The sequence below is a fragment of the Homo sapiens genome, chromosome 10 (genome assembly GCF_000001405.40).
Source record: "Homo sapiens chromosome 10, GRCh38.p14 Primary Assembly".
Lineage (NCBI taxonomy): Eukaryota > Metazoa > Chordata > Mammalia > Primates > Hominidae > Homo > Homo sapiens.
In genome coordinates, this window is record NC_000010.11 from 110,397,769 (window position 1) to 110,535,581 (window position 137,813).

Below are 137,813 nucleotides of genomic sequence, written 5' to 3' on the forward strand. Positions count from 1 at the left end.
TTCAGTTTCCTCACCCATAAGACGGGACAGTTTCTTCACCCATAAAATCAGGCAATAACGGACATACCTGTCTTCAGTGATTTCCTGGCATGGGGTCAACCTCCACAACCAAGCCCTGTAACTGTGGTACAGGCCTGTGGGCATCAGGCAGGATATTTAAAAACCTTCCCACTCCAAAGGATCACACAATTGCCTCATTCCTCGCTATGTTCATCTTGAACCCCCTTCACACTCAGACCTACCTCCAGCCTCCCCACTCAACCAACCTGAGTCCACCTCCTCCAGGAAGCCTTCCTAAGGTCCCAGCCCCCATTTAAAATTCCTAGAACACCTAGGGAGAGTCTCGCAATTTAACACTTAATTGTTCTGTGAATTGTGTTATTACTGTGAGTGAGGTTTTGAATTCCTTGAAGGCTGGGATGTGCCTCCTCTGTTTTCTCATCTGGCCTGGAGTTATGAGCCCGGTTCAGTTACTCAGTCAGGCAACACACCTTTATTGAGCACCTATCCCAAGTCAGCCACTGGGCCCTGCTGGACTTATAGTAGGTGCCAATTAATGGTGTGCAGGTTGATTTAGCTTTTTCTTTTCTTTTTCAGCCCAGCTCTTCTAAACTCCATAGGTTGACTTATCTATGCATACCTCTCAGAAGCCCTGGGAGAGATATTCTCCGGGCACCAGGACTCACTGCCCAAGCTCGAGTCGCTGTACCTCTGGGCCAGGGCAATGGAGGTCCTGGAACCTTCCAGGAAAAAGAGTTCAAAAGGTTTTGGCAGTGACCTTTTCCAGTGTGCTTCCCCCCAGGCAAAGAAAGGTTTTTCACTGCAGCCTGGGGATGGGCCTCAGGTAGGCACTTTACGAAGCCCAGGATGCCCAGGCTCAGGATGAGACACCATCCTCCCCTCCCCATTTCCCTCTTGCCTGGATGGCATCTTGTGACTTGTTTACTACAAGTCACATCCTGATAGAGGCCCCACTCGCTGGAAGGGGCAATGAATCACCAGCGTCTCCATGGGAATCACAACCCAGCTAGCCCAGCCCCACCCCTCCTAATCCACTGCCCTTACCCCACCCCCCAACACACACAAACAGTCATGTCCACTGGGTGAGCCTGCTAGGGCTGAGCCTGGCACGGGACAAGGAAAGGCTTGCCCAAACAAGAGGTCCCCGCCCACTTCTGCCTCCCTGAGCAGCAGCTCTCTCTTCTCCTGTCAGCTCTCGGACTGGACCACCCTCCATACAGATTACAGAGGGGGCATTTGTCCCCCAAGAGCCATCCCACACAAGACTTCCCTGCCACCTCCTCTCTTATTGGAGGTAAAAAACAAAACAAAACAAAAAACAAAACAAAAACTTGGGTTTATACCTGACTCTGATACCTCTGACTGTGTGGCTTTGATCAAGTTACTTAACCTCTCTGAACCTTAAATTCCTCAACCATAAAATGAGGATAGCAGTATTACCCAGACCACTGGGTTGGTTGTGAAGTTTAAATGAGAACATTCACATAGCATGCTTGGAATAGTGAGTGGCACACAGCAAGTGTGCCTGATAACTGATCCTTCATGATGGTGGTGATGAATATCATGGGCTTGTGTAGCACAGCAGGAGGCTCATTTGGCCACCAGAATGCACATTGCATTCTATTGCAAAGCTAGGAAACGTGATGTCAATCGTACCTGCATTTCCGGGATTTTGTAGCCTATGACTTTTGTTGAGGAATTTGTACCGATGCAGGGCAACTCATGCATTCTACAAATATGTACTGAGAACTCATTCATTCTACAAATATGTACTGTTAAGGAAGTGACGTGTTCTTGGCAGTCCCAAGAGCAGAACTGGGGGATGTGGATGAGAGGCTGTTCCTGGCAGCTTCCCAGACCCGTATCATTTGATTTGCAAAGGTTGCACATCAAATCATGAAAGTTCCTTTCATGATTTGCTGAGATGACGGCAGGTTCTTTGCCTATATATTGGGTCTAGTATGGACTGGAGGTGATGTCCAGGGAGGTGAGGCAGGAGGGGCCTGTGCCCAGGTCTTGAAGCAGTGTTGGTTTGGGCCATAGCTTCACCTCTTCCAAGTCTTGTGACCTTGGGAAAGTCAATTAGCTTTACAGAACCTCGGTTTCCTTCTCTGTTAAATGGGCATAGTAACACCTAGCCTGTGACCTCACAGGGTTGCCGTCAGCTCACATGTGTGAAAGATAGCCTCTTAATAGCTGTATTTTCCATTCATTCATTCATTCAGCCCTTACCTATCCACCCAACCATCCAAGATTATTTTGATTATCTACTATCTTTCAGTTACAATAGGAGGAGCTGGGTACAAAGGGAAACCCAGAAGACGTGGGGAAAATGCTGGCCACCAGGATTCCATAGCAGAGACAGTCCATCTTCCAGCCCTCCAGATGTCAATGTTGGGGCCAGCAGACAGGAGTCATCGAATAAGTTCTTGGGAGGGGACAACCCTTCTTCAATCCACTCCAGGTGACAAGTGGTTCCTTTGGTCTAGGTGAGAAGCAGCCCATCCTCTGGACAGGTGCCCAGGGTGGACCGTTCCCCTCTCTTGGACCCCAGCCAGCCTGCCCAGCCCTCCAGACTGAACTCTTGACCCTCTGTTTTTCCATATTTTGGCAGGAGATGGGCTCTGAAAGAAGATACCTGGCTGGGCTCCAGAGAGTATACCCACACTTCAGGCAGGAGGTAGGGAGGATGGGGCCCAGCCATGCTGTCTCCTTCTTTCAGAAAAATAATGCTTTTATGCAGGTCTCCCCCAGAAACCTCTGCTTAGTTTTCTTTGGACAGAACTGGACCATGTGCCTACTCCTCATTGCAAGGAAGCCTGGGAAAAAAGGAGCAGGATTATCATGATTGCTTAGACCAAAGGTTGCAAACTTTTTCTGGAAAGTTGTAGACAGGAAACATTTTAGGTTTTGTGGGTCATACAGTCTCTGTTGCAACTACTCAACTCTGCCTTTGTCACGCAAAAACAGTCATAGATAATATATAAACAAACGTATGTGGTTGTATTTAAATAAAACTTTATTTATGAACACTTAAACTTGAATTTCAGCTGGGTGCAGTGGCTCGCACCTGTAATCCCAGCAGTTTGGGAGGCCGAGGCAGGAGGATCACTTGAGGCCAGGAGTTTGAGACTAACCTAGGCAACATAGCAATACCCTGTCTCTATAAAAAAATAAAAATTATACATTGAAATTTTAAAAATCTTCAATATCATATAATTTTCATGTGTCACAAAATATTATTTTTATGTTTTCAACCATTTGAAACGTGTTAAAAACCATTTTAGCTCATGTACCATGTAAGAACAGGGGGCATTCAGATTTGGCACTCAGGCCGTAGTTTGCTGACCCTTGGCTTAGACCAGTCATAGTCCATTGCCTGGAGCTGGGTTCGCTGTCACTGTAAGGAAGGGTGTGTATGTGGCAGAAGGTGTAGCATAAGGGGGGCTGTGGGAGATGTATGACACAGGCAACTAACAGTATTCGTCAACAGCAGAGTTTGAATCCAAAGCATCCACTCAGCCTGTCATGGGGGTGCACGCTTGTATCCCAGCTACTCAGGCGTCTGAGGCAGGAGGATCGCTCGAGACCAGGAGTTCAACACCAGCCTGGGCAACAAAGCAAGACCCCCATCTCAAAACAAAACTGAAACCAAAAAAAGAAAAAGAAAAAAAGAAAAGACCCATTCACTCTTAGCCTCTGTGTTCATGTTCTCTTCTCAGCAACCTCCCTGTGCTGGGAAGGTGAGAGGGAGAAGGCATGCAATTAGGCATCGGGATTGTGGTGTCAGCTTTGCTATCAAGATGGCTCTGGCTGGGACACATGCCATGTCTCCTGAGGCATTCCAACAGCCTCTTCTCACCAAGGCCCCAGATGGGAGATCATAGGAGGGGGATGCAGGGAGGGGTCCCCAGGTGGCAAAGACTTCTCAGGAAGCTGAGAGGGGCTGGAGGTCCTGCCTCCCTCCCTCCCCATGGTGCACACCCCTGAGGTGTGGAGCAAGGGGTGGGGGTTTACCTCTGGCCCTGGATGGAGCAGGATTTACCTTTCCCCTTGACATTGATAGGCCTGAAACTGGGTCTTGGTCTTAAAACTGGAGAAGCAGGAACTGCCATCAGCCTCTGACTCCCTCCTTCCTGTGTTCTTCGCTTCCTGCCCACCCCAGCATGAGGGAGATCTGGGAAAGAATCAAATAGTGAGGGAGCACGCCAGCATGAGGCATAGGAAAACTCAGAGATGTCATTCTTTTAGCCATTTAAAAAAATCTTGGTTTTAAGCTCTTACCATAGGATTTATTTTTAAAAAATTAATTCAGTTTCCACCAAGCACGAGCCGGGTACTCCTCTAGGAATTTTACATTCTCTGACTCATGTGATCCTCCAATAATCCTGTGAGGTAGGGGTCTTAGACCCATTTCTCAAGGGTGGAAACTGAGGCCAAGAGTTTACACCATCAATGAGAGATCCAGGATTTCATCCAAGGCCGACTGACTCTAGATAGAGTCCCTTCTCCAGGACCAGTTGAAATGCTTAGGCACAAAACGTAAGGAGGTACTGATTCTCAGGCCGGCGCAAGTGCCCTAGGTACCTCGCCTGCCTCACCCTGCCTGGCCCAGGCACACCCCGGTGTCACTCCCTCCCGTTAAGATTCTCAAGGCCCCAAGCTACCATGAGCTGCTGTGCATTTGTTCACGTGGGTCCCATGCCTGAAGTATCCTCTCCACCACCTTCGCTGTGCACCCAACTTTTCCTTTTCCTTTAAGATTCAGTTCAAACACCACCTCCTCTAACAAGCCTTCCCTGAACCCTCCTGGTCAGGATTGTTCCTCAGCTCACCACACCTGCTATCTCATATTCTGTACCTCAGGACTCCATCTTGTGAGAGCAGGAACCAAGGCTGAATTTGTCTTTGTTGCTGTAGCACAGAAATAAGATAATCGACGTGAAGTACTTAGCACAGTGTCTGGCTCCCAGTGAAGATGCCCTTGGTTGCTACAGCTTCATGGAAACTTTACCCTAAATAGCTGCAAACACACAGAATGTGTTGTGCTTTTTTGTTTTGTGTTTTTTGATACAGAGCCTTGCTCTGTTGCCCAGGCTGGAGTGCAGTGGCACGATCTCAGCTCACTGCAGCCTCTACCTCCCAGGCTCAAGTGATACTTTCCACCTCAACCTCCCAAGTAGCTAGGACCACAGGTATGTGCCACCACGCCTGGCTAATTTTTAAGATTAAAAAAAAACAACAACTGTATAGATGGGTCTCACTATGTTTCCCAGGCTGGTCTCAAACTCCTGAGGCTCAAACAATTCTCCCACCTTGGCCTCTCAAAGTGCTGGGATTACAGGCATGAGCCACCGCACCCAGCCAGAATGTATTATCTCACCTAAGAAAAGGGCTTCAGGCAGGGTGCTCCAGGGTTGGATAATTCACAGCTCAACAGCTTCCAGGTTCTTCCTACTCTGCCATCTTCAGAATGTAAGCTGCATTCTCAGGTGGATCCCCTCATGGTGAAAGAATGGCTGCCACAGTCCCAGGCCACAAGCCCTCACACCAAGACACGACAACTTCTGGTAGAAAAAGGGGATATCTCTTGTGTGCCTCATTTTGAGAACCTTTCCCAGAACGCTACCCCCAACTCAGCTGACTCTTTCTTTCTTTTTTTTTGAGACAGAGTCTCACTCTGTCGCCCAGCCTGGAGTTCAGTGGTGCAATCTCGGCTCACTGCAAGCTCCGCCTCCCAGGTTCATGCCATTCTCCTGCCTCAGCCTCCCGAGCAGCTGGGACTACAGGCACCCACCACCAGGCCCGGCTAATTTTTTGTATTTTTACTAGAGATGGGGTTTCACCGTGTTAACCAGGATGGTCTCTATCTCCTGACCCCAGGTGATCCGCCCGCCTCAGCCTCCCAAAGCGCTGGGATTTCAGGCATGAGCCACTGCACCCGGCCTCTCAGCTGACTATTTCTAAGAACACTTTGGCCAGGATGGCATCCCATGCCCACACCTACGCCAGTCTCTGGCAAAGGAAATGGGATGTGCCAAATTGACCAGGTAGTCAGGCTCCTGGCCCTATGGCAGAGGGAAGATTACCCAAGCCCAGTCAGGAAGGCGGAAAGGCTGTGAGGGTGACTGTATCTACACCTGGCTATCACATAAAAAAACGTGCAATAAAGAGTAGCTATTAGCTTTAAATGTAGACAGATGTGGTGGTGTAGTGAAACAAAAAAAAAAAAAAGCACTGGTTTAAGTGAATTGCTGACCAGGCTTCATGGCACCACTTAGGACTTGAAGACAGAGGGTCTTGTATTATTCCCTACTCCTGTTTTTCGTGCCTGGTGAGGTTCTCTCCATCTCAAGCTTGGGCTTCTCCAGAGGCCACATTTTCTACCCTTCTGCCCTGACCCTGTCTACTGCAGAGCTAGGCACATAGTGGGCTCTCAAATATGCAGACACTGTGGCTGGAGAGCACAGACATGCCCCTCAACCGCCCAACTTCCTGGAAATAAATTGTTCTGCATTCCCAAGAAGCACCCCAAAAAGTTACCTTCTAAATCCTGTTCTGCTTGTCACTTTCAATCTGGTTAATTAAACTCAATACCTCCAGGATGATTAAAAGTTAATTTGGCATTCAACAGGCCCGGAAATGAAATTCCATGGGAAACACTCTTGGTGAGCCTGGCTAGATATAATTAGAACATAGTCCTGCTGGGGGAAGAAGAGTAAGTATGGCACTGGCGCAGCCACAGAGGTGACAGTAGGGAGGCGGGTGCCGAGGTTATATGGCAGCAAGCCTCTTCCCAGGCCTCTAATTACTTACTCAGCTGTTGCTGACAATTGCATCACAAGAGCAGTTGGTTTACACTAAGAGTTTTTACTTCTAAATTGGTAAGGATCCATAGGCACTGCTTCTGCCCAAACCTGCTTGAGTCTCCACTCTGCTGTTTGTACAGTTCCTGCTTTCCCCTCACCCTGCTGCTGAGAGCCAAGGCCTTCTCTTCCCTCCCCCTCTGTCTTCCCATCTGCACCAGGCCCCATCCTGGCCCCTTCCACCCCCAGTACCTCCGGGTCTTCTGCCCCTGATGCCCCATTCCATTCCTCCCTTTGCTTCTGCTGCTGTCCTCCAAGAGTGGTCCCTGCTGCAGGCTGGCCACCCGCTGGGAGGTCTTTAGTGCTCCTCGTCTCCCAGGCAACAGTGCCATTGCTTTAGATGCCAGGCTGGAGCCTGGTATTCCAGGATGCCGCAGAAGGGCATTTCCTTTTTCCATCTCGGAAGCCACCAGGAGGCCTTCACACCTCCCAACCCATCCAACTTCCCCATCTGGTACCTTCGAACACTGTGGGAAGCAGGAAATATCTAGTTAACCCTCAAGGGCTAGAACGTCTCTTAGTGAGGAGCTCAGGAGCCTGTGGGGAGACCGTGTTTCACTCAAGATGAGCCCTAGCCCTTACTGTGAACTGTTTCAAATGAGAAGATACTGCAACAAGGTCGGAGGGCAAGTTTTGGGTTTTTCTTTGGCCTTCCGGAAGGACTAGGTCAATGCTATTCAATATGGTTGCCACTAGCTATATGTGGCTATTAAATTTAAATTAATTAAAGTTGAAGAAAATTTCAAATTCCATTCCTTAGTTCACTTGTGTCTGGTGGTGGCCACACTGAACAGTGCAGATAGAACGTTTCTGTTATCACTGAAAGTTCTGCGCTACAACATGAGCTGTAAGCACGGGCTTGGAGGTCAGAGCTGCTCTCTGCTGTTGACTCTGTGGCCCTGGGCAACTTGCTCAACTTCCTGATGCTTCCCTCATTTCTCCTCATTTCTGTAATAGTAGCTGTCTTAGAGTGTCCTGGGGGCCAAAGGAGATAATCCAGGTACATGCTCAGCACGGCATCTGATAACCGAAAGGGCTGATAAGTAGAAGCTCCTGGCTCCTGGAGAGAGGCTGCCACTTGGTAAAGTAGAAATACTTAGGATGAAGGGGACTGAACGCTAGCCTCCCTGTAAGTCCCATGTGAAGGCTGTGAGCTACATCACCCAAATTAAAAAGAGTAAATCAGAATTAATCACAATAAAATGGAAAACTCCAGCACAGATTTTTCTCTGGAGCCTGGGACCTAACATTCAATAGTCTGCTGAGCCGCCCAGTTAGATTCCTTCCAGGATCCATTAAGTCAAGAAACCCAAATGGAATGGACCCTCTTCCACACAAACCCCACCCATTCCTCCTGCATTTCCTAGCCCAGGAGTAGCATCTGGTCTCCAGAAAGCTAGAAACATAATTTATAACCCTATGATGTAATTGGAGTTATTATCACCATTTTACAGACAAGGAAATTGAATCCCAGAGATATTACCCACCTTGCAAGTTAGTGGTAGAGTCAGGCTCTTAACCCACAGACTCTGCTGCCTCGATCCACCCTCAAAGCCACTTGACTTTACCTCCTCAATCTGTGCACTTCTCTCCAACCCCATGGCCAACACATGACACTGGCTCCTCACCACAGTCCCCTTACCAGCCCTCTTCGTGGCCCAGTTCTGCAGTGTGCCTAAGGCAGTCACTTCTGAAAGCTCAACCTCGAGTCTGTTTCTTCAGCTCTCCCAGTGATTCTGCAAGCCATTCAACACCCTGTCACAAGCCCTCTCCTGTTTAGAATAGCAAGAGTGTTTCTCTTCTCAGTTGAATCTTAACTGATGCCACTAGCTCAGAGCTAGGTGCATTGAGTTCTGAATAAATACTTAGGTCCATTGAAAAGCACATGTTTGGTGCCCATTTTCCAGGTGCTCTATTAAGGGCTCAGGGTCATGTACAGGGTCTTTGCCCTCAAAGAGTTTGCTGCCTAGCAGAGATGCCTACCAGGAATTCAGAAAAGGGAAAAAATTTCAACAGGGGCTTGTGGACATCTTGCTTTGTGGTCAGCTTCCATTCACCTATGTCTAGTAAGCATACCTCAATTGGTAAAGCCAGCTCCACCAGGAGCTCCAGAGAGGTGAAGGAGATTTAGGTCTAAGTTAATCCACTAACTCCATCCCCTGGACACATTGATTGGTTTGGGAATGGGAATCTGACCCAAGTTAGACCAGAGAATGACAATACATCTCAATTCCAAGACAAAGTTTGAGGAGCTCTGGAGAAATAAGACTCACTCCTTCCGCTATACCAAAAAATTGTAAGGACGTGAGTGCCAGAACTGCTGTGCCTTTTGCTACTCTGTAGAGCCTGAAACCTCCGCCTTCATAAAAACGGGTAGACGAAGATTTGGAGAGAAAGAAAATACTGATGATGTTGTTTGAGCTCTGAATCCAACTGTAACTAAATAAGATCACCTGGGTTTTTGGTTTCCTTGAGCCCCAAATTCCCATTTTTTTCTTAAGCCTCTTTGGGAGGGAGGTTTCTGTCACTTGCAATCAAAAGTGTCCTCACTGATTTAGAAGGTGTCCTGGAGGAGATGGAAGGAATGAGACTCTGAATGACTGACGATAATTAGGGGGAGAGATGGGAGGACATTCCAGGCAGAGAAACAGTCCATGGAAACCTGTGGAGCTGGGCTCCTGCTGGAATTTGAAGCCCAGGCATCGAATGCTGACTCTACACCCTGGTAGCCTCCTAACTCTTACCCTTCCTCTGAGCCACAGGATACTCTTGAAATGGGCTTTACGCTTTAAGCCTCACAGGGATGTGGGATGAAGATAATACATGCCAGTGTGTGATGGTGCCTGACTCTCAACACATGACTGCTGAGCAAACAAACCAGTCATTTCATAGGAGAAGAGAATGGAATAGGAAAATAACATGTGGTAAGGTGTGGAAAGCTGGGGAGGTTCATCTACCAAGCCCTGCCACGAGCTTTGTCCCTCTCATCCCTGCCCTCATAGCAACCTGTAGGGTATTGTCATTGCTGCCTAGCAGAGATGCCTACCAGGAGAGCAGTGATGCAGGAATTCAGAAAAGGGAAAAAATATCCAGATAAGAGAATTGAGGCTTAGAGAAGTGAAGTAACTTATCTAAAGTCACATAGCTAAGAAGCACAGAAACTAACGATTCAAACTCATATTTTCTCCACCGTAACGACTGTTCCCTGTGGGCTGGAGCTGAGATCTCTGCTGGCCTCCAGTGCAGGCTGAGCAGAATGGCCCCTCTCCTGTAAGTCCAGGCAAGCTGCCTGGCCTGGGGCAAATACGGAAAGGAATGTTTCTAGTCACTACCAGATGATGAATAGGTGGACCTGAAAGGCCAAGCATGGTACAGAGAAGACATTTCCACCAGCCAGCTCTCCAGGACACTGACTCGGGTAGCAGGGGTGAGAGTACAGACACCTCCCTGGGAAGGAAGCAGAGGAAACCCAAATTTGGGGAGTAGAGAGTCTAAGCTACCCAGAGGGGCTGGAGGAGGCCTGGGTCCCTGCAACCAAGACCATTCTGGAAAACAAGCAATCCCTGCCCAAGGGCCCTGCTATGTGGGCGGTAGGGAGAGGCTAGGGGAGGAAGTGTGGATGAGGCCTGGGGAGCTCTTCCCTAGTGCGGAGGTGGTGACTTCACTTTCCCAGGCCTTGATTTGCATCTGTGCCCTGGGCCTCTAGGAGGGGGTTGTTTGTGGAGAGGGTGGGTGTGTCTGTTGTTTGTGTGTTTTTCCTTCTGCCTTTAGCCCTCCCCCTTCCCCTCCTCAGTAACTAGTAGAACCTGCAAGGCTCATGCCCAGCCTGGGTCCCTTCCTCTGACTCAGTGGAAGGGCAGGAGAGTGCCCCGAGGAGCTGCCCACATCCCTGGCTGAGTGCCTCACCCCCAGGGCCTCCACGAGGAGCAGCTTCCACAGGGTGCCTGTGGGGCTCGTTCCTCTGGATGCTTTTCCCTTTGCTGTGAATGCCTCTGGGGCACGAATATATGGCCCTTGGGTCTAGGCCTTAGGGCTTCCGGTGACCAGGATAGGAAGTGTTGCAGGCCCTGCCCCGAGGGCGGCGCATTAGCTTTTCCCCCACTGCTTTCATCTACCCATCTCACCAGATTCCCCCATCAACCAGAGGTGGGTGTATCACCCCCATTTCACAGAGGAATAAAGTGAGGCCAGAAAAGGGAGAATGACTTGCCCAAAGTCATATGGCTAACAAGTGGCCTGGCAACTGGAATCTGCCTTTTTGGTCCCCATTCTGAAGCTCTTTCCATCACAGGCTACTAATGTTCCCACACAGGGTGCAGGGATGCTGCTTTCCTCTCTGATATGGGACCTCACTGGACTCGCTCCCGAGTCTGCCCAAGTCATCTCTGGAAGTCCCTCGGGTGTCTTGTAAGTGCCCGCAGCCAGCCTGCTAATGTGTCTTCCACTTGACCTCTTTGTTGCTGTCGGCTGTGCACTGGGCAACTGCGGCAGGACCTTGCCTTACTCCCTGCCTGGGCTGCTCCATGAGGCCCCTGTTTCTCTATTTAAGGTGTGACCCCTGGTGCTGGCCAGTATGGCAGTCCTCAGTGCCTACCGAGGCAAAACGGTTTTGTGCTCTGAATTGAAAGAGGCAGAAAGCTCCTCTCCCTACTGTGTGTCCCAATTTGTAAGCTGGGCTCCAAAGAAGCCTTTTCAGCTTTTCCCTGCAGCCTCCTCTCTAAAGGGAGTAAGGGGCCAGTGTTTCCTGCTAGCCTGTCCCCATTCACTCACTTGCAATAAAAGCCTCAGCTCAGTTTATATGATTCCGGTGAAACTGCCCCCATCAGCACCATGACCAGGCTCCCTATACACATCCCCTTCCCAGACACTCAGATCTGGGAGTGGAGATTATGATCCTGCAATCAGTACCCTCTACCCCCCTGCCACAGTTATTGGTTAAGGGATGGGTACATGACCGAAGGCAGGCAAATCAGAGCCAATGAAACTCAGTTCCAGAACTTTTGAACTAGTTCTTTGCCCTGGTGAGAGGGTGTGAGGCCTGGAGCTTCTGCAGTCATCTTGCCCCCATGGGGTGGAACCAGCCAGTGATCGAGCTGTCACCTGGAGAAGAGCTGAGCCGAAAGATAACAGAGAACATGAAGTTTTGGTGACATTGTTTAGAGCCCCTGATTAAGTCTTGTCTGAAACCAGCCACACCCCTTGGACTTCCATTCTAAAGTCAGTAAATTCCGTTTTTGCATTAAGCAAAAAAAAAAAAAAAAAGAAAGAAAAGAAAGAAAAAAAAAATTTTTTTTTTCAGTCACATCCACCATTCCAGCAATACAGAGAATGAGACTCAGGCCCCTTGCTCCTTTGTACTCCATGCTTAACCTCTCACCAAACTTCCTCCTTAGAGGCCTATCTACCCTCATGCAAATTAACTCATACAAACAGATACCGAGGAGGCCCACTACTAACCCGTAAGTGCCTTTGCCTTTGTGCTATTTGGAACTGTTTGATCTATACAGAAAAATTTGTCCCAGATACAGTCCATACTTGGCTTGGTGAGGTAGGGGTGGGTGGGAGGAAAGAAAGGTGGGGAGAGAGAACAAGGCACAGCGGCCAACACTCGCTCTGCCCAAGCAGATGCTGAACCCCAAGTTCATCCTGTCACTCTGAAGGGATGGTGTCCACACCAGAATTGGCCTAGGGCTGGATGTGCAGTAGAACTCAAGAAAGGCTGCCTGCCTTGGTCTTTGGAATTCCTCCTACTGCTCCCAGTTAGAAGGATGAGTTAGAAGAAAGAAGAGACCGTCAATCAAGTTGCTGGGTTTCGTAAACTGGCCCCACTTCCCAGGAGGATTTATCCGTGAGCCAGAGGCACCTCATTTCTCACTGCACCCTTTGGCCTGGCTCCAGCCACACCCCCACCCGCAAATAAGTCCTTTTCCTTCCTAGAGCAGGAGCCAGAGAATGAGTCAGTACCTCATTCTCTTCATTCTTTCATCACTGGTCAGGCCTCACCCTTCCCTCGGCCATCCCCTCCTCTGGGCAACCATCTGGATCATGTGTGGGCAAGGCTGTTCCCATACAGCCAGCTTGGAGGGTCCTCTGTGTGAGACAGGAGTGGGCAGGGCTGACCTCTCAGCTCCTGGGGACTGGAGAGAGAGCTGGGGCCTCCAGGGATGGGCCGCAACTACTGGAGTCTCTCCCAGCCCCTAAAGAAGGGTATTTCCTGGGGCCCTGTCTTCCTCCTCGGGCATCAAGTTTATTTCTGTGTCTGTCCTAGCAAAGAGGAATGAAAACTCCTTTAGGGAGTCCCCGCCATGCCCCAGACCCCACCACGAACTCTGAATTCTCGTGGCAATCCTCTATGTGGCGACCATCAGCCACACTGGAATGGAGGGACAAGGCTGTCGGGAGGAGGCATTTCTCACGCCTGTGCCGTGAACGTGCTACCTCTGCATGCTCAAGCCCATGCTGCGCCACTCACAAGGGGCTGTAGCATTCTGGGCCAGCGCCCTTCTCTCTCTGCCTCCTCGCCTACAGCAAGCTTTCTTCAGGCCTGCGGCTGGTGGGCCCCAAGCCAAGAGTGGATTCTTTCATACTCTCTGGTCTAAATCAAGCTGCATCAGGTGGCACTCCCGGTGACCCTCCTGCCTTATTTGGAAGAAGAGGAGGAAGCCAGATAAGAAACCATCCAGGCACCATGGGCCCTTCTTATGGGTCACCCCACAGATGGCATCATTCTCCAGAGAGTGGGGAATATGAGCTCCGAGAGGCCCTGAGCAAGGTGTCAAAGGAAGAGAATAAAATGAAGGAGCTGCCTTATAGGGCCCTAGAGGAGGACAAATATTTGCAAGTGGTAGTCATTTTCTCCCTGCAATTAAAGGAATTCTCCACTTTAAAGCAAATGAAAATTAAAGGGAATGTGGGAGCCAGAGGGAGCCCCTGGGAATGTTACGGGGGGAGGGTAGTCTGTGAGGAGGGGTCTACTGGGCCTGTTCAGTCAGAGCCCCGTCTGGAGCAAAGGTTGACCTCAGGCTCTGTTCTGGGTCTCCACAGTATTAAATCACCAAAGGGAGAGCTTCAGAAGCCCCAGATAGCCCTGGTGTCTCCAAAGAACTAGAGAAAAGCAGCAGCCTTGGACCTTGGAGAATCTTCCAACATCACTTCCCAGCCCTGGTGTCTCCAAAGAACTAGAGAAAAGCAGCAGCCTTGGACCTTGGAGAATCTTCCAACATCACTTCCCAGCCCTGGCCACACATTAGAATCACCCAAAGAGCTTTTAAAAATATTCACTCCAAGGCCGGATGCGGTGGCTCACACCTGTAATCCCAGCACTTTCGGAGGCCAAGGTGGGAGGATCTCCTGAGGTCAGGAATTCGAGAACAGCCTGGCCAACATGGTGAAACCCTGTCTCTACTGAGCTGAGATCACACCACTGCACTCCAGCCTGGGTGACAGAGTGAGACTCTGTCTCAAAAAAAAATACCCCAGACCAAATGGATCATAATCTCTCTCAGAATGGGGGCTGGGCAGCTATTTTGTTTAATCTATTCACACGATACTACTGAGCTGTACTTCTCAAATTTCCCTTATGAGAAAAATCAGCTGGGGGGCACGTTTAAAAACGAAAAAGAAGGCCGGGTGCAGTGGCTCAAGCCTGTAATCCCAGCACTTTAGGAGGCCGAGGCAGGCGGATCACAAGGTCAGGAGTTGGAGACCAGCCAGCCTGGCCAACATGGTGAAACCTTGTCTCTACCAAAAATACAAAAATTAGCCGGGTGTGGTGGCACATGCCTGTAATATCCTAGCTACTGGGGAGGCTGAGGCAGGAGAATCGCTTGAACCCGGGAGGCAGAAGTTGCAGTGAGCCGAGATTGCACAACTACACTCCAGCCTAGGTGACTGAGCAAGACTCCATCTCAAAAAGAAAGAAAGAAAGAGTGAGAGAGAGAGAAAGAGAGAGAGAAAGAAAGAAAGAAAGAGAGAGAGAGAGAGAGAGAGAGAGAGAAAGAAAGAAAGAAAGAAAGAAAGAAAGAAAGAAAGAAAGAAAGAAAGAAGGAAGGAAAGAAAAGAAAGAAAGAAAGAAAAACAAAAACAAAAAGAATTATCAGGCTCCCAATCAAGCAAAGCCAGCAAATCAGAATATCTGGAGGTGACTGGTGAAAATCAGAACCTCTGGGGAATTAGGCCCAGGTCTTTTTTGCATTTCTACCAGGCTTCCCAGGGGACATCTATGCTGACAGAAATTGCAAAATCACATTCTAATCCTCTGGTCTTTGCCCCAGCTCGCTCAGCTGGTTGCCCCTTTGACCCTCGGGCCTCCCTAGAGGCCTTCTCTGTGAACACACCGTAGCATCTGTCTTCTTCCTAGCACTCATCAATATTTGTGATTGTATATTTATTTCTGTGTTTCTTTAATGCCAGTCTCCCACCTAGATGATAAACTCTGTAAGGGCAAGAACCAGGTCTGTTTGGTTCTGTGTAAGGTGGTGGTGAATTACCAGTGTAGGCTCTGAAGCTTGGACTGCCTGGCCTCATATCCCAGCTCCCCTACCCAGCTGTTCTTTGATCTTCAGCAAGTTGCTTCTCCTTCCTGTGCCTCAGTGTTCTCATCTGTAAAATGGATATTTGAATAGTAGTACCTGCCTCACATGGTTGATGGGAGGAATAAATGAAATTATATATGTAAAACATTTAGCATTGTCAATGGCACATTGGAAATTGTCAATAAACATTAATTATATCAATAACAAGCCACCACCACAACTTAATAGCTGAAAACTGCAACCATGTAATTGCTCACAATTCTGTGGGTTGACAGTTTGGTCAAGGCTCAGCAGGGTGGCTTGTTTCTGCTCCAGATGGTTTTGGCTGGGCTCACTCTTACATTTTTGGTCAAGTGGCTTGTTGACTGGGACTGCATAGTCTAACTTGATGGGCTGTTGGTGGAGGCTGTCAGTGAGGGAGGCTCAGTTCTCCTCCATGTGGCCTCTCCAGCAGACTAGCTGGGGCTTCCTCATGTGGTAGCTGGGTTCCAAGAGGGCGAGAGCAAAAGTCAAGAGTCACTTTCGCAGCATTAGTCAAAGCAAGTTACAAGGTCATCCTAGAGTCAAAGGACAGAGAAGTAGTGCTAGTTTTTGTTAGGAGGAGGTGCAAAGACTTCCTGGACATTTTTCATCCTCCATAGTTGCTTGTTCCTGAATCTAGCATGGTATACTCAGGTGCATGGCCCAGTATGCATTTAATAGGTATTTGTTGAAGAAATAACAAATGGATGTGCAGAGGAGAAAGAAACTAGAGGCTCGAGAGGAAAACTGATTTGCTCAAGGTCACAAAGCAAATGAGCGGCAGCACCAGGACGAGAAACTAGGTCCTGGCGCTCAGTCTTGCCTCTTCCCGTTGCATCAATCTGCTCAGACAGCTGCCTGAAGTGGGGTTGAATTCTTCAAATAATTGCCTCACTCCTCAGCTTCTGTTGAGCCTCTGGAGATATATCTAGAAGGTCAGGACTGTGCTTGCTTCCTGAAAAGTCTGGGGATGGAAAGAAGGGAGCACTTTTCATTTCCCAGGGCATAACGCATTGCAGAAAATGATCAGAGAGCATCAGCAGTCCTCCTTGGGTTCCACTGTATGTGGCCAGCGGCCAGGTTGGGAGGTCAGAGACAAAGGCAGACTCCAGTATAGACGCTCTGTGGCCTGCTTCTCATGTACCTGCTCTCACACACGTGTGCACACACACATACATGCATGCACCTTCTCTCGCCTCTCTCTTTAAGGTCTGGAAGAAAGCTACCATAAGTTTGAGCAGTTGGCCACATGGTCTCATTTGGGCTCTCAATTGGACTAGCAATTTCAGGAATTTGAACAGCAATTTTTGAACAGGGAGTTTGGGGAACGGCAGCAGGGGAAAGTTGGGAGGCGCAGAAGGGGTTGTGAAATGCATGCTACAATTCCGTCATCAGCCCCTTCCTGTTGTTCTGGTACCGGGGGGAAACCTGGGCTGGCAAGACTGCGCTTCCTCCATCTAGAAGCTTTCCTCAGGCCTGCTGAGTCACCCACCTGCTGCGGGGAATGCACCTATTTTTAGCCTGAGGTAAATGAGCCCTGTAGTCACCCAGACCACATTCTCTTGGGTGTCTTTGTCACAGATGGTGTGGCCGGATGGGGACCACATTGAAGAGACCTCACCCCCACCCCTAACAAGGTCTCTTCCTCTCCTTCCTCTGAGAAGCCTCACTGCACAGCAGTGACTCACATAACCCCAGGAGAGAATGCGGCAGAGGGTGGCAGTGGGTGGCATACCAAGCTAGTGGGGGTGTGGCGGGGACAGAAGTAGTTTATCACTGACGTTGATTAGAATTGCTGGTGCATCACTGTTAGTCAGTTTATTATTGTTTGTAATTTTTCTGTAGATGATATGACCTCTTATTGTACCCATGTGCACCATTCCTATGGCCCCGTCCTTGGGGACACCACTGCTTGGGAGTTAAGATGGTGGAGATCTGGACCCCAGCAGCCTGACTAAAGGAGGCTTTACTACTTACTAACTGTTTGACTCAAGCAAGACCCTTTACCACTCTGAGACCCAACCTTGGAGCTCCTGGTCTGGTACTCAGGTCACAGAGGCTGGTAATGGATTCACAGGATTGAGAGCAGGAAGGGCACCAAGATGTCATCCCTTGCTCTATTGAGGTGAAAATGGAAGCAAAGAAAGGGGCAGATGCTTGCCTGTATCAGATGTCCAGAGACCCCTCTAAGACCTTGTTCAGGCAGAGCCACCTGTTAGGTAAAAGGTTGGTAAAAAGCAGGTGCTGATGACAAGGCCACTGTTGGTCAGAACTATTTCTACTTCAGTCTGTATCCAGCCCCTGCACCCAGTATAATGTAGTAGAGTATTTCTCGGAGAAGGGTGTGTGGACCACCTGCATCAGAATTACCTGAATCCCCTGGGGTGCTCATTAAAACTGTGAGTTTCTGATCCCCATCCCAGACTTGGGGGTTTGCTCCCAGCACTGTCACTCACTAGCTAGGGAATTTGGGGGGTGTCAAACTATCTGTGTACCACTTTCCTCACCTATAAAATGAGGCTAAACCTCCTTATGTACATGTGAGGGACAAATGTATTTGCATGGGTGAGAGGTGCAGCCCGTCGCCTGGCACATTGGAGCTAGGCAACTTGTGATTTGAGTTCTTAGTATTTGTTTCTTATCCCCAGGCAGCTCCTGAAAGGCTTCACTCTTCTGCCCTGGTGCAGAAACGGGCCCTACCTCTTTCAGATTGGCCTGGAGCTGTCAGCTACCAGTGACTTCCAGAACCAACTTGCAAATGTCTGCCAATCAGTGGCACTGCTCAGACCAGAGCTCAGATAAGATGTTCTGCAGTCTGCTGAGAAAATCTTCCAACACAGTTGTGGGACACAGAAGTCACTCACCAGAAACACTGGTCATATCACTTCTCCTTATCTCTCTTCCTGGTGACGAAGCCCAATGCCTGTGAGATCTTTTTAAACAGAACCCTTTTTCCAAATAAGATTTGACCCGACACAGGGCCCCAGTGTATGTGAACAATAAAAGCTTCACTCCACTAGTTTAAATATATTTTCTAAGAAGTTCAAGTTTCCAACATGTTACTGTGTTACTTATGAAATCAGTGTGAACACAACTGAGGTGAGCTCCAGTGTGTGAAAATCACGTATCACTTCTAAATGTGCATGGTGCTGCTTATTACAAATATTCAAGTAGTTTAAAATACATTTTGGGCCAGGCACAGTGGCTCACACCTGTAATCCCAGCACTTTGGGAGGCCAAAGAGGGAGGATGGCTTGAGCCCAGGACCAGCCTGGGCAACATAGGGAGACCCCCATCTCTACAAAAAAATTAAAAATTAGCTGGGTGTGGTGGCATACACTTATTGTCTCACCTACTCAGAAGGCTGAGGTGGGAGGATCACTTGAGCCTAGGAGCTTGAGGCTGTAGTGAACCATGATCCATGCCACTGCACTCCAGCCTAGGCAATAGAGTGAGACCCTGTCTTAAAATAAATAAGTAAAAATAAATAAAATACATTTTGGGAATTATATTTGAATTGAGTATTCACAAAAGCCATGAAGCTCCCTTGGAAAAAGCCAAGATTTTGGTTAGCATGGTTTGCAATCCCTGGAGGATTCCAAACACCTTTTACTGGGTAAGGACATAGAGGCCTGGGTGGGAGAAGGGCTACATCAATCCAATAAGTGGCCAGCTTTGAGAATCAAGGCCTACTGGATCTCAAGCCAGGGTTCCTCCCATCTGCCCACATTCCTAGCCTGGCCCACCAAGTGGGACACTTACAGGGGTGGGGAGCCCCCTTAGGTGCTCTGGCCATTGGCTGAATTGGTCTTGAGTGACAAAGACTATGGCTCTCAGTGTCTGTGGCTGAGCAGGGGCGTGGCAGGGACAAAGCCAGGCCCCCAGGCCTGGGTGAGTAAGGTAGCGAGTGTGTGAGCCCCAGTTGTGAGCAAGAGGGCTTCAGCTGGTCTTGACTTGGGCTGCAGAGCTCTTGGTCCAGGCAAATTCTCACTCCACAAACAATATCTGAGCTTTTCAGTGCTTTGAGATCTGCAGATAAGAGGCTATAAAGATGTATAAATTATTATTATGCTGAGGACAATTTCCTCCCTGGCTGGCAGCCTGCAAGGCTATGCCCAGTCCAATCTCTGCCCCCTAAGGGAGGACCTGAATGCAGGGGGAGATAAATGATGCCCAGAGCCCTCTGGCCAAGGCCAAGCCCACAGTATCCCCACCGGTGGAGAAGCCAGGCCAGGCCAGGCTGTCTTTCCCACCACATCCCACCCATCATGCCCAGCACGTGCCAGCAAGGCTTTTTCCTCTGGAGGAGGAGCTGCTAAGGTGCTGAGTCACCACCTTGATGTCAGCTGGTGCTCTCCACCCTGAGAAGAGTGCCCAGCAAGGGCGCAGCACATCAGCCTGTGCCAACAAACCTGCGGTGACCAGCCTGCTTTGGGGAGGAGTTATTTCCCCTAGGAGAGGGCACACGGTGAGCTGGGGGAATCTGTCCCTAACTCAGCCTGGGGTTCCTGCTGGGGACCATCTCACGGGGCCTCAGTGCACAAGGGTCCTTGTTGGAATAGGGCCCAGACTCCAGCTGCAGGGATGGATTGGGGGGATTTTGTTTGGTATCCCCCTGCCCCGGGAAGGAACCATTAGAAGGGAAAGGGGAGAGAGGAGGCCTCAGAAGTGGTACAAAGTGCCTGGGGGTCCTCCCACTTCATGGCTGTGGGCTTCTGGGTAGGTTACGCACCTACCAATCGTAAGTTGCTTTTTGTTGTTTTTCTTTTTTTGTATTTTTTTGTTTGTTTGTTTTTTGGAGACAAGATCGTGCTCCGTCACTCAGGCTGGAGTGCAATGGCATGATCACAGCTCACTGCAGTCTTGACCTCCCAGGTTCAAGCGATCCATTCACCTTAGCCCCCTGAGTAGCTGAGTCTACAGTCACCTGCCACCACACCCAGCTAATTTTTTTTTTTTTTTTGAGATGGCATTTCCCTCTTGTCATCCAGGCTGGGGTGCAATGGTGTGATCTTGGCTCACTGCAACCTCTGCCTCCCGAGTTCAAGCGATTCTCCTGCCTCGAACTCCTGAGCAACACGCCCAGCTAATATTTAAAAATTTGTAGAGATAAGGGTCTCAGCTTGTTGCCCAGGATGGTCTTGAACTCCTAGGCTCAAGCCATCCTCCTGCCTCGGCCTCCTAAAGTGCTGGGACACAGGCATGAGTCACCACGCCCAGCCCCTTTGGTTGTATTCTTCTTTTAAAGGTAAATGCAAACAGTTTTTTAAACTGAACAGAAACAATGCTCATACCTCCTCTGATGTTTTTTATCCAGCTCCCCTGTCCCCCATCCCTTTCCCAAAGCAATTGCTCTTACCAGTTTGAGGATATCCTTCCAAAAAGTTCTTCTAGGTATCTATACATACATATATGTGTGTGTATGTGGCTATCCTTTTATTTTTTAAATAAATAGGAACATTCTATGTACATTTTACTGGATTTTTTTTTTTTAATTTAATACCATCTTTTGGAAGTTGGTTCATATTGGCAGCTGGGATCTATGACTTTCTTTTTTTTCAACTTTTATTTTAAGTTCAGGGGTACATGTGCAGGATGTGTAGGTTTTCTTTTCTTTTCTTTTTTTTTTTTTTTTGAGATGGAGTTTCGCTCTTTCGCCCAGGCTGGAGTGCAGTGGCGCGATCTCGGCTCACTGCAACCTCTGCCTCCTGGGTTCAAGTGATTCTCCTGCCTCAGCTTCCTGAGTAGCTGGGATTACAGACGCCCACCACCACGTCCGGCTAATTTTTGTATTTTTAGTAGAGATGGGGTTTCACCATATTGGCCAGGCTGGTCTCAAACTTCTGACCTTGTGATCCATCTGCGTTGGCCTCCCAAAGTGCTAGGATTACAGGCGTGAGCCACTGCGCCCGGCTGGGCAGGTTTATTACATAGGTAAATGTGTGCCATGGTGGTTTACTACACACTATGTCTTTCTTTCTAAGGGGTATAGGCAAGCCCCCAGACCTCCCATGTGCTATTTAACAAGGCCTCTCTGGATAGACATTTAAAGGGTCTCCAGTCTCTTACTTCTTTGATGAATATTCTTTTGAATATGTCTATTTTAACTACTTCTCCTGCATTTGTGGGGTGCCCCGGTACACCCAGGGCACTGGAGGAGGCTGCAGGGACCAAGCGGATCATCGTGTGTGAACAAATGCCCAGCTCTCAAGTAGCCAAGGCAGCCCCAGTGGGACCTGAAGGAGGTGTCACGTGAACCAGGCTACAGACGGGGTTCAAAGAGGAAGTGGGCAGGGCAGATGAATAAGATTAATTTCTGAAATTATCTTAACAAGTTCTTTTCTGATTATAAAGTAAAACATCCTCATTATAGGAAATTTGGAAAATACTGAACAGATGTGAAAATAAGTCACCTGGATCCCCCTCATCTGGAGGTAACCACTGTTGATGTTTAAAACATTTCCTGTCCGCCTATTTTCTAGATACGAAGGATTTCTAGTGGTCAAAGGGAAATGAAGGAAGGGAATCCAGGGAGGGTCCTCTCTCAGCAGAGAAGGAACTGCAGGGAGCACCAGACTGTTTCAGAACACACAGAGAGGAGGTCAGACGCAAGAGGAGACAGGAGGAGATCATGGCAGACTGGGCAAGGGGCAGGGATGGGGGCTGACAATGCAGGTGAGCCTGAGGGTGGCAGGGAAGGATTTGCCCCTAGATCAAGAGAGCAAAAGACCTGAGGAGTCTGGCTTGGAGATTTTAAAGGGATATCTAAGAACAAATTTCACCAGGACTTTGGAAGAGCAAACCTGGCATTCCAAAGGGAGGTTCCTTTTAAAAATACTAACTTGAGAGTTGTAAAAAGAGATGCGAGGCCTGAGTGTGGCTGAGACTGCTAAGAAAAAGTTGTGGCTTCGCAGCCAAGAGTACAGGCTTGAAAACAGCAAGATTTTATTCGAGTCCCAAAGATGCCACTTACCAACTGTGTAGGATTGAGTGATTGACTTATCTTCACTGCTTCTCAGCTTCTCTACTTGTAAAGCATGGGTGACACTAATACACCTGTGTCAGAGGGTCAGCGTAAGGATTACACAAGGTAATGCAGCCAACAGCCTGGAATGGCACCAGGCACCCAGAGGCACTCAGTAATGTTGAGAGAATACAGAATGAGAGCAAAGAAGGGGCTGAGGCCAGAGCTGTGGTGGAAGGTGCTAGAAGGAAGAGGTGCCATTAAAGGTCCCAGAAGAGAGCAGCCTTCTGGACAGGAAGAGTGGCCCCTGTGCAGAGCAGTGCCTCTGGGGTTCAGAGAACATGTGGCGACAGTGCCAAACACTACCTGGGCCAAGGAAGGGCTCCAGGCCTAGAAGGTCTCTGGTGAGTGGCAACTTCAGAGCTGTTGCCATGGTGATGTGGACAGAAGCCAAAAGCTAGAGGTCCAGGGATAATGGGAGATGAGGAAGTCCAGTGGGTGAATTTTGTAAGATCTTCAAGAAGTTTGGCAGTGAAAGGAAAGGGGGAAGTCCTAGCTCAAGGGAAAGGTTGTAGGGAAGAGAGAAAGAGGTGTTTTGTTTTGTTTTGTTTAGAGTGAAGGATATTTCAACATGTTTATAGACTGAAAAGAAAAAAAATCAATATAAGTTCTCAAAGAGAGGAAGTGACTAAGGATGTACTCCACCTCTCTTACACTTCAGTTTCTCATTTGAAAAATCAGAGTGAGAATAAAGGATCTCTGAGGCCCTGCTAGCTTTTTTAGCTCTTTCATCCATCCATCCATCCATCCATCCATCCATCCATCCATCCAACCATCCATCCATCTATCCATCCATCCATCCATCTATCCATCCACCCATCCATCCATCCATCCATCCACCCACCCATCCATCCATCCATCCATCCACCCATCCATCCATCCAGTATTTTAATACACACATTCTGTAGACCTCTGGCCTGGCCTAAGTGCTAAGACGGAGGCCATGGGCTGCAAGGAAGTAGGAAAGAAAAGTAGAAGCAAAGACTCCCTTCTCCAGGGGCCTGTGTTTAACAGGAACAGTAGAGAAGACAATCAGGCAATGACTTAACAACATCACAAAAGGACCTTGAAAGCCATGCCCTTGTAACCATTTGACATCACATTCTAGCACTTACCCAAACCCCTGCCTGCCTCATCCCTGGCTTGCTAACCCCCAGCCTTTGAGAACCTGCCCTTGTTGTGTTAATCCCCTGAGTTCCCCCATGCCCAGCATTGTGCTGGCCCATGTAAGCAATCAGATAATTAGTACTTACTATGTCCATACATCCAAGTATTTATTGAGCATCCACAATGTACCAGGCACTGGGAGAGGATACTGAGCAAAACAGAGCTCTGCCCCCTTAAATTGTTTAGTCTTGAACTGGATGGTTTTGGGAAGCAAGACACAAGAGTCAGATGTGAATTTAAAATTGCAGCTGTGACAAGAGGAAGCAAGGCTTTCCACAAGCAGGGGGATCTGAGAAGGCCTCTCAGAGGAAGTCATTTGGGATCTGAAAGGGGAGCAGAAGGTCACCAGGTGAACAGCACTCCAGGTGGGACAGGGGCTCCACCTGTGCAAAAGCAAAAGGGAAAAGAGAGGAAGAAAGAGAAGAAAAGAGGTGGAGAAAGAGGGAGGACAGGAGCCTGAAAGCAGGCAGTGTGGCTGGGAGGGGGAGGCTCTAGACTGAAGCAGAGGCTGGTAGGGCCTGATAGCCAAGATCAGGAGTGTACTTTATCCGAGAGTGGTAGGAAGCCGTGGGAGTAATTTAAACATGGAAGGGACATGATCAGTTTTTGTTTCAAAGACATCTCCTTGAAGAAATGAGGTGCAGGTCAGTCTGTGTAGTTTGAGCTTATCATACAATACGGTATGTCTGGGACTGGGATGGGGGCTGGTTTTCTTCCTCTACTTTAGATTTAGATATTTCTGCAATCTTTTCTTTTCTTTTCTTTTAAGAAGTGAGTGCCAGGTGCGGTTGCTCACACCTGTAATCCCAACACTTTGGGAGGCTGAGGCAGGTGGATCCTTTGAGCCCAGTAGTTCTGACCAGTCTGGGTAACATAGCAAAACCCCATCTCTACTAAAATTTTAAAAAACTAGCTTGGTGTGGTGGCACCTACCTATAGTCCCAGCTACTTGGGAGACTGAGGTGGGAGGATCACTTGAGCTGGAAGGCAGAGGTTGCAGTGAGCCAAGATTGCCTCACTGAACTCCAGCCTGGGCGACAGAGTGACGCCTTGTTTCGAAAACAAAAAAAAAAATAATAATAGGGTCTCTCACTATGTTGCCAACGCTGGGTTCTAACTCCTGGGCTCAAACAATCCCCCCACCTCAGCCTCCCAAGTAGCTGGGACTATAGTAGTGAACCACTGAGCCCAGCTTGTAATATTTTTTTTAACAGTAAACCTGTGTTGCTTTTATTAGAAAAAAATGATACTAAGAATTGGAAAATGACAGAACAGCTTGGGGAAGGGCAGGAGAGGAGACTAGAGAGCTCTGGCCAGCCCAGGGTGGTGCAAAACACCAAAACAGGCAGAGTGGGTGGAGCTGGGCATTGGAGCTTGAGGGTAAGCTGGGTTTGTCTGAGGGGCTCTGTCTTCCAGGAGCTCACCTTTTCAAAAGGTGTGAGGGAAGGAAGGAGGCTATAGGCCCAATAAGCAGTTGGCATTTCCTGACAATTGTTTCAAACACAAAGCCAGCAGGAGCTGCTCCCAGCGAGCCCCGCTTCTCCCCATAATCTAGCCTTGGGTAACAGGCTTCTCCCAGGAGATCACTGTTCTCAGTCCCTGGCAAGAGCTGGCCCCATGGGGAGTGCTTTGTTGATAGTGCCCAGTGCCCAGCAACCAGGCTGGGTTTGGGAAGGAGGCTGGAGTCTTCAGGAGGAAGGTCCTGCCCAAGATGGTGCAGAGGGTGAGTGAATGGGGGAGCCCAGGTGGGCCTTCCTTTAGCCCCAGCCCTTTAGGCTGCTCCAGAGGAGCCTTCGCCCCTTTCCCCAGAGCACAGGCTGATCTGTCAGCCAAGGAGTGGAAAGGAGAACATGGAGGTTCTTCCTGCCACTTGGATCCTACCCTGCTATGTGATCTTTGAGAAGTCACCAGGGTTGCCCACCCAAGGGTGCAGAGGCCAGAGATCCACGTGCTCCAACCCTGTTGGAGGTGGGAGTCTGTCAGGCTTTCTGCAAGTCTCACAGCTGTGTGTGGAGGGGAGACAAAGCATCCAGCAGCCTGGCTGGGGTTCTTCAGGTTTGGGCCCTCCTGGAAGAGGAGCCGGGCTCCTCATGGGAATTGCGCTCCTGGGGAGGGAGGAGGGCAGGAACACCTGGAAGGGCTGTTGGTTACCTCAGACCCCCAAACCTGGGAGCTACATCCCAGATCTCATATTTTGGAAATCAGGGGAAGATGGATGGGGAGTTTTAGAAGTCTGACAGTTCTAGTTTCACACCCAGATCTGCCTCAGTTTCCTCTTCTGGAAAATGGACATGATGCTGCCTCCATCTCCTAGCATGGCTATTGGGATTGAATGGGAAATCTTGGCAGAGAGCCAGGTGCATAGTTCTGCTCCCTCACCTCTGTAACCTATTTCCACCTCCCCACTCCCGCCCCGACTGCCCGTGTCCAGAAACCCAAATTCTGACCCAGCGGCCAGGGGCAGGCCCTGGGTGGGCCACTTCCCTCTCTGGGTTTCAGTTTCCTCTTTGTATGAAACTGGGAGCTCTGTGGAAAGGCCAAAGGCAGGAATAGTAATCATTTCTGATCTGCAAGCAGTTTTACCCTCACACGAGGTAAAGGCACAGCACAGGCTCGGTCATGGGCTGAAATGAAGATGTGCACCATAAAATCCCGGTGGCTGAATTAGTTGTGTCTTCCATGACAGCCAGTAGCAAAGGAAGGTTTCGGGCTTTCAGCCACACATGAAACGTCCTGGTTGCCTCGGCCTAGCCGAGATTAGACATTTCCTGGGAGGAGTGGTGGGTTAGTGGAGGGAGGTGGGGGTAGTTAGGGGAGGTGGGGGTAGTTAGGGAAGCTGGAGAGGGTCATCTGGGAGGAGGGGGCTAGGCCCCAGAGAGATGGCTGAGGAGTAACCCCTGAGCTGTTTTCCTCATCTTCACTCTGTAGAAACCTACTTTCAACAGAATATTAGCACAAATGCAAAAGGATATATGCAAGAGCAAGACTAGCACAGGATTGCCTGTCTTGGTAAAATGGAAGGCAACCCACAAAAACATACACAGCACACTGCCAAAGATATCTAGAGCAAACTGGAATGTGGCCCATGGTACATTATTGTATGAAAAAACAAGTCACAGAATTGAAAGTACAGTGTGATCTTATTTTATTACTATATATGCATTATATTCATATACTGTAACTGAATGTAATACTTGAACTAATTCTACACACACACACACACACACACACACACACACATTTATTTTATTTTTATTTTTTTGAGACAGGTTCTCACTCTGTCTCCCAGGCTGGAGTGCAGTGGCGCGATCTCGGCTCACTGCAACCTCCACCTCCCAGGCTCAAGCCATCCTCCCACCTCAGCCTTCTGAGAAGCTGGGACTACAGGTGTGTGCCACCATGCCCAGTTGATTTTTATAGGTTTAGTAGAGACAAGGTTTCACCATGTTTCCCAAGCTGGTCTAGAACTCTTGGGCTCAAGTGATCCACCTGCCTCGGCCTCCCAAAGTGCTGTGATGACAGGTGTGAGCCATGGCGCACGGTCCCCCATGCACATTTAAAGCATGGAAAATAAAATCCTGGAAGGACACATGGCAAACTGTTAACAGCATTTACCTCTAAGGTAGAAAAAAGATCTTAAATTTTTTCTTTTATACTTCTGCACTGTTTGAATCTCTTAAAATTAGCACATACTATATATGATGAACACCCCCTCCCAAATAAATATGAAAGGGGCTGGAAGGGGTCAGGTGGTCAACTCTCTCCAAGGTGCAACCAGAGGTAGCTGAGACTAACATGACATAGGTCCCTGTTGGAGGACGATGTCCCCAGTAAACCCAAATTAATTGAGTGACACCATAAAAAAACAGAATAGGGAGGAGTGGGGAAGACCAGTCCCTTTCCTTGTGTCCAGGGATCCCACCCATCTACACCTCCATCCTCCAGTGCCTGGCTAAGGCCCTCCTTAGTGCCCGGGCACAGACTGTGCTCTTCGGAGATGGCTCAAGTGGGCTGTGTGCTTAGGGAGATGGGGCACATGACTGTTAACTACTTTAAAAGTCCTCAATGGGTTTTTTGTTGTTTCTGTTTTTGAGATGGAGTTTTGCTCTTGTTGCCCAGGCTGGAGTGCAATGGCGTGACCTCAGCAACCTGCAACGTCCGCCTCCCAGATTCAAGGGATTCTCCTACCTCAGCCTCCCAAGTAGCTGGGATTACAGGTGTCTGCCACCACACCCAGCTAATTTTTTGTATTTTTAGTAGAGATGGGGTTTCACCATGTTGGTCAGGCTGGTCTCGAACTTCTGACCTCAGGTGATCCACCCTCCTCGGCCTCCCAAAGTGTTGAAATTACAGGCGTGAGCCACCGTGCCCGACCCTGAATGTTTCTGAAGCATGCTGTTTCTTCATTCTGGAATATTCACTAAAAGAGCCCCTACGAATAATTAACCCAGTAGTAATAATAATGCCCACCATTTGTCATTCTTTCTATGTGCTCTGTACATTACACGTGCATCTCAGTTTATCCCAATCAGTAGGCGGTTCCATCCTTCAATTTCATTTTACAAATGAAGAAACCAAAGCTCACAGGGGACATGTAACTTGCCGAAGTTCACATAGCCACAGAGGGCAGAAGCTGAATTCAAACCACTCACTCTGACTCAGCATCCACCTCAGAGCAGCCATTCAGTGGCCTCTTGTGACACATAAAGCAAGAAGATACCAGTGAGTTTTTGGACCATGTCTTCTTGGTAAAGTTACCATTAGTCTGACCACAGATGTTTCTCAAGAAGCAGTGAAGGGGTTGGTTTGGTGATGTCAGTGGCCGGGGTCAGATGAACCAAACCATTGCTAGGCTGTGATGTCTGAGGCTGCCCACGAACTGGTTATTGCCCAGATTTAAAAGAAAGGTGGAAAAAATTATCCTAGTCTACCATATGGCTCAGCCAGCCATAGTGTTTACATAGTCAGAAAAGGTCAACACAGAATAGCGATATAATCAAAATTACCCTCTACGGTGTGGCTGTATTGGGAAGAGAGAGGCGGGGGTGGGTGTGAGGCAACAGGAGCTAAAAGAACTCCTGGTCTCCCAGGGCAGGAAATCAAGAAAAAACTCCTAAAACTACACAGATCAAGAAGAAACTATGTGAGATGTTATTTAGAGACATGAAAGTGAACATTCCAAAGAATCCGTTTCAAGAGTCGAAAGTGGCCACCCTGGAGATGGGTCAGGGCTGCAGTTGTTCATGACTAACTTTGTACATTTCTGAGAAATCTATGCTTATGTGTAACTTCTCTTAAAATAAAAAATTTAATAAAATCCAAAGCAAAAACAAACAGAGCAATTCTGGCCCCATTTGGGGAGGGAGTGGGCTGTGATTACGAGAATGAGGGCCCAGCGGGTGGGGATTCCTCTGTCAGGCATGCAACGGGAAGCTGGTGGGGTCTTGGCAAGGCTTTGGTGGAGAGACGTCATTGGAATGGTGACCTCATTTGGAACCGGTGAGGGCAGGAGAAGGTAGAAGGGTTAAAAAGAAGAAGAACCACCAAAGGAGAAGAAAAGGAAGCCTGGTCATTCTACAGCCAAGGTCATACTCCCAGGAGACCTACGGCCTTTTGTCGGGGTTACACAAATGTAAAACAAAGGTGTGGTCTCTCCACTAAATGGGGAAGTTTCCACCAGGAGGCCAGTGTGTCATTGAGTAATGTGAATAGTGGAACCCATCCCCAGCTAGTCAGGCCCACACATTCCATACCAGGACCCACGGGCCTCGGGGGTAGAGGCAGGAAGGTAGCATTTGTCTATTGTGAGAACAAGCAGCTTATGTAGACATCAAAGGTCTCAGGATAGCGTATATTCTTCCAGATCTGTGAGGCCCAAACACACACACATGGAGGAGGATCCCAGGGTCTCAGCCCCTCCCCAGATTCTCAAGACTCAGGCCTTGTCCCCTCTCCCATGGGGGTCCTATTGAAAGGAATCCAGAGACCCTGGGAGAATCTGAGTAGGAAGAGGGAACTGGACTTACTGCCATAGGCCCAGGCCTGGGTCAGGACTGTGTCTCTCTGGAAAAGCCACTCTCTTGGGAACTGAGAAAGCCCAGAGCTTGGGCCCAGAGCAGCCCAGGCCTTGACTGGCCTGCCTGTTCCGTCCTCCTGTCTTCTCCAGGAAGCATTTTCTCCTTCCTTCCTTCCTTTCTTTCTTTCTTTCTTTCTTTCTTTCTTTCTTTCTTTCTTTCTTTCTTTCTTTCTTTCTTTCTTTCTTTTTTCCTTCCTTCCTTTCTTTCTTTCTCTTTCTTTCTTTCTTTCTTTCTTTCTTTCTTTCTTTCTTTCTTTCTTTCTTTCCTTTCTTTCTTCCTTCCTTCCTTTCTTTCTTTCTTTCTTTCTTTCTTTCTTTCTTTTCTTTCTTTCTTTTTCTTTCTTTCTCTTTCTCTCTCTCTTTCTTTCTCTCTCTTTCTTTTTTCTCTTTTCTTTTTTTTTTTTTGAGACAGAGTTTTGCTCTGTCACCCAGGCTAGAGTTCAGTGGTGCAATCTTGGCTCACTGCAACCTCTGCCTCCTGGGTTCAAGCGGTTCTCCTGCCTCAGCCTCCCGAGGAGCTAGTATTACAGGCATGTGCCACTGCGCTTGGCAAATTTTTGTATTTTTTAGTAGAGACAGAGTTTCAGCATGTTGGCCAGGCTGGTCTTGAACTCCTGACTTGAGGTGATCTGTCCACCTCAGCCTCCCAAAGTGCTGGGATTACAGGTGTGAGCCACTGCACCCAGCCCAGGAAGCATTTTCTCGATGAGCTCACCAACTCACACCCTGCCTTTACATAACTAGTGTCTCAGTGTTCTGACCTCCAGATATTTGGTCTATAGAGGACACCTCAGCCTGTCTGAGGAAAGACTGATTTGGTGGGGACAGGCCCAGCCCTTAGTGTTATAGGCCTGAGTTTGAACCCCAGTTTTTCACCTGCTAGTTGTGTGGATGCTTTGTTTTTGTTTTTGTTTTGTTTTGTTTTTGAGACAGGGTCTTGTTCTGTCACCCAGGCTGGAGTGTACTGGCAGGATCATGGCTCACTGCAGCCTCAGCCTCCTGGGCTCAAGCAATCCTCCCACCTCAGCCTCCCAGGTAGCTGGGATGACAGGTGCATGCCACCACGTTTGCCTAATTGTTGTATTTTTTTATAGAGACAGGGTGTCACCATGTTGCCCAGGCTGGTCTTGAACTCCTGGGCTCAAGCATTCCTCCTGCCTTGGCCTCCCAAAGTGTTAGGATTATAGGCATGAGCCATGGTGCCTCACCTGTGTGGACTCTTTGAGGCCCAATTTCCTCATCTGAGAACGTTAGGATGAAAACTCACTCCCAAGAGTTGCGAGGCTCAAAAGTGCTACCCTGGGTTAAGCACTGGCCCAAAGTGGAACTGGATTGGAAGAATGGTTAAGACTCAGGCTAGGATGGGGTTGGAGGGAGGCAGGGCCTTGGCAGCCCTCTCCCTTGCAGCAGTGATTTTTATTAAGGCAGGAACTGGACTGGACACACTCAGACAATCACCTTCATGCTGGAGATGTGGCTGGCGCTGGCAAAACCTCTGTGAGATGCTGACTCAGGACAGGTGCCGCTGAGGCCCTTTAGGAAACAGAATTCCACCCATTAGAACCCCTTCAAATGGGGAAGCAGCTAAGTTTGTAGTCCCGCTTCAGGTAGGTTTGGAGGGGTTTCTCATTCTCTCTCAATTTGAGTTCAGATGCAGATGCCTCCTGGGAACTGAAACCCCTCCTATGCTTGGCCTGTATCTTGTTTGGATGCTGCTGTGTCTTGTAGCCATGCCACTGGGGTCACCAGCCAGGGCACATCATTGTCACACAGCCTCCAGCTTCCCAATTCTGACCCTTACCTGCAAAGCCCTCCCTCTGTCCCCTGGGGCTCACCAACACTGTTTCCCATCTCCCTTTTTCTTTCATCTTCACCACAGCCTGGGACAGATGTCAGGGAGGGATAATTATCTACATTTTAGAGAGGAACAAACTGATCCAGAGAAGTAGAGTGACTCACTGTTCTTGCCTGGCTGGATCTAGTCATCTCCTAACCCAGCTACCATCTCTCTAATCCACCCAGCCCTGTCACCTGTCACCAGGGTTACCTTCTTAAAGCCAATGCCCCATTCAGACTTCTGGCTATTTTCCAGTGAGCACCCAGTAAAGAGTCCCCAGCTGCCCTCTCCTGCGTCATCACTCCCGTGTCCCTTTCTACACCCCATGCTGTGACCACATCAGCCCACTCACTCTTCCTACTATATGTTCTCCCCATCTCAGTGGCTCCCCTCATGCTGCATTCTCTGCCTGGTATTCTCTCCCTTCCCTCCCTTCCTTCTCTGAATGTCAAAGTTGAATTCCTCCACCAGGGTCCAGCTCAAATGTTACCGCCTGCTTTGGAGCCTCCCCCGCCAGTCCCCAGTAAGCATGAATCTCTTCTTTCTCTGCACTCGCTGAGTGCTTGGCTTTTACCTGCCCTGGTGCATCGATTTCATTCCACCTGGAGCTAGCGGTGTTTTGCACCATTTGCCTCCCCCAGGGTCTGTAAGCAACTTCAGACCCAGAACCCCAACTTAGTCATTGTGTTCTATGACCTTGGCAAGTAACTTGACCTTTTCTGGGCTATAAAATGGGGATGACAGCAGCTTTACCAGGGTAGGATAAGGATTGAACAAATCACCAAGGTCAGTGCTTGGTGAATGATGGGGGACGATGATTGTGAAGCCAGTCAGAGCCAGCTGTGGCTGAGTCTTCTGAGCCCAGAAACTTGTTTCTGTTCACTTCCTTCCTTCCCCAAAAAGGCATTAAACCCACCTGAGGAAATTAGACTGCTGTGATTTTGTTTGTTTATTTGTTTTTGAGACAGAGTCTTGCTTTGTCACCCAGGCTGGAGTGCAGTGGCGTGATCTTGGCTCACTGCAACCTCTGCCTTCTGGGTTGAAGCAGTTCTCCTTCCTCAGCCTCCTGAGTAGCTGGGATTACAGGTGCTTATCACTACACTCGGCTAATTTTTATTTTTTTAGTAGAGACAGGGTTTTACCATAGTGCCCAGGCTGCTTTTGAACTTGTGACTTCAAGTGATCCACCCACTTCGGCTTCCCAAAGTACTAGGATTACAGGCGTAAACCACCACGCCCAGCCTAGACTATTGTGATTCTTAAAGGCAGCTACACACTAGAATCATCGGCGAGCTGTTGCATCAGAATCCCTTGAGGAACTGGCTGAAAATTTAGATTACTGGGCCTTACCCTGGACCTTCTAAATCAGATTTCCAGGGTGGAGCCCAGGAACCTGCATTTTTAACAAGCTTCCTAGGGGATTCTGCTGCAACAGTTCTGGCCACACTGGGCCATAGGAAAGACAGAGGGTAGCTGGGGTGGGACATGATGATCACACCTTCCCCTTTGCTTAGGTGATCGTGGAAGTGGCTTTGGGGGATAACAGTGCCCACAGCCAGCCACCAGTACTCTTCATCTAGCTCCTCTTTGAGCCCTAGTCCAAGGCTAGGGTAACAGGGCTGGTCAGTAGCCAGACTTGGTTACTAGATTCGCAACTGGCAAAGCACCTGACCCAGTCTGGGTGCTCGGCAAATATTTGTGGAACCAACTGAATTCCCCTGGGGCTGGCTCTGGCAGGGGACCTGTGACCTAGCCTGCTGGGCTAGACCCTAGCCCCTGCTCCTCCTTCTGGGCCTGGCTGCCTCCCCAAGGAGCCAGCAGGGAGAGGTTTGACTGGTTCCATGGGGAGGAAACCACTGCGGCTCAGCCCAGGGAGCCGCACCCTGAGGAAGGAGAGCTGGGGCAGGAGTAAACATCTGGAGACCCCGTCCTCCCACCAGCAGTAGAGGAGGACCTCCGTCAGCAAGGATCTACTGAGCTGAGACCCAGTGAGCTGAGTCTTAGTGCTCACTCAGGGCTTCTCAATCCCAGCTGCACATAGAATATTGGAAAATATTCAGAAAGTACCACTCTTGGGCCCACCTCCAACCAATGGAATCAGAATCTCTGGGATGATGCCTGAGAATTGATACATCTGGAAAGCAGCACGAGCGATTCTGTTGTATGGCTAGAACTGAAAAACTGCCCGGCCAGCTGGCCTTTCTTTTACTCTCCTTTTGCCCCCCAATGCTTTGTAGTCTGACGTTGCTCAGAAATTTAACAGTAAAAAATCACAGCTCATAACTGGTGAGCCCTTCTGTGTGCCAGGGCCACACTGGTTACTGCAGATAGAGCAGTGAATGTGCCCCTGCCTTCACAGAAGCCACTCGCAGAGAAGACTAGCAGAGAAGGCAGGCTAGCAAACAAAGCATCAGAATAGAGTGTTCTGGGGGTGTCCAAGAGGAGCCCCCACTTCAGAGCCTGAGGGTTGGTAGGGATGAGGGGAGGCTTTCTGGAGGAAGTGGAGCCTAGGTGGAGGTCTGAGGACAGGTAGAACGGGTAGAGGTAAGCCTGGGGAAGGTGAGGTGGGAGGAGTGAGGAAGGCAGACGGAACAGCCTGTGCTAGCAAGAAGAGCCCCAAGCAAGAAGGAGCTCGATTCACGTTCAGATCTCAGATCGGCTGCAGTGTGGATGGAGGGATTCCCACAGGAGGGATTAGACCTGGGAAAGGGGACAGGGCTAGATCGCACAGAGGTCTGTATGCCAGTAAGGCAATTTTGATCCTAAAAATAAGAAGCCAGTGATGGATTTAGAAGATGGGAGAGTAGAGATGGACAAGAGTGGAGCTGTGTTTCCTCTGCGGCTAGGTGCAAAATGGATTGGAGAAGGGAAAGTGGAGGCAGGAGACCAGCCAGGAGGAGAGCTGTCTGGCCTGGGAGACGAGGGCCACCTGGCTCAGGTGGCAATGAAAGGGTGCAGACAAATTGAGGCGCTACAGAGGAAGTGGCTTTAACAGGGCTTAGTGACTCACAGGAGAAGGGACAGGCAGGAGTGCCCAGTATTATGGGCTGAACTGTACACCCCCAGAATTCACTTTTTGAAGCCCTAACCCCCAGTGCCCCAAATGTGATGGTATTTGGATATATTAGTTTGGTGCAAAAGTAATTGCGGATCTTGCCATTACTTTCAATTACTTTTGCACCATAATAGAAGCTTTGAAGAGGTGATTAAATTAAAACAAGGCTGTTACAGTGGACCTTAATCCAATCTGACTAGTGTCTTTATAAGAAGAGGAATTATTATTTTTTTTTTTTGAGATGTAGTTTCCCTCTTGTTGCCCAGGCTGGAGTGCAGTGGTACAATCTCAGCTCACTGCAACCTCTGCCTCCTAGTCCAAGCGAGTTTCCTGCCTCAGCTAGGATTACAGCCGCCCACCACCATACTCGGCTAATTTTTGTATTTTTAGTAGAGACGGGGTTTCACCATGTCAGCCAGGCTGGTCTCCAACTCCTGACCTCAGGTGATCCACCTGCCTCGGCCTCCCAAAGTGTGGAATTACAGGTGTGAGCCACCATGCCCAGCTGAAGAGGAAATTTGGACACACAGAGAGACATCAGGGGTGCACATGCACAGAGGAAAGGCCATGTGAGGATGTGAGGACACAGCCAGACATTTGCAAGCCAAGAAGAGAGGCCTCAGGAGAAAGCAACCCTACCAACACATTGATCTTGGACTTCCAGCCTCCAGAACAGTGAGAAATACATTTCTGTTGTTTAGACCACCAGTCTGTGGTGTTTGTTACAGCAGCCCTAGCTGACTGATACACCCAGGATGAAGCTGAGGTTTCTAGTTTGCACAGCCAGGTGTGTGGGTACCATGTATTGAAGGGGGAGTGATATAGTTTGGATCTGTGTCCCTGCCCAAATCTCATGTTGAATTGTAATACCCAGTATTGGAGGGAGTGATGGGATCATGGGGGTGAATTTCTCATGAATGGTTTAGCACCATCCCCTTGGTGCCGCCTTCATGGTAGTGAGTGTGTTCTCAGGAGATCTGGTCCCTTAAAATTGTGTAGCACCTCCCCGCCCCCCGACTCCTACTTGTGCCACATGATGTGCAAGCTCCTGCTTTGCCTTCCACCATGATTGGAAGCTTCCTGAGGCCTCCCCAGAAGCAGATGCCAGTGTTATGCTTCCTGTACAGCCTACAGAACCATGAGCCAATTAAACCTCTTTTCTTTGTAAATTATCCAGTCTCAGGTATTTCTTTATAGCAATGCGAGAATGGCCTAATACAGGGCAGATGAGAGGTTGAGTTTGAAACCTGTTGTGTTAGAGGGGCTCAGTCACCAGTTGCACTGGCCACAGCTGCTCCTCTCCTGATGGCACAGAAAGGCAGCCACGTAGGTAGGGGATGGGAACGGGAGGTCTGGAGACCACGCTCTAGGTTTACCTGCACACTGTGTGGCATCGGAAAAGCCCTGCACCTGCTCGGGGGCCCTCCTGTAGCAGGACCGATTGGTCTTCCAGGTCCCAACAGGCCGGGCCTCCGAGGCCTATTCCCAGCAAGGTGCTCCTGGAACGACTTCAGCACCTCTCCAGGGAAGGTGCTGTTGTTCTTGGTTCTCCCATCCAGGATGTTAACCAGGAAGGGGGCCAGTGCCCCAGGAGGCCATGAAGTGCAAACAACTCTGAGTTGGCAGCAGTGCCCTGTTCCGCCCGCAGAGCCTCCCTGCAGGAAGTTGGCTCCAATAGGTCCCCAGACACCCTCACCTCAGACCCAGGAGGCCCAGAGAGGAGCTCCCGGTGCCAGGGCTCAGAGAGAGCTGGCCCTACCAAGGCCTGTGCCTGCTCCTTCAAACACTTGGGCTTTCCCTCCTCGTCTCACACTCCAACATGCCCGACAGATAGGACTGATAGATTCAGGGGGAAAAAACAAACAAACAAACAGGATGCCCAGTTAAATTTGAATTTCAGATAAACACCAAATAGTTTTTAATATAAGTATTTTCCTTGTAATATTTGGGACATGCTTATTCTAAAAAAGTATTTGGTGTTTATCTGAAATTCAAATTTAACAAGGGTGTCCTATATTTTATCTGGCATTCCTACCCAGAAAAGACCCCAGGAGTCATCCAGTGATCCCCAAAGAGGAATGGGGTGGTTCCTCTGCCCCCCAACTCAACCCACTTGCTTCAGCCAGAGGCTGATGACAACTTGTCATTTCCCAAATCCTTGTCAAGCTGCTCACCAGATGTTAGGGCTGGCTTTGGTGCCAAGGTATCTTTGGAAAGGTGTTGTGTCTAATTAACCTAATAAGTAGGTTGTAAGCTCTGACCGGAAGTGGTGGAGGATTCACCCTGACAGATGGGGAGGAGTGGGTCATGCCTGTTGCAGGCACCTGCCCACAAGCTGCCGGCTGTGGCCTGCGGAAGGGCTAATGGGAGGCTTCAGCTTCACATGAGACACAGGGCAAGCAGAAGTTACACAACATCATATTACCAGTGACAATAGCTGCCATTTATAGAGCCCTTACTATGCCAAGCATGGATCAAGCATTATCTCATTTAATCCTTACAACAATTCTAGCAGGCAGAAGCTGTTATTATCCCCATTTAATAGATGATCAAACTGAGGCCAAGAGGCTGAGTAACTTGCCCAAGTTCACATAGCTAGAAAGGGATAGAGACAGGAATTAAAACCCAGTACTTCAGACTCTGGACTCTGTGCTTCTAGCCACTGTCCCCTCCGTCCTTTCCCCCAACCCCAAATCGTTTTCAAGACATTTGGTGAATGACATATACAGTACACGGAGAGATACAAGGAAATACCATTTATGATTCCATCAATGTTGATCAAGCATTTTCTGTATGTGAGACATTCTCCCTTTCCTCTGACCTCACGGACATCATAGTCTGGTAGGAGACACAGATATCAATAAATTATTGTATGAGAAACAGAACAAAAACAGTTCAATGAAATATAATTGCTATTAAGGAAATATAATTGCTATTAAGGATACTGCTGTTAGGGAAGGCAATAGACTTGGTGATCAAGAGCCTGGGCCCTAGGGCCAGGCTGCTTGGACACAGTCTCCCTTTACTAGGTATGTGACTTTGGCTGGATTTCTTAGTTTATTTCTGCCTCAGTCTGCAAAATGGGTGCAATATTACTCACCTCACAATGTTGTAACAATTAATTAAACCGATCCTTGAAAGGCACTTAGATAGTATCTAACAGTAATTACTTTAGTCAACAAATACTTACTGAGAACCTGCAATATGCCAAGCACTGCTCTAGGTTATTGGGATCCATTGGCAAACAAAATGGAAAAAATATCTACCCTTGTAGGGTTTATATTGTTGCTTACATTCTAGTGATAGCCATTATTGTTATTATTATTATTATTATACATTTTCACTGCTCCTTGTGGAGCAGGGCTACCCTATAAGCAGTGAGCCCAGAGTAACCAAGCCATTATTTTAAAATGAATTCTTATTATGTAAATAATGTTAGTTCATATTTTAAAATTATTATTAATTTTTTTATTTATTCTTTTTTTTAGAAACAGGGTCTCACTCTGTTACCCAGGCTGTAGTGCAGTGGCGCAGTCATAGCTCACTGCAACCTTGAACTTCTGGGCTCACATGATCCTCCTGCCTCAACCTCCCAAGTAGCTGGAACTACAGGCATGTGACACCATGCCTAGCTAGTTTATTTTATTTATTTATTTTTTTGTAGAGATGGGATCTTGCCATGTTGCCCAGGCTGGTAAAATTGTTATTTTTAAGTGATTTGTTATTATTTAATAATTTTTTCTTGGCCTTAAGAGGGCACAAAACAGGAAGATATTTCACCCTCTGGGTTGGCACAAGAATATTTCCTATGGTTTTAAATTCCCACTGGGTTTGGGGATGGGAGTTGATACTACTGATAGCTGACCAGCTTTGAGGCAGAATGGGTTAAAAACTTGGGAGTGGGCCGGGCACAGTGGCTCACGCCTATGATCCCAGCACTTTGGGAGGCCGAGGTGGGTGGATTACCTGAGGTCAGGAGTTCGAGACCAGCTTGGCCAACATGGGGAAACCCTATCTCTACTAAAAACACAAAAATTAGCCGGGTGTGATGGCATGCACCTGTAGTCCCAGCTACTTGGGAGGGAGGCTGAGGAAAGAGAGTTGCTTGAACTCGGGAGGTGGAGGTTGCGGTGAGCTGAGATTGTGCCATGGCATTCCAGGTTGGGCAACAGAGTGAGTCTCCGTCCCCCCACAAAAAAAATTGGGAGTGGACCGAGGAACCATAGGAAGGAGTGTAGGGGGTCTGCCAGGCTGGGGCTGAGAGGATGGTGCCTGTCTTTTTCTGAGAATCCTTTGTGAAAGTCTGATTCCAAGAGAAAGCCTGGCCCTGGGCAGGTGGCTAAAGTTCACAAAGGCTAACATGGAGAGTGAACCTGGCACTGGGGCAGGGAGGGAGGCGGTCAGCGGCGGCTTCTGACAGCCCTGACTAACTGCCAAAAACAGGGTTTCAGCTGCGAACCAATGACACCCCAGAGCCCCAAAGACTTCTAGGAACTTTACCCTCCCCACTCCCAGCTTGCCCCAGCCCTGGTCCACACCTGTTCATTAGAAAATGACTTTTAAAAAATTTACTTATTTACTTTATACAGATGGGGTCTCACTATATTGCCCAGGCTGGTCAGAAACTCCTGGGCTCAAGTGATCCTCCCGCCCCGGCCTCCCAAAGTTCTGGGATTGCAGTTGTGAGTCACTGTACCCAGCTGAGAAAATGACTTTTTATTTTCTTTATAAGAGATGGGGTCTTGATATGTTGCCCAGGCTGCTTTTGAATTCCTGGGTTCAAGCAATCCTCCCACCTCGGCCTCTCAAAGTGCTAGGATGACAGGTGTGAGCCACCATGCCTGGCTGAGAAAGTGAGTTTTCATTTGTCACTTGTCATGCTGCCTGCCTGCCTGCTTCAGAGGGTGGGAGGGACGGGGGATCCATGGGAAAACTGAAGCTCTTGTGAAGATTACAGAGGAGGCCTGATTGGGGAAAGGAAGGTGCCCTCCCAGGAATGCCTGGGAGACCCCGAGAGTAGGTGCTGTGTTCTCACGTTCTCATTGTCCTGAGAGACCAAGCCTCTGGCTGAATGCAGAGGAAGGTGATGCATCCAGCTGGGTGCCCCCTCCCCCAGCCCCCATGCAAGGTGTTGGGGCTCACGGTACTTCAGGGTGTTCAGTTTGTAGTCAACAAGGGATAGGGGGACCTGAGGGTTGATTTTGTTCAGCAAGATACACAGTTTAAACTTTCAGCTAACGGAAGGTATTTTTGGTTTAGGGGAACAGGGATGAATTCTGGGCCACCTGCACATGTGTAAGTACAGCCATGAGCCTGCACCCATGAGGGCACGTCTGCTGTGCGTGTCTGGATGCCTGTGTGTCTGCTCTCCATCTCTGGGTAGATTCACATATGAATACATATGTGAATACGGTTTGTGTGTCTGTTTGGATGGGCAGGAAAGAACTTAATCAAATGAGTCAGGAAATGAGGATTCCCTGGGGTCTGCTCCCAGCTGGGCCTCTCATGCAGTGGGGCCTTTGATCTGTCCCTTCTGCTCTCCGGGCCTCCCCTGCCACACAGCCTGTTGCCCAAGCTATACTGGCTGATGCTAGTGCCCCTGAACGGGCTGGGTTCTTGGTGCCTCAGCCTGGCATGGGGAGAAGATCTGGGACTCAGGGAGCCTCCGAGGGTTGGCAGCAGGGTCCTGGGATGCACCCCATGACTGGCTAATTGGTCCCTTAGCACCGAGCTCAGGTACCGTCGCCCTGGTGCTGCTGCGCCTGCTCCCTGCCATGCCCTTCCAACTGGGCTGCACCGGGGACAGGAGGAGGAGCACCCAACAACCCTTCGGCCCACCCCTGCACAACCAGGCCCAGCGATAAATTAGCATGTAGTGCCCAGGCTGGCCCCAAGCTACTCTGGCCACTTCCTGTTGGAGGTGGCCCCAGGCTCCCTGACCTCAAGGTGAGAAAATGCTGTTTCCAATGAACCTGCCCAGGATGACTGTTAACAGGGAGGAGGTCAAGGGCGGTGGCCATCCCTGAATCCAGTCAGCCCAACAGGGTCTACAAAAACAAACAAAACGTCCATGCCACCCACCCAGCTGGGCTCAGGCTTCCTCTGCCCCCATCTCTCCCTCTCATTTCTGTCGCCAGCTGTCCTATTGGAAAAACACTAGGGCAATGCTGACCAATGGAACTTTCTGCAATGATGGAAATATTCTCTATTTGTGCTGTCCAATATGGTGGACACCAGCCACATGTGGCTATTGAGTACTTGAAATGTGGCTCATGAGAATGAAGACTTGTGTTTTTTGGTTTTTGTTTGGTTTTTGTTTTTTGTTTTTTTGTTTTGTTTTGTTTGTTGTTGTTGTTTTTGAGATGGAGTCTTGCTCTGTCACCCAGGCTGGAGTGCAGTGACGTGATCTCGCCTCACTGCAACCTCTGCCTCCCAGGTTCAACTGATTCTCCTACCTCAGCTTCCCGAATACAGGCATGTACCTGGGACTACAGGCATACACCATCATGCCCGGCTAATTTTTGTATTTTTAGGGAGACAGGGTTTCACCATGTTGGCCAGGCTGGTCTTGAACTCCTGATCCTGACCTCAGGTGATCCTTGGCCTCTCAAAGTTCTGGGATTATAGGCATGAGCCACCGCACCCAGCCTAGACTTGTGTTTTAATTTTAATTTTATTTTGGACAGCATAGCTCTAGTGAACCAATTCCTACTGAGAGGACCAAAAATGGTGTCATCATTGAGATGATCACACTTGATCCTATACCAGTGGCAAAGTTCTTTCATGTCTGTGGGTACTCACTGGAGCCTCCCAGTAACTCTCTAGGCCAAGGCAGGAACCACTGCACATGGGACAAGCTACTTGCCCAAGGTCTTCCAGCCAGCAGGTGCAAGGGCTAAGACTAGAGCCCAGATCTTCTGATTCTAGAAGTGAGGCTTGTGCTGAGCATGGTGGCTCATGCCTGTAATCCCAGAACTTTGGGAGGCTGGGACGGGAGGATCCCTTGATCCCAGGAATTTAAGACAAGCCTGGGCAACATGGTGAGACCCCATCTCTACAAAAAGAGTAAAGTAAAAAAATTAGCCAGGTGTGGTGGTACATGTCTGTAGTCCCAGCTACTCTGGAGGCTGAGATGGGAGGATTGCTTGAACCCAGGAAGTCAAGGCTACAGTGATCCCTGATCATGCCACGGCACTCCAGCCTGGGAGACAGAGAGAGATCCTGTGTCCAAAAAAAAAAAAAGAAGTGCAGCTTACTACATCACCAGCCTCGCTCCAGCAGACCTGCTGTTGGGTGGAAGCATAACCAAAAACAATGACTGATGCCAGAATTTCAGGCTCAGGCTTGACCTGTGGAGAAAAGGTTTTTGAGGTGGACTATGGAGGGGGACATTGGAACCTAAAGTTGCTCACTCGATTTGTAGATAGAAGGGGTGAATGTGGCTATGTATGGGGACACATATGCCAGGCACTGTTAGGCTCTTTACAGATGTGATTTCATTTACCTTCACAAGGTGGGGCATTGTTCTCCCCACTTTATGGATAAGGAGATAGAGGCTCAGAGAGGTGACTTGAGTTGTCCAAGGTCATACAGCAAACAAGCGGCAGAGCTGGGCTTTGGACCAGGCACTTTGGCTCCAAAGGGTTTGCCTCCACTACCACCTCACTTGGGATGAAGGCCTGAACTAGAAGCTGATTTGTGTGCATCAGACAGCACTCTGAACTGGGCCTCCGCTACCTGCAGAACTCTCACTGAAGCTCTGCAAAGCAAAAGAACATGGCTCTCTAGGCCCCTTTCCCGGTGAACCTGCGGCCAGGGCTTGGGAAACAGACACTTGTTAGTAATTAACGGTGGCTGAACAGGCCGGGCGCGGTGGCTCACGCCTGTAATCCCAGCACTTTCGGAGACTGAGATGGGCGGATCACGAGGTCAGGAGATCGAGACCATCCTGGCTAACACGGTGAAACCCTGTCTCTACTAAAAATACAAAAAATTAGCCGGGCGTGTTGGCGGGCGCCTGTAGTCCCAGCTACTCGGGAGACTGAGGCAGGAGAATGGTGTGAACCGGAAGGTGGAGCTTGCAGTGAGCTGAGATCGCGCCACTGCACTCCAGCCTGGATGACACAGTGAGACTTTGTCTCAAAAAGAAAAAAAAAAAAGAACATGACTCTCTAGGCCCCTTCTCCCGTTGAACCTGCTGCCAGGGCTTGGGAAACAGACACATGTGAGTAATTAATGGTGGCTGAACAAAGAAAAGTGGCCAAAGTGGCCTGGGTGAGCCAGGCTGGGCCCGATCCACCTAGAAAAGCTTCCCTGAGGAGGAAAAAAAGCATCTCAGTCAGTAGTTCACCAGGGTTTCATGTTTTCATTCATTCAGGATCTCCAAGGTCAGTTTCCTTCCCAATTCCTGGTTCAAATATCTATTGCTGGCCAAGCATGGCAGCTCACACCTGTAATCCCAACACTTTGGGAGGCCAAGGCAGGAGGATCACTTGAGGCCAGGAGTTTGAATCCAGCCTGGGCAACATAGGGAGACCACCGTCTCTACTAAAAGTAAAAAAATAAAAGTAAAAACAGTTAGCTGGGTGTGACAGCACATGCCTGTACTCAGGAGGCTGGGATGGGAGGATTGCTTGAGCCCAGGAGTTCAAGGCTGCAGTGAGCTATGATTATGCATTATACTCCAGCCTAGGCAACAGAGGGAGACCCTATCTCTAAAAATATGAAAATAAAAATAAATCTATTGCTGAGTTAAAACAAAAACCCAAAACTTAGTGGCTTAAAATAATTATTTGTTCATGACTCTGCAGTGTGGACTCAGCTTGGAGGGGTCAGCTCTTCTCCGCTTATGTGGCAGTTTTTTTGCTTGCCTTGCTGGGGGTCACTCGTATGGCTGCACTCAGCAGGCTAGTGGCTGGCAGAGGCCTGGGCTCAGCTGGAAGACAGGGATCGCTAGGCTTCTCTTCCTAGCCATCAGGGCCACCCTCTCTCCACGTGGCCTCTCCAGCAAAGGAACTGGACTTTTTACCTGGAAGTTCAGGGCTCCTAAGATGCTCCAAGGCCTTAAGGAGCTCCTGAAAGAAAGAATACCAGTCCTTGGCTGGGCATGGTGGCTCATGCCTGTAATCCCAGCACTTTGGGAGGCTGAGGCGGGCAGATCACTAGGTCAGGAGATCGAGACCAGCCTGGCTAACATGGTGAAACCCCTTCTCTGCTAAAAATACAAAAGATTAGCCAGGCTTGGTGGCAGATGCCTGTAGTCCTGTAGTCCCAGCTACTCGGGAGGCTGAGGCAGGAGAATGGCGTGAACCTGGGAGGCGGAGCTTGCAGTGAGCGGAGATCGTGCCACTGCACTCCAGCCTGGGCAACAGAGGGAGACTCTGTCTAAAAAAAAAAAAGAAAGAAAGAAAGAAAGAATACCAGTCCTCGTCTCGCAGGACATTCAGAGGGTGCAGCGACAGAATGGAGGTGGAGCACTTCTCCCAGGGCCTGGCCACCACTGTGACACTCAGCTAGCTGTCACACCACTGTGTTTAAAACACTAGTCTCAGCCTCCACCACCCAGACAAGTGATAAAGCCCTAATTCTCTATGCATGACACTTCCGGTTTTATCTTTCAAAACTCCTCCCCTTTACACATCACTCTCTAGCCTAAGTGAAGGGAGCACCACGAAACGCACCACACCACTGTGCCTTCACACACTCTGCTCTTGTCCCCCAGTGTCCATCTGGCCAACATCATCTTCACTGGGGCTCCTCCTCCCCCAGCCCTCCTGACCCTTCCCCAGAGCTGGCTTTCTCAGCTTTGTCCTTGAGCTGTTCACAGATGACCTTGGCTCACCTGGATGGTGGAGACAGGCAGGACTTTTCTAAGAGGCCATACAAAGCAGCCCTGTGGGAAACGCGGCTGTGAGAATAACGGTGGATCCCAGTAGTCAAATACAAGGGCTCTGGAGCCAGGCTCTGCAGTTCAGAGCCCACTTTTTGGTACCTCCATTTTCTCATCTGTAAAATGAGATGAGAAAAATGCTGATTATAGTACTTACTTCCTAAGTGTGTTGTGAGGGTTAAATGAGACTATTACACGGAATGCACCTGTGTCTGATGCATGATGAATGCTCCCTAATTATTGCTCTTAACTGTTATCAAATATGTGCTCCTCCCGGGCCAGGCTTCTATTTTTTCCTTTTTTTTTTTTCTTTTTTTCTTTTTTCTTTTCTTTTCTTTTCTTTTTTTTTTTTTTTTTGAGATGGAGTCTCGCTCTGTCGCCCAGGCTGGAGTGCAGTGGCATGATCTCAGATCACTGCAACCTCCACCTGCTGGGTTCAAGAGATTTTCCTGCCTCAGCCTCCCGAGCAGTTGGGACTATAGGCGCCCACCACCATGCCCAGCTAATTTTTGTATTTTTAGTAGTGACAGGGTTTCACCATGTTGGCAGGCTGGTCTCGACCTCCTGACCTCAAATGATCCACCTACCTTGGCCTCCCAAAATGCTGGGATTACAGGCGTGAGCCACTGTGCCCGGCCAGGCCAAGCTTCTTTATGGACATGTGACTCTCTCCAGGAGCTGGGACTCTACCTCCACACTGGGGAACAAAGGCAGACCTGCTGTGACCTTTGTTGCACTCCTCCCTTCCTCTCTCAGCCCTGAGCCCTGGGCGGTCCTCCAACAGCCTTCAGGCTTTAGTGCCTTCCCAGCCCCACTGTGTGTTACAGGGAAGAAAGCACAGCAGATGGGGGGACAAAGTCAGTCCCTAAGGTCAGCTGGCAAGAAGAGACCAGCCTGGGTCTGGCACCCCACTTTTAGCTGGGCGCTGCTCTTCCATCCCTTCTAGGAGGCCTGGCAAGAAGCTACTGAATAGAGTTGGGTCAGCGATTCTTTCCAAAGTCTGCCTAGGAGCTTGGTACCAAGCTCGTACCCCTTGTCACAGAGCCCTGAGAACACATCAAGTTAGGGAGGGTCCACCTGAGAGTATGGGGTGGGCCAGTCTAATTAGACCAGCAGGCATTTTTGTTGTCCATTCCCTTCTTCGTTCCACAAAGACTTCCTGAGCACCTACTATGCGCCAGGCACTGTCCTAGACTCTGAGAATACAGACAGAGCAGGACTGGCAGAAGTGGACCCCGGGAGAAGTGTGTCTGTGCCTGTGAGTGGGCAGCCACTTTGTGGCCCAGACCCTAGGTGTCCTGTCTGGTGCCCTCCCTCACGTCTACCTGTGGCCAACGTAGTAAAACATAAGTGCTGGACTACGCAGGTGATGCCAGTCCTGATTCTGCCATTGCCTCCCCAAAAGGCAAGGTGGCTTGCCTCTCTGAGTCTCAGAGTCCTCATCTACAAAGTGGGAGTGCAGCTGGGAGGTCCCAGCAAGTAACACCTGCCAAGGACCCAGCACTGTGGCCAGTGCTTCCCAGCACACAACAAATGGTCTTCGTCCACCTTCTGCCTCATCTGCCATCACCACGGCCCCCACCTCCTCGGACTGGAGTCCTGCCCTTCTTTCTGGCTTCCTGGGGCTGGTCACAGCTTGACAATAGCCAAGCCGCCCCTGGTCCCAGATGATACTGGAGACCTTTCCTGTAAGCCATTTTCCCTCTGAAGCTGGAGTCACACAGGTCTTAAAGCCTCAGCTCAGAGAAAGAAGAGGGGGAGGTGACAGGGGCTATATATCAGAGGCCTGTCTCAGCTGTTGGCAGAGATTCCTTCCCAGCCAGGGACAGATGGCATCAGTCTCCTGGGGTCTGGATTGCCTGAGCTCCTGGGGTGGGTGCCAACACCAAGGGTGAGGAATTTGTGTGACCCTGTCACCTCCAGTCAGGGGACTCCCACACTCTTCTTCTTATAGCTGGGAACAAAGTGACAGGTCACTCTGAGGGGCAACTGATGACAGGCCCTTCTGTAACATTTATTTAGAACTGGCAGCCCCTCCTCCTTCCAAAAGGGCCTAAGGGAAAGCACTGACCATTTATGGAAGGCCTATTGTGTGCCCAGGCCTTTCTGCATTGACACTGCCATTGAGTCCCCACAAGAATGAGGAAACTGAGGCTCAGCAAGGTAAAGTAACTTCCTGACATCTGTCCACTAGTCCAAGGCAGAGGAGCATTAGAAAATGAGTTCCTTGACCAGGCATGGTGGTTCACGCCTGTATTCCCAGCACTTTAGGAGGCCAAGGCGGGTGGATCACTTGAGTACAGGAGTTTGAGATCAGCCTGGGCAACACAGTGAGACCGTCTCTACAAAAAATTTTTTTAAATTAACTAGGCATGGTGGTGCATGCCTGTGGTCCCAGCTACTCTGGAGGCTGAGATGGGAGGATTGCTTGTGCCTGGGAGGTTGAGGCTGCAGTGAGCTATGACTGCACTGCTTCACTCCAGCATGCCTGGGTGACAGAGTGAGACCTCATCTCTAAAAAAAGAAAAAAAAGGAAAATAAAGGAAGAAGGAAGGAAGGAAAGAAAAAAAGAAAGAAAGAAAGAGAAAGGACTTTCCTCTGTTATTTTTTAAAATGCAGATCAACAGGGCAAAAAGCATAAAAACAGACAATCATGCCTAGAGAGAGCAATAGTTCTTAACCTCCGGGAGAAGCTTTTAAGAATAGGATGTACATAATGCATTTATAATGCTGATAAGTGCACTAAGCATTTTCTAGAGGGATATATAAGAAACCATTAGTAGCACAAACCTTTAGGAAGAGAAACGGAAGTGGGGAGGGAGCAGTGAGAGAATTTTGCTTCTCATTTTGTGTCTTTCTAGAACATGAATTATTTTCCATATGCATTTAAAAAGTGAAAACAAGGGGTTATCTGGACAGTAGGATTATGGGCCATTTTAATTTTCTTCTTGACTCTTTTCTGAACTAAAAAAGAAAAATATGATTTTAAAAAAACCTTACGAAGCTAATGAAAGCTATGGACCTAATCCCAATAAAATTTTACAGATATATTAATTCATATAATTAACAACCCTTTATAGGAAAGATTGGAGGGAATGATTATACTTAAAAGCCAGGCTAAAACAAGATTTTCATGACTAGAAGGATACATTCCTCTGATATCTATATTGAAGCTACTGTCATTAATAATTAAAAATGGAAAACAAAAACCTAGGCTAATGCGGTTTCTGGAACCAAGCATTTAATTTTACTTTGAGCCCCGTGCCTTATACAGAGCTTGAACAGAGGAGATGCTCAAAAAATCCATTGGTTAGTGGACATTTTGTGCTCACTGGATCCCGAAGCAGGTACCCAGTCAACACTTGTTAACAGAAACCAGTAGTCAAATACTATTGGTCCCAACCACTGTCCCTGGACCCCAGCTGGGACCCTTATCCAGGTGAGAGTCGGAGGAGTGTGGTCAGCCTTGGGCTGAGTTGTGAGATCCTCTCCCCTGCAATGGGGTGAGGGTAAGGAGAGCACTGACCACTGTCACTACCGAGTGTCTGGGAGTGGTGGACACAAGCAGGGTCTTCCTTTCCTGACTGCCCTTTTAATACAGTATGCAGAGGATGTGTGGACTCAGCCTCATTAAATATTTACTGCCTGTCCCCAGCCTACCTACCCTCCTCCAAACACGTGCAGGTGTACAGGTGAGCAGAGGCCAGGGCTGAAACTCTCGTTCTCACATCTCTCTAGGAGCCAGAATCCAACCCCCTAGGATTCCTTTCCTCAGACCCAGGATATGAAATCACACCCAGAACACTGTGGGCACACCATGGCCTCAAAGGCAACACACGTCCATGTGTTGGCACCATCTTCCTCCAAACCAGATGACTTTTCCAGCTTCCCTCTCTGACATAGCCCCACATTCGCCCCATCACTCAAGCTCAAGGCCTCCATTTCCTCCATCTGTACCCCACTACCCCCAGTCCCGTCTCCAGACACCAGATGTTAGGAGCACTTCCTTCGGCAGCAACCTCCAGCCTTCCATCCCCTCTATTCTCCCCAGCAGCCCTGCTACCAGCCAATCAGTGTTCATGTCTGGGCTATTGCAGTAGACTCCTAACTTGTTTTCCTGATCCCAGGCCGTCCACCTCCAATCCAGCCTGCACCAGATGAATTAGAGCAGAGCACTCTTTTCCTCCATGCATGGCACAGCCCAGAAACATCTGAGAGCTTCCCATTGGCTTCAGAATGAGAGTCTCACTTGCTCACCAGCATTCATTTAATTTAGCCAACACTTACATCATTCTGGGCCAGGTACTATTTATTCTAAGTGCTTTGCAACTATTCACTCATTTAAACTTTATAAAATGAATTTGGTACTGTTATGATCACTGTTTTACAGATGGAGAAACTGAGTCACAGAAGGGTTAAGTAACTTGTCAAGGTCCCAGCATTAGTAAGCAACAGAATTCAAATTTGAACCCAAGTAGTGTAGCTCCAGAGTCCTCATTCCTGTCTTTGGGCATTTGTGTCCAGAATGCTCCATGCCACTTCGCTGACTACTTTCCCAAGGCTGAGTGTCTCCTTCGCCTTTTCCAAGCTTCTCTTCCATTTCTAGTGGCTCAGCCCAAGGGCGAGACAAACTGATCTGAGTATGATTGCCTAGTCCTTTCCTTCCCATGAGGACTCCTTTGCTCTACCTTCCTCCTATGTGGACTGCCATCCACACCCCATCTCCAGCTCGTTCTTACCCTCTGTCCAGGCTGAGCTCTTCTCACTTCTCTGACACCTCCACCCTCCATTCTCAGTGGTCATGCACACCTCCCAAAACTTCCCCTCAGCCCTCACCTGGTGCTCTTGTCTAGTCTGTAGTATCAGTCGTCTTGTGGGGTCCGTAGAGATTCTATCTTTCTAGTTCCTTGAGGGTAATGAGAGAGCATGTTGCAATTCTCACTTATCTCCCCCAGTAGTCTGTTGCCAGAGGAAGCCGGAAGTAGCCAGAGGGAGCCAGAGGGACTAGTGAGACTGGACCAGTGAGGCAACCACAGGAAGGGACACAGAGTCAGCTAGGGGTAGGCTCTGCCTTCCTGGAAAAGGCCCTACACAGACTTGTTGGGCCATGCAAGGTGAGAAAGGATGGTCCCAAGATTCGGCTTCTGCCTGCCTCTTCCACAAAGCTCCTGGCACTCTGGCCTCCTCATTCCCATCCCAGGGCATCTGTGCCAAGAATGCTGTGTTCCCATGTTGCTGCAGAGCCAGATTCCTGTCTCACAGCAGATGCTGCCTGAGTCACTTCCTCTTTGAGGCCTTCCCTGACCACTCCGTCCAATTTGTTGCCATTTCTCTTCCCCTATCTCTAGAGCCTCTCTCTCAGCATTGCCTTGTTTTATTTTTCTTTTTAATACTTACCAGTTTCCAAAGATATGACTTGATTCCTCAACCATTGTCACCCACCACCCCAATTAAAATGTAAGTTTCATGAGACATATCTCCCTTGTTCACCTCTGAACCGTAGGTCCTCACACATGCCTGGCACAGAGTAAGCCACTGATAAATATTTATTGAATGAAAGAAAGTATGGCCAGGGTCAGTAGCTCACGCCTGTAATCCCAGCACTTTGAAAGACTGAGGCAGGAGGATTACTTGAGCCCAGGAGTTGGAGACCAGCCTGGGGAACATAGTGAGATCCCTGTCTTATTTTAAAAAAGAAAAAAAAAGAAAAAGAATGCATGAAGGACCAAATGAATGAATCTTGTTTGTTGCAAACCAATGCAGCCACACATGGGCCTGCGCTTCTCCTGTCTTTCTTTGGCTGGAAAAGACCATCTGTGTCCACAGGCAACTGCAACAAAGAACCTCATCCCAATGAGTGCTTTTGTCAAGATGCCAAAGAGGCCATGTGGGCAGATCTGGAGAGGTCAGGAAATAGGGACTAGGGATGAGAGTGGTCTTGGTCCCCAGAAATTCCCACTTAAGTGGAGATGAGCTGCAGAAACCCTTTTTTGGTTTTAATCTTAATGCAAATCTTTAAAATGTGTACATAATTTTTACCATTGTGGTAGGCAAAATAGCTTAATGTAGGCATAACTGCCTTAACCAACCATTTTCTTACTGAGCTCTCACATGAACCCTAAAAGGTAACTAGAAATCTGTTTTTAATGGAAGACATAGTTGAGGTTCAAAGATATTAAACTACTTGCCAAAAATTACTCAGTTCTAAATTTTGTCCTAGACCAGAACATTACCGAATGATGTTTGACCTCCTCACTCATATTGCAATGAGATCCTTTGTACAGAAGAGACCCTAAGTAGGGGTGGGAGAATATTGATAATATTTAACCCGTATTGAGCTATTTCTATGTGTCAGGCACTTTTCTGAGACACTTAAATATAGAAACTAATTTAATCCTGACAATGTCCTTTTAAGAAATGAACTCTTGTATGGGGTGGGACTGTGCAAGGTGGAGCAGCAACAGAGGTGAGGGCTCAGCAGGCAGTCACAGGATAGGGCTGTGGGAGCCAGGCCACTGAGGTTGGGGCTGACTGAACTCACGGACCTGATACTTTTCTCGAGAAACAAACCAGCTCAAAAGAAAAATGGCATTTGTTGCAACACAAGGAGCCGTGGTGGTTGACCAAACCACTCTGATGAAAAAGTACCTTCAGTTTGTGGTAGCTCTCACAGATGTAAATATAACTGATGAAACAAAGTTAAAAATCATGCAAGAAAGTATTTGCAAGCCTCATGGTGACCTCAAACCAAGAAACATGCAATGGATACACAAAAAATAAAAAGTAAGAAACTAAATCATATCACCAGAGAAAATCATCTTCAGTAGAAGAAGACAGGAAGGAAAGAAAGAAGAGAAAACCAGAAAACAACCAGAAAGCAAATAACAAAATGGCAGGAGTAAGTCCCTACTTTCAATAATAACACTGAATGTAAATGGACTAAACTCTCCAATCAAAAGACACAGATTGCTGGAATGGATGTAAAAACAAGACCCATTGATCTACTGCCTGCAAGAAACACACTTCACCTATAAAGACACAGACAGACTGAAAATAAAGAGATGGAAAAAGATATTCCATGCCAATGGAAACCAAAAAGAGCAGGAGTCACTATACTTATATCAGACAAAAACTATAAGAGACAAAGAAGACCACTATATAATGATAAAGGGGTCAATTTAGCAAGAGGATACAACAATTTAAAATGTATATGCACCCAACACTGGAGCACCTAAACATATAAAGGAAATATTATTAGAGCTAAAAACAGAGATAGACCCCAATACAATAATAGCTGGAGACTTCAACACCACTTTCAGCATTGGACAGATCTTCCAGACAGAAAATCAACAAAGAAAAATCAGACTTAATCTGCACTATAGACCAAATGGATCTAAGAGATATTTACAGAACATTTTATGCAAGAGCTGCAGAATATACATTCTTTTCCTCAGCACATGGATCATTCTCAAGGATAGACCATATGTTAGGTCACAAAATAAGTCTTAAAGCATTCAAAAAAGTTAAAATAATATCAAGCATCTACTCTGACCACAATGGAATAAAACTAGAAATTAATAACAAAAGGAATTTTGGAAACTATACAATATATGGAAATTAAACAATCTGTTGCTGAATGACCAGTGGGTCAATGAAGAAATTAAGAAGGAAATTGGGCCGGGTGTAGTGGCTCACACCTGTAATTCTAGCACTCTGGGAGGCCTACGTGGGCCAATTCCTTGAGCTCAGGAGTTCAAGACCAGCCTGGGCAACATGACAAAACCCTGTCACTACAAAAAATACAAAACTTAGCTGGGTGTGATGGCACATGCCTGTATTTCCTCCTGTATTCCCAGGGGGCTGAGGTGGGATGTTAAGGTTGCAGTGAGTCGAGATCACACCACCACACTCCAGCCTGGGTGGCAGAGCCAGACCCTATCTCAAAAAAAAAAAAAAAAAAAAGAAAAGAAAAGAAAAGAAAAGAAAAGAAAAGAAAAAAAGAAAGAAAGGAAAGAGAGAAAGAAAAAGAAAAAAGGAATGAAAAAACTTCTTGAAACAAATAATAATGGAAAAACAACATAACAAAACCTATGGGATACAGCAAAAGCAATACTAAGAGGGAAGTTTATAGCTAAAAGTGCCTACATTGAAAAAGAGGAAAAGCTTCAAATGAACAATCTAACAATGCAGCTTCAAAGACTATAAAAGCAAGAGCAAACCAAACCCAAAATTAGCAGAAGAAAAGAAATCATAAAGATCAGAACACAAATAAATAAAATTGAAATAAAAAAATACAAAAGATCAATGAAACAAAAAGTCGGTTTTTCAAAAAGTTAAACAAAATTGAGACTAGTGAACAATACAGTCAGGATGGCTAAAGATGACCCCACAAAACCAAAGAGCAAGATGTCTGCTTCTGCCTTTTTGTGTAGACGTGCAGAGAAGAACATAAAAAGAAAAACCCAGAAGTTCCTGTCAATTTTGCAGAATTTTCCAAGAAGTGCTCTGAGGGGTGGAAGACAATGTATGGGAAAGAGAAGTCTAAATTTGATGAAATGGCAAAGGTGGATAAAGTGCACTATGATCAGGAAAAGAAGGATTATGGACCAGCTAAGGGAGGCAGGAAGAAGAAGGATCCTAATGCCCCCAAAATGCCACCGTCTGGATTCTTCCTGTTCTATTCAGAATTCCGCTCCAAGATCAATTCCACAAAACCTAGCATCTCTATTGGTGATGCAGAAGAAAAAAAAAAAAAAAAAAAAGCTGAGTGAGATGTAGAGTAACTTAAATGACAGTGAAAAGCAGCCTTACGTCACTCAGGCGGCAAAGCTGAAGGAGAAGTATGATAAGGATGTTGCCGACTCTAAGTCGAAAGGAAAGTTTGATGGTGCAAAGTGTCCTGCTGAAGTTGCCCGGAAAAAGGTGGAAGAGGAAGGTGAAGAAGACAAGGAGGGAGAAAAGGAGGAGAAGGAGGAGGATGAATTAAAAAAAAAAAAAAAAAAAAAAAACCTGTTTATCTGTCTCCTTGTGAATACCTTAGAGTAGGGGAGGGCCGTAATTGACACATTTCTTATTTGAGAAGTGTCTGTTGCCCTCATTAGGTTTAATTACAAAATTTGATCACGATCATATTGTAGTCTCTCAAAGTGCTCTAGAAATTGTCGGTGGTTTACATGAAGTGGCCATGGGTGTCCAGAGCACCCTGAAACTGTATCAAAGTTGTACATATTTCCAAACATTTTTAAAATGAAAAGGCACTCTCATGTTCTCCTCACTCTGTGCACTTTGCGGTTGGTGTGACAAGGCATTTAAAGATGTTTCTGGCATTTTTTTTTTTTTAATTTGTAAGGTGGTCTTAACTATATGGTAATTGGCTGGAAACCTAAGTTATCAACTGTATATATCTATAGTTTGTAAAAAGAACAAAACGACCAAGACAAACTCTTGAAGCTCTTTGCTTGGGGTTGAGGCTGTGGGGAAGTTGCCTTTTGGAAGGGCCATAGCTCAGGGCATGCACTGTGAGGCTGGACCTGTTGCCTCTGCAGAGGGCATACATTTAGCTTCAGGTTGTCTTGTTTCTGTATATTGTGACACAGCATTCAGTGGCGCGATCTCAGCTCACTGCAACCTCCACCTCCCAGGTTCAAGTGATTCTCCTGCCTCAGCTTCTGGAGTAGCTGGGACTACTTTTTAAACAAACTGTAGAACTATTCATTATTAGCAAAGTGAAGAGCCACTGCATCAATGAAAGTTCAAGAACTTTCTGTACTTAAACACGGTTTGAAACGTTGAGTGTTTTGTTTTTTTTTTGTATGTTTGGAATGCTAAAATGTTTTTGAAGTTAAAGTCTTACATTTTAAAAAAAAGTTAAACAAAATTGACAAATCTTTAACCAGACTAAGAAACAAAGACAGAAGATACAAATAAATAAAATCAGAAATGAAAAAGGAGACATTACAACTGATACTTCAGAAATTTAAAGGATCATTAGTGGCTACTATGAGCAAGTATATGCCAATAAATTGGAAAATCTAGAATAAATGGACAAATTCCTAGATACATGCAATCTACCAAGATTAAATTGGGAAGAAATCCAAAACCTGAACAGACCAATAACAAGTAACGAGTTTGAAGCCATAATAAAAAGTCTCCTGTTAACCCATTTATGCCAGAGGTTGCAAATTTTTTGTGTGTGAAAAATCAGACCTTGACAATGACCTTGAGCAATAGGGTATAAATAACTCCTACAAACATAGCATTCCAATAATGGAACACTAGGCATAAATTGGTTGTTGAAGAAAAGCCGGGGACTTGATGTCTTCACTACTCAATTCTACCAAATGCTTAAAGAACTAATACTAATCCTCTTCAAAGTATTCATAAAAATAGAGGAGGAGGGAATACTTCCAAACTCATTCTACAAGGCCAGTATTACCCTGATACCAAAACCAGACACAGACACATTAAAAAAAGAAAAGTACAGGCCAATATTTCTGATGAATATTGACGCAAAACCCTCAGCAAAATACTAGTAAACCTAATTCTACAATACATTAGAAAAAAAATCATTCCTCATATCCAAGTGGGATTTATCCCTGGGATGCAACGATGGTTCAACATATGCAAATTAATCAATGTGATACCTCATATCAACAAAATGAAGGATAAAAACCATACGATCATCTCAATTGATGCTGAAAAAGCATTTGATAAAATTCAGCATCTCTTCATGATAAAAGCCCTCAGAAAACTGGGGATAGAAGGAACATAGCTCAACATAATAACAGCCATATATGACAGACCCACAGCTAGTCTCATACTGAATGGGGATAAACTGAAAGTCTTTCCTCTAAGATCTGGAACATGGATAAAGAAAATGTGGCACATATACATAATGGAGTACTATTCAGCTATTAAATAAGAATGAGATCCAGTCATTTGCAACAACATGAATGGAACTGGAGATCATTATGTTAAGTGAAATAAGCTAGGCACAGAAAGACAAACATCACATGTTCTCAGTTATTTGTGGTGATGGCATTAGGTGGGGCAAGAAAAAATTTTTTTTTAATTTAAAAAATTAAAATCAAAATGGTAGAACTCATGGACACAGAGAGTAGAAAGATGGTTACTGGAGGTTGGGAAGGATAGTGGGGGGCTGAGGGAAGTTGGAGGTGGTTAATGCTACAAAAAAAAAAATAGAAAAAATGAATAAGACCTACAACTTGATAGCACAAGAGGGTGACAATAGTCAATAACTTCATTGTACATTTTAAAATCACTTAAAGAATGTAGCTGGATTGTTTGTAACTCAAAGGATAAATGTTTGAGGGGATAGACACCTCCATGCCCCATGGTGTGCTTATTTCACATTACATGCCTATATCAAAACATCTCATGTACTCCATAAATGTATAAAGCTATTGTGTACCCACAATAAAATTTTAAACTTTTATAAAAAGAAAAATTTTTAAAAAGAACTATTGTAATCCTCAGTTAACAGATGGGGGGTCGGGTGTGGTGGCTCATCCCGTAATCCCAGCACTTTGGGAGGCTGAGGTGGGTGGATCACCTGAAGTCAAGAGTTCGAGACCAGCCTGGCCAACATGGTCAAACCCCGTCTCTACTAAAAATGCAAAAATTAGCCGGGTGTGGTGGCAGACGCCTGTAATCCCGGCTATTCGGGAGGCTGAGGAAGGAGAATCGCTTGAACCCAGGAGGTGGAGGTTGCAGCAGGCCGAGATGGCACCACTGCACTCTAGCCTAGGAAACAAAAGCAAAACTTCATCTCAAAAAAAACAAAAAACAAACGAACAAAAAAAAAAAACAAAAAAAAAAAACGGGGCCGGGGGGAACTGAGGCCAGGCAAAGTGGTTCATGCCTGTAATCCCAGCACTTTGGGAAGCCAAGGCAGGAGGATCACTTGAAGCCAGGAATTCGAGACCAGCCTGGGCAACACAGTGAGATAGCCCTTCAAAAAACAAAAAAATTAAGAAGGCTAGTAGTCCTAGCTACTCAGAAGGCTAAGGCAAGAGGATCACTTGAACCCAGGAGGTTGAGGCTGCAGTAAGCTATGATCATGCCAGTGCACTCCAGCCCGATGACAGAGCAAGACTCCGTCCATAAAAACAAACAAACAAAAACAGACGGGGAAATGAAGACACAGAGAGGTTAAGTACCTTGCCACAGACACACAACTAGTGAGTAAGTGTGGCAGCAGTGGTAATTTTCTTTGACTATCCCATATGCTTTCCTTTATACCTACCCTCTTCCTGGGAGGCTGGGCTATGACTAGTTCTAGCCAAAGAAATATGAACGGAAGTAATGTCTGTCACTTCCAAACTGAGGCAGTGAAAAGTCTCCAGGCACAATTCTCCAGTCTCTTCTTTCCCCTGGCATGGAGGAGATATGCAGGCAGTGCAGCTGCAAGATAATGGTGCCTCCAACCACCTAGATCCCTAAGTGACCATGTGGAGCAGAGCCCCCACTGTCCTGCATGGGGCATGGGGCATGTGGAAGAAACAAATGGTTACTGTGTTCATCACAATTTTTAGGGTTATCTATCACCATGAGTCTACTAGCCCATCCTGACTAACACATTAGTGGAATTAAGGCTCAAACCCCGCTCTGTCTTAACTGTGGATTCTAAGGTTCAACCTTTAGAGCTTCTGGGTATGTATCTCACCTAGTAATGGTCACAAATATCAGGACAAATTGGGCCTCTTCTCTCCTTCCCCAGCACCCTCAAGCATGGAAGGGACATATCTCATAGAGCCTTTGGGTATCTTTAAGCCTTTATTAGTGTTCCTACTCTCCATCCATTTGGTTCTGGTGAAGCCCATGACCCAGCCTGGCCAATCAGAGAACTGAATCCTTCTAACCTCAGCAACTAGTCCCAAGACTCCAGTTGGTGCAGACAGGGCAAATCCCGGGACTTGTGTAGGATTTACCAGGAAAAGAAGGGCGGTCTCTTCTGCTTATCCTTAATGGGGTATGAACTGATAGCCATTCTGCCACCCTGTGGGAACTAAATGTGAAACCAATATAAGGTGAGCTAAAAGACCAAGAGTAGGTAGAACCATTTGAACCACCGAATTTAGCTGTGTCTGAGCCCAGCTCTACTCAAAACTATCTGTTATTGATCAAGGCAGTCTGAATAGAACTTTTCTGTCACTTGGAACCAAAAGAATTCAGAGTGGTCTCCCCTTGTACCTTCTGTCTGCTGTGTGTTCCAGATTGGGGCAGAAGAGAGATGTCTTGGCACCTGGGTAACCGGGAGCAGGGGGCACCATGCATAGTCACAGAGAAGTATGGAAGAGATGGTGGGCTTGGACACAGCAGGGTTGAGGTGCTGGAAGGGTGCCCACGTGGAGCTGCTCAGCAGGCTGGCAGGAAGTGTGTGTGCAGGTCTGGAGGGTGCAGAAGCCTCTGACCCAGACACAGGAGGTGGCAGCTGAGTGTGTGGGAGGACATGAGATCATGGAGGGGTGACAAGAAAGAAGACAGAGAATGGAGACCAGAACCTTGGTAAGCAGGAATCTTGCCACAGTGGTAGAGTTAGGAGTGAAGGGCATTCAAGGGGCGGAAGATGTGTGTGGCCTGGGGAAAGCTCCTGAGCCACTCTCCCTCAGTTTCTTTCTCTGTGAAATGGGTTCACAGTGTATACCTGTGCTGTGTTGTAGTGAGGATGGAGAACACATATTGAGCTCTTATCTGAGTGCCCAGAGCTCAACAAACATAAACTGGTATCAGCTATTGGGAGAAGAGAGACAGAATGCCCAGGGTGAATGTGGAAGAGAGTTCTCAGAGTTGCTTCCTTCCTAAAATTCTCCAGCCACTGCACTCACAGTCTGCTGTGCTGAAACTGCCAGTTGCCACCTTGCTCTCTCCACACCCTGGAAGCTCCTTGAATAGGAGCTGGGGCTCATTCCCTTTGTATCCAAGAGCTGGCACAGTGCCTGGCACAGAGCATGCACTGCATGAGTGCTTGTCAATCATTAGAGGAAGGAAAGGACTCACCCCAGTGCAGACATCTGCAGAGATGGAGGAAGAGAGAGGCCTGAGAAGGGGTTATTGGATTTGTTCATCAGAAGTCCCTAGTGACTGTTGGCAGTTGGGCGTTGAGGGGTTAACAGGGATCCAGAGCTGCTCCAGGTGTCCCTGTCCCCTCCACAAGTCACTCCCCACCACCACCTGCCCCCCCAGCAGGTGAAAGAAATTGGGGGAAAGGGAGGATCGGGCTGATTCCTCAATGAGTTTTCTAATGGACAGGCTCCCTCTCTTTCTCTCTCTCAGGCCCAGACTCGCCAACTCTGCCACCCCCTCAATTTGGCAGGGGCTCTTATCTCAGAAGCTGCTGGAAGAATTTGGCATTTTGACCCTATTTCATCACTCCTAGGGCAGTCTGGCAGACAAAGATGCTCCACACAGCAGCTGAGCTCATTCACAGAAGCACCGCACACACACAAGGCCCCTCCAAAGTGAGTCCCCCTCCCCCAGTGACCTGCATCTTTATGACACCTGCGCAGGCCTAAGGCACAGTGCTGCAGGGTGGATCTGACATGAGTTGGGGGTGGAGGTCTGGACTAGAACTCTGCCTCTCCTGGATCCTGGCCTTGCACAACTTCACTTGCCCTGAGGCCTGACATTGCATCCTTGGGGTTTAAGTCACCTGGGCTGGGAGTGCTCAGTTAAGATGAAAATGCCCCCAGGGTGAAACACAGTCACTGCAGGGAAAAAAGATAAGTCCCACAGCTGAGTCCCTTTGAACCCACACAACTGGGATTTGCTGGAGGGCAAGATGCAGAAAGGGAATGGAGTGGAAAAGTACTGCAGAAACCTTTCCTTTCTTCACACTTTGGAATTCCACCTTTCTTTCCTTCAGTAAACATTTACTGGGTGCCAATTCCACACCAGTTGCTTAGCCAGGTGCCAGGGGCACCTAGTCTGTTCAATCCAGTCCCTTGAGGTGTGAGGTGAGATTGTGTATTAATGCCTGAGAACTACAGAGGTTGGAAAGGAGTCATGGGGAAGCCGAGGGACTGGAGGGTCCTGCCCCTGCCTTCCCAACCTCCAGCCACAGCCTTGCTAGCCCACAGTAAGCTGTGATCATACCACTGAACTCCAGCCTGGGCAACAGAGTGAGACCCAGTCTCTAAGAAAAAGAAAAAAAAATGGTGAGGGGTGAGGAGAGGCTGAGGGGGCACGGAAGGGTCAGAGCTCAGAGTCCCAGGCAGGCCAACACCTGGTGAGAGGGACTTGAAAGGACCTGCTCACGCCTCTCAACCCTCCAGTCCCTGAGGAGTAGGAGGTGACTGGGGGGCCTCCCGGGTACCTTCTCATTGAGGCAATCACAGTCTTCCAGTGCAAAGCATCTCATCAGCCTCACTCCTAAGAGAAGGATTTTCCCTCTTCCCTGTCCCCAGGTGGTTCCCATGGATGCTCCTCTCCTCGCCTCCACACAGGAGAGGAATGAACCTTGTTCCCAGCTGGAACCCCTCTCTGGATTCCAGGTGAACCTCGGAAGGCACAGTTAATGCCCTTCACCTAGATCATTGGTTCTGAAAGTGAGGTGGGAGGATCCATCATATCAGATACCTGGACGCTTATTAGAAAAGTAAATCTTAGAAAAGTAAAGGGGTGGTCCAACACACCATTTCAACGAGCCCCCAATTGATTCTGATGCCATCCGCCTGGGAACCACTGGTCGGGAGAACAATTCAGCTAGAATTTTCTGGGTGCCTGGGTGTGGAGTGGGGAGAGGGGAAAAGGAGCATCCCCGTGGCCTGGCTGGTGGCAGCAGGTGGGCTTCTCCGGAAGAAGGAGCTGGTCTGCTTCAGGGCCTGGGGCCTGCCCCTCCCTCGGGCTGGGGATGCTCGTGGTGAGCAGGTGCAGTGGGGAGAGATAGACCGTGGTTTTCAGGAACTTCTTGAAGGGATCTGAAACTCCCAGAACATCAAGAGCCTTTCTTTGAGAAGATTTTAATTTAACACACAATTATCACTTGAATCCACTTTCATTGGAAACATTCAAGCCACACCAAAACAGAGGTAGCAACAAGGAAAAGTCCTTCCTTGATGCCCTCAATGCTAGATCCTGTCCAGAAGCAGCCACTGGTACCTGCTTGATGTTTACCCTTCAGGACCTTTGGGGACATTTATATGTACACACAAAAGGACAGAGTCTGGGTGCTTTTACATAAAGAGGCTAATGGGAGGAGGTTATGCTGGGCAACTCCCTACTTCCTCCCTTTAATAACACATCTGAGAACCTCTGCTTTAAATGCCCGGAGATCCAGCATCAGGCTCTGGGCCTCTTTTCAACAATATCTGGAGGGCGGTGGTTACAGGGGCAAGAAAAAAAACATTTTAACACCACAGCAGAGCACCCCACCCTTTTCCTGAATACCTCCACCACCCGCTTTCCATTGCCTACCCTATGACTGCACACACAAACACTGACGCTGGTCTGATTTAAGGAAACCCTTCCCAGTCCTCGCCCAGCATGGCAACCCCTGACCTCACAGGCAGCACAGTGCTGAAGCACTGGGGCCTCCTTTTGCTCCAGACAGAAATTCCTTGGCCCGGAGAAGGCCCTCTCTGGAGTCCCAGGACAAATGGGCATTGGAAGGGCTGTGTCACCACTGAGAGCTGTGCGTGTTTGCATGTACATTTACCCTGGGCGGGAGTTCAGAGCTTTCCTTTCGATTCCCAAAGGCCTCTGATACTCTGTACAGGATAAAAACCAAGTTGTACATTGATTGCGTCTTAATGGGTTTTCTAATTTACAGTCGAATGCTTGGGAGTCAGCCAGCTCTTGGGAAAATGGTGGCCTCACCTTCCCCAAAAGCTCAGGCCCGGGTACAGGGTGTCCTCTCTCTAAATGGCAGAGCAAGAGGGAGGAAAAGCTGAAGATGAGAGAAAGAATGAGGCAGATGGGCAACCCAAGTGTCCTGGGTGGAACAGTATCCCCCCAACATTCATGTCCTTCCCCAAACCTCAGAATGTGACCTCATGTGGAAATAGGGCATTGCAGATGTGATTAATTTGAGGTTATACTGAGTGGGGTGGGCCCTTAATCCAGTATGACTGGAGTCCTTATAAGAAGAGAGGAGATGCCCGACACGGTGGCTCACACCTGTAATCCCAGCACTTTGGGAGGCCAAGGTGGGTGCATCATGAGGTCAGGAGATCAAGACCATCCTGGCTAACACAGTGAAACCTCGTCTCTACTAAAAATACAAAAAATTAGCCAGGCATGGGGGCGGGCGCCTGTAGTCCCAGCTACTTGGGAGGCCGAGACAGGAGAATCATTTGAACCCGGGAGGCGGAGGTTGCAGTGAGCCGAGATCATGCCACTGCACTTCAGCCTGGGCGATAGAGCGAGACTCTATCTAAAAAAAAAAAAAAAGAGAGAGAGAGAGAGAGAGAGAGAGGAGAACGGATGCAGAAGACACCGAGGGGAGAACGCCAGTGAAGATGGAGGCAGAGACAGGAGTGATACCTCTACAAGCAGGGAATGCACAGGGTTGCCGGCAACCACCGGAAGCCAGGAGCATGGCCTGGAACAGCCCCTCCGTCAGGACCTCTGGCAGGAGACTTGCTGACACCTTGCGTTCAATGCTGGCCCCAGAACTGTGAGAGAAGACATCTCTGTTTTAAGCCACTCACTTGGTTAGTGGTACTTTGTCACAGGAACCCCAGGAAATGCATACACCAAGGTAGGGGTGGCAAAAAGCAGAGCTCAGCCATGGCTTCTGGGGAGACCCTGGAGCCCCCACAGAGTCCCCAGCACTCAGCGCCTGAAAGGGCCAGGTCCCTTTGGGTCAAAGAGTCTGCCCTGTGCTCACTCAGCTGTGCAGGCAGCTCCCAGCTCAGAGAGAGAGTTCCCTAATAAACAGGCAAACCAAACCCATGTTCCCTCCAGGCCCTCGAGTCACCTGCCACTTGGCAATGAGAGGACGTCAGCCCAGTTCCTGGCTGGTGGCTCTGACAGGCGCCCATCTGCTCCGGAAGTGTCCGGCCTGGATAAACAGAGCCAGGCTCTGCCTCCCACGGCTGACCCAGCCAGGTCAAGCGGAAGCCCAGGGCCTCAGGCCTCAGGTCTCCCAGGGCTCACTTTCCACACTGACCTGGTCACAGCTGGCTACCCCAGCAGGAATGGGCATCCCTGGAAAATGGCTGTGAAGACGGGGGGAAGGAAGAGTTGGGGACCTACCTCCCAGGCCACTTCCCTGGATCTCTGCTGGGCCCAGGGTCACTGCCCCTCCCATCTGCCCCCCTCCTCACTCACGCCCACATGAAGCCATCTGCCACCCTCGCCCCCTGGCAGGCACCACAGCCTCATGACTCAGCGCCCAGCCCAGAGCTGCTCTGTGGGTGGCCACTCCGGAACCTTGCAGAGAGGGAGGTGCTGGGAAGGGGGTTTGAGCGGGGGTGGGTGGAGGCAGAAGACACGTGCAGACCCCAGGTGGCTGTTCACGGAGCACCAAGCCCTGACAGCACTGCCTTCATCCGGTTTTGCAGGCAACAACCTCTCCAGCAGAGGTGTTGCCTAAAATACCACGGCCCAATTGAAATGCACCTGATCAGTTCCATTTTTCCCTCCAGGTTTCCCCACCTGTTCTCGAGGTCCTGATCCCAGGCCACGCTGGGACCCTTTCTCCAGTTCCATCTTTGCTTCTTCCTGTGCCTTCCCCACCTTCTTGCAGCCCCTGGAACACATCCCTGGAACAGCTTATTCACCCCCACACAACCTTGAGTAGATAAAGGCCCACAAAGGTATTAGAGACTTCGTGTCATCCTTTGAGCAAGGGGCTTGACCCCAAGTGCCCACCCCAAAACGCCTGTGGTAATGGTGACACCATAGGTGCCATTCTGGGGAAGGGAGAGAGTGAGGGTGGAGGATGTCATCCCCATAGTGGCAGGGCAAGAGACAGGTCCCCGCCCCAGGCATCTTGGGCAGGTGGCTCCAGGTTCCGTTCTGAGTCAGGCGTTTTTTACACCTGCTGCTTTCGCTCAAGGTGGCTCGGCACCTGGAAGATCAGGATTTGAGGCCAGGCTCCAACCCTGAGGGTGAGGATAGGGCCCGAGTGGGAGCTGTGTTTCCTCTGTTGTTGCTGAGACCCATCCAGAAGTTCACTGCCCCTCTAGAGCCTCTCAGGCCAGAAGGGAGATGTAGCCACTTGGCCTCATAGCTGAAGAGAGGTCCTCAGGATTTGGCCCTGGTTCTGTCCCTTCCCAGGTAGCCCCCTGTGGGGTCAGATTCTCCTGGAGAGCCAGGCAAGGGTGCCCCTACTTCTTCCCAGCCCTGTTCCTTCCTAACCAAGTCTGTGGTCTCCTGTCATTTCTTAATGGTTATTTTAACTGCTGGGAACCTCAAGGAAACAGGCACTGCCTAACAAAAATAAAGAATCCTGGGAAATTTCAAGACACTTCAAAATTCTAGCAGGAAGAGCCCAACCACATTTGAATCCCAGTTCTGCAGTTATGTGTGAACCTGAGCAAGACACCCTCTCCGTGGCTGGGTTTCCTCAATTCTATGATAACAAGGGTACCTGCCCCAAAGGACTGTTATGATGCTGAAATGAGGCAGAGAATTGTGAAAAGGCACAACTTGAGATAGTCCGTTTCCTTTATAGAAATGGACACAGTTCAGTAACAGCAATAATTAATAATAATCACTGCGACCGTTCCTTTACATGTGCTGTGTTGACATGAGCGTCAAGCATTGTGTGGAGGGTTTCAGCTGCACTAACCTCCCTAAAGTCTGTGTACTTTGATCCAGTCTTTCTTTCCACACTCTATTTCAGGAGACAGTTCAACTCTCCCAGAGGAACCCCTTTCCCGCATTTACACCCTCCCTTTCCCGCTAGGCATTGGGCTATTTTCCAGGCCAACCCCTTCCCCCGACTCCAGGGAGCATCTCCCAGGAACTTGCGCTGCTTCCCAGAGCAGGAAGGTGGGCAGAAAACAGCCCCAGCTGGAAAATCAGAGTACATGTTTCCGTACAACTTCTTCAGAATGATAGACTTCTAGAACAAACAAAAAGCTCCATTCAGGAGCCGCTCTCTATTTTGCCCTGGTACTCCCAGCCTGCCCCACTGCACAGCTGCAGAAAATGTGATTTTCCTGAGGCCACACAGAGAGTAAGCAGCAAAGATTCCAGCAACATGTGGCACTTGCAATGCATGTACTGCATCCATTCACTTAGTAAACACCTGCGGTGCTGACGTTATGCTCCACAGATGATCGATACCAAAAAGGCCCATGTGCTCAGGGCATTGACATTCAATGGAGAGGGCTCAGAGCCCAAACAAATCAACAAGGCAATCGCCAAGACTGAGAAATGCCATGAAGAAAATGCATCCTGGTGGTGTGGGACGGAGGGATAGGTGGATTCAGGGGAGGGAGGCTTCTCTTTACCTAGAGTAGTCAGAGAGGCCTCTCTGAAAGGTGACACTGAGCTGAGAACTGAACCATGAGACACAGCTCAGGGAGGTCTTGGGGAACGGGCGTCATGCTAGGGGAACAGCGAACGCAAAGGTCCTGGTGCAGGAATGTGTTTGTTCTCTTCGAGGAACAGGGCAATCAGTACAGTTGGAGCAGAGCAGATGAGGAGAGGTGGGAGAGGCAAGGAAGACAGCCTCGTAGCCACAGTAATGGGCTTGGATTGGATCCTAACAGCGACGGGCTAGGAGGGTTTCAGGTAGGGCAATGACCATTATGCCTTATGGCCTAGAAAGATCACTCTGGCGGCTGGGAATGGCTCAAAGGGGGCAAGCAGTTCCAAGGAAGCTGTGGTGGCCTGGACCACTGCGCCAGCTGTGAGGTGCAGGGAGGTGAGAGGCAAAGACCTTCAACCTAACGCACCTGAAGCACTTAGCACCGAGCCTGACACCCACTGAATTATGAGTGATGGCCCCTCCAGAGATGGGGCCTGAGGAGGAGGTGCTGGGGGCTAGATGCGGCCACAGGTAGCAGTGACAGGGGCTGGGGAGACTGCCTTTCCTGGGCTTAAGACTACAGGCAGCCTCCAGAGGTAGCAAGTGGCGGCCGACTCTGTGGAGCCCACATCCTACTTTGGTCCTCTGAAGCCTGTGTCATCTTCCCATTCTTCAAAGGTCATTCTCAGAGCCACTCTCTGTGACATAGAAGCATTCTAGAAATAAAAACTTGCCAGTAATTAGAATGGAAGTAGCTTACATACTTTTTATATTCCAAAATTGTGTTTAAATTACACAAACGCATAAAAATTTCAAGTGCAAGAGCACACAGTGAAAAATAATTCTCCCTCCACCTCTGCCCTCCCTCCCTGGAAAAAATTCTGTTTTCTACACATTCTTTTTCCAGAAATATTCTCAGCACACACACACACACACACACACACACACACACACACACACACACACACACACAATTACATCCTATTTTTAAACATAAAGATAAGATCACATATATACTGTCTTGTACCCTTTTTCACACACACAAAAATATTTCTTGAAGATCATGTCATATCAGTCCATGGATCACAATCTCATTCTTTTTAGTGGGTACCTAGTATACCATAGAATAGCTGTGTTAGAGAGGAAAGTGGGCATTTAGATGGCTTCCGGGATTAACCACTGTAAGGAATGTCACAGACAACCTCCCCATATGTAGTCTTTGGTATTTTCATTGCACAAATTCCTAGAAGTGGAATTAATGGTTCAAAAGATAAATAACAATTTTTGTTTTCACAAATACTGACAAATTGCTCTTGGGAACAGTTGGATTAATTCACCCTGACCCCCACCGCCAGCTGACTCTGAGGGCATGCCCTTCACAATGTCAGCATAGGCATGGTCCAAATGTTTCATCGTTGCCAGTCTCATGACACCTTACAATATTTTTTTTTTGAGGCAGAGTCTTGCTCTGTCACCCAGGCTGAAGTACAGTGGCTTGATCTTAGCTCACTGCAACCTCCCACTCCTAGGTTCAAGTGATCCTCCTACCTTAGCCTCCCGAGTAGCTGGAAATACAGGCACACGTCTCCACGCCTGGTAATTTTTATTTTTGTATTTTTGGTAGAGACGGGATTCCGCCGTGTTGCCCAGGTTGGTCTCAAACTCCTGAGCTCAAGCAATCCTCCCACCTTGGCCTCCCAAGGGATTGCAGGCATTAACCACTACACCTGGCCTGTAACCGTACTTTTTAAGTGTAAGCACACCTGTATAGGTGTTGTGGGAGTTATCACCCCCATTTTGTAGACCAGGAAGCACATGACGCCCACCCCAGGGCACAAAGCCAGTGGGGTGGAAAGCAGGGGCCAGGTGAGGGAGTGGCTGCCTCCACAGATACTAGGACTCTGGCAGTCAAGACAGTGTACACAGGTCGGAAGCCAAGAGACAGGGCAATGGTCAGGTCCGTAAACCCACTCCACCAGGACCAGGGACACAGAACTGTCTATTCTGTACCCCTGCCTGTGCCAGCCTGAGGCCTGTTTGTGGGTGTCGATTAGCCATACCAGGGCAATGGGAAGTAGGCCACTTGCTGGAGGAGTAGAGAGCTTAGGAGTAGAGATAAGAAGTTTCCTTTCTTCCCACCATGAACAGGTTGGCGGTTGCAAAACAGGAAAATGCAGGCTCCATTAAAAGGAGAGACAGAAAAAGAGAGGCCCCTGTCAATAAACCACAGTAGCCAAATAAACCTAAGTTTAGCATCACTCTCTAAGCCTGTATGGGAGCCTCTTGACTGCTGATTCTTCTAATGGGCTCCACTTCCGTGAACTCAAAGGTAATGGAATGAGTTTCAACAAAAACTATGTTCTAAATAAAGCAATACAATCAGAGCTGCTGACCTTCGACAGAAAACTCTTCTTATAGGCCTTGGACTTGAAGTAAAGAATGTGCTCTTTGTGAGGGTGCATTTGTGTGTGTGTGTGTGTGTGTGTGTGTGTGTGTGTGTGTGTGTGAAGACTGAATTTCAGGCATGGCTGAAAACAGTAAAAAAAAAAGTTCTATCATGTTACTAGGACTTGCTTGTTTGAAAAAAAGAAAAAAAAACCTTAAAGGAAAATGTTAGTGTAAAGAGGGCAGGGAAACATGGCTGTTTTGAAACCAACATCAGGGCCATATGGGTGTAGGATTTATTATTCATAGATAGGATTTCCGTGGGTTTTCAAGGCTGGCCTCCAAGGCTCATGCAACCTCCCCCTCCTGGGTTTAAGTGATCCTCCTACCTCAGACTCCCGAGTAGCTGGAACTACAGGCATGAGTCCCCACGCCTGGTTATTATTATTATTATTATTATTATTGTTATTATTATTATTTTGTATTTTTGGTAGAGATGGGGTTTCACAATATTGCCCATGCTGGTCTCAAAATCCTGATTTCCTGATTTTTAGCAATCAGGAAAGTCTCCTACAGAGTGCTCCAGCAGAGCCAGGCATGAGGCCCCTAAAACAGGCATACTAGAAGCTTGTGTCCAGGCAGAGAGGGCTTGCTGAGCACTGCGGGTCACAATCAAGGGGCCATGAAGGCCCTCAGGGGTCCCAGATGATTGGATCAAAGAAGCCCAGAGCCTATGTCCATCACTTGCCAGTCTGAGATGCTGGAGTTTCAGTCGTTCATCTTTCTGAGTGAAGATGGTGTCCATTCATTCCACTGTCTCAGGCAGTCAATAAATAAATTATTTTTGAGCCCACTACAAATCAGAGACTGTGCTGGGGCACTAGTGGTGGTGAGAGGTTGGTGATGGGGGCTTTTACAGGGGTGGTGGGGAGTATAAGTGGCTTTGGAAAACAACTGGGCATTATCTTGTAACACTGAAGTTGCACACACCAATGACCCAGCAATTACTTCCACTCCTAAGATTATGCCCTGAAAACTCTTGCACATGTATGAAAAGCCTTCACAAGGATCTTCAAAGAAGCATTATGCATAATTGTAAAATTATGAAAATCCCAGATGTCCTTTGACTGGAGAAGGAATGAATTGAGATCTCTTCCCACAATGTAATATTATGCAGCAGTGAGAAATGAATGTACTAGAGTTACATGCAATCAGATGGATGACAGCCAGGCGTGGTGGCTCACGCCTGTAATCCCAACACTTTGGGAGGCTGAGGCAGGTAGATCACTTGAGCCCAGGAATTTGAGACCACCCTGGCCAACATGGTGAAACCCTGTCTCTACAAAAACTATGAAAATTAGGCCAGGCACAGTGGTTCATGCCTGTGATCCCAGCACTTTGGGAGGCCAAGGCCGGCAGATCACCTGAGGTTAGGAATTCGAGACCAGCCTGACCAAAATGGTGAAACCTCATCTCTATTAAAAATACAAAAATTAGCCAAGCGTGGTGGTGGGCACTCATAATCCTAGTTACTCAGGAGGCTGAGGCAGGAGAATCGCTTGAATCCAGGAGGTGGAGGTTGCAGTGAGCCGAGATCATGGCAATGCACTCCAGCCTGGGTGACAGGGCAAGACTCTGTCTCGAAAAAGCAAACAAACAAACAACAGCAACAACAACAACAACAACAACAAACAAACAAAACAAAAAAAACCCCAGAAACTTAGAAATGCTGGTTCCTTGGGTTTTTTTATAATTAAAAAAATTCTTTTCAAGATGAATGAATCTTGAAACAAATGATGCATGAAAAAAACGAATTTCAGAAGACAACAATACACTATGCCATTTTTTCTAAAGCTTAAAAATAAGCAAAGATAAACCTTTTCTAAAGAAATCATATAAACGTCTTAAAACGTTTTTAGAGCAAGCAATTTTGAGCATCAAATTTAGGACACTTGTTACCCCAGAGGGGCAAACAGAATATGGGATGGGGAGGTGCCAGAATATGGGATGGGGAGGTGCCCACAGGTAGGGTCAATGGTTTCAGTCACATTCTAGTTGTTGGGCCACATAGTATGTTACAAGCCTTTGTTTCATTATGTTTTATTAATTACAAGTATTCTTTTATACAAAAAAAAACTTCTTTTTTTTTTTTGAGACAGAGTCTCGCTCTTTCACCCAGGCTGGAGTGCAGTGGCGTGATCTCGGCTCACTGATAGCTTTGCCTCCCCGGTTCACGCCATTCTCCTGCCTCAGCCTCCCGAGTAGCTGGGATACAGGCGCCTGCCACCATGCCTGACTAATTTTTTGTATTTTTAGTAGAGACGGGGTTTCACCGTGTTAGCCAGGATGGTCTCGATCTCCTGACCTCGTGATCCGCCCGCCTCGACCTCCCAAAGTGCTGGGATTACAGGCGTGAGCCACCGCACTCGGCCAAAAAACAACATTTTAAAAGAAAGAAATACTGCATTACTCCTGCTGTGAAGGAGAATGCTATCTATTTGAGAAGCCAGATGCACAAACCAACAAAAAAGGCATTTTGTATGTCAAAATACAAGACTAGATCTCTATGAATGTCAATACATGTTTGGACTCTGTTTTTTTTAGACATTTGCAACATTTAATGTGAAACTATAATTGTTTCATATTGTTTCCTGAAGATATTGATACAGTATAGGTCAAATGAAACACCAAAAGTAGAATAGAAGAGGCAGTATATGTACATCCTTTAGTATAGCGTATACCTTTAGAAGTTTTTTTTTTTTTAGACGGAGTCTTGCTCTGTCGCCCAGGCTGGAGTGTGATGGTGTGATCTCGGCTCACCGCAAGCTCTGCCTCCCAGGTTCACGCCATTCTCCTGCCTCAGCCTCCGGAGTAGCTGGGACTACAGGCGCCTGCCAACACGGCCGGCTAATTTTTTGTATTTTTAGTGGAGACAGGGTTTCACCATGTTAGCTAGGATGGTCTCGATCTCCTGACCTCGTGATCCGCCTGCCTCGGCCTCCCAAAGTGCTGGGACTACAGGCGTGAGCCACCGCACCCAGCCTTTTTTTTTTTTTTTTAAATATATATACATACTTTAAGTTCTAGGGTACGTGTGCACAGCATGTAGGTTTGATACATAGGTATACATGTGCCAGGTTGGTTTGCTGCACCCATCAACTCGTCATTTACATTAGGTATTTTTCCTAATGCTATCCCTCCTCCAGCCTCCCACCCACCGACAGGCCTCAGTGTGTGATGTTCCCCTTCCTGTGTCCAAGTGATCTCATCACTCTCACCTAAGAGTGAGAACATGCGGTGTTTGGTTTTCTGTCCTTGTAATAGTTTGCTCAGAATGATTGTTTCCAGCTTCACCCATGTCCCTACAAAGGACATGAACTCATCCTTTTTTATGGCTGCATAGTATTCCACAGTGTATATGTGCCATATTTTCTTAATCCAGTCTATCATTGATGGACATTTGGGTTGGTTCCAAGTCTTTGCTATTGTGAATAGTGCTGCAATAAACATAAGTGTGCATGTGTCTTTATAGTAGCATGATTTATAATCCTTTGGGTATATACCCAGTAATGGTATTGCTGGGTCAAATGGTAATTCTAGTTCTAGATCCTTGAGGAATCGCCACACTGTCTTCCACAATGGTTGAACTAATTTACATTACCACCAACAGTGTAAAAGCGTTCCTATTTCTCCACATCCTCTCCAGCATCTGTTGTTTCCTGACTTTTTAATGATTGCCATTCTAACTGGTGTGAGATGGTATCTCATTGTGGTTTTGATTTGCATTTCTCTGATGGCCAGTGATGATGAGCATTTTTTCATGTGTCTGTTGGCTGCATAAATGTCTTCTTTTGAGAAGTGTCTGTTCATATCCTTTGCCCACTTTTTGATGGGGTTGTTTGTTTTTTTCTTGTAAAGTTGTTTGAGTTCTTTGTAGATTCTGGATATTAGCCCCTTGTCAGATGGGTAGATTGCAAAAATTTTCTCCCATTCTGTAGGTTGCCTGTTGACTCTGATGGTAGTTTCTTTTGCTGTGCAGAAGCTCTTTAGTTTAATTAGATCCCATTTGTCTATTTTGGCTTTTGTTGCCATTGCTTTTGGTGTTTTAGTCATGAAGTCCTTGCCCATGCCTGTGGCCTGAATGGTATTGCCTAGGTTTTCTTCTAGGATTTTTATGGTTTTAGATCTAACATTTATTTATTTATTTTTATTTTAGTTTAGTTTTTTGAGACCGAGTCTCACCCTGTCACCCAGTCTGGAGTGCAGTGGTGCAGTGGCGTGATCTCAGCTCACTGCAACCTCTGCCTCCCAGGTTCAAGTGATTCCCCTGCCTCAGCCTCCCGAGTAGCTGAGATTACAGGTGCCTGCCACCATGCCCAGCTAATTTTTTGGGTATTTTTAGTAGAGACAGGGTTTCACCATATTAACCAGGATGGTCTCATCTCATGACCTCATGATCCGCCCACCTCGGCCTCCCAAAGTGCTGGGATTATAGGTGTAAGCCACCATGCCCAGCCAGGTCTAACATTTAAGTTTTTAATCCATCTTGAATTAATTTTTGTATAAGGTGTAAGGAAGTGACCCAGTTTCAGCTTTCTAGATATGGGTAGCCAGTTTTCCCAGCACCATTTGTTAAAAAGGAATCCTTTCCCCATTTCTTGTTTTTGTTAGGTTTGTCAAAGATCAGATGGTTGTAGATGTGTGGTGTTATTTCTGAGGCCTCTGTTCTGTTCCATTGGTCTATGTCTCTGTTTTGGTATGAGTACCATGCTGTTTTGGTTACTGTAGCCTTGTAGTATAGTTTGAAGTCAGGTAACGTGATGCCTCCAGCTTTGTTCTTTTTGCTTAGGATAGTCTTAGCAATGCGGGCTCTTTTTTGGTTCCATATGAACTTTAAAGTAGTTTTTTCCAATTCTGTGAAGAAAGTCATTGGTAGCTTGACGGGGATGGCACTGAATCTATAAATTACTTTGGGCAGTATGGCCATTTTCATGATATTGATTCTTCCTATCCATGAGCATGGAATATTCTTCCATTTGTTTGTGTCCTCTTTTATTTTGTTGAGCAGTGGTTTGTAGTTCTCCTTGAAGAGGTGCTTCACATCCCTTGTAAGTTGGATTCCTAGGTATTTTATTCTCTTTGTAGCAATTGTGAATGGGAGTTCACTCATGATTTGGCTCTCTGTTTGTGTGTTAATGATGTATAGGAATACTTGTGATTTTTGCACATTGATTTTGTATTCTGAGACTTTGCTGAAGTTGCTTATCAGCTTAAGGAGATTTTGGGCTGAGACGATGGGGTTTTCTAAATATACAATCATGTTGTCTGCAAACAGAGACAATTTGACTTTCTCTCTTCCTATTTGAATACCCTTTATTTCTCTTTCTTGCCAGATTCCCTTGGCCAGAACTTCCAATAGTATGTTGAATAGTAGTGGTGTGAGAGCACATATGCCATGCTGGGAGAACCACTGCTCTCTTCAGAGCTGTCAGACAGGGACATTTAAGTCTGCAGAAGTTGTCTGCTGCCTTTTGTTCGGCTATACCCTGCCCACAGAGGTGGAGTCTAGAGGCAGTAGGCCTTGTTGAGCTGCAGCGGGCTCTGCCCAGTTCGAGCTTCCTGGCCGCTTTGTTTACCTACTCAAGCCTCAGCAACGGTGGACGCCCCTCCCACAGCCAGGCTTCTGCCTCGCAGATTGATCTCAGACTGCTACGCTAGCAGTGAGCAAGGCTCCATGGGCATGGGACCTGCCAAGCCAGGCACAGGAGAGAATCACCTTGTCTGCTGGTTGCTAAGACCTTGGGAAAAGAGCAGTATTTGGGCAGGAGTGACCCGTTTTTCCAGGTACCGTCTGTCATGGCTTCCCTTGGCTAGGAAAGGGAAATCCTCTGATCCCTTGTGCTTCCTGGGTGAGGTGATGCCCCACCCTGCTTCAGCTCACCCTCTGTGGGCTGCACCCACTGTCCAACCAGTCCCAATGAGATTAACCAGGTACCTCAGTTGGAAATGCAGAAATCACCTGTCTTCTGCATCAATCATGATGGGAGCTGCAGACTGGAGCTGCTCCTATTCGGCCATCTTGGAATGCCTCACTTTTTTTTTTTAAGAGACAGAGTCTCACTCTGTCGCCCAGGCTGGAGTGCAGTGGCACAATCTCAGCTCACTGCAACCTCCACCTCCCAGGTTCAAGCAATTCTCCTGCCTGTGTCTCCCAAGTAGCTGGGATTACAGTGCACCACTACACCTGACTAATTTTTGTATTTTTGGTAGTTATGGGGTTTCATTATGTTGGTCAGGCTGGTCTTGAACTCCTGGACCTAAGTAATCCACCTGCCTCAGCCACCCAAAATGCTGGGATTACAGGCATGAGCCACTGCGCCCAGCCTAGAAACATTTTTTTTTTTAATATTAACTGTAATTTAAAAACTAAAGTTTGCAGTTTGCTCCAATGTATCTCAAAGTCAAACTGGCAGGAACAGACTTATACAAACCTAATACACATACCTAACTTGGAAGGCTTATATTCTTATGCCATATTTTATCATCTGACTACTTAAAAAAGGGACTGAATTACAAGAATCCATCTCAGCATGCTTCTCCAATACATCAGTAGTAACACAATGCTAACATCAAGGGGCCGCCCCCACACAGGCCTGGAGCTGACTCAAGCAGACATCTGGGGTCATGGAGCAGGCAGACTGGAGGCAGGTTGGGAAAAGAACACAGCTCTGGACCAGGAATTCTTCCTTTTCGAAGGGGTTGCCTAGAAGGGTGGTTTCCATGCATGATCTGTGCTGATCTGGCTCACCACCCCCAGACTGTAGCTCTCAGCAATCCCATGCTCAGAGGATGTGCCAGAGGGGTGCCCTCAGCATGGGACCAGTGCCCAGCAGGCACTTTTTTACAGTCTAAGGGGAGGCTGTGACCTCCAGATCCAAGAGTTCCTGCCTTAGAGAAAAGTAGGATGTGGGATAGCGGGTACCAAACCCCATTAGATCAACAATGCCATGTGTCATTTAAGAGTCCCGCACTCTAGAGTTCGCCCTGGATTAGAATCCCTGTTCTGCCGCCTAACAAATAAGTGACCTGAGCAACTTGCCTCAACTCTCTAAGTCTCAGCATCCCAATTGGTAAAATGCCCCTAATACAGCAGGAGCACCTACCTGAGAAGTAATTGTGCAGCTCAGGTGAAACGAGGTTATGATTGGCATGACATTCTCCATTGAGGTTTGCCATAGTTATAGCCATGATTTCATTATTTAAAGAGTCTCTGAGGTCACAGTCATGAGCCCTCAGACAGTACAGATGGCCACCCAGGGGCTAGATGATCTCTTGTTAAGAACGCTGTACAGCAAGCTTGTCCAACCTGCAGGATCTCTTGTTAAGAACACTGTAGAGCAGGGGTGTCCAATCTTTTGGCTTCCCTGGGCCACACTGGAAGAAGAATTGCCTTGGGCCACACATAAAATACACTAACACTAATGATAGCTGATGAGCTTAAAAAAAAAATCACATAAAACTCATAATTTTTTTTTTTTTTTTTTTGAGATGGAGTTTCGCTCTTGTTGCCCAGGCTGGCGTGCAATGGCATGATCTCGGCTCACTGCAACCTCCGCCTCCCAGGTTCAAGTGATTCTCCTGCCTCAGCTTTCCTAGTAGCTGGGATTACAGGCATGTACCGCCATGCCCGCTAATTTTGTATTTTTAGTAGAGATGGGATTTCACCATGCTGGTCAGGCTGGTCTCGAACTCCTGACCTCAGGTGATCCACCTGCCTCAGCCTCCCAAAGTGCTGGGATTACAGGCGTGAGCCACTGTGCCTGGCAAAAATCTCATAATTTTTAAGAAAGTTTATGAATTTGTGTTGGGCCATGTTCAAAGCTGTCCTGGGCTTCATGCAGCCCATGGGCCGTGGGTTGGATAAGTAGCTGGGACTGTAAACATGAGCCACCATGACCAGCTCCGTTACCCTTTTATGGTCTTCCTCTATCTCTCTCTTTTTTTTTTTTCTTGAGATAGGGTCTCACTCTGTCACCCAAGCTGGAATGCAGGGATGTGATCATGGCTCACTGTAGCCTTGACCTCCCGGGCTCAATCAGTCCTCCCACCTCAGCCTCCTGAGTAGCTGGGACTAAAGGAGTGTGCCACCATGCTGGCTAATTTTATGTGTGTGTGAGATAGGGTTTCACCATATTGCCCAGGCTGGTCTCAAACTCCTGGACTCAGCGATCTACCTGCTTCAGCCTCCCAAAGTGTTGGGATTACAGCCATGAGCCATAGCTGCTCCTGGACTACGGTCTTCCTCTCATTACCTTCTGATATTAATTAATGTATATTACCTTATTGTCTGATCCCTCTCTGGAGTATAAGCTCACTGAGTACAGAGACCTGTCTCACCATGGTCTCCCTAGCGCAGCCTGGCACATGACAGAGGCTGAAATATTTACGGAATGAACAAACGGAGAATGACCTGTAACACTCAGGCCTTGCATTTCATCTGAGGCTCAAAGAGATGGAGTTTGTCCAGAGATTGCAGGCTCTGAGCCCTCACATCTCCTATGGCCTTATTTCCATCTGGCTTCTCTGGGGTCCTGGGTATGAGGTCCTAGCTCAAGTCAAGACATGGAGACATCAGAGCTGGGTACCACCTCTTGCACCCTCATTGCACCCTAGCCCTCTCTGGGGTTCCTGCAGTCCTCCCAGAACCTCTGCATGGGACTGAGGCTAGCCAGCTGGTGCTTGGCTAGAAAAGCTATCGGTTGATCAATGAATATTTGCAGAGAGCCTCCTGCAGGTTCACCCTAGGCCTAAAGTGAAGGCAGAATGCCTTGAAATCTGCTGCTGGGGAGTGTCCCGGGATAACCTGGTAGAGACCAGGCCTGTTGAATTCCCCAGCTGTCCTGAAGCCTCCTCCATGACACTTACTGGGTAGTATAAAGTCTAACCCTGAATGATAGTTTGTGATTTCACACTGAAAAATGTCAATGACACACAGTGTGACATTCCAGTTTGCTGGTTAGCATGACCCTTCCTCCCTGAAGGCCACAGCTTTTCAAGGCATGGTCTGTAGACCCTCTGCAATAAACAATAACATGTTTGTGGAACAACGAAGCAGATTCCTAGCCAGCCCAGACTTGCTGGTTTGGAATCTCTGCAGTGAGTCTTGGAATATGCGTTTATCTCAACAGTATATCACTGGTACGACATCACACAACTAGTAATTGGTAGAGAAAGATTCAACCCAGACAGTTGGGCTCCAGAGCCTGTCCTCTTAACTTTTACTCAGTGGTGTCTCTCAGTTCATCACAGGCTCACAGCCACCTGTCCCACTGGGAATGTCTGGAACAATCACCTCTCTAGTTTCCATTTGCACCCTTCCAACAAGCAGGTCCAGTCCCCCTTCTGGTGGCCACCTTTTTACTTTGGTTACATGTGATGAAATCTCTTGTGAATATGCAGGTATGTATGTCTCCCCCATAAGTTCAGAGGGCAGGAAGTTATTCGATTCACTTCTGCATCCCTGGAAGCCAGGGCAGGGCCTGGCCCAGACCAACATCAGTTTCTGTGGGTTGCAAGAAGTATATATTCAACCAACCAATACTTCTTGTGCCTACGACCTGCCAGGCCCTTTCTAGGCACTTGGAATTCAGCATTATAAAACCAAGCAAAAATCTCTTCCCTTAAGGAGCTTATATTCTATGGGGGAAACGTATCATATGAAATAATGGTTTCTGCAAGGTCTGCTAGGAAGTAAATGAAACAGATTGTAAGTGTATAGAGAAAGGTAAGAGCGCTGTGGACTGAAGCAGTCAGGGAGGGATTCCTGCAAGATGCTTCACTGGCATTGCCTTCTTTGTTGAAATCGACTACAAAGCCTCTTAAATGATTTTCTCCCTCACTCCCATGGCCAATGCCGAGGCCCTAGTGTATCAGGCACTATTTGTATGTTCACAGCTCCTTGACTAGGGTCAGCAGGGAAGGTGTGGGAGTAGAGAAATGAGCCAGGAGGTGCAGAGAGACAATTAGTAGTGATGTTATTTCAAGCAAAATCCTTGTTCTGGAATTCCGTCCTGATCTGCTTTTCTCATGTTGCATTATCTTAAGCAAATTAATTAATCCTTTGAGCCACAGCATCTGCATCTGTAAAATGAAAAAAAAAAAAAAACTAACAATGAGGTTGGTGTGAAGATTAAATGCATAACTAAGGGAAAGGGGGACAGGTCAATGAATGGAAGGCATTGTTGCTATTTTGGTAAAAAACACTCTCAAATAGTCCTCAGCCAAGAAGAGGGGCATGGCAGAAAGAGCAGCACCCTGGGGACATCTAAAGCTCATTCAAACTTGGTGGATTCCTGGATCTTCAGTTCCCTGCTGGCGTTATTTTTATTTTTTATTTTTTGTTTTTTATTTGAGACAAGGTCTGGCTCTATTGCCCAGGCTCTAGTGCAGTGGTGTAGTCTCAGCTCACTGCAACCTCCAGCTCCCGGGCTCAAGCCATCCTCCCACCTCAGCCTCTCGAGTAGCTGGAACTACAAGCTCACACCACCATGCCCAGCAATTTTTGTATTTTTTGTAAAGACGGGGTTTTGCCATGTTGCCCACGCTGGTCTTGAACTCGTGAGCTCAGGCAATCTGCCTGCCTTGGCCTCCCAAAGTGCTGGGATTAGAGGCATGAGCCACTATGCTGGCCGTCCTGCTGGTGTTATCTTAAAGAAGTAATCTGATCCCTCTGAGCCTCAGTTTACCTATTCACAAATGGGGCTTACAGCTCCCTGCCAGGGTTATTGTAAGGTTTAAAACCACAGATAAAAAGTCTCTAATTTGGTGCTTGTGACTTAGTAGGAGCTAAATAAACATAATAAACATTTCCGTCACTCTCCCATTTTCCTCCCCACCTAGCCTGGAGGCATCTGAGACAGCCTGATGGGAGTGTCCCTCAGAGTGACAGGGTCTTTGGACTTTCACTCAGGGCAGGCCCATCCAGCTCAGGCCCCACCCAAGACCCTTAGGCCAAGCTAAAGATTCTCTACTTAGGAGAGAAAAGCCAGCTGCCAAAGTTTGCCTGTATCCGGCAGAGAGGACAGGAATTAATCACGGGCCCTGCAGCTCACTCTGGGCCCTGAGGTGATTCGAAGCCTCTCAGATTTAAGTTCCAACTGTAGGCTGAATGCTCTCAGGATTCCAGTGCCAGCCTCTACCCTGGGCTCTGGCCAGTACAGCCTGCCTGCTGCCCACCTGTCTTTCCACCTGGACGTCCGTAAGGCCAATGTGTCCATTTCCTATTGCTTCCGTAACAAATGACGACAAACTTAGTGGCTTAAAACCAACCACACAAATGCATGATTTCACAGTTCTGGAGGTAAGAAGTCCTAATTGGGTTTTCTCTGGGCTAAAAGCAAGGTGTCAGCAAGATTGTGTCCCTTCTAGAGTCTCGATGGGAGAAACCATTTCCTTACCTTTCCCAGTTCCTAGAGGATGTCTTAATTCCTCACCTCGGGGTTCCCTTCCTTCACCTTCAAAGCCAGTTCAAAGCAATGGCAGGTTGATTCCTTCTCACATCGAAGCACGCTGACTCTCCTGCCTCCCTTTTACATTTATAAGGCCCCTTGTGTTTACATTGGGTCCTCCAGGATAATCTCCCAACTCAAAATTCTTGACTTAATCAGATTTGCCATGTGAGGTCATATATTCACACGTGCCATCTTTCGAGGACATTATTTGGCCCAGGAGCACACCAGAATGCTCAATCTCACCACCCAAACCTGTTCTTCCTCTACCTTCCCCATCTCAGACAATGACACCCCCATCTACCTAATCCAAACCAGGGCATCCTTCGTGATTCCTCTTTCCCTCATGCCCCACCCCTGCCACATCCACTACATCTGAAGGTCTTGTCTGTCTACATCTCTCAGCTTCCTCTTCTATTATCTTTGTCCAAGACCCCATCACCTGTCACCATGACCATGGCAGTAATTTCCTAACTGGTCTCTGCCTCCACTCTGTCCTCCCTACAGTCCATTCTCCAAGCAGCTGGGGATCTTTCATCATCACCCTGCATAAAACCCTCCACTGATTTCCCACCTCGGTTAGAACCAACTCTAATCTCTTCACCATGGTCTATGAGGAAGGCCCTGCATAATCTGGCCTTGCCAACATCTCCCAGCTCATCTCTGACCTCTCTCTCTTGTCCACTAAGTTCCAGCCATAGCTGCATCTGTGAATCCTCAGACAGGCCACAGTGGTCCTGTCTCAGGACTGGAATGCCCTTTCCCTGATTCAGACACAGCTGGCTCATTTTGATTAATCCGTTGTCAGTTCAGATGACACCTTCTCAGAGAGGCCCCTCTGGCCTCCAGTTCTATTTGTTCTCCATCTTCCCCAGCCACCACAGTCAAGCTGGCTTTGCTAAGAGTTTGTATGTTACCTGTCTTCCCCACTAGAAGGAAGCCCTAGAGAGCAGGGAACTCATTTACCTTGTTTACCACAGAATTCCTAGTACCTGAGCCAGTGCCTGGCACACATTAGATGCTCAATAAATTAAATACCAATGAATGCAATTTAGAGAAAAAAAATTATGGTCCTTGATTTATATTCACAGAAGTCTGAGATCTGAATGCATATAAATCAGCCCTCCTTGAATTTATTGAGCCTACTATGTGCTGCTTTACGGAAGACAGATGGTAAGAAGCCAGCCTTACTACTTCCAGGACCTCACAGCCCAGGAAGAAAGAATATGCCAAAAAGAAGGTAAAGTTGAGAACTCAAATACAAGGCCTTTCTGGTAAGCTCCACAGGGCAGGGGGCTTAGAACCCTGGGTGATAGTAGGGTGCAGTGGTTCATGCCTGTAATCTCAGCACTTTGCAAGGCTAAGACGGGAGGATTGCTTGAGGCCAGGAGTTCAAGACCAGACTGGGTAATGTCTGGTCCATAGTGAGACCCTGTCTCTAAAAAAATAAAAATAAAAATAACTTAGCTGGGCATGGTGGTGCACACCTGTGGTCCCAGTTACTCGGGGGGATGGCCTGAGTCTGGGAATTCGAGGCTGTGGTGAGCTATGATCACTGCACTTCAGCCTGGGTGAATGCAAGAGCCCATCTCTTTAAAGAAAGTCCTTGATTGCCTAGTGGGTTAGGAAATAAATAAATAAATAAAAGAAGAATGCCAGGCACAGTGGCTCACACCTGTAACCCCAGCACTTTGGGTGGATTACTTGAGCCCAGGAGTTTGAGACCAGCCTGGGCAGCATGGTGAAACACCATCTCTACTGAAAAAAAAAGAAAAAAGAAAATTAGCTGGGCATGGTGGCAGGCACCTCTAATCCCAGATACTCAGAAGGCCAAGGCATGAGAAGTGCTTGAACCTGGGAGGCGGAGGTTGCAATGAGCCGAGGTCGCGCCACTGCACTCCAGCCTGGGTGACAGAGACTCTGCCTTGAAAAAAAAAAAAATTAAAAAAAGAACCCTGGGAGCTCACTGAGCTCCCCTCTGGAAGAGAAAGATACTGTTTAAGGGGAATGGGAATCCAAAGACCAGGGAGAAGGGTCCAGAAAGAGCTCTCATGACTCTTTTTGAGAAGCAACCCCAGTTATTTCAAGAAAATTCTGTCTGAGGAACACAAGCAGCCTAAGATCCAACTTTTGCCCCAAGTAGTTTGCAATCTAGATGTGGGGACTAGCAGCAGAAAGCACAGGAGGGCGTCTGAAGGGAGGCGGTGCAGGAAACTGCTGAAGAGCTTGAGTTTGGGGTCAGGCAAGCCTAGGTCTGTGTCTTAGCTCTACCACTGACTGCTGTGTCTCAGTTTCCTTATAAAAATCTTTCTCCTTGGCAGGGCGCGGTGGCTCATGCCTGTAATCCCAGCACTTTGGGAGGCTGAGGTGGGCGGATCACGAGGTCAGAAGTTCGAGACCCTCCTGGCCAACATGGTGAAACCCCGTCTCTACTAAAAATACAAAAATTAGCTGGGTGTGGTGGCACGTGCCTGTAATCCCAGCTACTTGGGAGGCTGAGGCAGGAGAATTGCTTGAACCAGGGAGCCAGAGGTTGCAGTGAGCCGAGATCATGCCACAGCCCTCCACCCTGGCAACAGGGAGAGACCCCATCTCAAAAAACAAACAAACAAACAAACAAACACAAAACTTCCTCCTTTGCCAGGTTGTTGTGAGACTTTTTCTTTTGTTTTTGTTGGTCTTTTTTGTAGAGATAGGGGTCTTGCTTTGCCGCCCAGGATGGTCTCAAACTCCTGGCTTCAAGTGATCATCCCGTCTCAGCCTCCCAAAGTGTTGGGATTACAGGCATGAGCTACTACACCCAGCCTGTTGTGAGACTTAAAGGAAGATTATGAATGTAAAGTGTTCAGCACAGAGTTTTGCACTCAGTAAATGCTCAATAAAAGGCAGCTATTGTGATTAAAATAAATAGATGGGACAGTGTATGGGGCTTTTAGTGTTTTTGAGATTCTAGGGGCTGGAGAGGAGCTGTGTGGCCAAAATGTGTCTCAGTTATAGATAGGCCACAGGGCCAGTGAGTCCCCTGGTGGGGTCCCAAACAGATCATCCCAGAAGACTGAGGCAGAGAGTCTATGGTGTGACCCAGATATATGTTTAACAAGCTTCCCCAGTGATAGGTCACTCAAGGTTGAGAACAACTGACTTCATGTGGCCATGCTTGGCAGGCCAGCCACCCCTGGTTTTTGCCTTTCAAAGCAGCAGCATTTGGACACCTTTCTCTTGGAAGCACCACACTGGGCTGGATGCCTGAACCCTGCCTTCCGTTTCCTGGAGCAGAGCTTTGCAAGGTGCAGAGAAACACCTGGTTTGCAGGTCCCAGGAGCTGTGTAAAATGCAGATTCTTGGACAGGATCCAGGCCTTCTGAATGAGAATCTGCAAGAATGTAAGGCTGGGTGCAGTGGATCATATCTGTAATCCCAGCACTTTGGGAGGCTGAGACCAGTGGATTGCTTGAGCCCAGGAGTTCAAGATCAGCCTGGTCAACATGGTGAAACCCCATCTCTACCAAAAAAATACAAAAATTAGCTAGGCGTGCCTGTAGTCCCAGCTACCTGGGAGGCTGAGGTGGGAAGATCACTTGAGCCCAGGAGGTGCAGTGAGCCAAGTTAGTGCTATTACATTCTAGCCTAGGTGACAGAGCCAGACTATATATATACATACACACACACATACATATATAGTGTATATAAAGTATATACCTATATAAAGAATATATGTATGTATATAAAGAAAACATATACATACATAAATATACGTGTGTGTGTGTGTGTATGTGTGTGTGTATATATATATGTAAAACAATCCAGAAGTATGTGGTCCAGAAATCTACAGAGGTGAGCTCCTGAGAACACTGGCTCTCTGCCCTTTGCTTGGACACCTTCCCTCATAATTTCATCACCTGCACTCTTTTGTCCTCCAAGGCCTAAACGCCACCTCTTCTGTGCCACTGGCTGCCATGGCTGAGCCAGTCCTTTTGCCCAGTGGCCCCCCTCTGTAACTGCACTTATGTCACCACATGGTGGGATGTGTGCGTATGCCATTTCCTCCCAGAACATCCTCCCTTCCCTACCTGCTTGCATTCATTCCCCCTCTAATCTCAGCAGGTGCTCCGTGAATGTTGGTGGTATCAATCTGGGGGTTAATCTTTCTCTCTTCTCCTATCCTTCATTACATTAAAAATTCTTAGAAGGTGACTCTCACCTGTAATCCCAGCACTTTGAGAGGCCAAGGCAGGTAGATGACTTGAGGTCAGGAGTTTGAGATCAGCCTGGCTAACATGAAGAAACCCCATCTCTACTTAAAATATAAAAATTAGCTGGGCGTGGTGGCGACCGCCTGTAGTTGCATCTACCTGGGAAGCTGAGACAGGAGAATCGCTTGAACCCAGGAGGCGGAGGTTACAATGAGCCGAGATTGTGCCATTGCACTCCAGCCTGGGTGACACAGTGAGACTCCGTCTAAAAAAATAATTCCTAGAAGGCAAGGTTTACATCCAAACACTAACCTTGCACTTCAACCAGCCTTCAGGAAACATTTGGTGAAATGAAACGTTGACTCCTCTGTTGTGATCAAGTCCAGACTATGTATGGTTCCTAGTAATTCAGGGAGGCTGGGTTGGTTATTCTCACAGAATCAAGATTAATGATCTCCCAGCAAAGCAGTGATTTTACCTGTTGATAGAGTCCTGCTTAATGACTAAAAATCACCTATCTTATACTTTCCAGCCCCTGAAGTGTGGCCCCTCCCAGAGGAAGCCAGAGGGAGTCAGCGCCTGGGACCAAGATCAAGGACCACCTGGTATTCCTCTCCCTATGACTTGGAAATTCCACCAGCTAAACACTGCCAACAACCAGTGGCTTCCCATCTGGCCTACAGTAAAAACCTAAGATCCTTAGGATGCCTACAGGGCTCTTGGTGATCTCCTTCTCCACAGCCCCTCCTCCATCCCCCACCCCACTTCTTGTTATCTCTTTGACATCATCTCCTACAACTCTTCCTAAGTCTAGATTTGAGCTTCTCAAACTTGGCACTCTGGACGTTTTGGGAAGGATCATTCTTTGGAGAATGTGGAGACCGTCCCGTGCATTGTAGGATGTTGAACAGCATCCTTGACTCTCATAGTGCACACTCCCATCCCAGCTGTGACAACCCAAAATGTTTCCAGACATGGCCAGATGTCCCCTGCGGGGAGAGGAGCAAAATGGCCCTGTGAGGACCACTGGTCTAGACCACTCCCGCCAGCCCTGCTGCCCTCCTTGCTGTTCACACTACTACTTCCAGGTCCTTGCACTTGCTCTTCCCTCTACAGGGGTCTCCCCTGCACTTCTTTCTGGTCTTTACTCAAATGTCACCTGCTCGGTGAGATCTTACCCAACCATCCTATTTAAAATTGCAACCCATCCTAATCATCCCTAAAACATTTCCCTCCTTAATTTTTCTCCATAGCATTTATCACTGTTAGGCATTCCACAAGTCTTACTCATTTTTAGTGTCTATTTACTTCCATCCAGTAGGATGTAGCTCTCTGAGGGTGAGATTTTGTTTGTTTGATGTTTTGTTTTGGTCTTCTCTGTCCACTGCTGTATCTCTGGACTTAGAACAATGACTGGCACACAAAAGGCACTCAATAAATATTCAATGGATGGGTGGATGGCTGGGACAGCTCAAATTCCTTTCTACCTCAGAAGCTGGTGGGTCAAGAGAGAAGATAAGCCTGTGTCACTTCTCCAGTGAATCCATGGTGTCATGGATTCGCTGAAGCCATGTGTCGGGGTGGACTCTATACTGGGCCTTTAAGCACTTTACCTCCTCCCACACCAGAGTTTTTTTTTTCTCTCTCTCTCCTTTTTCCTGTCTTTGTTTCTTTTCTTTTTCTTCTCTCCTCTCCTCTTCTCTTTTTCCTTTTGCTTCTCATAGTCTTGCTCTGTCACCCAGGCTGGAATACAGTGGCATAATCATGGCTCACTGAAGCCTCAAACTCCTGGGCTCAAATGATCCTCCAGCCTCAGCCTCCCAAGTAGCTGGGACTACAGGTGTACACCACCACGTTCAGCTAATTTTTTTTCCCATCTTTTTAGAGACAGGGTCTCCTATGTTGCCCAGGCCGGTCTTGAACTCCTGGCCTCAAGTGGTCATCCCACCTCAGCCTCTCAAGTAGCTGGAATTACAGGTGAGAGCCACTGTACTTGGCAAGAGTTTTATTTAATTGCCCTTCTTGAGAGAATAGTGGAAAATTATGTGGGACAGGGGCTTTCAGAGCTGGCTATGAAAAGCAGTCATTTCTTCTTTTCTTTTTTTCCCCTCTCACATTCTTTTTATAGCTGTATGTATCATGCATGTGCAACCTCATGTTACCCCTGCCCTTTGGTAAGAAGCCTATGTTTACATATATATATATTTTACTTATATAATAATAATCGTTTATCTTTTCTGAGTGCTTCCTGAATGCCAAGTATTGTGCTAAGTATAGGGACCCCTTCATTTAACCCTCCAAACAACACTATAAGTCTAGTTTTATTGTTATTGTCAACTGCTTCTGCAGATAAACTGCCATAGCTTCAGTATCTGATGCAGAAACACATAGACACATATCTGAATTTGAAGCCAAACAAGGCTGAGCATGGTGGCTCATGCCTGTAATCCCAACACTTTAGGAGGCCGAGGCAGGAGGATTGCTTGAGCTCAGGAGTTTGAGACCAGCCTGGCCATGCAGTGAAATCTTCTCTCTGCTTTTTTTTTTTTTTTTTTTTTTTTTGAGATGGAGTTTCGCTCTTGTTTCCCAGGCTGGAGTGCAATGGTGTGATCTCAGCTCACTGCAACCTCCACCTCCTGGGTTCAAGCGATTCTCCTGCCTCAGCCTCCCGAGTAGCTGGGATTACAGGTATCCACCATGCCCAGCTAATTTTGTATTTTTAGTAGAGACGGGGTTTCTCCATGTTGGTCAGGCTGGTCTTGAACTCCTGACCTCGTGATCCACCTGCCTCGGCCTCCCAAAGTGCTGGGATTACAGGTGTGAGCCACCACACCCAGCTCATCTCTGCTTTAAAAACAAAACAAAACGAAACAAAAAAAAATTAGCCAGCTGTGGTGGTATGTGCCTGTGGTCCCAGCTGCTCTGAAGGGTGAGGTGGAAAGATGGCTCGAGCCTGGGAGATAGGGACTATAGTGAGCTATGATCACACCACTGCACTCCAGCCTGGGTGACACAGCAAGACCTTATCTGAAACAAACAAACAAACAATAAAAAAGAACAAGATGGTTTGACTCTGGTATTCCTCTCATTCTTAACCACTACAATAACTGCCTCTCTTGAAAGATAAGCTCATATCAGACAGTCAGGCAGTAAAGAAGGTAAACAGGTAGAGCTCACCACACTCCCCCAAAGGAAAAGCTGTTAGCTGATAACACTTATACCAGCAGAATTTTTATACCAGTAAAATGTATAGAAGCATATAAAAAGATATGAACACATATACCCATGTAGTTAAGTGGGTTTTTAAAATTTTAATATTTATTTATTTTAGAGATAAGGTCTCATTCTGTTGCTTAGGCTGGAGTGCAGTAGAGCAATCACAGCTTACTGCAGCCTTGAATTCCTGGGCTCAAGCAATCCTCCCAACTCAGCCTCCCAAGTAGCCAGGAATATGCCTAGCTAATTATTTTTATTTTTATTTTTGTTGAGACGGGGTCTCACTGTGTTGACCAGGTTGGTCTCAAAATCCTGGCCTCAAGCAATCCTCTTGCCTTGGCCTCCCAAAATGTTGGCATTACAGGAAGTGAGCCACAGCACCCAACTTAAGTGAGTTTTTTCTTTTTCCTACAATAGTAGTGTCAGACATTTTGTCTCCCTTAGTTTTTTCACTCTCCAATAATACATTTTGAACCAGATCTTTAAACTCCATTAAGTTGTTGCCTCTCTTCTTTTTTTTTTTTTGGTGAGACAGAGATTTACTCTTGTTGCCCAGGCTGGGGTGCAATGGCGCGATCTCGGCTCACCGCATCCTCCGCCTCCCAGGTTCAAGCGATTCTCCTGCCTCAGTCTCCCGAGTAGCTGGGATTACAGGCATGTGCCACCACGCCCGGCTAATTTTGTGTTTTTAGTAGAGCCCTGGTTTCACCGTGTTGCCCAGGCTGATCTCGAACTCCTGACCTCAGGTGATCCGCCCACCTCAGCCTCCCAAAGTGCTGGGATTACAGGCATGAGCCACTGCACCTGGTGTTGCCTCCCTTGTTAAAAGGCTTATGTGGATGTTCTGGCTGCTGGAGCTAAGGATGAAGGTAAACCTTGGGATGAACTGCCATTTTGCATAATGTGCTGGCTACAACAGCGGCTGGACGGGTTTAGACTCTCATTTGTTCACGTGCTACCTTCAGTTGGGGTGTTTGTTTATTGTTTTTGTTTTTTAGCTTAGGTAGCTTCAAGGTACCAACCCACCGGCTGAGAAATGAATAGGTTCATCTCTCTAATAGATCAGAGGTCTTCAAAGAAGAGCTTTCCTGGCAGCCCCAGGTAATCCTGGAGATGGGGCTGAAGGAGCCCAGGGGCTCCTTAGGTGCCTTAAGGATTGGACCCAGGATGCATCGCTCATTTTCCAGGTATGGACACTGTCCTAGGGGCCAAACTCCTGGTAGCAGTTCATTTAATCTATACAACTGTACCAGGTAGGTCTCACTGCCTGGTCTTACAGATGAGAAACTGATGCTCAGAGATGTTAATAACTCACCCTGAATCTCACAGCTCATAAGGTGTAGAGCTGTATCTTTCTTACTTAGATCTCATGGAATCACAGCAGAAGGTTGGAGCTGTTTGAAGTCTTCTAACTCCAGCCCCTGATTCCATATAAATGAAGCACAGCAGCCTAGGGCTCTCACAAAGTTGGCTGCAGGCCACGCAGCAGGTGTGAAGAATTGGCTGAGGTTCCCCAGTTTTTCAAACTATATTTGCTATAAAAGACCTCCAGGAAAGGGGTAGAATTGAATGGAGTAGATTCTGCATCCTGAAGCCCCACAGGCATTAGAATAACTGTCTTCCTGAAGAGGATTTGCCCACAGCTCAACCGAATTAAGCTGTATGTCAATATGAATCAAGGGTGGGAACCATAATCTATAACTTCTCCCAAAGAGACAAGCCCTAGCCTGCTGATAGAGCTGGCCCTGGCAGGAAGTGGCAGGAATGAGGGATACTGTTAGAGAACTGAGACTTCAAACACTCCCACTCACACCAGCCCTCCGTTTTTTACCAACAGGGACTTTTTTGATTCTAGAGCCTCTTAATTAAATCCCTCCATCCGCAATCTCCCAAAGCCAAAAATATAGTCACCCATAAGTACACTTTTTCCCTAGTCCAGTCTTTTCGGTTAAAAACAAACATCAAGGCTGAGCGTGGTGGCTCATGCCTGTAATCCCAGCACTTTGGGAGACCGAGGTGGGCAGATCACAAGGTCAGGAGTTCAAGACCAGCCTGGCCCACATGGTGAAACTCCGTCTCTACTAAAAATACAAAAATTAGCTGGGCATTGTGGTGGGCGCCTGTAATCCCAGCACTTTGGGAGACCGAGGTGGGCAGATCACAAGGTCAGGAGTTCAAGACCAGCCTGGCCCACATGGTGAAACTCCGTCTCTACTAAAAATACAAAAATTAGCTGGGCATGGTGGTGGGCGCCTGTAATCCCAGCTACTCGGGAAGCTGAGGCAGGAGAATTGCTTGAACCCCGGAGGTGGAGGTTGCAGTGAGCCGAGATTACGCCATTGCACTCCAGCCTGGGCAACAAGAGCGAAACTCCGTCTCAAAAAAAAAAAAAAAAAAAAAAAAAAACAACCGTCAAAACCCTCTGCCCAAACGGGTGTAACAGGGATGCTCCTTGCAGGATTGACTGTATTCGTGAAGAGTTAGAAACTTGCTAAATGTCCTTCAAGGGGAGATCCAAGTAAATAAATTGTGCCAAATCTGAACTGTGGTGTAGTCTGAGCACCCCCCACCCCTAGTAAAGAATAAATTGCATCCAAAGATAACAAGGTCACCAAGACCTACTAGTAACTGCATCAAACCAAGTTGCAGAATAAGCACAATAAATAACTAAAAATTAGGAAAGAATACAGAAAGGGTATCACAACTTCATAAGGAAAAATTTGAAAAACACAGAAAAATTGGAAGTAGAATCACTCCTCCCTCCACCACCCATTTCTGAAAAGGAATCATTGTTAATATTTAATGTCTTTCTCTCAGTTTCCTTGCTGGATGTGGTCCTGTCATAGAAAGTGGTGGTCAGAACACACTGGAGTGTGACCAGGGCTGAATCGCACGCAGCTTTTTCACCCCCTGCCTAGGTGAGCTTCAGTCTCCAAATCTGTTACATGGAAGTGATTCCACGCTCCAGGGTTGTTGTATGGATTAAATGAAACCAAGTATGGAAAGCACCCAGCCTGGTCCCTAGGAAATAAGATTAATACATGACAGCTATTGTTCCATTTCCCTTAACGTTTTTACGTAATTGATTCTGAATGTTCTTCGGAGTCTTTAAAAACACCACATCGAATGGCTAGTTTTGAATGACTAGATTCTAGTGTCTTCGCCATTCTCTTAGGAGAAATGTTTGGGCTGCTTCCATTTTTACTTTCTTATAAATAGCTCTGTGATGAACACTGTTGTGAATATAGCTTTACCTCCCCCGCATTTTGAAGATTTTCCTTAAGATCATTTCCCAGAAGTGGAATTACTAGGCCAAAGGGTAATAAACATTTTTAGACTTCATATGCATAATGCCTGATTGCACAAAGCAGGTGTTACTTTCCATACTTACCTCCGCCCCGCCCCCACCTTTTTACCATTCCCAAAACCTCCCTGCCCCCTCATCCTCCCTGGAAATGACACCTGGCTGCTTCCTACCTCCCACTTCCTGTGCTTCCGCCTCCCCTGTCTCCTTCAGCTGCAGAGCCCTTCCCCCTCCCTCTGCCAGAGTAAATCCTCCCTGGTTTTCAACCCTCATACACCTTTCCCCAGCCCTTCCTGAGGTCAGGAATGAAATCTTGGGCTTCTCTCCCTTCCCTACTCCACCCAGGAATTTCACGTATTCACTGGGCAAAATATCCTACTAGGGACAGGCTAGGGAATGTGGCTGCGGGGCTTTAGGAGCTGACTCTTTGGTCACGGGGAGAGAGGGAAACATAAATAATCAAATGTAAACACGAAAGACAAGGGCATGGACAAGTTCATAACAGAGAAGAGAAAAGGGAGGGTCAGCTCAGCCTCATGAGTGATACTTGTTGGTGCTGTGTGACTCTGAGCACGTCACTTAGCCTCTATGAACCTGGGTGCCCCATCTGTACTCATCTCTTCACTGGGAAGCAGAGGTTAAGTAAGTTATTCAGGTGAACTTGCTTAGCCAGAAGTATGCAGCAGGTGCTCAATAAATGTGTGTTCATGGTGAGGACTTAGTATAGACTTGTGGGTTAATACACAGGCTGGGGCTGGACTGGGAGGGTGCTTGTGGCCAAGAGGCTCACTTATCTCAGGGGCCTGTTCTTCCCATTTGGGGACTAGGCTGCTGCATGCTCATTTCTTCCACCAAGAGGCAGGTTTCCTGCAGGGTCTGGTTGCTTGGGTCTCAAGTCCCTAGAGTCCAGAGAGACATGCCAAAGGGATGGAATTGGGGGTGAGGGGGAGATGACATGTGCTTACAAGGAAGTGAGTTTACTCATGAATCATCTTTGCCTCTGTGTGTTGAAGTGGTGGGATAGAATGTGCACAATGCCTCCTTTTAACACCATTTTTCTGGACATGCTGCAGACTTTCTCCTGTTCAGTCTGCAAATCACTCTGCCTTAACAAGGAGAACTTTGCACGAGGCCCAGAGAACAGAGGCTTCTGGGACTGATGTCACCCGAGGTTCGAGGAATGCCAAGGGCACCAGGCTGGGCCGTTCAGTTATTCATCCTCCCCATGGTCAAGGCAGGCTCAGAGCAGCCCCATCCCTGCCACAGATGAAGTTCAAGGCTATGGCCAAAGTCAGGCTTGCTAAGTGTCTTTTGGTGGTGGGGATGGAGCAGGGACTATAACCCTCAAATTTCAGCAATTTAAAGCTGAGAGAACCTTTAGTCACCATCTAATTCAAACTTCTCCCCTCTTTTTGTAGAGGGGAAACTGAGGCTCAGAAAGTTTGAGAGACTTGCCTAAGCTTACACAGCTCATGGCACAAATTATAAAGCTAGGACTTGAACCTTGGTCTCCTGATTCCTAGCACATTGCTCTTTTCAAACCCCACAGGTACGATCCATCTAGGGTTACCTCTCAACCCACCCCACATCCTATAAACCCATAAATCACTGTAATATTGACAATGAGCTACTATCTATGATAAGTACCTGACATAAGCACCAGGCTAAATGCTTAGGATGTATTGTCTAATTCAAGCCTTTCAACACCTCCAGGAAGTTAAGCACTAGAACCGCCTGCTACTCAATGTGTGGTCTACGGACCAGTAGAATCAGCATGACCAGGGAGCTAGTTGGAAATACAGTCTCAGCCCCAGAATAGGAACCTGCATTTCAAAGGCTCCTTGGGATTTTATGCACAATAAGGTTTGAGAAGTGCTGCCATAACAATCCCACTTTAGAAGACAGGAAACTGATGCATAGAGAGGGGAAATAACTCCCACCGCAGATCAAGTGGTAAAACTCCGGTGGGACCTTGGGCAAAGCCCTTGCTCTGAACCCTTGAGATTTCGGAAATTTCCCCCCACTAGTTCTAGGCCAGGAAGGATAGGATTTCAGACCCCCAGGAGCAAGGAAGTTACTGGAAAAAGACTATCATGAGCATTTTACAAGGTATTTTCCCGTCTATTATTTTGTTTCTACTTTACAACTTAATAATTATCCTAACTTAAGAAGAAACTGTAATTCGGAAGCATTTAAGCCATGTCTCCAACGCTGGCTGCACTGCTGTTCATTTCTAGAGCCTTCCCCTTTACTCCAGAACCCACTTACTGTTTCCCCAGGCAGCCTTAGAGGCAGAAAAGGCAACTGTAGGTGATGCATAGATAAAAGTCTCCCATTTGAATTGTCATATATTTTACTTTCCACTACCAAACAAACAAACAAATAATAACAAAAACAAAAAAAACTGAACTAGATTAATAAACCACAGATATTAGTGCCTAAGAATAAGAGGTTTGGGGCTTTTTTTTTTTTTTTTTTTGAGATAGAGTTTTGCTCTTGTTGCCCAGGCTGGAGTGCAATAGTGCGATCTTTGGTCACTGCAACCTCTGCCTCCCGGGTTCAAGTGATTCTCTTGTCTCAGCCTCCCCAGTAGCTGGGATTACAGGCGTGCACCACCACGCCCAGCTAATTTTGTATTGTTTAGTAGAGATGGGGTTTCTCTGTTTTGGTCAGGCTGGTCACGAACTCCGCACCTCAGGTGATTCGCCCGCCTTCGTGGCGTGAGCCACCGCTCCCGGCCGATGATTTTTTCTTTTAATGAGTCTCCATAAAGTCAATTTTGGGAATGATAAAGGAGGTGATAATACAATAGCAAAATCCGTGAGGGTGGTAAGAAACTGGAGTCTGGGAAATGCCTCCAGACACCAAAGTAGAGAAAAGGAGAGAAAGGAAAGGAAACCAGCCAGGGGCTCTCTACCCAGAGGCTACTTACATTTAATGTATAGTTCTCTCCCAGTGGCCCACCCAGGCTCTTACTAAGGAGAAAATACAATGCTCAGTTGATGGCACAGACTTCCCATTTAACAAATAAAAACCTTAAAAAAAAAGAAAAAGAAAAAAGAGGCCAGCACAGTGGCTCACGCCTGTAATCCCAGCATTTCCAGAGGCCAAGACAGGAGGACTGCTTGAGGTCAGGAGTTTGAGACCAGCCCGGGCAACACAGGGAGACTTCATGTCTACCAAAAAAACTTCAAAATTAGTGGAGCTGTGGTCCCAGCTACTCAGGAGGCTGAGGTGAGAGGAATGCTTGAGCCTGGGAGGCTGCGGTGAGCCGCGATCACGCCACTGCACTCCAGCCTGGGCAACAGAACAAGACCCTGTCTCAAAAGAAGAAAAGAAAAGGACCAAGTGGTACTAGCCATTTGTCTTCCTGGCCAGAATCTCTAGGGCAAAACAGGAGAGAAGACAAATATTCCCCTAAACTCCTCCCACCCCAGCCTACTTCCCGCCTGAGCACCATCCAAATTGGAGTCAAAGCACAGAAAGGAAGTGCTGCCTGGGGAGGCCGAAGCTGGGGGATAAAATCCTACTCCTATGCTCCAGGGATAGCCGGTGGCTACTCAAGGGAGAGGGAAGACCCGCATCTCTTTCCTTTCAGGTGTTTGCACTCTTCTATCTCTTGCTTTCTCTAATGCTGTCCAGGACACTTAGTGGCACCACTTTTTATTTTTTATATATTTTTAAAATTTATTTTATTTTATTTTAAGATGTGATCTTGCTTTGTCATCCAGGCTGGAGAGCAGTGGCGTGATCATGGCTCGCTGCAGCCTCAAACTCCTCAGCTCAAGCAATCCTCTTGCCTCAGCCTCCCAGGTAGCTGAGGCTACAGGCACACACCATCATGCCAGGCTAGCAACTATTTTTTGTAGGACCTTTGAACTTTGAGGAAATGGACATTCTCTGCTATACCCCCGGTGTCATTCAGGGATCACAAGTAAAGAGTTATGGAAAATAAGCAAAAAGTCTTCTAAGAATCTGGAAAACAGACATTGTAAGGAACAAGGACTGTTATTTTAGAAAACAGAAAGTGAGGAAGGGATAAGATTACCATCTTCAGTATTTCAAAGAGGGTCTAGGTTTACATTGCATTTTTCCAGACCTGAAAGCAAAAGTTAGAAGACACACAGAAGTCCGTTTCAGCTATGTGACCTTGGCCAACTGTAAAATAGGGACAACAGATAGTACTTACATCATAGGGTAGTCATGAGGATTAAGTGCTAAGGACATACCTAGCATCTCGTAAAATCCCAGGATACACTTGTTTCCTTTTTTGGCCTCATTCAAAAATGTCTCATGAGGCAGTCAGCTCCCCTTCTGGCAAATTTCAATGTAGAATCATAATTCCTTACTGCCAAAATTCTGAGCTTTGGTGCTGCCCATGACTTTTCATTAAAAAAAAAAAAAAAAAATAGTGGTTCACATGGAGCCCTTGCCATGCTCCAGGCACGCAGAGAAGGGCTTTATGTAGGTACTTTTTAATCTTCTCATCAGCCCTATGAGGTAGGGAGGTAGGTATTATTATCACCCTTGTTAGTTTTTTTGTTTTGTTTTGTTTTCCAGATGAGAGAATCATTGCTCACAGAAGTGAAGTAACTTTTCCAAGGTCATACAATCAGTAAGTGGCAGGCAAGGACTGAAATCCAAGTTGTTACCCTCCAAAGTCCCTGCTCTGAGAACTGGAGGAATTCTTTATCAAATCTAAAATCCTCTTTTAGGCCTGTCTGCTTTAATATTCCGGTCTTTATTGATCCTTCTCTTCTCTAAAACTTCAGCTGTCAGTATAAAAATCAAGGAATTTAGCACTTGTTATTGTGTGAACAGCTTCTTGTCTCTCCTGTACTGTAAGTGGGTCTAGGGATTTTTATTCTTTAAATATCCCCCTGTACTCAGTAGATCTTTGGGAGAACAAGCTCATAGGCTTCTAATAATTCTTTCTTTGACTGCCAGCTGAATTAGACAGAAGGTAAGTCCTGCTGCCGTGTCGTGCCTAACCCCATCTTTATTTCCTGTGCTGTTAGAGAACAGTCTTTTCTTGGCTGGAACAAATACTACAGCCTGCTCAACTAGCTAATATGTATTGAGTTCTTAATATGTTCCAAGGACTGCTCTAAGTATTTTATATATATTAACTCACTGAATCTTAAATACCCTATGAGCTAAGTCCTATTTTTATCCCCATTTTACAAAAGAGGAAACTGAATGTACCAGTGCATCAGTATTTGACTGAGTAAATGAATGACTGCTTTGCTGATGGATAGTATTATTAGCAACAACCCTACAAATATGATGTTATGTTTGCATCATGCAGTACAGCTTTATGTACCTTATGTCATTGTCACTCATGATTAGCAAATAGGCACGAACATCCCTATTTTATAGAAGAGGAAACCATGGCTCTAAGAGGGTGAGTGATTCTCAACAGTCACATGCCATCTGTATCCTTCAGTAAACAAGGTATTTGGTCCATTCCAGGATCGGGGGCAAGAGAGATGGGAGGGCCTCGGTGAGAAACACTCATATTCACAAAAGGTACTAGATAGATAGACAGATAAATAAATAAATAGAGATAAAAGCTAGTAATAGCAGAGATTTGATGGGAATTCAGATCTTTGATTCCTAGTCCAGTGCTCTTTCTTTTATGTAAGGTGATGGGAAGCAAGTCTTAGGTCCAGATCTGGCAGCTGCTTTGATTTAGGATCTTAAGCCAGAAGCAGCAGCGCCCTAAACAAAAAGCATCATTTTAACTTCTCTGCATTTCTCACATTTTCAACAATGACCATGCCCTACTTTCATAATTAAAAACAAACAAATAAACAGAGGGGGCAAAATGCATCCTTCTGAGTGGGCTGGGGCTTGTAGAGGGATTCTTGGGTTTGCTCTGGGATGTCTTTGGGCCCCTGCACTTGTGGGCACTCTGATTTATCCCCACAGGCCACCTGGCCCACCTTATGGGCTGAGGAGGGCTTGATGGGCGGAGGGAAGCAGAGCTGAGGAGCTGGGGAGGAGCTGGAAAGGACTGCTAGAAGGTTCCACTGAAGCTACAATGAGTAGAACCGGACATGAGAGTTTCCAGGATTCTGTAGACCTGTGAACTCCCTGAATTGTAAGCTGCATGGTGTGTGTGCAGTTTCCAAGGAGAGGGCCCATAACTTTTGCAAAAGGGTACCCCATGACCTTCCAAAAGGTAACCCCAGATTATAACAACAATGACCCAAGACATGAGGGTTAGGACGACTGGTCAAACAAGGGCCAAGAACCCTGAAACACTTCTTGCCCCTCTGAAAATAACTGTTGAGGGGCAAGATTAATGAATAGGACAAGGTCCTGCCTCATGGACTCACAATATTAATTTAGATTTTGCTTTTTTCCCTGAGCCAATTCTCACACTCATTCCAAAGTATTTGGGACACAGGCAAGAGATTAGTTGCTCCATTAAGCCCTTCCAGTCTCAGACACTCTCCTCTTCCTCCTAGACCTGTGGCCGATGGACTCCAGGTCCTGAATCTATGGACTGTGCACCTCCAGTTTTCTGTTTCGCCTTTTATCCAGTGTCTAGGGCCCTGATTTGTGCTGTTACCAACTTTCTCCCCAGGTGCCTCCTAAAAAGCTGGCCACTCTCATGTCTCAGCAAGCACTGAATTCCATTCCACCAACACTGATTCAGCCCTCACCATGTGAGGGTGTTGTGAAGGAGACACAGATGGTCGGATAAGGCCCCTAAGTCTAGCCTGGGAGACTGCAGGTTAATGGCAGGACAGATAACACTCACGGACCAGGCTAGTGGGGAAGGGAAGTGAGAACCCCTAGGAGGGTGACGGCTAACAGGCTGGGGGATTAAGTGGTGGCATCCTGAATGTGCGACAGTAGCTCCAGAGCTGTATGAAGGTGGAGAAGGATTGCTTTACAAAGAATGGGGGCGGTGTGCGGAGGGGTGATGAGAAGGAAGGTGAGAAACGTTAGAGGTGGGTTGTGGCCAATTGGCCAGACCGAGGACCTTAGTGTTCACTAAGGAATTTGGATTTTATCAAGACAGTGCGTAGGTGGCATTGAAAATTTTTGAGCAGAGGAGGTGGGCTCTGTGCTTAGACGTAAGCTTAAGACCACACTGCAGAGGATGAGAGAGCAAGGAGGGGGCTTTGAGACTGGGATACAGGATGCTAATGTAGGGTCCAGTGGGGATGGGGGATAATGGGGCCCTTTAACTACAGCGATAGGCAGGACCACCTACAGAGTTTGTGGGGTCCAGTGGGAAAGGAAAATGCAGGGTCTCTTGCACAAAATTATTAACAATTTAGTAACAACAGAGCATTAAAACAAGTGGGGGTCCCTTCTAAGTACGGGGCCCCGTTTGGCTGCACAGGTCACATACCTGCAAAGCTGGCCTTGGCCATGGGACAAGACAGGATGAGTCAGATGAGAGCTCTGGGAAGCAGGGTCCCAGGACTTAGTAATCTGTTGGATATGGGATGTGAGGAAGCAATCCAGCTGACAGATGACCCTCCTACACCGGGTGCCATGCCACCCTTCTGCTTTCTGGGCACCTTCCTTGGTGTGACCAACTCTAGCTTATTAATATGAATAAACTTCACCCACTCCTCCTTTTCCTGCTACCCTCACCCCAGACCTGCTCCTGTAGAGTCCCTATCTAAAGGTTAAAAACTATGGTGTTGGCCAGGGGTAGTGGCTCATGGGTCATACCTGTAATCCCAGCACTTTGGGAGGCCAAGGTGGGCGGAGCACAAGGTCAGGAGTTCGAGACCAGCCTGATCAACATGGTGAAACCCCGTCTCTACTAAAAATACAAAAATTAGCTGGGCGTAGTGGTGTGTGCCTGCAATCCCAGCTACTCAGGAGGTTGAGGCAGAAGAATTGCTTGAACCTGGGAGCCGAGATCACGCCACTGCACTCCCGCCTGGGCGACAGAGCGAGACTCTGTCCTAAAAAAAGAAAAAGAAAAGAAAAATGCTAACCGGGTGTGGTGGCTCAATCCCAGCACTTTAGGAGGCTGAGGTGGGAGGATTACTTGAGGCCAGGAGTTTGAGCCCACCCTGGCCGACATAGTGAGAACAAGCTTTTTTTTTTTGAGACCGAGTTTCGCTTTTGTTGCCCAGGCTGGAGTGCAATGGCGCGATCTCGGCTCACTGCAACCTCCGCCTCCCAGGTTCAAGCGATTCTCCTGCCTCAGCCTCCCAAGTAGCTGAGATTATAGGCATGCGCCACCATGCTCGGCTAATTTTTTTGTATTGTTAGTAGAGACGGGGTTTCTCCATGTTGGTCAGGCTGGTCTCGAACTCCCGACCTCAGGTGATCCGCCTGCCTCCGCCTCCCAAAGTGCTAGGATTACAGGCGTGAGCCACCGCGCCCGGCCCGAGAACCTATCTAAAAAAAAAAAATCCGGAAACAAAAAAATCTTTGGTGTCCCTCTCCAGTTCTCTCTCCCCATCTCACCCCTCCCAGCATCTCACTTCCTCAATGTGCTCCCATTCCTATGGCCTCCCCATAGCTGCTGTCACTGCCAAGTTCTGGCAAGTCCATATCAGCTCATGTCTAGATTACCCATGAAATCCTCCCATCCATCCCCCAGACTCCGGACCCCACCACCACTCTCAAATAAAGCACCGATCCCGCACAGAGCCGCCTCAGCGATGTTCCCAAATGCTATCCGGATCTTGTCACTGAGTAAGATCCCTCGTTGGGGACTGCCCGGCCAAAGACTAAGACCCAAATGACTCAAAACAGCACAAGGCCCTCTGTTGCCTGACCCTGCTTAATCTGCTAATAAATACCAGAAGGGCCTTAGTCTCCCACATACCTCCAGTACGCACCATGCTGGGGGGGTTGCGTTTTTTGTTTTCTTTACCCCAAGCAGTTTCCTCTGCCTGGAATCTCCCCTCCTGCTTCGCAGCCTGGCTTACAATTCATTCCTCGGAGTTGGCCTCAGCTCTCCTCTCCTCGGGAGGCCTTCTCCAGCCCACGCCCCACCCTGCCACACCCCTACTGGGCGCTCTTCCCCACGGACTACAGGCCTTCCCCTTCCCTCTGGGCTGGGGGCAGCTGGGGCTGAGTATAAGTCTTACTCACGTTGGTGCCGCCAGCCCCAAAACAAAGCCTGGCCCACGTGGGTGCTCCGCGTATGTGTGTGGCTCTAGGCGGAGATGCCGGGGGTGGAAAGAGCCGGTAACAGAAACAGAACGTGCTAGAGGAAGAGCAGCCTGCAGGGAAGGCTGGCACAGATAACCACAAAAAGAAAGAAGGCCCCCGCATCACGTCTTCACCAAGACCCCACTGGCAAGGCGAGGACAGCGCCTTTGGGTGGATGCATCTGTGACCCAGAGGCAATGCTGGCTGTCCTGGTGTCTGATTTGATTGCATCTGATTTCAAAATTTGATCTCTGCTTCCTTCTGAAAACCTCATTCCCTTATGTCAGTTGTCAACAAGCCCTTGTCTAGTGCGGGCAGACTGTTTTCCATCAAGCAGTCCCAGCCAGGCTAACAATAAAATGGTTGGCAGTGAGCTTGGGGGCAGAAACCTGTTTCCATCCATGTGTCCCCGCAGCTAGCAAAGCCCTGGCACACGGCTGACCCTCAATAAATGCTTGCTGAATGGGTGAATTGTGTCTGCTTCCCCAGGAATAGGGGTGGGAGGCCTGAAGCCCCTGGGGACCGGTGGGGGCAGACAGCCTGAGATTAAACTTGATCCATAGATAATCCCCCAAATCCAGAAGCCACCTGGACAACAGTTGGCTGAACTGAGCTCCATCGTGGGATACATGCTGATGGTACTGCTGAGTTCACCAAGGGTCTCCCCGGGACCAGAAAACAGCTCCTCAAAATACAACTTATTATTCTAATCATTATTGGAGAGTGACAGAGAAAAGAGCGTCAATCCTTTGAGGGCAGAATCCATTTAGGAAGATTAAATGGCTATTCTCACCGCCGACCCCCAACCCCCGTTTTTACTTTTACAAACTTTATTATGAAAAATATCAAACATACAGAAAAGTGGAGAAAACAGTATAACGAATCCGGCCACCCATCACCCAGCCTCAGCGATGACCAACCCGCGCCTGACCTCTCCAGTCATCTATACCCCACCCCTCGAGGCAAATCTCCGACGTCCTCTCCTTACACGCGCAGACCTCGGTAGCGACGGGAATCCGTTCCGGACTCCTCTGGGGCCCTGGCCGGCTCCCTCGGCCCTGCTCAGCGCGGCGCGGGCGGGTTCTCAGCCCACGTCCGTGAAGCTGAAGGCCGGATCGTGCGGCGCCGCCCCGCCCCCCACGGCGCTTCCTCCTCGGTCCGCACCGCGAGGGTCACCGCGGCCCCGGAGCGCCTGGGACACTCGACCGGCAGCCGCGGGTGATGCGCGAGTGAGTCCCTCAGCGAAGCGCGGAAGAGAGAACGAAGAGGCGCCTTCCACTTCCTCTCGCTCTAACGCCGGCACCCGCCCCGCGCGTCCCTCGCCCCCGCTGCCCCGCCCCCTGCAGGGCGTGGCCACGGCCCGAGGGGCGGGGAAACACCCATATTTGGCCTTATATGGGCAGCCGCGTCACGGACGGCACTCATTCACATAAAACGCTGCGCGGCCGGCGGAATCCCCGGCTTCTAGGGCGGCGAGCGGCCGGGCTGGCTATCGAGCGAGCGGGGCGGGAACGCGGAGTTGCGCCGCCGCTCGGGCGCCGGGCTCCGTCGCGGCCGCAGCCCCGCGGGTCGCCCTCCCGTGCCTCGCCCGCGGACACCCTGGCCGTGGACACCCTGGCCGTGGGCACCCGCGGGGCGCGCGGCGCGGGGCCGCTGGCCGGCGGCGGCGGCGGCATGAAGGTCACGTCGCTCGACGGGCGCCAGCTGCGCAAGATGCTCCGCAAGGAGGCGGCGGCGCGCTGCGTGGTGCTCGACTGCCGGCCCTATCTGGCCTTCGCTGCCTCGAACGTGCGCGGCTCGCTCAACGTCAACCTCAACTCGGTGGTGCTGCGGCGGGCCCGGGGCGGCGCGGTGTCGGCGCGCTACGTGCTGCCCGACGAGGCGGCGCGCGCGCGGCTCCTGCAGGAGGGCGGCGGCGGCGTCGCGGCCGTGGTGGTGCTGGACCAGGGCAGCCGCCACTGGCAGAAGCTGCGAGAGGAGAGCGCCGCGCGTGTCGTCCTCACCTCGCTACTCGCTTGCCTACCCGCCGGCCCGCGGGTCTACTTCCTCAAAGGTGAGCGCTCGGGGTCCCTGCCACGCTCGCCCCTCCGGCGCCCCCGGGTCCCCTCCCTGCGCCGGGGCGCCCTCCTACACCCTGGGACCGGGAGAGTCACCACCTGCAGGAGTCTGCACCCTGTGGCTTGTTGTGCGCTTGGGAGGGCACTGCAAATGTCAGCACTCAGAGCTCCCCCTCTTCCCCACCCGCGTTCCTCGAAAGCGCCCGGCAGCGGGTCTGCCCGGTGGTCTGGGTGGAGTTGGTTATGCTGCGGGGGCTGCTGCTGTTTAGCAGTTTGGGGGCCGTCGGCTCGTGCCGGGCACGAGCCCCCTTTCCAGACGCGAGCTTCGCCGCTGTCGCTGGGGTCAGGGCTCGGGGCCTTCCTGATAGACTGATCTGGCGGGATCAGCAGGTCGCGATCCACTCTCCCTTGGTGTGGCGCCGTGGTGCCCCCCTTCCTCCCGCCTAGCCAGCTGTGGTCTTCACCGACCCCCTTGCCTTTTTGACCTGGCGAGTCCCTTCCCTTTCCATTTCATTTTATTGCTTTTTATTGTTTCCCTCCGGCCTCTTCTCCCCTCCTAGGTCTTTTCTCTAGCTCAGTTTGGAGCTCACATCCTTTCCACCCTTTTCACCTCCTCCTTCCTCCGCCCCAGGATTATCCCTGGGACCCATCCTGAGCTGAGCCTACAGCCAGCCAGCCACGAAATAGAGGTGCGCGGGGGCAGGGTGGTATGGAGATTCTGCGGCCTTTGATTTGACACCTCCCGGAGCTACCGCCACAGGCCTGCCCATTTCACCTGCCGGGAAGATAACTTTGGCTTCTGGTGGTGGGTGGGTGATTGACTCTCAAAATCCAAAGCATTGGTTTTTTCTGGGTTACTTCCTATGACTGCTCCTGCTTTGTGTTTGAGTCCTTTGTAACCTCAAATGACACCCGGGGAGACCTGACCCACATGTAGAGATGAGGGTTTAGCCCCAGCAGGGCCCCAAGGCCGTGCCAGCCCTGGCGCGGACACCTTGGGATGTAACAGTGTTGGGGATCAGAGCTCGGTGCAGAGAGCCGGCGCCGAGTTAGGAGCCTGTTTTAAAGCCATGCAACTTGAGTTTCACACAGTCCGGGCCAGGAAGATTCTGGAGACAGTTCCCCTCTCTGCTAGCACCTCCTGCTGACTGGTCCCCTGTTGATTTCCTGTTGGAGAGTTAACAGAGGTAGATGGTAATCGTCCTTCTTCTAACAGCCTATCCCCCAGGGGATAGAGGGTTGGCCCTCTGGCTCTGCAGAGGTTTCAGCGTGCCTCCTGATTTCTTTCTCTTCCTAATATGGTTTTTATCTCCTGTGGTTTGGAGAAGTTTCTGCCTCAGTAGTATGAAAGAGGTTCCAGGAGACCCTCCCTGGTCCCACCTCTCCTCCCCATGCTTCTCTAAGCTGGCCCTGCTGACAGTTTAGAAGTTGTCGCCACAAAGTAGGCAGCTCTATAGACTCACATCTCAGGAAAACTGGGTTAAAATGTTTTTTAAAAGAAGGTAACATATACACAGGTAAAAATTTGAACAGCATGAAGGCCCTGTGATGAGAAGCGGGTCTTCTGCATATCTTAGAACCCAGTTCCACTCCCCAGAGACAGTCGTCAACTATTTTTTGTTTACCTTTAGATAGTTTTTCATAAGTATCTTAGAAATAGATTGATTTTGTATAGTCCCTGTCCTGCCTCTTGTATCTATCTAGATCTTGGAGACTTGTCCATATCTGATCATACATGTCTGTTTCACATTGAACCGGTCTCCTGTAATGACCATTAGGTTGCGTCCCGCCTCACTGCTCCAAGCAATGCGGTAGATGTCCTTCTCCATGTGCTCTTGCGTGTGCAGTGCCTTTCAGTAAATCATGAGAATTGCCAGGTCAAGAATTACATGCATTTTAAGTTTCAGTAGAAATTGCTTCATGCCTACCCTTATAACACTACTAAACTTTAAATTGTTGCCAGAGAAAATTTTTATTTCTTTACGTAATTCATGTGCAGATAGGAGTTCAGGTTTTAATCTGGTGGCATCTCAGATCTTGGTGGGGGCAATGCCTTTTGACACTTTCCATAATCCCCTGTCTCCCAAACAACCACTAAAATGAAATGGTGATGACTGAATTGCGTGGTCAGTGCTTATTTATATATAGTATCTGTGCTCTCTCTGTTCCCTGGTGATGTGGTGGTGATTGAAAGCAGACTCACTCCAAAAGAAGTAGCTCTAAGAATTGCCATGGCTTTTGCCACTCGAGTGAGGCACCAGCGAGGAATGTTCTGTCTCTCCACACCTCTGATGGGAGTGGGTGAAAGACTGAGACCATTTAATCTGGAGGATTCCTCTGAATCCCAGCTTGAAGAGGCAGGACCCTGTTTATCTGTCCCTCAACTAAATTTTGTCAACAGCATGCAGGATCCAGCCCACACCCGAACCTCTTATCTGTCCTCCTGATAGCCAACTCTGAAGTAATATATTTAAAGCCAAAAGATGGGGTAGCCTGAAGATTCCTATTTCCCCAACCTTCGTCCTGAAGTTTGGGAGGGCCCAGGTCATTCTGAACTCCAAATTCCCATCCAAATCCTTGTTTGTCTCCTGGAACCCATAATGTCGAGGTCCAGGCACGGGAAGTGATCAGGTGGTTTACTGACTAGGGATGCCTCTTCCAAGGAAGCTGTGGGTCATTGTGAGCCTGCCTCATTCTCTCTTGACTGCTGGAAGGGAAGGGGCCCAGGGGCTATGGCAGAGCATGGGAAGCTAAGCTGCCTATAGCACCATCTTGCACCTCTGCCGTGGCCTCCCGTTGTCGTGGGGAGCATGGTCATTGAGGAGGACCAGGAGCTCATGGGCAGGCGCAATGGGCTGCTTGTGAGGTGACCACAGGGGAGATCTGGGTGTACTAAGTGGGGGCGGGGCAGTTCCAGTGAGCTGAGAGGAAGCGGTAATGGCAAGATGACTCATTCTAGGAATTGGCTGCAGCTTCTGGGAGGGAGTTGGAGACTGCCTTGTAATCCATTAACCATTTGTCTACTGCAGGGCTTTAAAAAAGCCAGCATCACAACACCCAAAGTCAGAAAAGAAAAAGGGGGTTCTTTGGAAAATTCATGGTCTCAGAATGCATGTTTAATGGATTTGACTCCAAGTGAATTCTCTGGGCCAGAAAAAGACAAGTGGGCTTTCTGGAGGCCCTAGGAAATGTCTCAGGTTGCTCTCTGGGTTACCAGCAAAGGAGTTTCCCAAGCAAGGCTGGCCTGTTGCACCTGGCAGCCCTTGGCATTCTGAGGGTTCCAAGGCCACCTTTTCATTCGGTTCTTCCCCACTGAAATGGGCCCAAGAAGGCTTACTTATATTTGCAAGTTTCCGTGACTTGCTCAGAGGGTCGTTTTTACCTTATATCCATTTGGAGAGGTGTAAATGTAATATTAAGGATTCTGAGAGTCACACATGCCGTAAGTTGACTTATTGATTGGGGGGGGGGTGCAGGAGGAGTAGGAGAGAAGTAAGAAAAGTGGGGATAAGAAGATAGGGTGGTCATGAAGGGGACAGAGACAGTTTTTGCTCATGAGGGCTGAGAATTAAATTCAGAAGTCTTTATTCTTTCAGTTGATTTAGAAGGTAATTAACTGGATTGATGACTCCAAATTGGACCTAGAAAGGATTGTCAGCAGTGTTCTTCTTAGCACCTTGGGAGTGAGAAGCAGTGAGGCTGTTTTACTGCCCTGAGTCGAAATGAAACCTCGTATCAGCCCCCATTTCCTTATAAATGGAGGAGGTTCCAGCTAGAATCCTGCTTAGAGCAGATGGGCTGGGGAAGAAGCCACTTCAGGAGCCTGTCTTCTCGCCAATTAATGAAATTTTGGGTAATCACACCTTCCTTTTAGATAAACAAGAGAGAAAATAGCCTTTGTTTTCTGGAGGGATTTGGTTAGTATTTGCCAGATGCTAGACACTTTCTTTCACAGTTTAATCTGCTTCTGATAGACACAAAAAGTTAATCATTGCCTCTGAAAGAGTTCTTTTTAGAGGTTTGTATGTGTGTACAGCCCCTTTCTATTCTAAATCTGTTTGCTGGTTTTGCTCAATTTTTAATGACCAGAATCTGTACTGGCTTATTTTTTTTCTTAACTGTGTAACACTCAGAGTATTGATTAACTATGGGTATTTTTGACAGCGTGAGAAATTGATGCTTACCATCTGTCTCACCTTTTTGTTTGTTTTTGTAGGGGGATATGAGACTTTCTACTCGGAATATCCTGAGTGTTGCGTGGATGTAAAACCCATTTCACAAGAGAAGATTGAGAGTGAGAGAGCCCTCATCAGCCAGTGTGGAAAACCAGTGGTAAATGTCAGCTACAGGCCAGCTTATGACCAGGTACGTGATGTGATGGGGAAGAGGTATCCTGAGTGGTATTCTGGGCTCCTGTCTCCCTTCCTTCCTCAGCACCTGACTGTTCTCTCCCCACTCAGCAATGATGGTTAGTTCTTTTGTGGATCAGGGTGTTGGCAAAATCCCCTGGCTTTAGGGAGCTTCTGTTGCTTGCCAGCTTGAGCTTCCATCCAAGAGTAAATGGGCTTCCTTCCAGCAAACGAGCTGACAAGAGCAAACCAGCCACAGGATGCTTGGCAGCTTCTGGGGAAAAGGGGAAGTGAAAGATACATTATTGTCATCTGGCTTCGGAGGTTCAGAGAAGCTTTGAAATACTGGTCTAGGTTTCCCTGAAGACATTTCAGAGTTGACTTTCAGGCTTCCTGTGTTGCTTTTCTTTGTAATTGTCCATGCTCTGCAGTTTCTGCAAACCATCCCGGTACCTGTCAAGGTGTGTCTTATTGGTATGTTTAACTGAAACTGGTGTTGGTGGGGGTGCTACAGAGAAAGTCCTGTTTGGGTGGCTAAGTAGGCTCCTCTAAGGGGTTCTTATGCTTACAATTCCACAGATAACTGAAACCAGAGGAAATCAAAAGATACTAGAGGGCTTCATGTTTCTGTAAACTAGTGAGTTTTTGTTTTTCTTCTAAAAATGAGTGCTTTGTGATAACTCATTAAAGGGAAAAATAAAGTGGAAGGGGGTTACGTAGCACCATCCAGGAAGATGAAAAAGCAGGTGAGAATCCAAATCTGGCAGAAGCCAGAGATCAAAACCTAACCATTTTACGGAAGGGAAAAGAAGTGTTCTGTGACAAGTGAGATGATTGATTTTGCAGAGTCCTACAGCTGGTTCAAGGCAGCATCAGGCTCAGAACCCCTTTCTCTCAGCTCTCTGTTGTGATTATTTCAGGACCTTGTTCTGTTTTCCACATGGCCTCTAATCTAGACACCTGACCTGGTGGGAGTAACCTTTCAAACTTTTCACATAAACCAAGAACATACCCAAATCATAAGAAGAAAGATTGCTAGATGCTAAAATGCCAGCTCCCTGCCATGAACAAAACCCTGTCCCTGGGGATAAACTTCAAAGTAAAGCCAGATGACCTTTTCTTGAACGGGCTCCTTGGTCAGGAATCCTATTAGCTTGTCCAGATGCCAGGGTTAGGATTTTGTTTGTTTTCCTTTAATAAACATCCTTACAGTATATGACGAGCCTGTGGCTTTCAAGCTGTGGACATCTGGCCTAGCTAGATTTCTACTTTTGTTTGTTTGTTTGGGTTGTGTTTTCCCCCCATTTCTCAGAAAGTGAAAGAGAAATAAGAATTGGCAGAATGTTGCGAAAGCACGGCACATCTTTGGCCAAGTGAGGGGTGAGAAAGCCCTGATGTGTCTTCAAGATTCATCTGGGGAACCCCCTAATGCTACTTCTTAGAAATGCTTCTGCATTTAGAGCAGCCAGATGAGGTTGTGTTAACTTTTGGGGTTTCTGAAGGCCTTTGGCTTCTTCCTCTTGGTCTAAACAGAAGTTCAAAAAGGGAAAGAAATGTAGTTTCAGGGGTGTGTTGGGCTGAGCTCCAAAAGAAACTGGATAGGATCCCAGGTCTGGTGTATCAGCAATTTCCAGGCACTCAGGAGAGGAAGAGATCTTGAGTCAACCATCCAGCCTGCTCCTTAAAGGGCGAGCCTGTTAGTGTCCATTGGTGGGGACCCATAAGTCATCAGTGGCCACGTGAATCTGGACTTGGAACTCTGACTCCTTTCCAAAGAACTTTGTACCACCTCTGCTGTTTTCCTGGTTTCTAGCTGGTGGGGATGCTGTGCCCAGGGAGTGGGTCCAACTCAGGTCAGGACTAGACCTGCTTGGATTGCCTAAAAACCTGTGTCTTCCCCATGGAGAGAAGCCATGTTCTGTTCATTCTTCAATCTCTATGACAGTGGCAGCTATGTGACGTGCCAGGTTTTAATGCATTCATTATCCCATTTACACCTTACCAATTATCCAGAGAGGATAGGTATTATCCCCAGTTTAGAGACAAAGGGTCATAGATTAAAGAAGCTATCCAAGATCACATCAGGTAGTAAGCATGGAGCTCTGGAACTTAACCAAGAGCTCCGCTGTCTGACGCCCAAGCCCAGGTTGTTAACCACTGCACCACTTTGCCACCAGGAAGGCTGCTCTGTACGCATGGAAGTTTGGGAGGTTTCGAGGAGGTGATGCAGATGGACATTTTATCTCTAGAGGAAGAGAGGAAAGAGGGAATTTTTTCCTTCCTGTCTTTACCTGAAATACTTACTTTCTCATATTGATCACTATTGAAATGGAGTCAGACAAGGCCTTGCATCTCATGCTACGCAATCAGTTTTGGGTTTCAGCCCAGCTCTACCACTGACTAGCTCTGACTTGGACAAGTTATTAAATGCATCTGAGCCTCAAGTTGCCCATCCGTAAAATGGGAATAATGTTACCTACCTCACAGATTTTGTGAAATTGGTATGATGTAGGCACATCTAAAGGGTTAAGCCCCCAGAGGCCAGCCATAGTAGATGCTGATAAAAATACCAGTTGTTATTACCGTATGTAAAATCTTGTGTAATTTTCTTTCAAGTGACTGAACTGGCCTTTGCTTAAACACTTGACTTCTCAGGAAACAAAAAGCTAACTCCGGGTGTGGGGTAAATTGAGAATTGCCTGTGGCTGGCCCCTGTCCCACGCACCCTTCCCTGTTAGGGATCTGGCTGAGAGTTTCCATTCCGTTCTTATTCCAGGGCAGGAAATGGAAACACAGGAAGCAGATGGTTGGCATGGGAAAGGCTCCCAAAGACACAGCCACTGTCACCCAGCCCCTTGTTTCCCTCTCAGTCTCTAAGGGCTCCCATTTTTCCAACCATCACTAGCTTTTCTGCCACCTTCAGAGCCCTGTAAATGCTGTGACTGCCAGAGTCTAACCAGCGGTTCATTTTAGTTTTGCCTCAAGGTGGATGGTCTCTGGTTCCCCCTTGACTAGAAATCTGGGGTGTGGGTAGCCTCCCAAAAGGATGGCTCTGTAAGCGGGTCTCACCAGCACCTTCAACAAACCCCCGTGTGAAGAAGGTCAGAGGCGGGGAAGCCCCTCTGCTTGTGGCCTGACAACATTTTTTATCTAAAGATTCTGAGTAGGTAGTGGTTATTTTCATTTCTAAAAAGCATACTTTTTTGTGGAGGTGGAGGTGCATTTTAACATCTCTAAAACCTGGGTGCATCTTAGGATCAACAGTGTCTTAGGTTTGATGAAATACACCATATAGGCTAGGCTTGGTAGCTCATGCCTATAATCCCAGCACTTCAGGAGGCTGAGGTAGGAAGATCGCTTGAGGCCAGGAGTTGAAGACCATTCTGGGCAACATAGCAAGAACTCATCTCTACCAAAAAAATTATAAAATTAGCCAGGCATGGTGGTACATGCCTGTAGGCCCAGCTACTCGGGAGACTGAGACGGTAGGATCTCTTCAGCGTAGGAATTCAAGATTACAGTGAGCTATGATTGTGCCGCTGCACTGCAGCCTGGGTGACGGAGCAAGACTCTGTCTTTCCAAAAAGGAAAAAAAAAATACACTATGTAAAATGTCAAGGCTGTAAAGGAGGACACACACCATGTTGAGTCCTGGTCCATTTTATCTGTAAAGAAAGCAAGACTGTCCCAAGGCATAGGAGATTGCCCTGGTACTCTCAGGGCAGCTGTAACTTCAACACAGGCCTGTCAATTTTTCCCATATTACCACATGGCTTCTCATCCTTGTCAGCGCAGGAAGGCTGTCGGCATATCCTGCCTCCTGGATATGTGCAAAAAAGTGAACTCTTTGCTGTGTGGATTTTGCTGTCATTGAGTCACAAGGCAGTCACATAAGGTAGAGAGTTGGCCAGGATGGAGATACAACCACACTTGGTTGAACTGCCCTGGCTCTGAACTCCACTTGGAAACCAGAAAGGGAACCACCCATCTTAAGAAACAAATAGGTCGGAGTTGTTTTTTCCTCTCTCAAATGAACAAGCTAATCCAATATTTCCTGATTGTCCTTTGTCCCTGCATCCAGGGTGGCCCAGTTGAAATCCTTCCCTTCCTCTACCTTGGAAGTGCCTACCATGCATCCAAGTGCGAGTTCCTCGCCAACCTGCACATCACAGCCCTGCTGAATGTCTCCCGACGGACCTCCGAGGCCTGCGCGACCCACCTACACTACAAATGGATCCCTGTGGAAGACAGCCACACGGCTGACATTAGCTCCCACTTTCAAGAAGCAATAGACTTCATTGGTAGGTTTAGCCATTCCCCTTCAGTTATTTTGGGAGCCCCTTTGGGGCATGTGTTCTTGACTTTTGATGCCCTGATGGAAGCTACCTTCACTGAAAGAAAAGTGTCTTGTATATGCCGCTGCTGAGAGTTGGAGCCAACATGGGATGCAGCTACCAAAAAGGTGGAAGGGAGGATTTAAGTTGCTATGAATAGGAGCTTTAATTTGCAAGATAAATGAATTAATATAATTTTATGGCAGTACTCACTGTCGATCTTGTTATTGTTTCTAGCTGGGCAGGAGCTGAGTGTATCCCTGCGTAATGCTCCACACAAGGAAAGCAGGGGGAAGAACCTCCCTAACTGTGCTTCTACGTAGGTTGGGTTTATTTTTAAAAGCAAACAGAAGGATTCAGAGAGCACTACTTACGCACTGAGCCCCAAGGGCCCCCAGCAGCTTTCCATACTCTTGGTGAACGGCTTGGGGCAATTTGTTTTGCATTTTCAGCTAATTTTGGATTAAAGATAGCACTTGACTCAAGCTCCATGCTGTATGCACAGAAAAGTTGGCATCTTTTGCCTGCTTTCTGCATTCTTGTTACGCAGTTATTTATTCCATTGCATAGACCTGAAAACCGAGGCCTTGGCCTCTGGTCCCTCTGCCAGGAAAGGGCTGTGGCCTTAGGGTTTCCAGGTCCTCTGTGTTGCCTGGATTGTTCTCCCATTTGGCATCTTCTCCTCCCCCATCCATCTTCCTAGGAGGCTGGCCTGACTTTTTTCTGTTTCAGATTTGCAAGTACCAGTCTCTAACCTTGTGATCATGCCCCGTTTTCCAGCTCCCATCTTCCTCTTTAACATACGTAGTTGTTGAAACTGACGCGTGATTTTCCTGTCTCTTGTTCCAAGGGATGTTGGAGGAGGAAAGGCAGGTGTTAGCACAGCAATAATTACTTAGTGCAGATAGCAATTAAAGGTCCCCCTTGAGCCACATAGTGGCCCTCTGTTCACCACACAATTTCTGCTCCCCAGGAAACCCTGACGAGAAACTCATCAGAGGCAAAAGGCCGAGCCTGTCCTGCTTGTCCCCTGAGCCTCTGGGCTGAAATGATTCCTTTGGAGCTTGAAAGGCAGCCAAATGATGGGTTCAGGGTGGGAAACCCTTGACTTGTTCTCCCTGTCCCTGGGAATGCCTTGCCCTTCTCAGCCTGTTATTTAATTACCTGGGTAGCTACTTCATGAGGTCATGAAACACGCCCCCATCCAGTTCTCAGAACCCTCCCTCCCCATCCTGTGTGTGTATTGTGTCTGTGTACGCACAATCCACAAACCCACAGCAGTTTGAAAGCACAGGATGCTTTTTCTCCGATTGCTTGCCCTGCTAATGGAAGGAGAGACTGGGTCTCCCCAGTGAGCCATGTGCTGAATATATGCTGACCCCTTCCAAGGGAAGAGGGCCATGTGGAAGGCAGGCTCCGAGGTGTCGAGTGGGCTCCAGAGGCAATACACTCTGGACCCTTTGCATTCTTGGATGTGGCACTAGGCCAGTTAAAAGCTAAACTTTGAAGGAGGCCAACAGAGGAGCGAAGGGAGATAGGAGCCCGACTCTGTAATTCTAGGGACTTGGGGGTCTCCCCTTTGAACTAATTTAAAGAGACTGTTTTGTTGTTTCTTTTGAGTCAGACTGAATTGGAGGACACCCCTATTGAACTGCTTTGGGGTATGCTGTGGGGTTTTTGTTCAGATGGGGAAACTCTAGGATTCCTCCCTGATGCCTCAGAAATTTTATCTTTTAGATCTTGCAGATTGATTTGCATACTTTGACCTTGGGGCAGGGAAGTGGAGGGTGGTAAGGGGAATGACTTTTTCTTTTGGCCCTTCAAAATCGTAAATGTTTTTGCGTATTGTAGCCTGCGTAGTGCCAGCTACATCTAACTTCCTGTGATGTAATTGTTTCCTCACTAGCAAGAGAGGGAATTGGAAAGACTGTATTTTTTGTGGATTTGATGTGTACGTATCTTTAACCTTTCACCCCTTCCCATTTTTAATAGTTGTAGCTGGTTTTCTGGGGGCAGGGGGCTGGGAGGTAGAACAGGAAGGGAGGCATCCTCCCCTTTTTGTCATATTGAGCTAAAGAATGCTAACTGATGGTGGTAGCTTTATAGCAGCGACTCCCATTGTTGAGCAAGATGGAATTTGTGAAAGCCATTTATATCCTCCGTCTAGTAGGCGTCACTTAGCCAGGGCTATAATTAGTGGCCATGCGCTATTTATTGTGTGTTTGGTGGTGAGAACCCTGGGAGCTGAGCCAAGCATCCTGCCCTGGCACAGCCAGACAGGGTGCCCGGAGAGACCGGAAGGCCTCTACCAGGATCGGGGTTAGGTTGTTACCCTTAGAATCAGACCTGGAGAGACAAGAGTTGCTTCTCCAAGTCAGTCTTTGAGCCTGGGATGCTCTCCTTAGAAAAATGTATGTGCCCAATAAAAATGTGCACAATTTCAAGGATTTTCCAATGCCCTCTTGGAACCATCAGTGGAACCTAGGTTAAGATGGCATCCCCAGGAAGGGACTGCTCCAGGTCCATCGCCTCCAGAGGCAGAATCTGCAAGTATCTTGGGAACTGTAAAGCTTCTGTGTGCTTATGTCTCTTGTGACAATAGCTGCTGTAAACTGTAAAGGTCCTACTTGGGGATAGTCTTTGCTGGGACCCCAAAAGCTCTATCCTCACCAGTGGGGATTAAAGACTGGCAGAAGTGTAGTGTAGGGCCGTGGCTCTTAGGCAGGCACAACAGTTTCATATCTAGGTTACTCCAGTGTTTGATTCTTGTGTTTTGCCATTGCCCTTAGATTCTAATCCCAACTCACTCCCACCATCTTTTCTTCCTTCCAGACTGTGTCAGGGAAAAGGGAGGCAAGGTCCTGGTCCACTGTGAGGCTGGGATCTCCCGTTCACCCACCATCTGCATGGCTTACCTTATGAAGACCAAGCAGTTCCGCCTGAAGGAGGCCTTCGATTACATCAAGCAGAGGAGGAGCATGGTCTCGCCCAACTTTGGCTTCATGGGCCAGCTCCTGCAGTACGAATCTGAGATCCTGCCCTCCACGCCCAACCCCCAGCCTCCCTCCTGCCAAGGGGAGGCAGCAGGCTCTTCACTGATAGGCCATTTGCAGACACTGAGCCCTGACATGCAGGGTGCCTACTGCACATTCCCTGCCTCGGTGCTGGCACCGGTGCCTACCCACTCAACAGTCTCAGAGCTCAGCAGAAGCCCTGTGGCAACGGCCACATCCTGCTAAAACTGGGATGGAGGAATCGGCCCAGCCCCAAGAGCAACTGTGATTTTTGTTTTTAAGACTCATGGACATTTCATACCTGTGCAATACTGAAGACCTCATTCTGTCATGCTGCCCCAGTGAGATAGTGAGTGGTCACCAGGCTTGCAAATGAACTTCAGACGGACCTCAGGGTAGGTTCTCGGGACTGAAGGAAGGCCAAGCCATTACGGGAGCACAGCATGTGCTGACTACTGTACTTCCAGACCCCTGCCCTCTTGGGACTGCCCAGTCCTTGCACCTCAGAGTTCGCCTTTTCATTTCAAGCATAAGGCAATAAATACCTGCAGCAACGTGGGAGAAAGAAGTTGCTGGACCAGGAGAAAAGGCAGTTATGAAGCCAATTCATTTTGAAGGAAGCACAATTTCCACCTTATTTTTTGAACTTTGGCAGTTTCAATGTCTGTCTCTGTTGCTTCGGGGCATAAGCTGATCACCGTCTAGTTGGGAAAGTAACCCTACAGGGTTTGTAGGGACATGATCAGCATCCTGATTTGAACCCTGAAATGTTGTGTAGACACCCTCTTGGGTCCAATGAGGTAGTTGGTTGAAGTAGCAAGATGTTGGCTTTTCTGGATTTTTTTTGCCATGGGTTCTTCACTGACCTTGGACTTTGGCATGATTCTTAGTCATACTTGAACTTGTCTCATTCCACCTCTTCTCAGAGCAACTCTTCCTTTGGGAAAAGAGTTCTTCAGATCATAGACCAAAAAAGTCATACCTTCGAGGTGGTAGCAGTAGATTCCAGGAGGAGAAGGGTACTTGCTAGGTATCCTGGGTCAGTGGCGGTGCAAACTGGTTTCCTCAGCTGCCTGTCCTTCTGTGTGCTTATGTCTCTTGTGACAATTGTTTTCCTCCCTGCCCCTGGAGGTTGTCTTCAAGCTGTGGACTTCTGGGATTTGCAGATTTTGCAACGTGGTACTACTTTTTTTTTCTTTTTGTCTGTTAGTTATTTCTCCAGGGGAAAAGGCAATAATTTTCTAAGACCCGTGTGAATGTGAAGAAAAGCAGTATGTTACTGGTTGTTGTTGTTGTTCTTGTTTTTTATAGTGTAAAATAAAAATAGTAAAAGGAGAAAAGCACTTCTTCATGTTGTTGGTGAATTGGGATAAGGTAGGAATACCCTTGGGTGGGGACCCAGCCTGCTTCATTGGGATTTATTTGTAAATGAACAACAGGGTGATGGTGGTGGAGGTGCAGCTATAGGCATGACGATACAGAATGTTGCTTTCCAACTGAGGGGTTTCCCTAAGCTAACCGGCAAGAGAATTCCTTAGTGCAGGCCTCATAGGGAGGTGGTGAGAGTATCTGCCCACTCAGGGCCCTTCACTGCCATCGCACTAGGCAAAGAGCTCTACTTGAACCTCAGATTCCTCACCTGTGAAGAGTGAGCTGAGTTAGATGATCCCAAGAGTCCCTTAAAGCATAAGGCCCTTGGTTCCAGTAAGCCTGAGTGCCAAGCTTGTGGCCAGCTACCTCCCTCCAGTGCCTGGCATATGGCAGACTCAGAAAAGGCTGGGTAAGTGGCCAAGGGATGGAGAAGTGAATGAGGTGAAAGTTTGCCCTGCCAGCCTGCCTGACGCCCTCTTTCCACTCTTGCAACTAATTCTAGATAATTCCCCAGGAGTTCCAACGTAAATCCCTCAATGAGTAGGTTTAAATCCAAGGCTGAATCGACTTGCTTTGTGAGTAACTTCCTCTGCGTAGGTGGAGGAAGGAAGGGGCAGTTGTCAGCTTCTCCCCATGATTGGCTCTGCCTGGGCTCCAGCCTAACTCCTGGGTCCTGTTCCTAATCTGAGGGAACAGGGAGCTGGTTGGGGTTTATGCCATCCCAGTCAGCTGATAAATAACAGGGATTCCAGCCATACTTCTCAATGCTGGAGGGTCCAAAGGGTGTCCAGTTCTCCCGACATGCATTGTGTCAACAAATAGCAAGATGGTGGCAGAGCACAGGCAGCCCAGCTCTCTAAATTCCTCACCTCAAAGGCTTTGCGTGAGGTCTTTCTCTCCACCTGTCTTTCCTTTCCCCAACTGTGTTCAGAGGTTCCTTGGAAAGTCCACAGATGAGAAGGTCACCCAGGGTTAGGATGCTGAATTTCTTTCAGCCCACTCCCCTCATCTGTGTAACCAAACAGCTTCCACAGTGAAGAGCACTAGACCAGATGGTGAGAAGTTGTGGGTTCTAGCCCTTGCCCTTCCCCCAGCTCTCCAGTGGTTTGGAGCTAATCTCCAACCTCTGTGGACTAGATTTCTCCAGGGCTCTTATCTAGCTGGTGCCTAATCCCTCGTGGTGTCCCATCTCTGAGCCTCTGACCAGCCTTGGAGTGTGTCCCTGAAGCCTGCCCATTGTGTGGGCCTATGCAGGTGCTGAGTGGCTAAAGGAACCTTGGGTAGGGAGAGCCGGGGAGTAGGAAGCTGGATGCAGGCTGGGGTGATGTGCTAAGCTCAGCCCACTTGCTGACATTTGCTTTATTGCATTAAAGTCTTTCTCTGAAGGGTGAGTAAGTCCTCTAAATCAGGCATATGAGGATTGCTCATCGGCGGGTGAGTCACTGGAGGGTAAGCCAAGTGAAGCCCCACAGCTGGAGATGGCTCTAGAACCCTCACTCCACTTAATAGTCTCTTCATTGATTACATCTCCATTCTTGCCAAGACCAACTCTACACTGGCTTCCAGTGCCAAATGGGGAATTCAAGCTGATGGCGTTTAGATCCTTCATCCCCAGGTTTTGAGAAACACCTCTGTCGGTCTCCAAGCATCATCGCACATAGAGATGTGTTCAGGAGAAGAAAGATGTTAGTTCTCTCTTTCCCGGCTGTACCTGTAGGAAGCCCCCTCAGATCCACCCTAGCTAATGAGCTAGGCCAGATGGGGCAGGAGTTGTGTGAGCAGTCTCTAACCAGGATCCAGTGTGCTGGCAGGAGTCCTGGGTACTGTGGATCTTCACTGTGTGAGGCCCTCAGGAAAGTGCCTCACCAATTTCAATACTCTGAACAGCTCTATCTCTTTGAGTTACTGGTTGTTCTTCTGAACACCATAAAGCTCATGACTGCTCTGTTTCCCTTCCTTGCTAAGGCCACCAGGCAGCTCAGAACTAAACTCTTAGCCCACTTCTGGCAGTTTTGTAGGAACTTAACATGAATTTTGGGTGTTGATTCCACCGTTTCCTTTAAAATTTCCCATCTTTATTTTTCTTTTACTTCCATTTCCTCATCATTCTTAAAAAGAACAGCAAAACTTTTACACCCTCTTTAAATAGACTCCACTGCATTTATGGAATGAAATAGGGTATAAATATATAGAGAGTAGCCTGTGCATCCTCAGTGTTACTATTGTTCAACTCACTCTGAAGGGTTCATCCATAAGACTGGGTTCCTTTACCTTTTCAGTGAGTCTGCCAAGTCCTGTATTACTTCTGAAATAGATTCTGTACAGAGCCCAAACCTCATAGCTGGGGCCCTGGATCCTTGCCTCAGAATCACTAGCACTGCCCTATACTTTCAGCCTTGTATTCTGCTGCCAGTACCATTCTATGGAGAGTGTTGGCACTGATGGACGGATGCTCAAAGCTACAGCGCAGGCCCTCCTGACCCCTAACCACTGGATGGGATGGAGGGGACTCCCATGCTTAGATAACCATCACCCTTCCATCCACTTGACAACCCCTGCTAGAACCTGGAATTCAGGGGAAAACAGCCAAACAGCCATATGGCCCCACCCTCATGGGTCCATGAGTACTGATGACTGTTCACTGGCTTTCTGTCCCTGCCTGGAGCCGACCTCCTTAGTTGGACCAATGTCGTTAGCCCCACACAATCCCCTTCTCCAGCTCCCCTCTTCTAGGCTCTAGCTTCATCTTCTATCTGTGGTTCAGCACAACCTTGTACCCAAGCTCCTCAGATTTGCCAGCCTGTGGTTATGGCTGTGTTACTGTGCCAGCAATCCACACCCTACTCAGCCCACCCCTTAGTCTCTCTTGCATTGTTCATTAATTTTTTTTTTTTTTTTTTTTTTTTTTTTTTTTTTTTTTTTTTTTTTAGAGGGAGTCTTGCCCTGTCGCCCAGGCTGGAGCGCAGTGGCCCCATCTCAGCTCACTGCAACCTCCACCTCCTGGGTTCAAGCAATTCTCCTGCCTCAGCCTCCCAAGTAGCTGGGATTACAGGCATGTGCCACCATGCCCGGCTGATTTTTGTATTTTTAGTAGAGACAAGGTTTTACCATGTTGGCCAGGCTGGTCTTGAACTCCTGACCTTGTGATCCACCCTCCTCAGCCTCCCAAAGTGCTGGGATTACAGGCGTGAGCCACTGCGCCTGCCTATAAATGTTTTTATATCTCATTTTTACAGATGCACAAACTGAACCTCAGAAATATTAAGTAACTTGCCCAAAGTCACACAGTTAGCAAAAGGTAGAGCTCGAATGAAGCTATTTCATTGATCTTGTACCCCTCTGAACACCTGGGGTATATAATAGGTACTTCTGTCCATTGGGCTTTTGTTTGCAAGGAAGTCTCCTCAGTCTACTTTAAGGAAAAGTGTTTGTGGATAAATGCAAATAGCACTGAATCCCCAGTTATATTCCATTCCAGCCACATTGGCTTTCTGACAATCCCTTAAACATGCCAACATCCCTCCTGCCTCAGGACCTTTGCACATGCTGGTCCCTCTGACTGGAATCTTTCTCCTATAAATTCCCCCTCCAACCGATTAACTCATACTGGTTTTTCGCCTCTCAGTTCAAAATTCACCTTGCCAGGAAAGCCCTCCCAGACTAGGTCAGATGTCCCTATTGGCTCTCATAGTCTTCTATATCTTTTCTTCGTATTTCATCAAAGTTTAAAAATTTTTCATTTCTCTGTGATTATTTTATTAACGTCATCTCCTTCAGACTAGAAACACCGGGAGAACAGAGATTACATTGCATTTCAAGAGTAACCAAGGACAGGGTCTGACTTATCCTAGGTATTCAATGAGTACTGGTTGAGTGAAGGAGTGAAGAAGTGACAAACAGAATGAAACGCTGGTCAGAAGCAGAAGCTGTTCTCTCCGTTTCTCTCAGAGCCCCTATGACCCTCCAAACGTGAGTTTCTTTATCCTGGACCTATTTGCCAGTTCCTCCCCAATCCTGGAGGAAGCAGATTCCCAGCCTTAGCTAATTACTGCTACCTTATTGGTCAGAGGCCATGGTACCCCCTCACCTCGTTGGTCACTGGTCAGCCTACGGCTGGGCTGCCCTTGGGTCAGATGCCCACCCTGGGATCAATCGGTTTCCTCTAAGTTCAGAGACCTGCCTCGCTCAGACTCTGAGACTTGAGCGTTCCATAAGAAGTCCCCAGAAAACTGCCATAAAGAAAAACCCTACCGATCACTTGAGCCCAGGAGGTTGAGGCTGCAGTGAACCATGATCACACAACTGCACTCTAACCTGGGCGATAGAGCGAGGCCTTGTCTCAAAATAAATAATAAAACAACCCTTCCCTGCTTGCCCCAAAGTGATCAATTGTGGTAACTAAATTTTATTTTGTTTTCTTTTTTTATTTTTTATGGTTTTTTTTTTTTTTTTTTTTGAGACGGAGTCTCGCTGTCGCCCAGGCTGGAGTGCAGTGGCGCAATCTCGGCTCACTGCAGGCTCCGCCCCCTGGGGTTCACGCCATTCTCCTGCCTCAGCCTCCCGAGTAGCTGGGACTACAGGCGCCCGCCACCTCGCCCGGCTAATTTTTTGTATTTTTAGTAGAGACAGGGTTTCACCGTGTTAGCCAGGATGGTCTCGATCTCCTGACCTTGTGATCCGCCCGCCTCGGCCTCCCAAAGTGCTGGGATTACAGGCGTGAGCCACCGCGCCCGGCCTTTATGTATTTATTTTTGAGATGGAGTCCTGCTCTGTCATCCAGGCTGGAGTGCAGTGACACAATCTTGGCTGACTGCAGCCTCCGCCTCCCGGGTTCAGGTGATTCTCATGCCTCAGCCTCCCCCAGTAGCTGGGATTACAGGCGTGTAGCACCATGCCTGGCCTTTTTTTTTTTTTTTTTCGGTATTTTTAGTAGAGACGAGGTTTCACCATGTTAGCCAGTCTGGTCTCGAACTCCTGACCTCAAGTGATCCACCTGCCTTGGCCTCCCAAAGTGCTGGGATTACAGGTGTGAGCCACTGTGCCCGGCCATGGTAACTGAAATTTAAATCCTGGTTCATTTGTACTAGTAGGTCCGATCCCTTCCCACTATTCCATCACCCATCCCCAGTACACACCCGTTCACTTACGAAGTTTACAGAAACCAAGAAGCCACCAAACAGGGGCTTAAAGCAGGCCCTTGAAGTATCTGTGCATTTTTCATTCTGGGCTTCTTCCAGAGGTGAGGAGAAAATGTTTTGGTTAAAAGGAACTAACCTCCCAAATGGTGAAGCCTCATATATGTCACCATGGTAGAAAGATGAAAAACTATCCCCACAAGGAAACAACAGTGGACTTAGAATCAGGAAGCATGGCTTCTGGTGCCAGACACGAGGGAACCCTACTGTCTGGGACCCACAAGGGAAGCTGCTCCCAAAGGCAACCTGTATGTACGTGAGTGTAAGTGTGGAAGGAGGAGGGGGAGCCAGGAGCAGGTCCTGTAATGCCCTAAAGTTGCCAGACTGCAAGTAATTTCAAAAGTTCACATAGTTCTATCTCCTGCTTCAGAAGAACCATCCCCAAACTAGGCCAGAATGACCTGTTTTCTATAGAAAAGCAGGGGAGAGAGATAATGTATTGAATATTTACTATGGTCCAGCTGTGTGCTGGGTGCTTTGCATATGTTCTCTCACTTAAGATCTGCAAGAACCCTGCAAGATGGATATTGTTAGCCCTGTTTTACAGATGACCTATCCTGCCCAAGGCTACATAGCTAGAGTCTGAATTTTAGAGCCAGGATACCCAACTTGCAATGGACTTCCAGGGCTATACTCTTTCCCATAGACCAGGGTTTCCCAACCCCTGGGCTGCAGACTGGATACCAGTCAGAGGCCTGTTAGGAACTGGGCCGCACAGCAGTAGGTGAGCGGTGGGCAAGTGAGAATTACCACCTGAGCCCCGCCTCCCGTCAGATCAGGGGCGGCATTAGATTCTCATAGGAGTTCAAACGCTATTGTGAATTGTACATTCGAGGGATCTAGGTTGTGCGCTCCTTATGAGATCTTATGCCTGATCTGAGGTGGAACAGTTTCATCCCGAAACCATTCACCAGCCCCGAACCCCGTCTGTGGGAAAATTGTCTTCCACAAAACTGGTCCCTGGTGCCAAAAAGGTTGGAGACCGCTGATCTAGACTACAGTATGTTCCAGAAAAGGAAATTTAACAGCTTCTCAGTATGTGTCTCCATGTCTATACCCCTTAAATGTGGTTATGAAATCTGTTAGGCCAGGTGTGGTGGCGCATCCCTGTAGCACTTTGGGAGGCCAAGGCAGGGGGATTACTTGACACCAAGAGTTTGAGACCAGCCTGGGCAACATAGTGAGACCTCATCTCTATAAAGAATTAAATTTTAATTCTACAAAGAATTTTTAAAAATTAGGCATAGTAGCACACACCTGTAATCTCGGCTACTTGGGAGGCTAAGGTGGGAGAATGGCTTGATCACGCCACTGCACTCCAGCCTAGGCAACAGAGCAAGACTCTATAACACTGAGCATTGAGGATTGGACAAGCAGAAGTGGGATTTCTATGGGAAAGGCTATTGTGGGAAGGATTCAAGCCTCGGAGACTTTGCACAACTCCCTCCCTCTGTCTCATCGCTTCCCCTGATCACCCTGCTCATTTATAGCTGTCCTTTGGTCTCACTCTTTATTCCCCTCCTCAGCCTTCTCGGATTTCAGGATTCCATATTACGTGTCTTTCTGGTACCTATACCTTTCCTTCACAGTACTATCATGTGGGAATTAAATAATGATGCCTGTAATTTTTAAAAATCTGCTTTATTGAGGTATAATTTTCCTACAATAAACATTTACTCATTTTACCTTACAGTATAAAGTAAATTAAGTAAACAATATTAACTCTTCTGATCTATGAATGTGGATGTCTTTCCATTTATTCAAGTCTTCTTTAGTTTCTCAACAATATTTTGTAGTTTTCAGTGTACAAGTCTTTCACTTCCATTGTCAAATTATTCCTAAATATTTTTGGATGTTACTGTAAATGGATTAATTCATTTACATGTAATTTCATACATAAATTGATTTTTGAGTGTTGATCAAACCCTGCATTTCTGGGATAAATCCCACTTTACCATGACTTTTTTCGTTTGTTTGTTTGTTTGTTTTTTGAGACAGGGTCTCGCTCTGTCACCCAGGCTGGAGTGCAGTGGTGAGATCAGGGCTCCCTGCAGCCTCCACTTCCCGGGTTCAAGAGATTCTCCTGCCTCAGCCTCCCTAGCTGGGACTACAGGCGCACGCCACCACGCCCGGCTATTTTTTTTGTATTTTTAGTAGAGACGGGGTTTCGCCACGTTGGCCAGGCTGGTCTCAAACTCCAGGCATCAGGTGATTCACCTGCCTCGGCTTCCCAAAGTGCTGGGGTTACAGGCGTGAGCCACCGTGCCCGGCCTATCTTTTTTACTTATTTCTGGGTTTGATATGCTGATATTTTGTTAAAGATTTTTGTACTTATGGTTGTGAGGAATATTTGCCTTTGGTCTTTTTTTTTTGTGATGTATTTGTCTGGTTTTGGTATCAGGATAATGCTGCCCCCATGAAATGATTAAGAGTTCTTTCCTCTTCCAAGTTTTTGTAAGAGATTGTATAGAATTGGTAGTGTTTCTTCCTTAAATATTTGAGAACTTACCAAGAAGTCATTTGGGACTGAGCTTTTCTTTTTGTGAAGCTTTTTAGCTATAAATTTGATTTTTTATAGATAGATGAATAGAGATAGAGAGCTATTCCAGTTACTTAGTGTTTCCTTGAGTGAGCTTTTTTCTTTTCTTTCTTTCTTTTTGAGATGGAGTCTTGCTCTGTCACCCAGGTTGGAGTGCAGTGGCACGATCTCGGCTCACTGAAACCTCTGCCTGCTGGGTTCAAGCAATTCTCCTGCCTCAGGCTTCCAAGTAGCTGGGATTACAGGCATGCGTCATGATGCCTGGCTATTTTTTGTATTTTTTTTTTTAGTAGAGATGGGGTTTCACCATGTTGGCCAGGCTGATCTCCAACTCCCGACCACAAGTGATCTGCCCACCTTGGCCTCCCAAAGTGCTGGGATTATAGGTATGTGCCACTGCACCCAGCCTCCTTGAGTAAGCTTTGGTAATTTGTGTCTTTCAAGTAATTTGTTCATTTCACTGAAGTTGCTGAATTTGTTTAACATAAAGTTTTTAATATTTCCTTGTTATCCTTGGAGGTCTTAGGATCTATATTGATGTTCTCTGTCTCATTCCTGATAATGGTAATTCTTGTCTTTTCTCTTTTTTTCTCCTGATAAGTCTGGATAGAAATTTGCCAATTAACTAGCACTTGGTTTCATTGATTATTCTGTATTGTCTATTTTCTACTTACTAATTTTCACTCTTTATTTTTTCCTTCTTCCTCTTTACTTTGGGTTTAATTTGCTCTTCTTTTTAATAGTTTCTTTTTTATTTATTTATTTATTTTTTGAGACGGAGTCTCGCTCTGTCGCCCAGGCTGGAGTGCAGTGGCATGATCTCGGCTCACTGCAAGCTCTGCCTCCTGGGTTCACACCATTCTCCTGCCTCAGCCTAGCTGGGATTACAAGCGCCCGCCACCACATCTGGCTAATATTTTTTGTATTTTTAGTAAAGACGGGGTTTCACTGTTTTAGGCAGGATGGTCTCGAACTCCCGACCTTGTGATCCGCCTGCCTCGGCCTCCCAAAGTGCTGAGATTACAGGCATGAGCCACCGAGCCTGGCCCCCTTTAATAGTTTCTTAAGGTGGAAACTTATCATTCATTTTCTACTTTCTTCTTTTATAATATAAGCACTCAAAGGTAAAACTTTTCCTCTAAGCCCCCATAAATTTTGATATGTATACTTTCATTTTTATTCAGTTCAAACTATGTTCTAATTTCCCGTATAATCTCTTTTTTGATCTACCTGATTAATTGCAAAAATTGAGGCGTTTTCCAGATATCATTCTGTTGCTGATGTCTAATTTAATTCCATGGTGATTAGGGAACGTACTTTGTGTGATTTCAGTACCTTCAAATTTACTGAGACTAATTTGATGGCTCAAAACATAGTCTGTCTTGGTGAGTATTTCATGTGCCCATGGAAAACAAATGTGTAATATTCTGGTTTAGGGTAGAATGTTATGAAATGTCAATGAGGCCAAGCTGATTGATGATGTGGTTCAAGTCTTCTATATACTTACTGATTTTCTGTCTACTTTTCCATCGATTACCAAGAAAGGAGTATCTTCAACCAAAATTAGGATTTGCCTATCTCTCCTTGCAGTTATATCAGTTTTTGTTTCGTGTATTCTGAAGTTGTTAGGTGCAGCAATGTTTAGGGTTGGTGTGTCCTCCTGATAAATTGACCCCTTTATGATTATGAAATACCCTTCTCTTATTTAAAAATTTTTTTAAAACTTTTTTTTTAGTTTTTTGAAACGGGATCTCACTATGTTGCCTGGGCTGGTCTTGAAGTCCTAGGCTCAAGTGATCCCCTGCCTCAGCCTCCCAAAGTGCTGGGATTACAAGTGTGAGCCATTGTGCCTGGCCTGAAATGTCCTTCTTTGTCCCTGATAATATTCCTTGTTCTGTTGTCTATATTGCCTGATATTAATATTGCTACTCTTTTTTTCATTTTATTTTATTATTTTATTTTATGCGACAGAGTCTTGCTCTGTTGTCCAGGCTACAGTGCAGTGGTGAGATCACAGCTCATTGCAGCCTCTGCCTCCTGGGCTCAAGCCGTCCTCCCTTCGCATCCCAAGTACCTGGGATTACAGGCACACATCACAGTGCCAGGCTAATTTAAAAAAAATTTTGTAGTGATGAGGTCTCACTATATTGCCCAGGCTGATCTTGAACTCCTGGGCTCAAGCAATCCTCCTACCTTGGCCTGATTACAGGCAGGAGCCAACCATGCCTAGCCCTTATATTAATAAATTGAGGTCGGGCACGGTGGCTCACGCCCGTAATCCCAGCACTTTGGGAGCCCGAGGCGGGTGGATTGCCTGAGGACAGGAGTCCGAGACCAGCCTGGCCAACATGGTGAAACCCCGTCTCTACTAAAAATGCAAAAAAATTAGCCGGGCGTGGTGGCATGTGCCTGTAATCCCAGCTACTCAGAAGGCTGAGGCAGGGGAATTGCTTGAAGCAGGGAGGTGGAGGTTGCAGTGAGCTGAGATTGGGCCACTGCACTCCAGCCTGGGTGACAGAGCGAGACTCCATCTCAAAAGAAAAAAAAATTGATTGGAAAATGAAGAAAAATGTTTCTTCACCCTTGATTTGTATAATAAGTGGCTGGCCCAAGGAATATGAGGATGGCCTCACTGTGGCTTGTTGGGGGGGACTTCCAGTGAGAGTACTGAACAGTCCCTGAGTCTCCAGTCGCTTACAGCTCCATCCTGGGCCACATGTCCTCCTTTGGATGATGATGATGTCTCTTAGTTACTGTACTTTGTTGGGCTTCCTTCTGAGTCCCCTTTCCCTATAGATGTCTGCAGCCAAGGACAGCTATCATATGACCTTAAACTCCTTTTAAAGTTTACAAGGACATTGGCCTTTATGCCAGAGCATTAATAATCATGATGGCTCACATTTATTGAGCCCTTTCTATATGCCAAGCACCTTGTTAAGCCCTTTGTGTGCATTTTCTCTTAATTCTCACTGCAACCTGATGAGGTAGATACCACTCTTATCTCCTTTTTAAAGATAAGAACATGGAGGCTAAAAAGTTTATGTAAATTGCCCAGAGGTACAGCAAGATCAATAAGCGAACATCAGGGCCAAGCACTCCTCACTACTGAACTCTGCTGTCTCGTCAGTGGCCTGCCCAGGGACACTTTGCTGCTCTCTTAACACACACCCCTTCGGCAATGTTATACACCCAGAGAACCACTGGATCTAGGGCCGCATCACTCCCTGTTCCATTCTGCACATCAGTTCATGTAGCTGAAGTGCACATACATTGTTGATCAGTGTGGTTTGGTGGTAAGAGCACTGGACTGGGAGTCAGGGGACTTGGCTGTCATCCTGGCTCTGTGGTTTACCAGTCATAGCACTTTAGGCATGTTATTCAATGTCTCTGGGTGTGTAGTTTCTCAATGCTGAAGGTAAGGGGATTGATTTAGATAACCTCAAAGGCACCTTCAAGAACCAACATCCTATGAGTCTATGAATTAGTGGCCTTGCTGATAGGGAGCTAATCATTACCTAACCTGGCAGGGCATTTAAGTTTTATTTACTTTAACAGTATTTATCAAAACCACAGAGCTTAGCTGCTCATTTTATGTTCATATATCTTCTCTGGCTTCCTGTTTATCCCAAAGGTTATCTTTTCAAACTGCCCTTTGGGCTTATAAAAACTCCTTTGTGTTCATAACATGTTATTAAGTGAACAAAAGCAGGTTACAAAACTGTATGTATCTCATTTTATTAACAACAGATTGTGTGTATGCTAGTGTATATATATTATATATATACACACACACAAGTGTATATACACAAGTATATACATGATACGTATATTGTAATATATATACTATAATATATAAAATATAAGTGCCTCTACTTATTTTACATTTATGATTACTTACATAGTCTGAAAAGATATACATCAAAATATTAGAATGACATTTTCTGGATGGTGCAATAACTGGTGATTTTAATTTTATTTTTTATACATTTTTTTGTCCTTTATAATTTTTGCCCAGGGGAATTGCTTATATTTTTAATACTTATTGCTTATAAGTAATAAACTCACAAACTGATAGAAAATATCTCCTTTGGATTCAGAACTTCCCTGCCCCTTTGTCTCTGGCATCTTCTCCTGGGTTGGCTACCTGACTTTCTGTCTTATATTAGAAGACAGTGGGACACAGAGTAATCTAATCCCTGCGAGGTTGTCCTCTCCAGGCCCAGCTTTTAGTTACCCCCTCTTCCCCCACTTCCATTCACTTGTTTTCCTGTTCTTTTCTGTCCTTTTGTGTCAACATGGTCTTCCCTTTTTCAGTTTTTCCTCTACAATCACTCTTGAGTACTCTTTCATTCATTCATCATAAATTATGGACAAATCAGAACAACAGTGGAATGAGAATAACAACAGTAAGTTATTTAGAGTTGAAGACTGAGGTTCAAGTCCTGAATCTGCCCTAGGTAGAGCAAGATGATGTGAAAAATTCTTGGAAAATTGTAAAGGCTGGATCAGTGAGAATTGTCATTGCCAAGACCCTGTGCCGAGCCCCATGGGGGAAATGTCGGTGAGGAGCCTCTGTTCCCAAGGAGCTTAGAGAGTAGAAGTGGAAACGCAAAGGGGGAGGGCAGGGAGGGATGCAGAGATAATCTCCATAGACATGGAAATTACTAGATTCTGCAGAGGAGGAAGAAGGATGAGTCAAGTATCACCATGGGGTTGGGGACCAGGTAACTGAGAAAAGTGGTGTCATGAATCCATTTATCAATCCATCTATCCATTCATTCCACAAATACACACTGAGCATCTGCCATCAGCCTGGTACTATCAGAGGTGCTAGAGATGTAACAGTGAAGAAAACAGGTAACAACCCCCGACCTACCCCATTTTGTTTACATTCTATGAGATGACAGAGAAAAAGGAAGCAAACAAGTACATAAACAAAATCATTTCCGAAGGTGACAAGTGCTATGAGAAAAATAAAATTGGATAGTGTGTCAGAGAGCACCAAGGGGAGGTGACATTGGTGCTGATGTGTCATTAGCTGAAATAGAAGTCAGGGGCTGGTCTGAGGAGGAAGATGATGATTCCCTGTTAGAGCTGCTGACTCAGAGATGCTAAGATTTACCTTCTGGTGAGATATTTTAACCTCCTCTCAAACTCTACATCCTATCAATCTCTGGCTGGGAAACTTCCAGTGGGTTTTCACTGCCCTCTGGACAAAAATCCCAGTTATTTAACTTGGCATTCAAGGGCCTCCACAATCTTGCCCAGTCTGCTTTCCTGCCCCCGTCCCCAGGTGAACCTTCAATTCTGGCTGTGATGGGCTCCTCACAGTCTCCACCTAGGCTACATCCCTTTGTGCCTCCTTACCTGGGTCCTAGGAGAGTCTCCTGAACTCTCCAGTCCACAGCCGTCCTGCTCTTCTCAGGACCCATGCCTCTTTTTCTGCCTGCTTGCCCTCTTAGATTGTTTAAGTGTCTTATAAGCAAGGGCCCAACTCTCCAATAAGAATGCAGTCTCCTCAAGTGATAGGCTGGCCCCTTCAGGATCCTCTCTTCATTGGATTTGCTCCATACACTTGCCCAGAATTGCACTGAGGGGCTTTACAGATAAGTATCTTCTTGTGTGAAATGAAGAAGGAGAGACAAAATGGAAAGAACCCAGAAGACAAAAGAGCTTCCCACCCAAATTCAGGAGTCAGATGACAGAATTCAGCTGTGGTCAAAAGTGTTTGGAAGCTGGCCAGGTGTGGTGGCTCAAGTCTGTAATCCCAGCACTTTGGGAGGCCAAGGGGCAAAGATCACTTGAGGCCAGCAGTTCGAGACTAGCCTGAACAACACAGTGAGACTCCCATATCGACATTAGTTAAAAAATAATTTTTAAAACATAAAAAATTACAAAAATGTGTTCTGAAGCAATTAGCAAAGAATTGATTCATTTTGCTGGAGGAATCAGCAATTGGAATGAATTCTATTTGCCTTGAGCATATAGGGATAAACCTGCCTAACACTGGTGAGCAGAGCAATGGCCTGAGACCAGAAGTCCTAGAATTCCTCCCAGCCCTCTATCCAAAAGAAAGACAGAGTCCTGGGCTCCAAGATGATGGCACAATCAGGAACTGGCCCAGAGTAATCCATTACCCTTCTCTCCAAGGCTTCCTTCCTCTGCTTCCTAGGCTTTGTCACAATTTCCTCCATTTAACCCGTGGGGGGATGGAACACCTGTTTACCCATCTGAAATGCAGGATGATAGGAGATCACCTGCCCTCTGCTCCTCCCTCCTTCCCTGTCAGGACTGAGTCAATACCGATGTTCAACTTCTGGTGATTAGAAGTCAGGATGTTCAGGTGGTGGGAGGTTAGGTGAGGGACACGTGATTGTCATGACGGGCATTTGGGATGAAAGTCAGAACCATAAACACATATTCATTATGACTCTCCTTCTGCCGGGTCTTTCATCTGGGGAATCTCAAAGCCCTGGACAAATGGTAATTAATTTTCACAACAGCTTCCACAAGAGGATGCAGTGGTGTCTGCCAAAGGCCAGGGGGTATTTTCCCAGTATTCTTCCCTCAACCTTTCCTGCTCACTCCCAGCCCCTGCCAGCCCCAAGGTGACGATGCAGAGTGGGTAGGATGCCTGGGCTAAAGACTCCTTCCTGGGACCTCTCTGTCCAGAAGGCTACAGGGGCAGATGGAGACTCCTCCCAACTAGCCTCCTGCCCCTACACCCTACCCTACTCTCCCAGAGCGTGACTAAGAGTGAACCAGGCAGGAGTGGGAGCATTTCCTGCCTCCACTGGCAGGCTGGGACCAGACAACAAGTTAGTTGACTCAGGAGGAACCACATGGCTCCAAAAATACATCTGCCTCTGCCCGGTTCCATCTCATGCTCCCTTCGCCCTTTAGATATAGTCACTTGCTCCTTCCCCCAATCCCACCCCTGGGGAGCCACTTGAAGTCATTTTTGCCCTTAATTCTGATTATAAAAGAACTATAAGTGCATCATAGGAAACCTAGAGAATGTAGAAAAATACAAACAAGCATTTGAATAATCCTATAATTCCACTACTCCCAAAATAACCACTGCTGAAGTCTTGTTATATTTCCTTTCTATTTTTCTGTCCTCTGAGTTTCATTTATTTATTTATTTATTTATTTTTGAGACGGAGTCTTGCTTTGTCGCCCAGGCTGGAGTGCAGTGGCGTGATCTTGGCTCACTGCAAACTCCGCCTCCCGGGTTCACGCCATTCTCTCGCCTCAGCCTCTGGAGTAGCTGGGACTACAGGCGCCCGCCACCACACCTGGCTAATTTTTTGTATTTTTAATAGAGATGGGGTTTCACCGTGTTAGACAAGATGGTCTCTATCTCCTGACCTCGTGATCCACTCGCCTTGGCCTCCCAAAGTGCTGGGATTAGAGGCGTGAGCCACCGTGCCCTGCCCTTTGAGTTTCATTTAAATATTAATATATACTCACAACAAAACCACAATTATACATATATGTATGTATATATGTGTGTGTATATATATATATTATATATACATATATATACATATATATGTGTATATATATATTATATATACATATATTATATATATATGTGTGTGTGTATATATATATATATATATATATATATGCTCAAATAGAACAAAAAGTTATAAAGTGAAAAGTCAAAGTCCACCTCCAACTTTCTACTCCCATGCAGGGGGAAACCATGGTTAAGAGTTTCTTGTGTATCTTCCAGAAATTGTCTATTACATGTTCAAGCATGCAAATGTTATTCATTTTACATGGCTGAGGTCATACTGTATGAACAATTTGGTCTTTTCTTCACTTTACATGAATATATGAGCACTTTCTATGCCATTAAAAATTATTGGTTGAACTATTTTTATAGGCCAAATAACATTTTATCTTATTGATATGCCATAGTTTATTTAACCTTTTCCCTCTTGCTGGACATTTACTCAGGAGAGGAGCAGGAAGAAGGAATTGAGTCAAGATGAAGTGTTGGAGGAGGAAGGGGGCTAGCCTGTACTGAGGGCCTACTGTGTGCCAACCACTTTTCACATCTTCCCAATTGCTTGGTTTTAGAGTTAGGCACTGTCCCCATTCTTCAGATGAGAAAGCTGAGGTTCAGAGAGGTTAAGGAGGAATTTGCTCATATGTAAGAGAGCCAGGGTTTGAAGCAAGATTTATCAACTCCAAAGCCCATGGCTGTTCTATTTTGCCAAGATGCTTCGGAAAAGTCCCAGGGTTCATGGTTGCACACTGCTTGGCATGGGGATGGGGAGAGCCCTTCCGGCATTCCTTCTCTCATTCACTCTAATAACATTTATATGCCTGGCATCAAGAATTTGGGTGAAAAAGCTGCAGTCCTTGTCCTCTAGAAGTTCACAGTCACATGGGGGTGGACATGAAAACAAGCTCTCACCACCTAGAGGAACATGCAAGGTACAAGGGGGTCCAACCAGAGTTTCCACTCCCAGACTCCAAAGGTCGAGAGGCTTCCTGGGGGAGGAGACCCTAGGCTGAGTCAGTCCTCTGGCACCGGTCAGGAAGTGCCAGGGAGGCCTGAAACGCCTCTGCGTCCTCTCCTCCCCAGATCCAGTCTATGCTCCAGTCACTGGAGCCTGGGTTGGTTCCTCCCTGACCCAGGTTTCGCCTCAGCTTCCTGCCTTTCACAAGATGGTTTTCCAGGCTCCCACGACAGTAGGGTGGGCAGTGGGCCGCCAATTTCTGAGAAAATCTTCAAGAACATGTTTCTGGTTTGTTTTCCAGAAGTTCAGGAAATGTTTATCATACTTTTGGGGAAGAGTGGGCAGCACGGGAGGTTTGGGTCAATGCTTCGGGCTCTGGATGGACAGATCGGGATTGGGGTCCTGCTCCTGCCATTTGCTCTGGGACTGCTGGAAAGTCACCGAGAGTTGTCAGGACCCTGGGTAACAAGCCATAGAAAATGGACCCTGACTATCTTAAACAAAGAAGGGAATCCACTGCAATAGAATTGGCAGAGGTTCAGGAGGGAACAGTCTTGAGAAAGGGGCAGAAACTTAAGCAGCTCTCCAGGCCTGGAGCAGCAGGAGGCAGAAAACCATCATTTGAGCTGGAAGAGTCTAGTCATGACGCTGCTGCCACTGCAGCCAGATATCACAGCAAATGGAGTGCTAACCCCCCAGCATGCAGTGGGTCCAGGAGCCAGGCCTCAGGCAGGTGCATCTGATGGACTGAGCCTTGGTCATGCACTCATACCCATTGCCAGGAAACAGGACGGGGAGGATTTGCCTTTGGGCTTCAGTGGTATGAGGCAGGTGCTCCTCCCTCCAAGTCAATACCCAAGGGGAGTTCTGCCCCCTGGATGAGGGGCTTTAGAACCTGTACAGCCAAAAACTCAATGCCTACGACATGGCCTAATCTCTCAGAGCCTTTATAAAACACAGACAATAATCATATCCATTTCACAGGATTACTACGAGGGTTTTTTTAAAAAGCAAATAAAGTGCTTAGCATGGTGTCAAACACCCCATAAATTCTCAGTAAATGTTAATTTACTACTACTACTATTAATATTGTTATTACTAGTGTTATTCACTTTCTCTCTTTTCAAATAAAATCCAGATAGTTTTCACTGTAAAAGTAATAGATGTCATACATAGAAAAGTTGAAAAATGCAGAAAAGTTGAAAGAAGAAAAGAAATCACCTAACACCCACAGAAAACCACTGTCAGCATTTTGGTATTTCCTGCCAATCTATTTTCTATGTACTGGTGTTGGTTGTTTTGTTCTTTCTTCCTTTTTTCCTTTCAAACAGCTGTGATCATTCTGTATGTGTACAGTTGTGTACCCTACCTTGTGGTATATGGATTTCTTTTTTGGGGGAGAGGGGGAATTTCCCTCTGTCACCTAGGCTGGAGTATAGTGATGCAATCTTGACTCACTGCAACCTCTGCCTCCCAGGCTCAAGCGATCCTCCCACCTCAGCCTCTTGAGTAGCTGGGACTACAGATGCACACCACCATGTCCGGCTAACTTTTTGTAGAGATGGGGTTTCACCATTTTGGCCAGGCTGGTCTTGAACTCCTGAGCTCAAGAGATCCGCCTGCCTCGGCCTCCCAAAGTGCTGGAATTACAGGCGTGAGCCTGTAATTATTCTTAACGGCTGCGAAATATCCTGTGGAATGGATAGTGTTGTTTCCACTGTTTGGCGGGTGTGTGTTGGGCGGCGGGGTTCATATGCATTTATAAATTATGAGCGTTTTTTTCAAAAACGTTTTCTGATTCTGGAATGCTTCTTTGAATACTGATGAATGCTTAACTGACATCAGTTAAGCACTTTGTTCTGAAGGGCCCTTAGGAAGCCATTAGCCATTTCCTAAAATGCTCACAATTCCGATGCAGGTGGGGGGTGGGGCATGGCCCACATGGATGCCTATCACCTCATTGTGTTTTGAGGGGGGCATTCTCACTGCTGCTGTGAACGTGAGAGTCCCATAGTCCCGTGACGCCTTGACACCACTCGTCTGCCCACAGCTTTCTCACGTTCCCAATTTGCTCAACCACTGATTAGGCTGGGGTGGTTTATCCTGCCTGTGAAATTACCTGCCATTAGTGTAGTGGAAAGTGCCCCAGCTCTGCCTCTTGCCAGCTTAGGACTTGAGGCAATTTTCTTACATTTCTCAACCTCTTCTGTAAAGTGAAGAGTCATGTCTATCTTCCAGGATTAAAGAGAGAGGGATACATGAGCCTAGATAGTGAGCTTTTCTTCTTTCTTCCTCGACGGTTCTATAGTCTCGTCCTCTCCCTTACTCCCACCCCCCCAGCCCCGCCCCACCCCCGACCAGCCTCCCTGCCTCTTCAGGTCCCAGGCTGGGTTCCAGGAAGTGGCTCGCGCCTGACGCTGGCTCCCAGCGGCTGGGGTATCAGGTGACCCGGCTCCCCACCGAGGTGACTAAAATCCCAGTGATGCTGATTATTTGGATTTCCTGGGCAGGGCCGGGCACCCGCCGCTGGTGGGGCTTTGGATGCAACAATAATTAGTATTTTGACGATGCGATTCCGATCGCCCCACCAAGTAGGAGGTCCCACCCTGAGTAGGGAGCCCCGTGGGAACTGACCCGGCCACATTCCCAACTGCAGCGATTGTGAAATGGGCGCCCGGGCCCAGCCAGGGCGGGCTCCGAGGGAGGAGCGGGGCGGGGCGCGCAGAGGATGCTCCAGGAGGGCGGAGCGCTCACCCTTGCTCCGGGATCTCCTGGCTCAGGACAACCAACGTGGTCCTGAATCCACCCTGGACCTGCCCAGGATCTCAGGCTGGGCGGCCTGGCTCTGCTCTGGCTACGGATGCGGGAGTGAAGTGACCAGGGCAGAAAGGACATCTGAGGGGGTCACAGGGAAATGAAATCGTCCTTTCCCCTTCCACTCACCCCTCCCGGCCCTTCCAAAGCACCATTAGAAATTGAAAGGTGCAAGGCCAGGAAAGACGCAGGGGCCAGTGCAGAGTCTCCTTTCATGGAGGTCCAAGGAGAAGTGAATTGCTCTACCCCAAGTTTCTATAAGAAATAACCAGGCTGGGCAAGGTGGCTCACACCTGTAATCTCAGCACTTTGGCAGGACCAGGCAGGAGGATTGCTTGATCCCAGGAGTTCGAGACCAGCCTGAGCAACATATGAGACCCTGTCTCTATTAAAACAAACAAACAAACAAAAAAAGAAACAAACTTTAAAAATTAGCCGGGTGTGGCAGTGCAAGCCTGTAGTCCCTGCTACTGGAGAGGCTGGGTTGGGAGGATTGCTTTAGCCTTAGGAGGTCAAGGCTGCAGTGAGCCGTGATTGCACTCCTGCAATCCAGCCTGGGCGACAGAGCAAGACCCTGTCTCAATTTTAAAAAAAGAAAAAGAAGGAAAGAAATAGCCAAACAAAGAGAACAGCTGGAGCTTTAGAAAGCACTGTCCCTAACACTGTGTGATTTCAATGACTCCAAAAGACTCTCTGACCCCCAGGTTCTCCTGTGACTCACCTGAAATTCCTCCACAGGCCGGACGCGGTGGCTCAAGCCTGTAATCCAAGCACTTTGGGGGGCCGAGGCAGGCGGATCACGAGGTCAGGAGATCGAGACCATCCTGGCTAACATGGTGAAACCCCGTCTCTACTAAAAATACAAAAAATTAGCCGGGCATGGTGGCGGGAGCCTGTAGTCCCAGCTACTCAGGAGGCTGAGGCAGGAGAATGGCATGAACCCGGGAGGCGGAGCTTGCAGTGAGCTGAGATCGCGCCACTGCACTCCAGCCTGGGCGACAGAGCGAGACTCTGTTTCAAAAAAAAAAAAAAAAAAAAGAAATTCCTCCACACATCCTTTACTTTAAGGTTTTGATGCCAAGTAAAAACTTGCCTCAGCTTCCACAGGAAAGGATCAATCCTGTGACAGAAAGAGGGGAAGAGAGCATATAAAACCTCAAGGTGGCAGGAGCCCTCCTATGGCCTCTCAAGTACAGCTGTATTCTGTTTTTAAGGCACTTGTACTGCAATCTCCAGTGGCCTTTGAAACAATGCTGTGAGCTGGGGGTACTGTTAGCTGTCTTTCCCATTCAACAGAGCAGGAAATGAAGGCTCAGAGAGGTTAAGTAACTTGCCCAAGGACACACAGTAAGTGCCCACGTACAGTTGAAATCATGGCACTCAGCTGCTTCCCACAGCCCAGCATTAACAGTGTGGTGTTCGTATTTTGGTCAACTAGTTTTTTTAAAGTATGAAACAAGTCTTTGGCTAAAGTTCTTATTTTTTCTTTCTTTTAGAAAATATTTTGTAGAGACTATGTTGCCCAGGCTGTTCTCGAACTCCTGGTCTCAAGCAATCCTCCCAGTTCAGCCTCCCAAAATGCTGGGATTAACAGGCATGAGCAACCATGCCTGGCCCTTTGGCTCAGGTTTTGAGAAGACTTTTAGTAATACGAGAGAGAACACTTACTGTCTCTCATAAGCTTCACAACAGCCCTAAGCAAATAGCACCCTGTTTTACAGGGGTAAAAACCCAAGGCTCAGAGATTTATTACATCCACTCAGTTGTGAGTACCTCCAGGGTAAGGAATGAAGTCGTGTCCATCTTTCTATGTATGATCCATAACTTTATCTATGAATGTTGGTTGAGTATTTGCAGAGAGAGCCCTGCCAGATCATCTAATAAGGCCTGTGTGTTTTACAGATGAAAAAACTGAGGCCTGCAACAGGTAAGGGATATGACTGGATCACATAATTATGGCAGAACCTGGACCTCACATCTCCCAATTCTGTCTGCTGTCCTTTCCGGACAGTCACTCATTTATCCAACTACAGGAACTGAGCTGACATACCTCCATATGCTGGGCTCTAAGAACAAAAACAGTAGGGAGAGGATAGGGACACACTTGCTTTGAGGGAGGGTTCCAAAAACCTCAGTATTCAAAACACATGATATTTTATTTTACTTTATTTTTGAGACATGGTCTCACTTTGTCACCCAGGCTGGAGTGCAGTGTCGCAATCACAACTCGTTGCAGCCTCGACCTTCTGGGCCTAAGTGATCCTCCCGCCTCTATCTCCCAGGGAGCTGGTACTATAGGCACATGCCACCATGCCCAGCTAATTTTTGTATTTTCTGTAGAGATGGAGTTTTGCCATGTTGCCCAGGCTGTTTTCAAACTCCTGAGCTCAAGCAATTCACCCACCTTAGCCTCCCAAAGTGCTGGGATTACAGGGGTGAACCACTGCGCCTGGCCCAAAATAACATAATATTGTAATGCAATATTTTAAAAAATCAAATTAGGAAATGATATCCCACAGGCCTGCAGCCTAGTTTTTTTTTTTAATTTTAAATTTAAATTTTACTTTAACATCTGCATGCACAAGGCAAGTTGCAGCCTGTTTTTATAAATAAAGTTTTATTAAGAGTAAATCTCAGTCCTTGTTTTGAGGAGCCACAGTTTACTCTGGGGAGACAGACTTGAATAGGGTATATGTAATCCTCTGTGATTATCCTCAGGCAGCAAGCAGGGGCTGAGGGGAAGCCTTTGAAGCAGGGAGGGAAATGTGCAGAGTCCCAGCTGTGTGGGCTCATTGCAGCAAAACTCGTTGGTGTAGGAAAAACAGGGGCGGGAGCCAAGGGAGGAAGTGGTGAGTGACCAGGTCTCAGAGATTAAGGGGAGGACATGGGGACGGTGGAGAGATCACCAGGCTGAGAATGTCCCATAAAGGTTTTGGACTTGACACCATAGACATGGCTAACTCCGGCTGACACTGAAACTGGGGAAATCAAACACAAACCGAAGGGTATTTAAAATATATTTAGAAATATATTTCTATATATTATAAAATATATTCAGAAATACATTTAAAACCACAATGATAGAAAGTAATAAAAGAAGCTGAGCATGGTGGCTCACGCTTGTAATCCCAGCACTTTGGGAGGGCAAGATAGGTGGATCACATGAGGTCAGGAGTTCAAGACCAGCCTGGCCAGCATGGTGAAACCCCGTCTCTGCTAAAAATACAAAAAGTAGCCGGGCATGGTGGCGCGCTTCTGTAGTCCCAGCTACTCTGGAAGCTGAGGCATGACAGTCGCTGGAAGCTGAGGCATGACAGTCGCTTGAACCTGGGAGGCGGAGGTTATAGTGAGCTGAGATCGTGCCACTGCACTCCAGCCTGGAGGACACAGCAAGACTCTGTCTCAAAAAGAAAGGAAGAAAGAAAGAAAGAAAGAAAGAAAGAAAGAAAGAAAGAAAGAAAGAAAGAAAGAAAGAAAGAAAGAAAGAAAGAAAGAAAGAAAGAAAGACGGAAGGAAGGAAGGAAGGAAGGAAGGAAGGAAGGAAGGAAGGAGAAATCAAGTTATAAAAGACTACTGAACCTTAAAAAATGATAATAATAATAATAATAGGAAAGAAAAAAAAACTCACAATGAATGTGTTTGGCTGGTTGGTCCCTCCATGTACTGGGGACATTTGCCCACCTGTAGTCCTTTGCCCCCAGCCTTGTGCTCTGGAGGTCTCACCCGTGACTGGACCCTTCCTAAAGGTAAAAGCTGCCCCAAGCTGCTACTGCCTTGGTTGAACTGCTGGAAGCCAGGGAAACCCTCGGCAGGACATAAGCTGCCAAGGAATTCTCTTCATTTCTTGAGAATATTATAGGATGCATATTTAAAGATATCCCATGTAAATCACTTAGAAGAGAGGCTGGCAGAAAATAAATACTCAGAAAACTTTCTGTTATTATGTTCTGTTTATTATTAAAGTACTTTTTATAATTTTCTAGAAAGAGTTATGGTTTGAAAGACCCTTCCTTATGTTTAAAGGACACTGTCCCCTTCCCCATATGTCTGTGGCAATTGTTGATGGTTGTAGAAGTATCTGCTAGATCAGGATGTGGGCTGACAGCTGAGAGGGTGTGATGTTTGGGAGAGATTAAAGTCCTGGGGGGAGGTTTAATCCAGGAGGCCTTCCTGGAGGTGGAGGAGAGTTGAGGGCAGAGTTTTAAAAGGATACTGTTGACAAGATGAATGGAAGCATTATGAATGGCATGACATCTGGAAAATGGAGCAATTTTGCCTACCTGGTGTGAGAATTAATTGATATATCACAAACGTAAAATGATTGGCACATAACAAGGACCCAGTGAAGGTCGATGATGAAGAAGGAGGAGGAGGGGAGGGGGCAGAGAAAAAGAGAAAGGGGCTGAGCAGGAGACCCTTGTTCTAGGTACGGCTGTGCCTCTGGTTAGCTATGTGAGACCTTGGGGACATCATGCCCCTCTTGACACCTCAGATTTCTTTTCTTTTCTTTCTTCCTTTTTTTTGAGATGGAGTTTCGCTCTTGTTGCCCAGGCTGGAGTGCAATGGCATGATCTTGGCTCACTGCAACCTCCGGCTCCTAGGTTCAATCAATTCTCCTGCCTCAGCCTCCTGAGTAGCTGAGATTACAGGCGCCTGCCACCACGCCTGGCTAATCTTTGTATTTTTAGTGGAGACGGGGTTTCACCATTTTGGCCAGACTGGTCTCGAACTCCTGACCTCAGGTGATCTACCCACCTCTGCCTCCCAAAGTGCTGGGATCACAGGCATGAGCCACCGTGCCCAGCTTCTTTTCTTTAAAATGGATGACTTACGCCTAAGGTTTCCACCTCTGAGAGTCTCTGATTATAAATATAAAATAATGACAGTCTCTGGGCGCAGTAGATCATGCCTGTAATCCCAGCACTTTGGGAGGCAGGTGGATCACCTGAGATCAGGAGTTCGCGACCAGCCTGGCCAACATGGT

General features: G+C 47.6%; 1 protein-coding gene, 2 long non-coding RNA genes and 1 pseudogene across 5 annotated transcripts, besides 30 other annotated features; 2 read left to right on the top strand and 2 right to left on the bottom strand.

Moving 5' to 3' along the window:
- Positions 12,199–13,398: an enhancer, noted in NCBI's record as "MED14-independent group 3 enhancer chr10:112169725-112170924 (GRCh37/hg19 assembly coordinates)". NCBI's record gives its function as "activates an origin of replication core promoter dependent on BRD2, BRD4, P300/CBP and CDK7 cofactors, and independent of MED14, by STARR-seq in HCT116 cells {active_cell/tissue: HCT116}" and the evidence as "EXISTENCE:reporter gene assay evidence [ECO:0000049][PMID:35650434]".
- Positions 16,476–17,675: an enhancer, noted in NCBI's record as "P300/CBP strongly-dependent group 1 enhancer chr10:112174002-112175201 (GRCh37/hg19 assembly coordinates)". NCBI's record gives its function as "activates an origin of replication core promoter dependent on BRD2, BRD4, P300/CBP, MED14 and CDK7 cofactors, with strong dependence on P300/CBP, by STARR-seq in HCT116 cells {active_cell/tissue: HCT116}" and the evidence as "EXISTENCE:reporter gene assay evidence [ECO:0000049][PMID:35650434]".
- Positions 16,850–16,979: an enhancer, noted in NCBI's record as "active region_4019". NCBI's record gives its function as "activates an Ori minimal core promoter by ATAC-STARR-seq in GM12878 lymphoblastoid cells {active_cell/tissue: GM12878}" and the evidence as "EXISTENCE:reporter gene assay evidence [ECO:0000049][PMID:35858748]".
- Positions 19,789–20,289: an enhancer, noted in NCBI's record as "H3K4me1 hESC enhancer chr10:112177315-112177815 (GRCh37/hg19 assembly coordinates)". NCBI's record gives its function as "activates a minimal SCP1, AML or CMV promoter by ChIP-STARR-seq in primed H9 embryonic stem cells {active_cell/tissue: H9 hESC(primed)}" and the evidence as "EXISTENCE:reporter gene assay evidence [ECO:0000049][PMID:30033119]".
- Positions 28,255–28,304: a silencer, noted in NCBI's record as "silent region_2814". NCBI's record gives its function as "represses an Ori minimal core promoter by ATAC-STARR-seq in GM12878 lymphoblastoid cells {active_cell/tissue: GM12878}" and the evidence as "EXISTENCE:reporter gene assay evidence [ECO:0000049][PMID:35858748]".
- Positions 31,072–49,668, bottom strand: LOC105378482 (uncharacterized). Of its 2 annotated transcripts, NR_188210.1 has the most exons (4): positions 49,327–49,668; positions 44,443–44,606; positions 37,356–37,439; positions 31,072–31,242 (listed from the first exon to the last, which is right to left on the bottom strand). It is a non-coding gene; the product is annotated as an uncharacterized LOC105378482 (long non-coding RNA). The 2 variants fall into 2 exon arrangements; NR_188211.1 differs by lacking the exon at positions 31,072–31,242 and having other exon boundaries at positions 37,343–37,439.
- Positions 31,381–31,630: an enhancer, noted in NCBI's record as "active region_4020". NCBI's record gives its function as "activates an Ori minimal core promoter by ATAC-STARR-seq in GM12878 lymphoblastoid cells {active_cell/tissue: GM12878}" and the evidence as "EXISTENCE:reporter gene assay evidence [ECO:0000049][PMID:35858748]".
- Positions 31,641–31,740: an enhancer, noted in NCBI's record as "active region_4021". NCBI's record gives its function as "activates an Ori minimal core promoter by ATAC-STARR-seq in GM12878 lymphoblastoid cells {active_cell/tissue: GM12878}" and the evidence as "EXISTENCE:reporter gene assay evidence [ECO:0000049][PMID:35858748]".
- Positions 33,216–33,821: an enhancer, noted in NCBI's record as "H3K27ac-H3K4me1 hESC enhancer chr10:112190742-112191347 (GRCh37/hg19 assembly coordinates)". NCBI's record gives its function as "activates a minimal SCP1, AML or CMV promoter by ChIP-STARR-seq in primed H9 embryonic stem cells {active_cell/tissue: H9 hESC(primed)}" and the evidence as "EXISTENCE:reporter gene assay evidence [ECO:0000049][PMID:30033119]".
- Positions 44,269–44,508: an enhancer, noted in NCBI's record as "active region_4022". NCBI's record gives its function as "activates an Ori minimal core promoter by ATAC-STARR-seq in GM12878 lymphoblastoid cells {active_cell/tissue: GM12878}" and the evidence as "EXISTENCE:reporter gene assay evidence [ECO:0000049][PMID:35858748]".
- HMGB3P5 (high mobility group box 3 pseudogene 5) lies at positions 52,837–53,636 on the top strand (annotated as a pseudogene).
- Positions 57,936–58,005: an enhancer, noted in NCBI's record as "active region_4023". NCBI's record gives its function as "activates an Ori minimal core promoter by ATAC-STARR-seq in GM12878 lymphoblastoid cells {active_cell/tissue: GM12878}" and the evidence as "EXISTENCE:reporter gene assay evidence [ECO:0000049][PMID:35858748]".
- Positions 60,870–60,919: an enhancer, noted in NCBI's record as "active region_4024". NCBI's record gives its function as "activates an Ori minimal core promoter by ATAC-STARR-seq in GM12878 lymphoblastoid cells {active_cell/tissue: GM12878}" and the evidence as "EXISTENCE:reporter gene assay evidence [ECO:0000049][PMID:35858748]".
- Positions 62,189–63,388: an enhancer, noted in NCBI's record as "CDK7 strongly-dependent group 2 enhancer chr10:112219715-112220914 (GRCh37/hg19 assembly coordinates)". NCBI's record gives its function as "activates an origin of replication core promoter dependent on BRD2, BRD4, P300/CBP, MED14 and CDK7 cofactors, with strong dependence on CDK7, by STARR-seq in HCT116 cells {active_cell/tissue: HCT116}" and the evidence as "EXISTENCE:reporter gene assay evidence [ECO:0000049][PMID:35650434]".
- Positions 62,189–63,429: a biological region, named in NCBI's record as "CDK7 strongly-dependent group 2 enhancer GRCh37_chr10:112219715-112220914".
- Positions 63,190–63,279: an enhancer, noted in NCBI's record as "active region_4025". NCBI's record gives its function as "activates an Ori minimal core promoter by ATAC-STARR-seq in GM12878 lymphoblastoid cells {active_cell/tissue: GM12878}" and the evidence as "EXISTENCE:reporter gene assay evidence [ECO:0000049][PMID:35858748]".
- Positions 63,350–63,429: an enhancer, noted in NCBI's record as "active region_4026". NCBI's record gives its function as "activates an Ori minimal core promoter by ATAC-STARR-seq in GM12878 lymphoblastoid cells {active_cell/tissue: GM12878}" and the evidence as "EXISTENCE:reporter gene assay evidence [ECO:0000049][PMID:35858748]".
- Positions 63,450–63,509: an enhancer, noted in NCBI's record as "active region_4027". NCBI's record gives its function as "activates an Ori minimal core promoter by ATAC-STARR-seq in GM12878 lymphoblastoid cells {active_cell/tissue: GM12878}" and the evidence as "EXISTENCE:reporter gene assay evidence [ECO:0000049][PMID:35858748]".
- Positions 63,520–63,569: an enhancer, noted in NCBI's record as "active region_4028". NCBI's record gives its function as "activates an Ori minimal core promoter by ATAC-STARR-seq in GM12878 lymphoblastoid cells {active_cell/tissue: GM12878}" and the evidence as "EXISTENCE:reporter gene assay evidence [ECO:0000049][PMID:35858748]".
- DUSP5-DT (DUSP5 divergent transcript) lies at positions 76,574–98,714 on the bottom strand. Of its 2 annotated transcripts, NR_187548.1 has the most exons (3): positions 98,351–98,458; positions 97,237–97,327; positions 76,574–77,458 (listed from the first exon to the last, which is right to left on the bottom strand). It is a non-coding gene; the product is annotated as a DUSP5 divergent transcript (long non-coding RNA). The 2 variants fall into 2 exon arrangements; NR_187547.1 differs by lacking the exons at positions 97,237–97,327; positions 98,351–98,458 and adding an exon at positions 98,620–98,714.
- Positions 98,661–99,184: an enhancer, noted in NCBI's record as "H3K4me1 hESC enhancer chr10:112256187-112256710 (GRCh37/hg19 assembly coordinates)". NCBI's record gives its function as "activates a minimal SCP1, AML or CMV promoter by ChIP-STARR-seq in naive H9 embryonic stem cells {active_cell/tissue: H9 hESC(naive)}" and the evidence as "EXISTENCE:reporter gene assay evidence [ECO:0000049][PMID:30033119]".
- Positions 99,666–100,195: a silencer, noted in NCBI's record as "silent region_2815". NCBI's record gives its function as "represses an Ori minimal core promoter by ATAC-STARR-seq in GM12878 lymphoblastoid cells {active_cell/tissue: GM12878}" and the evidence as "EXISTENCE:reporter gene assay evidence [ECO:0000049][PMID:35858748]".
- On the top strand, positions 100,139–113,765 carry DUSP5 (dual specificity phosphatase 5). The gene is made up of 4 exons (NM_004419.4): positions 100,139–100,732; positions 104,953–105,101; positions 109,167–109,386; positions 112,252–113,765. Exons 1-4 carry the CDS (start codon positions 100,354–100,356, stop codon positions 112,656–112,658), a joined length of 1,155 nt encoding a protein of 384 aa, NP_004410.3. The 5' UTR covers positions 100,139–100,353; the 3' UTR covers positions 112,659–113,765.
- Positions 100,206–100,345: a silencer, noted in NCBI's record as "silent region_2816". NCBI's record gives its function as "represses an Ori minimal core promoter by ATAC-STARR-seq in GM12878 lymphoblastoid cells {active_cell/tissue: GM12878}" and the evidence as "EXISTENCE:reporter gene assay evidence [ECO:0000049][PMID:35858748]".
- Positions 100,416–100,475: a silencer, noted in NCBI's record as "silent region_2817". NCBI's record gives its function as "represses an Ori minimal core promoter by ATAC-STARR-seq in GM12878 lymphoblastoid cells {active_cell/tissue: GM12878}" and the evidence as "EXISTENCE:reporter gene assay evidence [ECO:0000049][PMID:35858748]".
- Positions 100,596–100,865: a silencer, noted in NCBI's record as "silent region_2818". NCBI's record gives its function as "represses an Ori minimal core promoter by ATAC-STARR-seq in GM12878 lymphoblastoid cells {active_cell/tissue: GM12878}" and the evidence as "EXISTENCE:reporter gene assay evidence [ECO:0000049][PMID:35858748]".
- Positions 106,282–106,511: an enhancer, noted in NCBI's record as "active region_4029". NCBI's record gives its function as "activates an Ori minimal core promoter by ATAC-STARR-seq in GM12878 lymphoblastoid cells {active_cell/tissue: GM12878}" and the evidence as "EXISTENCE:reporter gene assay evidence [ECO:0000049][PMID:35858748]".
- Positions 106,562–106,711: an enhancer, noted in NCBI's record as "active region_4030". NCBI's record gives its function as "activates an Ori minimal core promoter by ATAC-STARR-seq in GM12878 lymphoblastoid cells {active_cell/tissue: GM12878}" and the evidence as "EXISTENCE:reporter gene assay evidence [ECO:0000049][PMID:35858748]".
- Positions 114,424–114,503: an enhancer, noted in NCBI's record as "active region_4031". NCBI's record gives its function as "activates an Ori minimal core promoter by ATAC-STARR-seq in GM12878 lymphoblastoid cells {active_cell/tissue: GM12878}" and the evidence as "EXISTENCE:reporter gene assay evidence [ECO:0000049][PMID:35858748]".
- Positions 114,934–114,983: an enhancer, noted in NCBI's record as "active region_4032". NCBI's record gives its function as "activates an Ori minimal core promoter by ATAC-STARR-seq in GM12878 lymphoblastoid cells {active_cell/tissue: GM12878}" and the evidence as "EXISTENCE:reporter gene assay evidence [ECO:0000049][PMID:35858748]".
- Positions 115,064–115,333: an enhancer, noted in NCBI's record as "active region_4033". NCBI's record gives its function as "activates an Ori minimal core promoter by ATAC-STARR-seq in GM12878 lymphoblastoid cells {active_cell/tissue: GM12878}" and the evidence as "EXISTENCE:reporter gene assay evidence [ECO:0000049][PMID:35858748]".
- Positions 130,003–130,297: a silencer, noted in NCBI's record as "tiled region #14569; HepG2 Repressive non-DNase unmatched - State 8:EnhW". NCBI's record gives its function as "represses a minimal TATA promoter and a strong SV40 promoter by Sharpr-MPRA in HepG2 cells {active_cell/tissue: HepG2}" and the evidence as "EXISTENCE:reporter gene assay evidence [ECO:0000049][PMID:27701403]".
- Positions 131,315–131,444: an enhancer, noted in NCBI's record as "active region_4034". NCBI's record gives its function as "activates an Ori minimal core promoter by ATAC-STARR-seq in GM12878 lymphoblastoid cells {active_cell/tissue: GM12878}" and the evidence as "EXISTENCE:reporter gene assay evidence [ECO:0000049][PMID:35858748]".
- Positions 132,125–132,184: a silencer, noted in NCBI's record as "silent region_2819". NCBI's record gives its function as "represses an Ori minimal core promoter by ATAC-STARR-seq in GM12878 lymphoblastoid cells {active_cell/tissue: GM12878}" and the evidence as "EXISTENCE:reporter gene assay evidence [ECO:0000049][PMID:35858748]".

Coding starts and splice junctions, on each gene's coding strand:
- DUSP5 (NM_004419.4), top strand. CDS start 100,354: ATGAAGGTCACGTCGCTCGACGGGCGCCAGCTGCGCAAGATGCTCCGC. Junction 100,733..104,952: donor GCGGGTCTACTTCCTCAAAG/GTGAGCGCTCGG, acceptor TTGTTTTTGTAG/GGGGATATGAGACTTTCTAC. Junction 109,387..112,251: donor AGAAGCAATAGACTTCATTG/GTAGGTTTAGCC, acceptor TCTTCCTTCCAG/ACTGTGTCAGGGAAAAGGGA.